This window comes from Halichoerus grypus, chromosome 12, assembly GCF_964656455.1.
Source record: "Halichoerus grypus chromosome 12, mHalGry1.hap1.1, whole genome shotgun sequence".
NCBI lineage: Eukaryota > Metazoa > Chordata > Mammalia > Carnivora > Phocidae > Halichoerus > Halichoerus grypus.
In genome coordinates, this window is record NC_135723.1 from 79461158 (window position 1) to 79605336 (window position 144179).

Genomic DNA, 144179 nt, shown 5'->3' on the forward strand with positions numbered 1-144179 from the left:
ATCGCTGTATTAAAACATAGCATTTTTTTATCCTACCTGTAAAGATTTTTAAGAAAAAGAATTTTATGTTTCCTCTCATCCATATACTGACTATTCTACAACTACATTTAACCTAAAATAAATTATTTGAGTTGAAAGTTAAACCTAGCTTTTGTTTGTGGTTTTATAGCGCACTTGAAATTTTTTAAAAATTTTAATGTGAAAATATGAAAAATAAAATGTTCTCTTTGCCTTAAAATATTAATTTCAGGAACAAAACTGTATTTCAGTTTTCACTAAATGTCTAACAATAAAACATTTATATAGGGATGTTTTGTCTTCATACAACTTATGATACTATGAGAAACAAAAAACAATTAAAATCAATAAAAAGATAAAATTCTATTTCCATACTGTGTAGCCGCTGTATTCCTCTATTAGCAGTGGACAAAAATGCTGATCATCAAGTAGTCCTGGATCTTCTAGGGACTAGGCCTCTGGGACACTATAATCTTAGGAGCTGTTTCTGAGTGATATTTCTTTCTGATCTCATCTATTTCACCATCATCAAGTACAAATGAAGCCAGCACTGGAATTTGAGAAAAATAGTTCTTAGCCAGGATATGTTTGTGTTTGATCTTGTGAATAAACAAGGGTTCATATCCCTGAAAAGAAAAGAAAATCAAATTCTATTAAATGTCACAGATATATTTTGCCAAGCAAAAAAATAAAAACACGTTCATATCTCGGTGCCTTTACTTATCTGTTCTCTCAGCCCAGAGAACGCTGCTTCCTACTTTGTCTGTCATCTTTCAGGGCTCGGCTGCTATGATGCTCTAACCTTGAGGCCTTTCCTGACTCTCCCTCTGACCTCTGAGTCCAAACTAATCCCTCCTTCCTCTTACTTGCAAGTACTATTATGTATTTTAATTGTAATATTTAGTTCATTCTGCCTTCAATTTTACTACCTGCTTGAGAGTCTCTCCATTATAAGAAATACTCCTTGAAGGTTCAAACTGGGTTTTTTTAATGTAAGTGTCTCTCAACACCACCCAAGTTCAATTATTTTTGAATGAATGATTTTGTCACCTTGTTTCACTCTTTAAATCTACTTCAACACTGATACAATTACCAGCTTTTGATTGAGTTATTTTTTCTAAAATTGGTACTTATATCCCAATCTCCAGGGTCCAAAACAAAGATCGCAATGGTATTCTGACAGTATAAACTTCTCTTTGCTCCCCTTTTACCACCTTAGATTCCCACCTCATGAGTCCATTTTCTGTCTTCTAAATAGAAAATAACCTTTCTGTCTTTATCAAGCCTCTGTACCTTTCCACTTTAGTTCTTAATTAATGTTTAGACTTCTTGTCTCTCCACAACTAGCACAGAACTTTGAATCTTTTCTGTTATGTAGCAATCCATCGTATAAGACCATCTGTCTTCTAATGAGAGTGGCAGACTGCTTGCTGCCAACCCAATATCCACTCTCTATTCCACTGGTATTTAGAGGCCTGATTTTGTATTTTGTGATGTGCTCAGCTTTCCTAGCCTTTATTCTAGTGAGGGGTGGGCATGTGACAAGTTTCAGGCCATTATACATATGTGTATATATAGAACAGAAGCCATTGGACAAAGCTTACAAGAAAGTTTTTTAAGAGAACGCAGGAGATGATGTAGCTATTTTATCCGTAAGAGTCCACAAGCATGAGAATGAAAGTCAAATGTTAAATACAGCTGAAGAAAAAGTTAGAGGGCCTGGGTTTCTGAGAGCATTGTGGAGCCACCATCCGGACCCCAGACTGCCAACCTCTGGACTTCTTGCTTGATGGACACTAACTTCACATTTGATTAAGTCATTATCAATTGCTTAGTCTGTTATTTGCAACCAAACTTGAATACAACTGAAACAATGAAGAATTGTGTCCATTACACATCCTGGTTTTTCTCCAAGCACATAGCACAGTATGAGGAAAGCACATTCAAAAGAAAATTCTGGTTGAATTAATAAATACCATCTATTTCCTTTATTAATCTTATGGACCCTTCTTTTCAACCAAATCACAAATACAATTTGTACCTCCTCTTAAAATTTGTCTTCTAAAAGTAAGACATCCCTCACTAAAGATCCTTCCATTGTGTCAAAACAAAGGTAAAGAAAGCCTGGAGAAAAGGAGCCAAAGCACACAATATTCTGGCAGAGAGTATTATGTAGGAGAATACTGGGCTTGTTTTTAAGTTTCCTCTCTACAGACACATATAACAGGGCAAAATACTCATCCTTTGCACTAATCTGTGTTCTACCACTTCTTAGTCCTTACTTCATTAAGAAAACTAACAAATTTCTATTACGCAACATTAAATTACATGTGTACAGAACTTTATAGGTTTTCAAAGCACCTTTATAGAACAAAAATGTAATCATTAAAGGTAAGATAAGCATAGTATGGTACATACAAGCAAAGGAACAATAAGAAACTTTTAAAGAATAATATAATATGGAAAGATATCCAATATATACTATCCCCTTTTCATATTATCTCCTTTTTACAGATGAGAAAACTAGGGCACTGAGACATCAGCAAATTTGCTCAACCTCTCTCAGCTCCTGAGTGACAGAGCCAGAATTCAACTAGGGCTGCTCTGATCCTCTGTATTGATTTCATGTTTTTAGCTGACCTTTATAAAAATTTATGATGCAAAGAAGGCAGGTCTTAATGTCCTATAGCTTGATTATTAGTGACAGAAATGGGGAAATACTGGGTCAGGTCTCCTGACTTTAAATCCACTGTTGTTCCTACTTTGACCAATGTGCACACCACAAGAAACTGCTCTGCCTCATTTACGTTCAGAGAACAGAAGCCTTTTTCCAGGCTTTTCCTATAACTTGTGTCATGACTGCAGGGAGCCAAGATTATTTTAAATTTTGAGCATTTTTTTACTTACTGAGAAAGCAAATATCTCTGTGCATTAAGGAAATTCTAGAAATGCTTTAACTTGTGGCAAGATATAAACTATTCTTTAACGAGGCTGAAAATTAATACTTAACAGATTAATGTAGGCCAAAACCATAAAAAGGCTTTTTTTTTTTTTTTTTTAGTTTGTCTGGTTGAGAACCTTAGCTCTATTTATAGAAATTCAGTAAGATCAGTATCCTGAAATTAGAAATGCATGTGAATAGAACGTTTAATTTGGTACTGCAGTAATTTGATTGAATACACAAAGGGAGTGTGTGGATTAATTGAAGCAGTAGAATATCAGCTTTGGGAATGAACTTCAATCCCACTATGGGTCCTAGATGAAATAATATTGTAGTGTTGGCTATGCCTCCAGTGATTAAATATTTATGAAGCAGTTGAGTTTACTAAATATAATATTTAACACAGTTTCAGTTTCATGCTGCTCTTTCTTTCGATCCCTAGAGTGAAATTTTTCTTAGCCTGGCTTCTACTATAAAATTATTCAAAAAAGCTAAAAATTTAACTAGTTTCTCCTCTTTATACCTTCTCCCTCCCCAATAAAAACACAAGCAGGGAATAGCACCATTCAAAATGACTATTAAATTTGAAGTCATTTCTTTCTCTTAACTGACATTTTGAATGAAATTAATAGTATAGAAATTTAATCAATAGAAGGCAGAGAATCAGTATCAGCTGTTGGAATCCTAAGCTTGCTCAGTGTCAGTGAAGCTCTCTGATGAACTCAATTCTGCTCATCAAAATGTTTTACAGATTGCATCTTGTAAGTTACTAAAATTAAATGGTATTGAATTTTTACAGCGCATTCCCCACTCCTAGTCAGTTGGGAGAAAATGAAAAATGGAGCCTCAGAACCATATCTCATCCGTATGATTTCCATTTAGAGCACAAGATTATGAGAAAAATTTGAGAATTTAGTGTGCTTTTTAGGCAGACTCATGATGGTTAATCAAAGAAGGGCAGATTCTAGGTTATATAATATCTATCTGGTATTTCATTTATTCATTCAACAAATACTCACTAAACCCCTAGTCTGTGACAGGCACTGGTGTAGTTTATTAAGAGATATAGACATGAATAAGCTAAATAAAATCCCCGCCCTCACGGAATTTACCATGGAATGACATGCTCGAACTTGCTATTATTAGCAGAGAGGGGAATCAAGTTTAGATACTTGTAAGATGTTTGGATCTCTTATCTTGTCTTTTTTCTGTGCCTTAGCTTCCTTTTAATTTTAATCTCAGCCATACATACCATCCACACATTTTGTTACTGTTATTCATTCTCTGTTTCTTAATCCAATGGAAGTATGTAAATTATTCATGGAATGTAGTAAAAGGCAGTCAAGTTATCCTCTAATATTTTCAATGATTAAATTAATTCCTCAAATTCTACTTTCTTACCTCTTCAATACTTGTTAGCTTGAGATGAGCAACACCTTCATCTTTGGTAAGAAGAATGCAGTTCCAGGGGGACCATTCCAAGGACTTATCCCACCTGACCATGACCAGATCGTTGAGATCCTTCCAGGCACTGAGCACTGACTGCGATGCCCAGATGTTCTCTACCAGGTACTGAATATCTTGTAGCTGCATGTCGAAACAAGTTTGAAAAATCATGTTTTCTTCTAAACATAACACTTCTTTAAGATTATTCTATTACTTGAGGAAATAATCATATTGAGTATATGTTTAAAAGAGAAACATTATTCATGAAGTTTTTAGTGCTCCTTTAGCTTATTTTTTGCCAAATCTCTGCTCACTCTGCCCAAGCTACATTATCAGTTTCACAGTCATGACTGCATCTTTAACCCAGAGAAAGCTGCATGTATTTCTTCCAGTATGCTAATTTTACCTTACATGTAAATGGTATTCAGTGCTTTTCAAAATGTATTTGCCACTATCCTCATCCTTATCCTAACCCTTATTCTCAGTGTTATTGTAGGTCATTTTTTTTCCACTTTACAAATGAAGAAACTGAGATTTGATAAAGATTAAGCAATTTGCTTAGTGTTATTAAAAAGACTGTTGTTTTAATGAAAAAAGAAGGAAAATGGGGGAAATGAAGTAACGGTTTAAAAACTTTTTTTAAATCGGAGGGGGAGACGAACCATGAGAGACTATGGACTCTGAGAAACAAACGGAGGGTTCTAGAGGGGAGGGGGATGGGGAGACGGGTTAGCCTGGCGATGGGTATTAAAGAGGGCATGTATTGAATGGAGCACTGGGTGTTATTTTTTTTTTTAATTTTATTATGTTATGTTAGTCACCATACATCATTAGTTTTTGATGTGGTGATCCATGATCCATTGTTTTCATATAACACCCAGTGCTCCATGCAGTACGTGCCCTCCTTAATACCCATCACCGGGCTAACCAATCTTCCCTCCCCCCTCCCCTCTAAAACCCTGTTTGTTTCTCAGAGTCCATAGTCTCTCATGGTTCATCTCTCCCTCCAATTCCCCCCCCCCTCATTTTTCCCTTCCTTCTCCTAGTGTCCTCCATGCTATTCCTTATGTTCCACAAATAAGTGAAACCATATGATAATTGACTTTCTCTGCTTGACTTATTTCACTTAGCATAATCTCCTCCAGTCCCAACCATGTTGATGTAAAAGTTGGGTATTCATCCTTTCTGATGGCTGAGTAATATTCCATTGTATATATGGACCACATCTTCTTTATCCATTCATCTGTTGAAGGGCATCTCGGCTCTTTCCACAGTTTGGCCATTGCAGACATTGCTGCTATGAACACTGGGGTGCATATGGCCCTTCTTTTCACTACATCTGTGTCTTTGGGGTAAATACCCAGGAGTGCAATTGCTGGGTCATAGGGTAGCTCTATTTTTAAATTTTTGAGGAACCTCCACACTCTTTTCCAAAGTGGCTGTACCAACTTGCATTCCCACCAACAGTGTAAGAGGGTTCCCCTTTCTCCACAACCTCTCCAACATTTGTTGTTTCTTTCCCTGCCCATTTTTACCATTCTAACTGGTGTAAGGTGGTATCTCAGTGTGGTTTTGATTTGAATTTCCCTGATGGCTAATGATGATGAACATTTTTTCATGTGTCTGTTAGCCATTTGTATGTCTTCTTCAGAGAAGTGTCTTTTCATATCTTCTGCCCACTTTTTGACCTGATTATTTGTTTTTTGGGTGTTGAGTTTGAGAAGTTCTTTATAGATCTTGGATACCAGCCCTTTATCTGTAGTGTCATTTGCAAATATCTTCTCCCATTCTGTGGGTTGCCTCTTTGTTTTGTTGACTGTTTCCTTTGCTGTGCAGAAGCTTTTTATCTTGATGAAGTCCCAAAAGTTCATTTTTGCTTTTGTTTCACTAGCTTTTGGAGATGTATCTTGAAAGAAGTTGCTGGGGCCAATGTCAAAGAGGTTATTGCCTATGTTCTCCTCTAGGATTTTGATGGATTCCTGTCTCACATTGAGGTCTTTCATCCACTTTGAGTTTATATTTGTGAATGGTGTTAGAGAATGGTCGAGTTTCATTCTTCTGCATGTGGCTGTCCAATTTTCCCAGCACCATTTATTGAAGAGACTGTCTTTTTTCCACTGCATGTTTTTTCCTGCTTTGTCAAAGATTATTTGACCATAGAGTTGAGGGTCCATATCTGGGTTCTCTATTCTGTTCCATTGGTCTGTATGTCTGTTTTTGTGCCAGTACCATGCTGTCTTGGTGATCACAGCTTTGTAATATAGCTTGAAATCGGGCAACGTGATGCCCCCAGCTTTGTTTTTCTTTTTCAACATTTCCTTGGCGATTCGGGGTCTTTTCTGATTCCATACAAATTTTAGGATTGTTTGTTCCAGCACTTTGAAAAATGTCATTGGAGTTTTGATCGGGATGGCATTGAAGGTATAGATTGCTCTGGGTAGCATAGACATTTTAACAATATTTATTCTTCCGATCCATGAGCATGGAATATTTTTCCATCTTTTTGTGTCTTCTTCAATTTCTTTCATGAGTGTTTTGTAGTTCCTAGAGTATAGATCCTTTACCTCTTTGGTTAGGTTTATTCTGAGGTATTTTATGATTTTTGGTGCTATTGTAAATGGAATCGTTTCTCTAATTTCTCTTTCTACAGTTGCGTTGTTAGTGTATAAGAAAGCAACTGATTTCTGTGCATTGATTTTTATCCTGCCACATTACCGAATTGCTGTATGAGTTCTAGTAATTTGGGGGTGGAGTCTTTTGGGTTTTCCACATAAAGTATCATGTCGTCTGCGAAAAGAGAGTTTGACTTCTTCTTTGCCAATATGAATACCTTTTATTTCTTTTTGTTGTCTGATTGCTGTTGCTAGGACTTCTAGTACTATGTTGAACGATAGTGGCGAGAGTGGGCATGCTTGACGTGTTCCTGATCTTAAGGGAAAGGCTCTCAGCTTTTCCCCATTGAGGATGATATTCGCTGTGGATTTTTCATAGATGGATTTTATGAACTTGAGGAATGTTCCCTCTATCCCTATACTCTGAAGAGTTTTAAACAGGAAAGGATGCTGTATTTTGTCAAATGCTTCTTCTGCATCAATTGAGAGGACCATATGGTTCTTCTCCCTCCTCTTATTAATGTGTTCTATCACATTGATTGATTTGCGAATGTTGAACCACCCTTGCATCCAGGGGATAAATCCCACTTGGTTGTGGTAGATGATCCTTTTAATGTATTGTTGGATCCTATTAGCTAGGATTTTGTTGAGGATTTTGGAATCCATATTCATCAGGGATATCGGTCTGAAATTCTGTTTTTTGATGGGGTCTTTGCCTGGTTTGGGGATTAAGGTAATGCTGGCCTCATAGAATGAGTTTGGAAATTTTCCTTCTGTTTCTATTTTTTGAAACAGCTTCAGTAGAATAGGTATTATTTCTTCTTTGAATGTTTGGCAGAATTCCCCAGGGAATCCATCAGGCCTTGGACTCTTGTTTTTTGGGAGGTTTTTGATCACTGCTTCAATCTCGTTACTGGTTATTGGCCTATTCAGGTTGTTGATTTCTTCCTGTTTCAGTCTTGGCAGCTTATAGGTTTCCAGGAAAGCCTCCATTTCATCCAGATTGCTCAGTTTATTGGCATATAGTTGTTGATAATAATTTCTAATAATTGTTTCTATTTCCTTGGTGTTAGTCGTGATCTCTCTCCTTTCATTCATAATTTTATTAATTTGGGTCCTTTCTCTTTTCTTTTGGATAAGTCTGGCCAGAGGTTTATTGATCTTATTAATTCTTTCAAAGAACCAACTTCTAGTTTTGTTGATCTGATCTACTGTGTTTCTGGTTTCTAATTCACTGATCTCTGCTTTAATTTTAATTATTTCTCTTCTAACGCGTGGCTTAGGCATCGTTTGTTGCTTTTTCTCTAGTTCTTTAAGGTGTAGAGTTAGTTGGTGAATTCGGGATTTTTCTATTTTTTTGAGTGAGGCTTGGATGGCTATGTATTTCCCCCTTAGGACCGCCTTTGCAGTATCCCATAGGTTTTGGACCGATGTGTTTTCATTCTCATTGATTTCCATGAATTGTTTAAGTTCTTCTTTGATTTTCTGGTTGACCCAAACATTCTTGAGCAGAGTGGTCTTTAGCTTCCAAGTGTTTGAATTTATGCCAAATTTTATCTTGTGATTGAGTTCCAGTTTTAAAGCATTGTGGTCTGAGAATAGGCAGGGAATAATCTCAATCTTTTGGTATTGGTTGAGACCTGATTTGTGACCCAGTATGTGGTCTATTCTGGAGAAAGTTCCATGTGCGCTCGAGAAGAATGAGTATTCTGTTGTTTTAGGGTGGAATGTTCTGTAAATATTTATGAGGTCCATCTGGTCCAATGTATCATTCAAAGCTCTTGTTTCCTTGTTGATTTTCTGCTTAGATGATCTGTCCATTGCTGAGAGTGGAGTATTGAGGTCTCCTACAATTAACGTATTGTTATCAATATGACTCTTTATTTTGATTAACAGTTGGCTTATGTAGATGGCTGCTCCTATGTTGGGGGCATAGATATTTACAATTGTTAGATCTTCTTTGTTGGACAGACCCTTTAAGAATGATATGATGTCCTTCTGTGTCTCTAATTACAGACTTTAGTTTAAAATCTAATTTGTCTGATATAAGAATTGCTACCCCAGCTTTCTTTTGAGGTCCGCTGGCATGGAAGATGGATCTCCATCCCTTCACTTTCAGTCTGGATGTATCTTTAGGTTCAAAATGAGTCTCTTGTAGGCAGCATATGGATGGGTCCTGTCTTTTTATCCAATCTGCAACCCTGTGCCGTTTTATGGGAGCATTTAGGCCATTCACGTTGAGAGTGATTATTGAAAGATATGAATTAATTGTCATCATGTTGCCTGTGAAGACATTATTTTTATAGATTGTCCCTGTAAATTTCTGTTGTATATCACTCTTGGGGTCTTTCTCCTTTTATAGAACCCCCCTTAATATTTCTTGCAGGGCCGGCTTAGTGGTCACATATTCTTTCAGTTTCTGCCGGTCATGGAAGCTCTGCATCTCTCCATCCATTCTAAATGAAAGCCTGGCTGGATAAAGTATTCTTGGCTGCATGTTCCTCTCATTTAGTAGCCTGAATATGTCTTGCCAGGCCTTTCTGGCTTGCCAGGTCTCTGTGGATAGGTCTGACGTTATTCTGATGTTCCTCCCTCTGTACGTAAGGAATCTCTTCCCCCTAACTGCCCTTAAGATGGTTTCCTTGGTTCTAAGATTTGCAAGTTTTACTATTACATGCCCGGGTGTTGGCCTGTTTTCTTTGATCTTGGGAGGGGTCCTCTCTGCCTCTAGGACGCGAATGTTTGTTTCATTCCCCAGATTAGGGAAGTTCTCAGCTACGATTTACTCAAATACATCTTCTAGCCCTCTCTCTCTCTCCACTCCCTCCGGGATTCCAATTATTCTGACATCGGAATGCTTCATGGTGTCACTTATTTCTCTGATTCTATTTTCATGGATTCTGAGTTGTTTTTCGCTGGCCTCCTCTTTTCCTTTTTTATCTATTATATTGTCTTCTAGGTCGCTTATTCGTTCTTCTGCCTCAGTTACCCTAGCTGTTAGATTATCTAGATTGGATTGGATCTCATTGATAGCATTTTTAAGTTCTGCCAATTCAGCTTGCATTTCTGCCCTTAGAGACTCTATGTCGCCATTAATTGATTTCTCCATTCTAGCCATTGTCTTCACAATTGCTAGCCTGAATTCCATCTCCGACATCTTGGTTATATCTGCATCCATTTGTAAATCTGCAGCATAAGTCATAATCTCTGAGTCTTTTCTATTTTGGGGGCTCCTCCTCCTAGTCATTCTGTTGATGGGTGTTTGAGGGAATGTATAGAGTCCAAATGTTTGACCAGAACCCAAGCAAGATGCACCTGTTTTCTTGGGACCTTAGGGTTGCTGGCCTCTTGTTTTCCCAGCCTGTCTTCTGGGGGAGGGGCCTGCCGCACTGTTACTCAGGCAACCCTGTTTGGGCGGAGTTGCCCTGCGCCCCTGTGGTGGGGGATGGGCTCAGTGGGAATCAGTCTTTGGGGCTTTTGTTCTCTGGCCCCTTTCCCTGGCGTCTTTCCGCGTCTCTTCCGCGAGTCAGAGCAGAAGAGACCTTTCCAACCCTCTGCCTCAGAGCAGAGAGACCGCAGTCTGTTCTTCAGTGAGCTCTCCAGGCCACACCATCTCCGTTTCTGTCCGTGCTGCGATAAACTGCAGCGTCCTGGGTTGTGCACCCCTCCGCTGCGCTCCCAGTCCTGCCTCCAGGTCAGGACACGTCTCTGCCCTTTGTGCTTCTAAAACCGCCAGCCGCCCCCAGTTCGCAGGCGCGACCCCGCCGCTCCGGGTTTCTGCCCCAGGGGCTGCCCTAAAGTCCTTTTCCCGCTGCTACTGGTCTGCGAGTCTGTGCCCTGTCCCCAGCGCGGGAGGCTGTCGCTCACCGGTGATGTAGGATCCCCACGGCCAGGCACCCTCCCGCTGCCATTTATCCTCTGATATCTGCCCGCGGAATCACGGCTCTCCGCTTCGTACCTCGAAACCAACCGCCTGCAATATTCTGTTTATAGAGATCCAGATCTTCTTACATCTCAGGCTGGTTTCATGGGTGCTCAGAGTGGTCTGGTAGATATCCAGCTCAATTCCGGGGACCAGTTGAAATAGGGTCCCCTACTCCACCATCTTTCCTTCCCCCCAGCACTGGGTGTTATACGCAAACAATGAATCATGGAACACTACATCAAAAACTAATGATGTAATGTATGGTGATTAACATAACATAATAAAATAAAAAAAAAACTTTTTTTTTTAATCTAAACCAGAGTAGCTAAAATTCTTGAAATGGTTTTTTTTTTTTTTAAAGATTTTACTTATTTGACAGAGACACAGTGAGAGAGGAACACAAGCAGAGGGAGTGGGAGAGGGAGAAGCAGGCTTCCAGCTGAGCAGGGAGCCCGAGGTGGGGCTTGATCCCAGGATCCTGGGACCATGACCTGAGCCGAAGGCAGATGCTCAACGACTGAGCCACCCAGGCGCCCCTTGAAATGGTTTTTTATCACAAGGTCTGTATAGACTTAAAATTGCCAGGGGGCAAACTTCACAAAGTATAAGCATAAACAAAGGAACCATTATTTTAAAAGGTTTCTGTGGGAAAGCAGGAATCTTTTCTGTAAAATCAGTGAAGAAATTTCATCCATGATTGGCAACCCTTACTGATCATACCTGCATCAGGAAAGCAATTTTGGAATCATCTTCATAATCAGCTTCTGAATAGTAGAGCCGCTGAAGTAAACATTTGTACTTCAAAAATGATTCTCGTTGCCGAGTCTCATTGTCAAGGTTAACACAGTGACGACACCGGTATATGCGGTGTAAGGTGGATGAGACGGCAAACTCGGTGGAAGGCAAATAGAGCTGGCAACCGTGGCAAAAGTAAATCTTCTTATAAAACTTCAATGGGTCTTGAGGGACCTAAATAGTAAAAACCAAAAAAAGCTACAAAAGTCAGGCTAAATACTAATCAGCAGAAGCACTGAGGGCTAACTTATCTTAGAATGAGATAAAAAGTTGGTTAATTTTTAAAGTCCTATTTCCCTTAACTTCCTATTCTACACAAAATTTAAATTTCAAGCAGTATTCATTTATCCTGCCAAAATGTTAAGGAATCTGTATTATTTTTAAAAAGAATTTAGATTTTTGGTGTCATGCTATATTAATCTTACAGGCTAGATTCAAATATAAGTAAAAGCCCACTAAACTAAGTGTTTTTCTCATTTCATTTATCTTAACACTAAATTTGGATTGACTCAAAGATCGATATTCAAAACTTGAAACTCTGCATCATATAGTGGTTCTATTTTTAATTTTTTAAGGAACTTCCATCCTGTTTTCTGTAATGGCTGTATCAATTTAAATTTCAGAGAACAGAACACAAGGGTTCCCTTTTCTCCCTATCTTTGCCAACACTTGTTATTTCCTGTCTTTTTGATACGAGCCATTCTGACAGGTAGAAGAGGATATCTCATTGTGGTTTTGATTTGCATTTCCCAATGATTAGTGACATGAAGCACTTTTTCATGTACATGTTGGCCATTTGTATGTCTTCTTTGAGAAAATGTCTATTGAGATCTTTTGCCCATTTTTAAATTGGGTTAAAATTATTTTGCTATCGAGTTGTAGAATTTCCTTTTTTTTTTTTTTTTGGATATTAACTCATCAGATATATGGTTTGCAAATATTTTTTCCCATTCTGTAGGTTGCTTTTCATTTTGTTGACTGTCTCCTCTCTGTGCAGAAGGTTTTCAGTTTGACACATCCCATTTGTCTATTTTTACTTCTGTCACCTTTGCTTTTGTTATCATGACCAAAAAAATCATTGCTAAGGTCAATGTCAACAAGATTTTCCCTATATTTCCTTTTAATAGTATTATAGTTTCAGGTCTTATATTTAAATCTTTAACCTATTTTGAGTTGATTTTTGTATGTGGTGTGAGATAAAGGTTGATTTTTTTGCATGTGGCTATCCAGTTTTTTCAACATCATTTAGTAAAGAAACTATCCTTTCCTCACTGTACATTCTTAGCTCCTTTGTGGGTTTGTTTCTGGGCTTTCTGTTTTGTGGCACTGATCTATGTGTCTGTTTTTGTGCCAGTACCATACTGTTTGAACTATATAGCTTTGGAATATAGTTTGAAATCAGGAAGCATGCTGCCTCCAGCTTTGTTCTTTCTCGAGATTGCTTTAGCTATATGGGATCTTTTGTGGTTCCATACAAATTTTAGGGTTTTTTTTTTCTATTTCTGTGAAAAATGCCATTGGAATTTTGATAGGGACTGTATGGAATCTATAGATCACTTTGTGCAGTATGAACATTTTAACAATAGTAATTCTTCGGAAAAGATTTCTTAACTACAAAATAAATGCCAAAAGCATGATCCATTTTAAAAATGGATAAATTCAACTTCATTGAAATAAAAACATCTGCTCTGTTAAAGATACTGTTAAGAGAATGAGAAGACAAGCTGCAGACTGAGGGAAAATATTTACAAATCATGTATCTTACAAAGGACTTATATATAAAATATATAAGGAATTCTCAAAATTCAGTAATGAGAAAATAAACACCTCAATTTTAAGAAGGGGGGTAGTGGCAAAAGATATGTGCAGATACTTCAACAAAAAGTTATATAGATGGCAAAAAAAGATGCATGAGAAGATGCTTAATATTATATTCATTAGGAAATCACAGATTAAAATATAACGGCATACTACTGTACATTTACTAGAACTCCAAAAGTGAGACAGAGACTGGCGATACCAGCTGCTGACAAGGATGCAGAACAATTGGGACTCTCACATTACCGCTGGGGATGAAACAGATGAAACTGGCTGAGGTATAACCAAATAGTCAATTTCACCAAAGGTAAACTTAAAAACTGAATAAAATGGTATGTTATGTGAATGTGTAGAATATTAAAATCTGTTACTGCAAACGTATAAAAGCTGAGTTAAGTATGTAGAGGACTAGAAGGTAGCTTGGGCAAATAAAACACTAATTTGAATAAGAAATCATATAATGGGCAATTTTTCTCTTGGAGTTTTGTTATATATTATATATATATATATTTTTTTTAAGATTTTATTTTTAAGTAATCTCTACACCCAATGTGGAGCTCGAACTTACAACCCTGAGATCAAGAGTTGCATGTTCTACAGACTGAGCCAGCCGGGCACCACTGACGTTTTGTTATATCCTCTTGCAATACAATTAAGTTTTAAAAATCCATTAAAGCGGCACCTGGGTGGCTCAGTCAGTTGAGCATCCGACTCTTGGTTTCTGCTCAGGTCCTGATCTCAGGGTCTTAAGATCGAGCCCCACATCAAGCTCTGGGCTCAGTGGGGAGTCTGCTTGGGATTCTCTCTCTCCCTCTCCCTCTACTTCTCCCCCTGCTTGCACATGCTCTCTCTCTAAAAATAAATAAATCTTTAAGAAATAATAAAAATAAAATAAATAAAGATCCATTAAAAAAGAAAATATAAAAATTAATTTTATTTTTCTAAAAGGTTTGACCAAATATTGAGATCTTATATCAAAAAAGCAAAATAGATATTTAGCTGGCTTCTTAATAAATTATAACTTTAAATATAATCACTAGAATAAAACACTATTTAGAATTCTTTAGTAAACCACTCCTTTCCAAACTTTACTAAAAGTGTTTTAAATAGTTTTGGACAGTAAAAAGGCAATAAGATACTTTTCTTGGCTCTAGACAGCAAAATCCTCATAGAAGCCTAAGCCTGTTGGAGCTGGAAAAGGTAGTTTAATTCAAATACATGTTACATTTGAAGTTCTCTCAGGATATCTACACTGATCTGTTCAGTAATAACTATGACTAAGCAATAAGTCTTACAAGGAAACACAAACAAAGCACATGTAAAATCTCAGAAATGAAAAGTTTAACTCTCTCTGAGGCCTCATGAAGGAGGGGACCCATGAATTAAATGTCAGAAAATGAACAAGAATCAGCTGAGTGGAGTAGGGGACAGCATTCCAGGTGGAAGTAACAGTATGTTCAAAAGCATGACAGGGTGAGAGGTCAGGATTGCACAGTGCAATATTCAGTTTGGTTCAGAGAGGAGGGAAGAATTCAAACTTAAAAATACAGACACAGAATAAGTTAAATGACTAAGTTTAATATATTGACATAAAAAACAATCATTCAAAAGAGATTTCACCAACAAGATGGTCTTCCACATGGACCCCAAGTAAAGCATTAAAGCAAAATTTGAATGTACTCCAATTTACTATAGCATCTCTCAGAATTCTGAGAAAGGAATACAGGAAAAAAAGTAGAGTACCTTAAGATGTCTTGCAACTTCTGGATTAAATAGAGGTGTTTTGATGTAATGAGAAAAGAGTGTTGCAATTCTTTTTCTGAGTCCTTCAAGATTATGATGTTTGACTCCTCTCATCATAAGGTCCACCTCTCTGTCAATCAGTTCTAGAATTTCCTGAGTCAGTTTACATTCATGTTCCTATACAAAACAAACATATTCAGTATAGAATTTTTAAAGTCACCACCAAACAAACTGAAAACTATATTCCAAAAGAAAGAAATTCCAAGAAACTGGTAGGAGTGTACCAACAACTAATCTGGAAAAAAACTTGACATTATCTAGGAGAGCTTCAGATATGCGTAATCTACAATCCACCAATTCCACTCTTTAGAGTGCTTTAGAGAAATGTGCATATAGAATCATTGTTCACAAAAGTTCAAAATTAGAAACAACCAAATATCCACAAATAAATTGATGACATAAATAAGTGATGGCTTATTCATATAATACATATACTGATAGAATATCAAATGTATGGAAATGAGTAAACTACAGCTATATACAATAACAAGCTTAAATCTTACAAATTAATGTTGTTGAGCAAAAGCAGCAAGGCACAAGATAATACTGTATCATTCCATTTAAATAAAATCCAAAAATAAGCAACACTAAACCATATTATTTAAAGACATATATATAGATAGATATAAGTATATATCTATCTATATATATAGATATATATATAGAGAGAGAGAGAGAGATACATACACATAAGTAGCAAAACTATAAAGAAAATCAAGGAAATGACTGCTGTGAAAGTCAATATTCTAGGGGATGAGAGGGTGAACTGGGATTATAAAGAGAAAGGGGGATACTCGCAATGTTGGCAATGTCCTGTTCTGGGGTCAGAGAAGGTTACGTGGTTGGTGACTTCATATTTGTTAAATTGTGTGTGTGTGTGTGTGTGTATGTGTATAAAATACATTTTTTCTGCAAATTTGTATAATTCACAATAATTTTTTAATAAAGTCACAGAAATGAGTGTGGTTGAATAAGAAAGCCCCAAGTAGAAGTTAAGTGATTAAGGTAGGATTTATGAGTAGTAAAATAGAAGTAAGTTGATCCAACTGCTCAAGAGAGGATTAAAAGAAACACAGTTTGAATGAAGGAGTCAGAACGTGAAGGCAGTGTGACTGTAAAATAATGATCTCCTGTACTTTTTAATACATACTTGGTAAAGCTAACTCAAGAGTCTATATCAGGGGTCCTTGACCCTGAAGGCATATTAGAATGACCTGGGGGAGATTTTTAAAGGTTTTAAGATTACCCTCATACTTGAGGATCTAATTTAACTTCTCTGAAATGGGGCCTAGATATCATCCCTTATTCATTTATTCTCATATTCTCTCTCTCTCAATCTCTCTCTCTGTCTCTGTGAATCTTGCTCTCTCTTTCAAGCTCTCCAGATGATTCTAATGTGTACTCAGGTTTAAGAGTCCCTGGTCTCTCTTAGTAATTGTCATCAAGGTAATACCTATTATTCATTGAGGGCTCCCTATTTGTAAGCACTCAGATATATAGATTATATTTATTTATATTTTATAAATAGATATATATGTACATATATACACACATATTTATAACCTCCAAGCAACTAATTTTACAAATGATGAAATTGATTTTCAGAAATGTTAAATAACTTATCTAAGATTATACAGCCTAATGAATAGATCCAGAATTTGAGTCATGCTTAAAGGCCTTAATTCTCCATCAAAATATTGTTAAATAAATGTACATGTAGATATATTAGGTTAAACATATTGTTTAAGATATGCACAATTTATTTTTAAGCCTATCCTTTGTTTTTGTTTTCTATTATTATTATTGTTATTAACCAGCTTATGTTCCTAAAAATGTCAGCTAGGAGGATTTCTACTGTATTCACTACCTGCACTCTTTTTTCCAATCTGGCTTTTTTAATGCCCACCATGGATATCATGTTCATTTCCAACCTCTGGACCTCCTGCTTCTCTCTTTCTTCCTATCTCTATCTTCCAATGTTAGTCACTACACAAACATCTTTAAAAAGGTAATCCAGAGCAAAGGCAGTCAATGCCTAATCGAGTCAATGCCTCTGTTCTCAAGATGAGGAGAAATGGGGGCGCCTGGGTGGCTCAATGGGTTCAGTGTCTGCCTTCAGCTCAGGTCATGATCCCCAGGTCCTGGGATGGAGCCCCGCACTGGGGAGTCAGCTTCTCCCTCTCCCTCTGCTGCTTCCCTCCACTCCTGCTCTCTCTCTCAAATAAATAAATAAAATCTTAAAAAAAAAAAAAAAGATGGGAAGAAATACAAGAGATCTATGGAGACTTACCTCCCAAGAAGAACCATTTACTCAACTAAAGTGTCTTAAATCAATAAATAAAGAGAAAAAAATTAAAATACTCCAATGCTGCTTTAAAACTGCTAAAAATAAAATTTTCACTGAAAAGTGTCAAAATACATAGACAATTGCTGCTTTACTGAACTGAGTTGAGTATTAATTCCATGCTATATATTTGTATCCATTGCATAGATATGGGTATATTTATGTTTAGAATATTCATTGTGCTACATTTATATTTATTATGTATCGTAATGTATAGTTTCAGAACTTTTAGATAAATATTAATGCATAACCCACATCCTCCCCAAATTATACCAAAACAGTAGAGCTGTTGACAAAATAAATTCATATATATAAACATTGATTAATCATCTTTATAATTAATACAAAACAGTTTATTTTAGTATTCATTTTTTTTTATTGATAGTGATACCTCAAAACTAAGAGAAAGTTAATATACCTTCACAGTATGTTTAAGCGTTAGGAGTACATCCAGCCTTTCATCTTGAGAGATATTTTTCAGCATAATGCATTTATAGATGTTCTGCAGCTCTCTGGCTCTGATGGTGAACTGTGTATCCATCTCAATTATTTTGCCACTAAATGTTCTCCATACCTTTGGAGCTGAACACTTAAAAATAATATAAGTTTATAATTATCAGTTAATTAAAGGTTAAAAAATAATTTTGTTACTTCTACTAAAAGCTACCTTAGTATCATGTGCTTTATGAATAAAAGTATCACTAAAACTTGAGGAAATTAATTGAAGAATTTGTAGACCATGGGAAAGTAAAACATTCTAGGAAAAAAGATATAAAAGAGCTATTTAGTCTGTGGAAGTGCAAACATTTCTACAGGATTCAGAATTTGCTACTAGTTTGTACTAATTCTTATGTTGAATGGCTTAATGGGTATATGGAATAACTCATTGCCCTTTGGGAAAGGCATGTTATTTGGAATGTTTAAAAAAAAGGATCTGCTTGGTTCAGTTATAATTTATAGAAATGTGTCTTGATCATGCTTTGCCAATTGAAGACAACTTTTGCGGAGCAATTGTTACAATCCTCAATGCATTAGACCTACAGATACTGCAAAATGGGACTCTGTGAGTTATGGTTTTGTTTCCAATAAACGTTAAGTCTATAACAAGTTCACAGTTCCTCACAAAGCAGGTGTCCATAGTCAAACTGCTATATTTAGCTATCTTAGCAGTGCTGTGGTCCCTGCCTCCTGATGATGGCTAATATTCTCACTCCCTATTTCCAGATCTGGCTTGGTGCCTCCCAACCTAGCCCACCCTATGAACTGAGGGTTAAAAATGGCGTTCACTCAGTTCATGATCCCAGGGTTCTGGGATCAAGCCCTGCGTCAGACTCACTGCTCAGCGGGAAGTATGCTTCTCCCTCTCCTTCTCTCCACTCGTGCTTTCTCTCTCATTCTCTCTCTCTCTCCAAATAAACAAATGTAATTAATTAATTAATTAAAGTAAACAATCAAATAAATAAATAAATAAATAATACATGGTGTTCACTTGCCCTGAAGCTCATCTGTGGACTGCTGGGCTGAGAAAGGAGATGGAGTGTGGAGTGAGACACCAGACACCACTGCAATCTTTAATGAAGATTAAGTCTGGCTTTGACACTGTTCCTGTTCCCTCTTACCAAGACTTTAAGAAAAGATGCATTCACCTAGAAATTTCACTGTAAAAACTCACTATTTTCTCTTCTTCTTTATGGTATAAAGCTGCTCAATTTCTTTCCCTGATTTTAATCTATCAGAAACAAGGCTATTTTGATCACGACTATTAACTGTCCAAATGCTGGATTTTTTATAGGCTGAATGGTAATTGCTTTGGAGACCTGCAGTCCAATTTATGCCATACTTGCAGCCATTTAAATCTTAGATTTTATATAATTTAAAGTTTAAATAGAAGCCCATGTATGGGAACAAATCATCAGGAATGCAGACTAGCCAAACAAAGAAATAATATAAGGCTGTATTTAAAATGACAGTTATCATGAGGAATTTTTAGTTGCAGCCTTAAATTACTTTTAAAATTTTTTACATTTCATATTAGCTAAATTACATTGAAAACTGAAAAGTACCAACTAAGAACAACTATATTTGATATGTTTTCAAAGTAATGGCAGCATTTTCTAATCAAAGCCAAAATAAGTGCGGTTCAGAGCTACAAATTTTCATCAGAAACTTTAGATTCTCAGTTCTAGTTTTAATTCAGCAAATGAGAGGCTGCAACCCTATAATTAACGTATATTCTTAAGGCATAAATCTAATATTAAATAATGTACTGCTACTTAGCACACTGATAGAATTAACTAAAATTTATTAAGGGTTATAAAAGGGAAATAGCTCAACAAGAAAATATCTTGTAGAGGGGCCTGGGTGGCTCAGTCAGTTAAGCGTCTGCCTTCAGCTCAGGTCATGATCCTGGGGTTCTTGGATCAAGCCCCTTGAGACCCTTGTCAGCATGGAGTCTGCTTCTCCCTCTCCCTCTGCCACTCCCCCTGCTCAGGTGCTCTCTCTTTCTCTGTCGCAATCTCTCTAACTAAATAAATAAAATTTTAAAAAAATATTTTGTCATTTATTATCACTTAGAATAAGTAATAAATAAATATATATGTATTATATATTTTTATATATATTATATATATATCTATATATATATTGTTTTAAATAGATACAGCCTTCCTTGGAGTAGGCCTCAGAGTGTTACTAAAGTTTAATGTTTGTTTCAAAGCTCCTTTTAAAAGTTTTAAGGAATAAGCAATCTTAGGCTAAGTTTCATATTGTGATATTTTAAAGTTTAACTAATATCTTAATCTTTCCACGCAATTTTCTTCAGGGTGGTTCTACTAAATGTAATTTCCTTTCTTCCAGTAATGTGGACAATACCTTTTGCTCTGCAGGCGGTAACTTACTTCATTTGTAATAATCCAAGTATAATTACCTTTTAAGGAAATGCCTAGTTCATCTACTAAATTGTATTTTAGCTGATAGACTGATTTAACTCCACCTCCCCTTCAAGTTTTTAGCCCCATATAATATAGTATGATGTGGTAATATCTTGGATTTTTTCCAAATATACTCAACATCCAAAACCTTCCCACCCTCCAATTTTTAACTCAAACCCTACCCTTCCATAAAGATTCTTAACTACTATGTTTTGAACCAATGAAATTGCTAGTATCCGAAGTGCTATTGTACTTGTAAACACACACACACACACACACAAACACACACAAGTATGCAGCGTCTCTATTTCAAATCACTCAGGGCAATGAAATTTAAATCCAAATTGTTCTAGAGTTATCTTGTTTGTTAATTTTATTTCTCCCAAAAGATTATAAGAAATAAATTTCTCATGTAGTTCTGTATATCTGATAGGGCCTACCATACTCATTCATTCATTCAACAAATATTTGTTGTGTTTACTATATATTAGTCAGTGTACTAGGCAGAGTAAATAAAATACTATACTGATTTCAAGAACTCTCAAATCTAATAATATGTAAAGATAAGAAAAGAAATAATTAAAATAAAGGGTAATTATGCTTGATGATTGCAGGTAAATAGGTAAGTAACCACAGGTTGCTATGAAGCAATTACTTGGTGAAAAGAAAATCGTGTCTAAGATGAAACCTGAAAAATAACCAGGAATTAGCCAGAATAAAGAGAACTGAGCGATATAATCAAAGAATTCTAGATGTGAAGTTTGACTTTCCCTAGTTAGCACTAAAAGATATAAAAAAATTCTGTTTCACAAAGCTGTTTTTATACTTGGATGTATTTCTGCCAACACTGATAACCTGATCTTCATTCAATTCTAAGCTTCTTTGATTTCAGGCCTTAAGGTATTTTTTTTTTTAATCTGACACAGGAACATGCGTCAACTTTACTTATTTCTCTTTCCTATTTCCTTTTTTCTTTGAAAGCTTTGGCTGTAATAAGAGATGTACAACAATCATGTTCTTAAATTGCTTCAGAAGACAGGAGTGTAATAAATTCCATTAAGCTGCCAACAATTGAGCCAGGGCAGACTCCGGAGGAGAGAAACAGAAGAGCAGCAGGAAGACACGTTTCAAGGAAGGGAAGGTGGAGAGGTAACAAAACCCTTGAGAGCAGCAGGCTTCCACAGAAGAGAAGAAATGACTGCCCTGTGAAAGGAGCGCTTTATTCCTCCTAAATTCATACTCAGGTCCCCAAGGGCACGAATTAAGAAGCCTAGCCCCCCAAAAGCTACTGCGTAGTGATCAACTTCTTTTACACAGCAAAGGGGTTTTGTTCATACACAGAGAACACCCCTGTGAACTGCGGTGCTCAGAGAGAAGCAAAAATCCATTGCATTTTTCTATCCCACTAGCTGTTGGCCACCAGAGTTCAGGAGAGAAAAAAACATTCAAATGACAGAGCTCACAAGGACTGCAGTTTTGTAGCTTGTGACTGTGAGAAGTGGTATGGGAATCAAAGAAATAAACGGCCTTGACTCTAGGGGAAATGTCTTGCAGAAATTCAAATTGTCTCTTTAACACAGTTTGGGTGAAGAGAACCCAAGATACATTAGAAACTGGCTGATGGTTTTTTATTCGAATTTCTTGGCCTGCCTTTTTTTCATCTCTGTCAGCTTGTGAGTTTTTAACATTTGATAACCTGCTGCCGAGGTCAATGTTTGATGGTTAAAATGACAAATTATTTAACTTTTATGGAGAATGAAGACTTAATATGAATCCATAATAGCTGATTAGTTTAATGCCTTGACTGGACTAATTGGAAATCATATCATTCATTACTCAGAGAAATTCTATGTTCAGGATAAGATTAAAAATAAAATATTAGTTCAGTAAACCACATAATATTTAGATACAATGAAGTTAAGCTAAAACCAAACATAAAATTTATTCTCCAAAGTTATTTCCAAATTATAGGAAAGTAAATATTTTCTTTATATATCTATATGTTATGGTGCTAAGTGCGGATCTTAAAGTCTGCATTATGGCTCTGGTTGTTAGTTTTGACATTTGAAAAAACTCTGACCTTGTCTAGCTTCAGGGATTAAGTATAAGCTACCTTTTCTTAGTAATAAAAAACAAAAACAAACTGTAGGATAATAAGTTACTTCAAGTTTTATGAAATCAGCACTGTCTCCTCCTGAATATTAGAGACAATGCTAGGTATGGGGTAGGGGAGAGATAGACAGGCCTAAAGAGGAATAGATATTGTAGAAGTATTTCCAAGGAAAGACTATAAAATCTATCTCTATTGTTTTCTATGATGTTTAGTATAGCATCCTATACAAAAAGTTGATTTAAATGAATTTAAATAGAATAACGAAGATTTTATAATTTACTGTAACAGGTTAAAAGTAGGCCAAAGTCACTGTTAGTCAATATTTTTAAGGACTAGACTAATTAAGCTATGTAATTAGGATCAACTTCAAGTGTAGCAGTTCCAACCTGTAGATGTGTTCTCCCTGCCTTATACAACATTTTGGTCAAAACGGAGGTAAAATTCCCTTGTATCAGCTAAAATGTCCATTTCCTCTAAATCTTAGCCTAAGGACTGGTGAGATTAACTGTATAAGCATTAACAAGAAGAATTTAAAATAGTTTATGGGAGGGGTGCCTGGGTGGCTCAGTCGTTAAGCATCTGCCTTCGGCTCAGGTCATGATCCCAGGGTCCTGGGATCGAGCCCCACATCGGGCTCCCTGCTCTGCAGGAAGCCTGCTTCTCCCTCTGCGGCTCCCCCTGCTTGTGTTCCCTCTCTTGCTGTGTCTCTCTCTGTCAAATAAATAAATAAAATCTTAATAAATAAATAAATTAAATAGTTTATAGGAAACAAAGCATCAGAGAAAGCCTAAGTAGGAATTCCTGTAGACATTCCAGCCTCAAATAAGGAAGGGTAGGTGTCACTTGTCTTCCCTGTCCACTGTACCTCAGAGGCCCCCAGCTCCTTCAAACATTCTGGATCTCTGCTGCCCTAAGTCCATGCTGCCCTCACTGGTAAGGTTAACAATCAGACACATAAGGAACACAGTTCCTGGTGGTGAAGCCGGATTCAAGATAAAGAAACTTGCTAAAGGAATAAGTTTAGTTTGAAATATGACTCTGGAAAAGTATGAATATTATGCTTCCATCTTTCCTAGAATGAAGATGTTCAAGAACCTGAAATGGCAGTATCTACATTGCATAATTTCTTGATAATACCTGAAATATGAAATTACACAACAATTATTTCTGTTCCTTAGTTTTCCTCCCTGCCTTCCTCCACAAGCATTTAGTAATATTCGATGATAAGCACTGTGCTGGATATGAGGATACAGAGATAAAAGATAGCTCCTGCTTAAGAAACTCAGTATCTAGGAATGACTCAGACATGTAAATAGATATAATAAAAACTGACCATTATGTACTAAAACAGAAGTGAAACAGGGTCTCATGAAAGTGTATAGTGCAGGCTAGAGTAGGACGATCAGCAGACCCCTTCAAGAAGAAGGGGCATCTGAGCTTGTTTTGAAGGGTGCGTAGCTAGCTACTAAGGAAGGAGGGAAAGGATGTTCCATGTAGAGGTGACACTGGATGCAAAAGCATGGACAGCACACGGTCTTTCTGAGGACGTGCAGGTAATTGAGCATAGCTGGAGCAGTGTGGCCACAGTGTGCAAGGAGAGATGACACTGAGACAACAGGACAGGTGAGGTGTGCTGGCAATCGATTATGGAAATCCTTCCTCCCCGAGGACAATAAGGAGGGGCAGGAGCAGAGCTGTGTTTAGTGAGGTCACTATGGCAGCGTAGGGATGACAGGAGGGTACTGTGAAGGGAGACTGGAGGCTGAGAGCCTAATTTGGAGACATAAAGTAATCCAAATGAGAAGGAAATCCACATTCAACTGAATCACTGTCAAGCTCACACACACAAGACAAGACCTGTCTCATGACAGCCTCTGAGGGAACATAGGGAAGCAAAAGAAAGGACCCGCTCCATAGCATCTCTTCAAAAGCCTCCCATCCTTTCATTTTCCAGCAGGATCACAAGGCATTCCTTATGAATGAACCTTATGAACCACAGATTAGCTGTGGTTCAAGTCTTTGCCTACTGGCCTGTTTGGGTACATGCAAGGTCATCAGGGGGCCATGGCAGAGCCATTTCCCCATACGCAGTAGTAGTAGCTTAGGAGGAAATAAAGGATTGAGAAGATTATTAAAGTAATAGAACAAACTGGTCAGTGGTTGGATGGGATGTCAAGAATAATGCCCAGGTGTCTGCCTGAAATAAATAGATGATGAAACATTCATGAAGATAAATTATGTGAGCGCTACAAAACAGGATCAGTTTGGAGATGAGGGGCCAGGGAATGGTGAGATGATTTAATTTCAGTGTTGACATGTCAACTTAAGGTGTACTCTTGGGACACCCAGAGAGCAATAACAATAGGCAACTGGATATGTGATTTGGAAGCTCCTACGAGAGGTCTGGTCTGACCTGCAGGGAGTTCCAGGCTGTAGGTAGTAAAAGCCACAAGGAAAATTGAGATCAAACAGGAGAGTATATTAGTAAAATGAGAAGAGGGCAGTTATAGTATCAAAAAAACATGGTTTTTAAGAATGAATGTTCTCAAATAACAAGAACCTTACAGCTAGAGTCACTATAGGCAAAGATCTTGAAGAACTCTATCCCTTTTCTTCTTGTGTCTGGATTGGCTTTTAATTGTCTGGAACGATCAGTTTACAAATGGAGATTGGTCACTATGGAAACAGGCTATGCAATCAATATCAAACAGGCAGTTTCAACACAAAAAGATAATTAGTTTTTCCCTTAATTGTATGTTTTCATGGTTTTCAATAATCATATATGCTTTTGATCAGAAAGTTCTAGTCAGTTAATGACCTGGTGAGCAAAAGCAAAAACACTAGTCTATAGCTCTTTTCCCTGGGTTGCTTTCTATGAGGCATCCTAAACCCAGACATTTTGTGACTTCAGTAACTCTCCATTTCATCAGGGTGTGCAATTCATCTAACTTCCACAGCCAGCCTAAAGCTAAATGAACAGTCACAAGGAAGGTATCTTTATTTTTTCCTTCATGGCCAAAACTTTTTAGTTAAGGGCACGTATTGAATGGAGCACTGGGTGTTATACGCAATGAATCATGGAACACTACATCAAAAACTAATGATGTAATGTATGGTGATTAACATAAGATAATAAAATAAAATTTAAAATATATATATACCTAAAAAAAAGAACATATTAATTTCATGTTGTCAACTGTTAGTCTAGGCCACAGTTAAAAGTCTAAAACTGTATCAGAAAAAAGAAAAACACACACACAAAATTTAAACATGCAAATTCATACAATGTAAGTCTCTTCTTTAGTTCATTATTCAACATTTTTAAACTCAGGATACATTCTTACTTAAATAATTGTTACTTTACTAACCTTATCCAAAAAAGCTTGTATCAATGCTTCCCGGTTTTCTATATATGCGATGTATCTATGCCTCCCAATGGAAGCAATTATCTGGGTCTCTTTTTCCAGAAGTTCACACAAAGCAGCTTTCCTTTCAGCTCCAGTGAAAGACTGGTTAATGCGTGCAAATTCTTCTTGCTGCCAGACTAGAGGAATAACATGAATGACTCTTGAGTTTTTAAAATCCCACATCTTTTCAGAAAATTTTTTACCATCGTATCCTGACAAACAGTATTTTATGTCAATTTAAATAAAATTATACACGAATATAAGCATTCATACTGTACACCTGACGTATGAAAAAATAGGATAAAATGGAAGCTGAGAAACTTAAAGCAATAAAATTAGAGTCAAACAAAGAGAAGCCAAAGGAAATCAGCTCAGGTAATGTCAAATTATGCATCCAAGTAAGCACGTGCTCTCCCCAGGATTGAAAAATATATGGTTTGGGTTTGTAGCAGCCACGAACACATACTATTTAGACCCCCCTTCAAGAGAATACCTGCTTTTGCTATGTAAGCAAAATAAGGCAGTCAGAGAAAGACAAATACCATATGATCTCACTCATATGTGGAATTTAAGAAACAAAACAAATGAATAAAGGGGAAAAAAAAAAGCGGGGGGGGGGGAAACCAAGAAACAGACTCTAGAGAACAAACTGATGGTTACCAGAGAGGAGGTGTGTGGGAGGAGAGGGTAACAGGTGATGGGGATTATACACTTATTGCTGGCTCATTTGGTGGAGGCTGCAACTCTTGATCTTGGGGTTGTGAGTTTGAGTCCCACCTTGGGTGTAGAGCTTACTCAAAAAAAAAAAAAAAAGAAAGAAAGAAAGAAAAAGGAGTACACTTATGATGAAAAAAATAAAACAACATGATAAAAAAAAAAAGAATAACTTCCCTCAGGAAGATACTCCCCCAAAAGAAGATACACAGAGGGTAACATGTTATTTCCTTCCCATGTGTGTGTGTGTGTGTGTGTGTGTGTGTGTGTGTGTGTGTATATACATAAATGTGGTTAATATTTTGATATATATATATTTCCCATATATATATAAATGTGTTAACTATTTTGATATATGTGAAAATACCTATCACTGAATTGGTTTTTACCTTTCCAGCTAAATTCCCCTGTCAGATGACTCAAATTTCTTAGTTTTAAAAATAATGATTATTGTTTTTTTTAAAGATGTATTTTAGGGGCACCTGGGTGGCTCAGTTGGTTGAGCAGCTGATTCTTGATTTCGGCTCAGGTCATGATCTCAGGGTCCTGGGATCAAGCCCCACGAGGGGCTCTGTGCTCAGCCAGGAGTCTGCTTGAGATTCTCTCTCTCCCTCTGCCCCCCTCCCCGCTCATGCTCTCTCTCTCTCTAATAGTTGTTTCTGGTCTTCTTCTGTTATAACCACTGCCTTTGATGATATCTAGTTTTAAAGTTTTATCAAACTCTTTCTTCTTCCTCTCAACTTTCAATTTGAAATCATCCTGATCAGGCCAAGGACATGCCAGTGATATTCTTTATAAGAATCCACTCTGTCCCTTACTGGGAATACACTATTCAGACACTGCACAGCTTCATCTGTTCAAAAAGAAGATTTTTACATTTAAAAGCTAAATTGTCTTCAGCAAAAGGGTTGTAAATTTAAGGGCTAAATTATGTTATGAAAGTCCAGGAAATCTATGATTGATGAGTTTATCCTTTAAGAGTAGTTCTCCCAACCAAAAGAACTTTAAAATTTGACAAAATCCATATATCCAAAGGCAGTATATGAATGAAGAGAAAAACTGCTTGCTTGTGGAAATAATAACTGAGAATATTTATCTCATGGGATTATATAGATGTTTCCAGAAAGCAAATAAAAATTGAATGATATAAGTAAGCCTATTTTACTTCCAGTTTTACATTAGAAACCTTTGGGACCAGTAATAAATTTAGGCCACTAGGACATTACTTAAGCTATCCTGCCAACCTCAAATAGCAATTTATTGCTCTCCTAGATTAATACTTAAGTCCTGGGTGAATCTGGAGATATTTACATATATGTACTCAAATTCACTTATATTCATATATATTCAGACTTTACATTTTGCTTAAATTATTAGTATGATTTTTTAAAAGGGAATGATTCAGTGAAGCTAATTAGAAACGAAAATAATGGGCTTTAATTCCAATAAAATTCTCCATTAGATGAACAACCTCCCTCTAAATCTATAGTAAGGAATGGAACATGACATCAGAGAAATACCATGTCCTAACTACCAATAAGGAATAGAAACACACAGGAATCAGGAGTAGATGGACAAAACTTATTTTCTATCTGAATTAACAGTTTCCAGACCTATACAGAAAAGACATTGAAGAAAACAAGAGAAATTCTGCCCACTTTCATAAAACATATGTTCCATAGGGATGATGATAATAAAAACAAAAACAAAACTGGAATACTGAATTAGTTTTCTAGGACTGCCATAACAAGGTACCATAGACTGGGTGGCTTAAACAACAGAAATTTATTGATGTCCTCACAGTTCTGGAAAATAGGAGTTCAAGGTCAAGGTAATGGCAGGGTTAAGCCCAGGGCCTCTCTCCTGGGCTTCTAAAGCGCTACCATCCTCCAAAGTCTTTACATGATCTTCTGTGTGTGTGTGTGTGTGTGTGTGTGTGTCCCCTAATCTCCTCTCCTTATAAGGACATCAGTCATACTGGTTAGAGCTTGTCCATATGACCTTATTTTTTTCTGAATTACTTTTTCAAAGGTCCTGTCCTCAAAGTCAGTCATATTTTGAGGTACTGGGGGTTAGGACTTCAACATATGAATTTTGGAGGAACACAATTCAGTCCATAACAGATGTCAATAGCCACCAATATTTTTAAAGAAAAAGATATTAAGGAACCAGTTCATTTGAAAGAATATATCTATTTTATCTCCTTAATTTATCTTCCTGGACAAATCATCCAGTTTCCAGGGTCTGAAGTTCAACTATAAAATGAAATGATAGACTAGTCCTAAAGTCTATACACATTCTAAAAAAAATTTTTTTAAGATTTTATTTATTTATTTGACAGAGAGAGACACAGGGAGAGAAGGAACACAAGCAGAGGGAGTGGGAGAGAGAGAAGCAGGCTTCCCGCTGAGCAGGGAGCCGGATGCGGGGCTCAATCCCAGAACCCTGGGACCATGACCCGAGCTGAAGACAGACGCTTAACGACAGAGCCACCCAGGTACCCCACATTCTAAAATTTCTGAGATTTAAACTTGCGATTTCCAAATAAGAAATAGCAGAACATACAAGATTTTGTCCATCAATAGCAGTTTATATGCATCTGCTTTTTAAAATTCTCATTCACAGACTGAAAGCCTGAATGGAGAGAACCAAGAAAGATTCAGACTGAATGCCCAGAGCCCGATTATGTCAATGGCCTCCAGAAGCTAGAAGTCAAAGTACCTTGAGATCAAGAAGTAATAATTAGAGAAGAGTCAGAAAATGCCATCAGCACAAGTTAAAACAAGGCAAGGGGTTAGCAGATTCAATTCAACAAATATTTACTAGATATAATGAGCAAGGATCTTATCAGGCGCCCTTGGTACAAATGTAGACAGTTAAGAAAGTGGTGTTTACAGAGAATCATGGACAAGGAAAAGAGGCTCTGAGCCTAATTCGTGCTGTCAAGAGAAATTTCCTAAAGATAATGACTCTTATGCTGAATCTGAAGTAAGAGTGACAATTCAGATCAATGAAGGAGTCACCTTCAACATACTGCTATAAGAAAAAGAAAAAAAAAAACAAAAATAAAATAGTGTTGCCTGGAAATGGCCTTGACTTTGATCCATTATGTTATCTTACATAGTTAAATTCATTTTCATACATAATTAAATTCGTTTTCTTAAAATGATATAATTTGGGCGCCTGGGTGGCTCAGTTGGTTAAGCGACTGCCTTCGGCTCAGGTCATGATCCTGGAGTCCCTGGATCGAGTCCCGTATCGGGCTCCCTGCTTGGCAGGGAGTCTGCTTCTCCCTCTGACCCTCCCCCCTCTCATGTGCTCTCTCTCATTCTCTCTCTCAAATAAATAAATAAAATCTTAAAAAAATAAAAAATAAAAAATAAAAATAAAAAATAAAATGATATAATTTGCTTTTATTACTGAGGGACATAATACCCAAAGGAAAAATAAAACTTCTATTAGGAGTTGTAATTCAAACTAGGCAATTGTCACTAGGAGCCACAAGAGGGCAGCAGTTTCAAAGACAACAACAAAACAACTTACAAATTATCTGAGAGTTTTAATTTATAATTTTAGGGCAGGAAGAAAACTAAGAAATGCTTTTTTTATGTAAGAAATTTCATTTTCTCCCACACAAATCATGTGTAGACATACAAAGTATGTGTGTTCCATTTTAATATAGAAAATCTGTATAAAATTATTTACCATGTAACAGTAACTTATATATGCATAAATCTTTGCACTTCTAAAGTATTTTTTTTTAAGATTTTATTTATTTATTTGATGGAGAGAGACAAAGTGAGAAAGGGAACACAAGCAGGGGGAGTGGGAGAGGGAGAAGCAGGCTTCCCACTGAGCAGGGAGTCCGATGCAGGGGCTCGATCCCAGGACCCCAGGATCATGACCTGAGCCGAAGGCAGACGCTTAACAACTGAGCCACCCAGGCGCCCCAAAAGTACTTTCATAAATGCAATATTTATTTTCACTTTATAAAGCCTGTGCAGTAAATATGCCAGAGATCATTAAATCCTTTTATAGATGAAGAACCTGAGGCTTAGGAGAAGTGAGTGACTTGTCCAAGTTAACAGCCATTAATAAGTAGAAAAAGAAGAACCTCATTCAGTATATTTTCTGTTGTTTTGCACAACTGCCTGTCAACCGAACAAAATAACAATAATATCCTTTTATCTGTTCATATGTGAATTTGGAAAATTATTTGGATAGAGTTCTACTATAACAGAACTTTAGTTTTATGCTTGTTAATAAGACCTTTCACAGACACTTTGCCAACAGTGCTGTCTTTTAACTCTTATCACTTAGAAACAAACTTTGTTTTCATCTGAGAGAAAATGAAAATAGAAGTGAAGTTTAAAGTAAAACAAAGTATTTGCAGAGGTCAACGATTAGGAGAAAGAGAAGGCAGATGTAAAGCCGAGGGAGAAGGCTATTACCTCAAACACTGCCACATTCCTAAAGCCACTCAATTTTGCATGTTACCAAAGAGAAAAATTTATTAATGTTGCTTGTTAGACCTAGTGTTTAATTGTTTCATCTTCTGGTAAATAACGTGTTACCATATAGCTATTTAAACAGACCCAATATCTGACACCTATAATTGTATTCAATTATATGTTCTGTTACTCAAGCTAGAGATGGCTCCATTACATCATCTTTGGGTTTCCCCTTCATCGACCCACTCATTCATTCTATCAATATTAGTTGGGCATTTGAACTAAGCACAGAAAAAGGGATCATCAAAAAAAAACAAAAAAAAACCAACAACAAACTAAGTTATTCTCTCATGGAGCTTATAATCCAGTGGTGAAAATTAATGTTAAACAAATTGTTTAACAAAATGTTAAACAAATAAATTACAAACTGTGGTGGTGACATAAATGAGAAGTTTGGGGTACTCTGGGAACCGTGATGACAACAGGATATCCAAGTTCTACTGTCAGTCACAGAAGCCTCTGAGTAGGCGACAAAATTTCAGCTGAGATTGGAAGGAGGCAATGGGAAAAGGCTTCAAGAACAGTATATCTTCTGCCCTGAGGAGGCACTGCTTGGCCAGGCAAGTCACTGAAGCTTTTAATTGTGTCAATGACTAGCACACCTCTTGTGGAAGAAATAAGGCATAAAAGCCACTTGTGTAGAGAATATACATTTATACTGATCATTAATGGGTGGGAATTAAAAGGTATTGCCCATCCCGCCTCTAAAGAGCATGTTGCTCCTAAAGAGGATGTTGAAATGAGGGATTCCAAATGGCTCAACTCTGAGTTTACAAACTCCCAAGACCATCAGAGAACCAGACTGGACAATACTTTCTCTTTTTACTTCACAGGGATGATCAAATGAGATAATATACTAAAACCACATAATTTACAGAGCAGTATGCACACTTTACTTACCCATTGTTAATATAAAAGCATTCCCAATTTCATTCCTGCCTTAATTCCTGTCCCAAATGTAAAACATTATTTATCTCTTTAAATTCTCCAGTCCAAGATTCCCAAGACATCATCCTGAAATAATAAGGTCTTATTTCTGTCTTTAGTAAACCTGTTTTTCCTACTAGTGAAAAATTATAAAATTAGTATTTTATGCAAAGGCTATTTCAAACTTACGTTCCAGTGCATTATAAAGAAGTTCAAAATCTTCTTTTGTTTGAGGATTATGCCTCCGGTAATAGTCCAATTTGATCCATTCTTCTTTTTCTCGTACCTTCCTTAGTTCTTCCTCTGCTTCCCACTTCAATCTTAACATTTTCTGTCTTTTTAAATTCTCTACCACAACCTTAGCATGCCATTGTCTATAGTAAGTCTGCAGCACTATTACCTATAGTTAAATTAAAAGGAAATAAAAAGTGTTTATTATCAACTATATCAGATAATAACAAAAGGCAACAGTGATTATTTCTATTCCAATGTAGTAATTACTAAAAAGTACCGAGAGTCTAGATTTAGCTCTATGCCAGATATCTCGCACACATTAGAACATACAAGCTGTGGATAATGCACATCAGCAATTTGGCTTTGAAATTTAGCAAATACACCTTCCTAGGAGGCAGTTAGTACAATGCTTAAGAGCATAGGCTCTGGAGTAAAATTTAGTCTAAATCTTCCCTCCACTACTCACTAGTTTTTTTGATTTTGGTTTATTTTGCATATAAAGTCCTTAGCTTAACCCTGATATATCACAAGTCCTCAATAAATACTACTATTGTTATAAATATTGTCTCTAGTTTATCTTAACTATCATTAGCTTAGGCTCATATTTAAAACAAAATTTCGTTAACTAAACACAAGGCAGGTAGGTTATGTGTAGAACCCACCAAAGGCAGGTTAGATAAAGGAGAGACTTAAGCAAACAAGTATTTATTAAATTTTGAGAAATATAAATATGTCTGAGGTTATAGTATAATACTAGATCCTCAAGAAACTTGCAATGCAGCTGAGAGAGTTTATATTTGTATTTACTAAAATCATAAATAAAAATAAAATGTGGAGAGGTTAGATCAAAATTGAGGACAGAGAATATGCTGACTCATCCCTTTACCATATCCTAATCCTTGGTAATTACAGAAAATCATATAAGCAGAAATCAATAAGGACATTGAATCATACTAAAGGAGTCCTCCAAAGGAACAGAACTATGAAGAATCCCTTCAAGAAAGGAGACAGAATAAATTGAAGAAAGAATCTATGCCTAATCATGCACGGGAAAGGTGGAAAGGCAAGCTAGAAAATACAGAAGATTCTATAAGACAGCTTCAAGCCCTAAATCAGTGGATCCTATGAGCAGAAGGGGTGTTAGGGCAACTGACAAGGTGACTGCTTGAGAAATGCAAAAGGAACAGGCTTCTCTAGAACAATTTAGGTAAACAGCAACAAAAATATTTGCCTCTAGGCAAGAACAGTTAGTGTCCCCGAGGCTGGTGACACCCAGGATGAATAGAAGCTCCCTCTTCAGAAAACTCTCTCTCTTCCAGAATCAAGGCTTGGCCATCCCCTAAATCCACTGTGATAAGGCTGTAGTAAACAAATATGCGTAGCACACTGGACATCAGGGACCTCAAATACCCTACCTACACACACTCAAGAATAACCAAACATTTGGGAAGAGCCCACAAAATATAACGCTCCTCACTCAACAAAGAAAAGTTTACTATTGTGTGAAACAGAATTACTAGAACAGTGGTTCTCAAAGAGTGATGGTCAGACCAGCAGTTTCATCTGGAAAACTATTAGAAATGCAAATTCTCAGGCCCCACCCCAGAGCTACTGAATCAGAAATCCTGGGTAGGGCACAGATTCTGTATTTTACAAGTTCTCCTGGTGTTTCTGATGCATGCTAAAGTTTTAGAATGACTGGTAGAAAGCTCTATGATATTCAACAAATGGCTTCCTACTTTTATGCCCTAGGTGGCTGGTTCATTTCTCATCATCTTCCAACCAGTAGAAAGGGAGAAAAAGACAAAAGAATTGCAACCCAGTCACTTTACGAGCAATATCCAAAAGTGGCACACATCGTTTACCCTCAAATTTCATTTTCCAAGCCTTAGTTACTTGGCCTCGCCAATATACAAAAGAGGTTATGAAATGTAGTCTGCAGTGAGGCAGCCATGTGCCCAGCTAAAGCTTTACCACAATGGGAAGAATGGCTATTGGCTGAGAACAAGTAGTTGACTGTAAGCTGATCTGCAGAATGTGCAGAGCCTAAGAGGGAATTAGTAAGCAAGAAACAGGTGAGAAAATCTTTTGGAATGTAGAGTAAAAGGTCGTAAAAATTAGAAAGAATGAAGGAAAGTTAAGAGACATGGAAGATAAATGAGACATTCCAAAATATGTCTGATATAAGTTCCAGACAGAATGAAGAAAGTTGATTAGAGAAATTACTCAAAACATAATAAAAGAACATGTCCCCAAACTAAAGAAAGACATGAGCACTCAGATAGAAAGGGTTCATGACCAAGTCTCAAGCATATCACAATAAGATTACTAAGCATAAAGTAAAAATCCTAAAAGCTTCCAGAAAGAGGAAACAAATGAGAAACTGATGTCAGACTTTTAATCAAATATTGCTTCAAAGTCATAAAAAAAATAATCTTGAAAATAAGTTTAAATCTAACTTTCTACACACACTCAAATTAAACTTTAAGAATGAGGTTGATTCAATAGGACTAAGATGATTTATCTCCCATGCATAATCTCTGAAAGAATTACTAGAGAATGTATTCCAGAAAGAAAAATAAGTTAAAAGGGAAAAATTAAAGAATTGAGCAAAAACTTCCAAGAGAGTTATCAAGCTAAACACATATTATTTGGGGCAGAAAAATCATATATATCAATGTAAATATATAAAACAACAATAAGCAGTAAAAATTATGTAGGAAATTATAACTATATAGTAAATTATATATATAATTGTAATTCCAGATCAAATCTCACTCGATAGGAGGAATGAGGGAGGAGGACAAGGAAATGAAAAACAGAAAAGCCTGTTAAAGATTTTCACTTCCTCAGTTTAAGTAAGTCAAGGTAACATTTCTCTATCTGCTTTACAACTTTAAAATAATTGACACATTTACTCTTCTCTCTTCTCATGTATTCTTTGTTCCTGTATGTTTATATTTTTTTATTCCTCTAAAATCATTTTACTGGAGTTTGGAAAGTGTGGTAGAGATTTCCATCTCCTCACTTAATATCCATTCTCCCTAACTTCCTTACTAAAAAAATTATTAAGGAGCAACAGGATGAAACTTTAAAAATGAATTTATCACACACTCGCAGGGATATCACCTGATACAGCTCAGGCCAATAAGATGTAACTGGAAGTCACTGGGTGGGGCTTTCAGGAAAAACTCTTGAAGGTGGCATACATGGTGCATGCTCCCTTGACTGCTCCCCTCTTCCTGCATAGAATGCAGACACTATGCTGAAGGTTGACTAACCATTTCATTATCATACAGTAACAAGCTCGTGATAAGTTTAATGGAATGGAAAAGTAAGAGGAGTTAGGTTCCTAATGACATCACAGAGCCACCAACCAAGCCCCCTGTACAGTAAGAAAGTAAAAATTAGTTTGGCCTGAAAACATAAAAACCTATCAGGCTGGAATAACAGGCACTAATAAAGTAAGCTATGAAGTTAACAGGAAACAGTATTTCTTCCAAGGACATTCTGCAGCTATAAAATGTCCTAACAATTCCCTCCTTGGAGTAACTACTATTTTCTTACTCACTGAGAAACTTAGTTCTCTAAAATCATCATCCATCAGAAACTCTGCTATTTGAAATTAGATAACTAAGAATGAAATATCCCACTCTTGCCAGGAGGACCTATGTCACTTTGACAGAGAAAAGCAGCCTTGATTTACAACCATTATACTGAACTTCAAAGAAGAAACATTCTTCATCTCTCTTAACTTTGTTACCAAAGGGACAAAGCTGAAGATACCATGCTCCCTGATTTCAAACTACATTACAAGTCTACAGTAATCAAAACAGTATGGTATTGGCATAAAAACAAACATACAGACCAATGGACGAATAGAGAACCCAGAAATAAACCCATGCATATATGGTCAATTAATTTACAGCAGAGGAGGCAAGAATATACAATGGAGGAAAGGACGGTCTCTTCAATAAATGGTGCTGGGAAAACTGGACGATCACATGCAAAAAAATGAAGCTAGACCATTATCTCACACCATACACAAAAATTAACTCAAAATGGATTAAAGACTTGAATGTAAGACATGAAACCATAAAACTCCTAAAGGAAACATGGGTGGTAAGCTACATGACATCAGTCTTGGCAATGATTTTTTTTTTTTAAGATTTTATTTATTTGACAGAGAGAGAGATAGCGAGAGCAGGAACACAAGCAGGGGGAGTGGGAGAGGGAGAAGCAGGCCTCCTGTGGAGCAGGGAGCCCGATGCAGGGCTCGATCCCAGGACCCTGGGATCATGACCTGAGCCAAAGGCAGACGCTTAACGACTGAGCCACCCAGGAGCCCCTTGGCAATGATTTTTTAATCTGACTCCGAAAGCAAAGGTAACAAAAACAAAAATAAACAAGTGGGACTACATCAGACTAAAAAGCTTCTGCACAGCAAAGGAAATTATCAACAAAATGAAAAGACAACCTACTGAAGGAGAGAAAATATTTGCAAACCATCTATCTGAGGAGCAGTTATTATCCAAAATATATAAAGAACTCCTAAAACTCAAAAGCAAAATAACAACCAATGCAATTAAAAAATGGGCAGAGGATCTGAATAGACATTTTCCCAAAGACATACAGATGGCCAGCAGACACATGAAAAGATGCTGAACATCACTCATCACCTGGAAAATGCAAGTCAAAACCACAATGAGATATCACCTCACACCTGTTAGAATGGCTATTACCAAAAAGATAAGAAGTAACAAGTGTTGGCAAAGAAGTGGAGAAAAGGGAACCTTTGTACCCTGTTGGTGAGAATATAAATTGGTACAGTCACTATGGAAAACAGTATAGAGGTTTCTCAGAAAATTAAAAATAAAACTACCATTTGACCCAGCAATTCCACTTCTGGGTATTTATCCAAAGAACAAGAAACACTAATTCAAAAAGATACATGAACCCTATGTTCATTGCAACATTATTTATAACAGCCAAGATATGGAAATAACCTATCTATTGCTGATGAATGGATAAAAAAGATGCGAGATATATATACACAATGGAATACTACTCAGCCATAATAAAGAATGAAATCTTGCCATTTATAACAACATGGGTGGACCTTAAAGGGAATTATACTAAGCGAAATAAGTCAAATACCGTATGATTTCACTTAACATGTGGGAAAAACAAATGAACAAAACAAAACAAAAATCACAGATGCCACGGACAGAATGGTGGTTGCCAGAGGGGAGGAAGATTAGGGCACAGGTGAAATGAGTGAAGGTGTCAAGAGGTAAAAACTTCCAGTTATAAAATAAGTAAGTCATAGGTATGTAATATACAGCATGGTGACTACAGTCAATAATATTTTGAAGCATACTTGAAAGTTGTCAAGGGAGTAAATCCTAAAAGTTAACCTCATATGGTGACAGATGGTAATTGGATTTACTGTGATGATCATTTCACATGTATTACAAATATCAAGTTGTGTTATATACCTGAAAAAAATATATTATGTGTCAATTATACCTCAATAAAAATTTTAATTTTGAAAAAACAAATAACAAAATATATGGTGTACTGGACAATTTTGAGTTGGTCAGTAAGACGGTAATTCAAAGAATTTGATTTAGACTAATTTAGAAAATTAGTCAATCTTTGGCCCTAATAATTAGGTGCATTCTTCTGAGTCTCAAAAAGAAGGACTAAGAGAGCAAAGAACATCTTCTGATTTAACAGCCTTCAGCACTAGATGGACATTGAGTGGGGAGGAACCTGTTTATAATTCTCAGAGTGGGACTCAAAATGTGGCCTGTGATTCTAGTGCTGGCCCACGGACTGCTTCCTACCTTGTCACCAGGCTACAACTGTCTTCAGGAACGTGCACCACGATGTAAATCAAACACACTATTGAATTTAGTTGACTTTTTTCTCATAGCAAGATTTTTTCAATGAAAGAAGCACCGAATTGACATATTCTGGCACAAATTCTTTAACTTTTCACATACTTGTACTTGTGTTGCGCTAGCCTGACAGGCTTAAGTCTTTGTCATCATCAAGGACTCCTTCTGTTCAAATGGTACCCTGAGCGGGAGACCCAGCAAAGCTGAGTGATAATCCAAGAGGACCCTTAACACTGAGTCTAATCGGCCAGAAATATCCAGCAAGGAAGAAGGAGGATTGCTAGTCAGTACTATTTTCTTCACTATTAAGTAGACTTCTTTTCCACTTTCAAATGCCTAGTGTTAAAAGTATGCAATTTAGTTGAGCAATTTGGGGTAGGAAGAAACTAATAGGTATTCTTTAAACTTAACCCAATCCAGAAGCTATTCAGTAAAGAATTCAAGACACATAATTTGACACACAGTATGCTCACAATTGTGTTTTATACATGTGGAAAATTACTGAAAGGAAATATTCTAGCCAATACAATAATATGAGAGAGTACTATTTTTTTTTTAATTTCTATTTCAACTTCACCCGTAATAAAAGCCAGGCAAATTGTCCTGGTTGATCTCCCTCCTTCAAGTTAATGAGTCCTATTGCATGGGTTGTAATTTCTTTGCTTCCTCATGGAGGTAGGTTCCTCAGGACACATTCAGGTCAAATATAGGGCTGTTGACAGAGTGATCTTGCAGGTGGTGAGAGTATGGTAGTTGTTATATGAGAGATCTGGTAACAAATGAGCTGGAGCATGGAAGGAAGCCTGTGTGTTCTTAGGCCTCCTTGCTCTCCAAACTACATTGCTGTGGAGCAACCAATCCAGCCTACCTTCCCCAGACCCTAAAAGCCTGTACCAGCTACAGTGTCTGGCCGACTTTCCAAAGATGATACAAGAAATGGACAGGGCATACCTTCTCAAATTAAGAGCAACCACCTTACCTACGGGTTGCCTGCAGCCTCAATTCTATACAAGTTCAGACATCTGCCAAGCTCCTTTAGGAAAATACACAAGAAGACAACAGTGACTGGACCATACATATAAATGATTACAGATTACAATTTTAGGAACACGTGTGTGTGCATGCATGCACATTTCTGATAAAGATCCAAGAGATTCATATTTTAAAATATATTTTATGTATATTAAAATATCTCTTATTTCAATTGTGAAAATTCTGTCATGTCAAAATAAGTCACTGAAAATTCGATTTGGACCTGGGAGCAGGACTACCAGATTGAAAAAGTAAAAGTCTCAGCAAATACTCCGTCCAAAAAGGAATGATAAAACTGGACAAAATTGTTTTTAAAAAATAATAACCATCTCAGGATCCTGGAAATTGACCAAAGGCATACATCAAATAAATGTTTATTGAAGAAAAATTACTAAACCTCAAGTAGGAACACTGATAGTCTGTGGCAGTTCAACTTAGGGCTGCTCTCATATCCCCTTTCTCCTCACCCTGGTTTCATCTGTGTCCACTTTCAGGGGGCTGAATTGATTTAAAATGAAGCAAGGAAAAACTCCATACCCCCTAAGCAATGTCGCAAACAACAGTAATCTCAGTGCAAAAAAAAAAAAACCCACAAAAAACTAAAACCAGCCAGCAACTCAGCTGAGATTGTATTCTGGAGCAAGCAATAGATAGGCAGACTAGCCAGAAATTAATCAGGGAGATCAGGAAAAGGAGATAGCCATAGTGAACCATGATAACCTCCCAAATATCCCTTGTAGCCTGAAGGCTGAACACATGTACAAGGATAAACACATACTCAGGAGAGAGTGGAAAAGGCCCTCCCTATTTCCATATCCCAGGCTGTGAGGTCTTGTGCAGAAGAAATGCAAGAAGAAAACCCAGCAGAAAGTAAAAGCCAGGATAAACAGAAACTGAACTCGTCTGAACTTTGAATGCATCCTTCAATCCACACATGGGTCCATTAGTGAAAGTGGAAGCTTTACTAGATCAAGGAATTTGAGTACAACCTCTGATCAATCATTACCTAACCATTAGGCTATGCTAAACCAGGCGCAACCCTCAGGAAGCCAGACTTAAAATAGAAACACAGCAACAACCAAAAAAAAGAAAAAAAAAATTGAGCAGAGACATCAATGGCTACCTACTGTGATAGAGACTGACTCTAAAGCAGGTTTCAGCAATGGCACTGTTGATAGTCTGGAACAGATAATTATCTGTTGCAGTGGGGTTGGGGTTCCTATGCTTATAGGATGTTTAGCAGCATCCTTGTTCTCTACCCATTAAAGTACGGTAGCATCTCCCCGATGTCATCATAATCAAAAATGTTTCCAATAATGTAAAACGTTGCTAATAAGCACATGAAAAGATATTCAATATCATTAGCCATCAGGGTATGCAAAATCAAAACCACAATGAGATATCCCTTCACACTTACTAGGATAGCTATAATGAAAAATACAGACAGTAACAAGTGTCGATGTGGATGTGAAGATACTGGAATCCTCATACACTGCTGGTGGAACATAAAATGGTGCAGCTGCTTTGGAAAACAATCTGGCAGTTCCTCAGAAAGGTTAAACATATACTTACCTTACCATCAAGCAATAACACTCCTGGACATATATCCAAGAGAAATGAAAACATATTCCACATAAAAATTTGTACACAAATGTTTATGGCAGCTTTATTCCTAACAGCCAATAAGTGGAAACAGCTCAAATGTCCATCAACCGATAAATAGACAAAATTCAGTATATACATTGGCATGGATACAATAGATAAATCCGATTGAGTATATACAATGGAATATTATTCTGCAATATAAAAGAACGAAGTATGGGTACATGTCACAACATGGATGAGCCTTGAAAACCGTATGTTATGTTTTAAAAAAGCCAATCACAAAAGACTACATATTGTATGATTCCATGTGTATGAAATATCCAGAATAGGTAAACCAATAGAGGCAGAAAGTAGATTAGTGGTTTCCTAAGGCAGAAAACATTGGAGGGCAATAGGGACTGATTGCTATTGGGTCCAGGACTTTTTTCTGGGATGATGAGACTATTCTAAAATGTTGTATAACTCTGTTTATATAGTAAAAATCATTGAATTGTATACTTTTTTTAAAAGCATATATTATATTGAAAATAAGGGTTTGAATGGGAAAAAAAAAAAAAAAGAATTAAGATGTTCATTAGAAAATACCTATTTAGGGCACCTGGGTGGCTCAGTCATTAAGCTTCTGCATTTGGCTCAGGTCATGATCCCGGGGTCCTGGGATCGAATCCCGCATTGGGTTCCCTGCTCAGGGGGAAGCCTATTTCTCCCTCTCCCACTCCCCCTGCTTGTGTTCCCTCTCTTGCTATATCTCTCTCTGTCAAATAAATAAATAAAATCTTAAAAAAAAAAAAAAAGAAAAGAAAATACCTATTTAACATAAAAGACAGTAAAGGAAGAAGAGAGGACAAGTGAGACATCTGACATACAGAAAACAAATAGCAAATGGCTGATCTAATCCAACCTTATCAATAATTACATTAAATATAAATGTATTAAACACTCCAATCACAAGGTAGAGATTATCTGACTGGATAAAAAGATCCAATTATATGCTGTCTATGAGAGAGATATTCTAGATTAAGACTCAAATAGGTTGAAAGTAAAAGGTCAGAAAAAGATAGGCCATGCAAACAATAACATTAAAGGGATGAAGTGGCTATATTAACATCAGAGAAAACAGACTTTAGTGTCCTTTTGGTTTCAATTACTCTGGAAAGCTCCCTAGGTGATTCTACTGTCCCAAGGATTAAGGCCAAGGTATAGAGAAGACAAAGCTAATAATGGCCAAAGGTAACACACAAACCCTTAGGAATCCCTAAGGGAAAGGGAAGGATTAGGAGCATTTAGGATTATGGTTCCTTTTACTGGGGGGAGACTGGAGATAAAAACTGCTTTTAATACCAATGAAACATAACTTACACTGATAAAGATTCTCTCCTTGACCAAACTCTAATCAGGCTCCTCTGAGCAGTTTTTCAATTAGGCCTCAACTGTTGGGCTTCTGTGATCATCTCTGCATTGTTCAATTTTAGCAAAAGCCTGTTAAGTCAGTTTAACCAGAATCCCATCCTCAATATTTAATGAGGCTCCTTAACTTACAATATATCCCCCCAGATGATGCCTAATCACTTTGGCCTGCCTTCAATAAAATATCCTGTTAGAATGGTTTAGCCAGAATCTTCCCTTACCCCTGATGTTTTCTTAGTAATTTTCCATACATTGACCCCTACCCTACTCCTTGGCTATAAATTTCCACTTTTCCTTGTACGTAGAGTTGAGCCCAGTCTGTCTTCCCTACCACAAAACTCCACTGTAGTAGCCCCTCTTAAATAAAGTCTGCCTTACCATCTTTAATATGTGTTATGAATAATTTTTTCTTTAACAACACCCATGCGGGTTGTTTCGTAAGCTAGTGTGGCTTAAGGAAACACACATAGACACACACAGAACAACTGGCTCATTTATTTCATTTTTAGTATTCACTCATAATAAAGGTTATCTTACCGCCTGTAATCTTTGAGCATGGTATTCTGCTGCCGAAAAATATTTTCCTGGTGTTACCAGTTTATCAGTCATATTTGATACATACACACCAATTTTAGTCATCTGTGTGGATGTTGTATTTGTAGTCTGTTGGAGCTTTTTTCTCTGAAAAACTGTCTAAAATAAAAACATAAAAATTTAAATATCCACTACCTACACATCTAAGTGAGTAAAGAGCACATTTTTCTGTGTTCAGTTAATTTTCTATTATTATTTGAACTACGATATAATTCCTTGGAAGATTTTAACTTAATTTTTTAAGTTTTTATTTAAATTCCAGTTAGTTAACATACAGTGTAATATTAGCTTCAGATGTACAATATAGCGATTGAACACTTCATACATCACAACAAGTGTACTCCTTAATCCCCATTACCTATTTATCTATCCCCTCACCCCGTCCCCTCTGGTAAACATCAGTTTGTCCTCCATAGTTAAGAGTCTGTTTTTTGGTTTGGTTCTCTCTCTCTTTTCCCCTTTGCTTGTTTGTTTTGTTTCTTAAATTCCACATATGAATGAAATCACATGGTATTTCTTTCTCTGATTTATTTCGCTTAGCATAATACTCTTTAGCTCCATCCACATCATGGCAAATGGGGAAATTTTTAATTTTAGAGAGGTACACAGAACATTTGTTGATTCTGCAGTTTCAAAACCTACAAATAAAAATAAAAATATTACCTGGGTATCCCTACAAAATACATTGTCTTTTTCGGGAATCTTTTTAGGTACAGTTTGTGTTCCAGCATTGTGATATTCTATTCCTGTTATTTTATGTCTGAATCCACCAAGAAATGGTTTGTGAAAGTCAGATTTTATAATCTCAACAGCTACCTCCTGGTACTTAGTAATACCTAAGGAGGTAAAACCAAGATTGAATGAAAGTTCACCTACAAAGGGACTCTAAAATACTTTATCTAAAAGACATCACATAACTAACCAGTTTGTACTCTGACAGTTATGATTTGAGAGGCATCATTTAATCCGTGTATTCTTTTGATTGGAAATAGATCTGGATCTGTAGAAAAAATTTCCACTTGTACAATATCTTGTGGCTTAACTCCATGTTGCAGTAGAGTCTCATTATTTTTAAGAATCATTCCTAAAAATGACATGAAATTAGAAGTGTTATGACAAAGAAATAACTATACATACTCATTTTAAGGGGATGGAAAACGTCAAAGATGATTATATGAACACATATAGTTCAATTACTGAATAGAATATTGATGATGTCCACCCCTTGCTGAAATGTTAGTACAGAAAACACCACAACGGGAAAAGTTAAGTGCAAGAATTCAGCATGATAAGTAAAGCTACAATGCTCACAGGATTTCTCATCAGAAATACAAATACATAATAACCATGCAACTCTATAACTATTTAAAAATAAAAAACATACTCTATGAGCATACTCTAAACATTGACTCTCTAAAAAATCACAATGTGTTATATGTAAATACAGGCAATATCTGTATCAGGGAAAATTTGATTATTTTCATACCCATTCCTCTCTCCAGTGCAGAAAAGCATATACTCAGAGTTCCATCCTTCTCTTTCTGTTTCTACAACCAGGAACTCATGTAAATAAATTCATGAAAAAGTGGAGTTAAGCCTCAGGTTTGTGCTGGAAAAAGTGTACATCACTTTATTTCTACGTTATTTTATATCTTTTTTAATTCTCTCTCCTTTCATTGGTTTATTCTGTAAATTTACTCAAAGTTTACTTATCTATTTTAAGGAATACAAAACTATGTATAATGTTATTGGCTGCTGTTTTGATAGAATCTCTATCACTCTTCCAATGCATGGTCTTCCTAAATTACAATTAGTAATTTGGACATAGCAAAGATTTTGTTACACTCGTTCTTAGAAATATATCAGATACCACCAGTCTATTTTAGCTATGTTTAAGAAAGCACAAAGATCCATGAGTTTCAATTTCACACCCCAAATTCTTAACTTAAAAAATTAACATGAATATTATATGGACTATGTGATAGGTTGCCCCAGAATATATCCATGTCCTAATCCTCTGAACCTATTAATGTTAACTTATATAGCAAAGATGACTGCAAATTTTATTAAGTTAAAAATTTTGAGATGGAGCGGCGCCTGGGTGGTTCAGTTGGTTAAGTGACTGCCTTCAGCTCAGGTCATGATCCTGGAGTCTCGGGATCAAGTCCTGCATTGGGCTCTCTGCTCAGCAGGGAGTCTGCTTCTCCCTCTGACCCTCCCCCACTCATGCTCTCTCTCTCTATCTCATTCTCTCTCTCAAATAAATAAATAAAATCTTTAAAAAAAAAATTTGAGATGGAGAGATTATCCTGGATTATCTAGGTGGGTCCTAAATGTAATCACAAATGCCCTTAGAGAGGAAGGAAGGGAGATTTGATTACAGAGGAGAAGATGATAAAACAGAAGCAGAGAGAGATTTGAAGATGCTCTGCTGCTTGCTTTAAAGAAGGAGGAAGGGGCCATGAGCCAATGAATGCACGGTGTACAACTCTAGAAGCTGGAAAAGACAAGGGAGTAGATTCCCCCCAGAACCTCCAGAGGGAGAACAGCCCTGCCCACATGTTGGTTTCATCTCAGTGAAATTGATCTACGATTTCTGGCATCCAGGACTATAAGAGAAATCATGTGTTAAGTTATCAAGCTTGTGGTTAATCATTACAACAGCCATAGGAAACTAACATAGATTCCCAGAGCCCTCTTCATTCCTCTAGTTTGTATAGTAGGCTTAGTTCCACCAAATTTGAACTCCAATTCTAGTACTAGAAAAAAACACCTGTGTTAGAGAGCAGTTGACATAGAATCAAGCTCTTATTATCATGGCTGACGTAAGCCTGTTCCCTAGTGGTGATGACTGGCACCTACACATAAAGGCTGGTTATGAAGTACAAAGAACAGAGAGAGCCTCAGGCACCACTGGCTAGCTGCTCCAGCCTCAAAGTGCTCTCTCTCCTCCAATTTTGAACTTCATCTTATAGTTAATGCCAAGCAAGCAGTTTCAAATTCCCTTTTGGGAGTCATACCTATATTTAAGTTCAGATTCTACCACTCATTAACTGTGTGAATTTGTACAAGCTTCCCAAGCTTTAGTTTCCTTCCCTCAAAAAAAGTTAATACCTACCTCACTGTTGGTTGTTGTATGGACTGAATGATAATGTGATAATGCAGGCAAAACATCTTGTAGATGGACTGGCACAGAGTACATCTCAATAAATTAACCATCATGAATGTTATTACTAATAACTATTTAAATTTTAGTGCTGTTTCCCGACCCAAGCTTTAATAATCAGTTGTTTGAATACATGAGCATCTTAGTATTACAGCACATTCATTATAATAGTTTTCTAAAAATAATTTTGAAATTGAACTGATTGTTTTCTCTGATTTGACGAGGAGGAATTTAATAGGTATGGCTTACTCCTTTTTAGTGTTTAGGATTTTCTCACACAAAAAAAATGTTTTTATTTCCCTGGAAAATTTTTTGTGGCATCTTTATAAGTTAATACCAAAACTTCAAAACTAAAATATTAGCATCTGTGCAGACATATTCTATAGAAACATTTATTTAGCTATGTTGCTCTCGCTAACTCTTTCACAGTTACAAGGACTACGTCCTCTCGTGACACAAGGCTACTATAAAGTGGGCTGCTCAATACTGCCCATAAAATATAAATAAACTTGGACACCATGGGAATGTGAATTGACCTCAGTGTATAAAGACTGATAGATAAACCATTTTTAGTCCTTTTCTTATTCTATACATACTCATTCCTCATCAACTTCTTTTAACCTCTTGTCTCCCACTCCCCACACAGAATTGACTTCTAGCCACTCTAAGCTTCTTACAACTTCACCCAGAGTCCCAGATTTTCTCACCTCTTTGGGACTTAGCACAAATATTATCACTTTTATTAAATGAAGCATTCTAGACTCTCCCAGTTTCTTTCCTCTCTGTTCTCCACAGTTTTTTGTGCATATCTCCATTAAAACATTTACACATTATGTGGTAACTATTGCATACATCATCTTTCTGACTAGTCTGTAAACAATTTGAGAGCAAAGATTTTGTTTCATGTTTCTTTACATCTTCAGTTCTTAGCTAAGTATTTAGAACAAATATGTCCTCAATAAAGATGTGTTGAATGAATGCATAATCACAATATAATGTTCAAACAGTAGATATCAATATATTTCATTTAACAAATCAAAGATCTTGATTATTTACAGGATAAAACTAAAGAAGTCTTGGTAAGTTTTATTAGCTTCCAAGCTTACCTGAATATCTTATCTGCAGTACATTAGATGGGATCTTCAGTAGGTATGAAAAATGATCCTTGAGGTATTTTACAATGACGTCTATTTTAAAAGGCATTATAATTTCCTGGCCCAGAGGAAAAAGTACAACTTTTACTGTATATAAAAAGAGAAAAGAAAGAACCATAGTCAAAAGCAAGGGTCAGCAACCTACAGTCCATAAGCAGATAGAGAATGATGGAGCAATTTTTAGTCACATAGAATGCAGACTGCCTTTGCCATGTTCCCCAACTGCACTTCCATGGTAAGAGTTACTTTTTAATTTCTATGAGAAGTGACACTCAGATTTTCTTTTGCAGATTAATCCAGAATCTCAAGAATTAGCATCAGTGGTGAGTACCTGTTCCCCCATCCCCAGCTTCCAGTTCCGATCTTTTTTCCATTCGCTGCTCTGAGGATCAGTACACGTTCAGGATCACCTCTTCGCTCAGAATACCACAAGAAATAGGAAATAAAACTAAACTGCTTTTCAAGAGTCCCAATATTTGATATTATACAGGTATTAATTGGTACTAATCTGGTATTGGTACCTGGCATTATATTACTCAGATATAAATATAGGAACATTTCAGAAAAATCAAGCATTTTTGTGTACTGAGTATTGGGACAAGAGACCCAGAGACCTAGAGAGTGTCCCTGAAGTTATGATGTGCATGTGCATTCTTTGATCACATATTGATAGCATGCATCAGTAAAGCAATGCATATTCATGAAATTAAGAAAATCCAATAGAGAAATTTTCAAAGAAAAAGGTATCTAAGGGGCGCCTGCGTGGCTCAGTCGTTAAGTGTCCGCCTTTGGCTCAAGTCATGATCCCAGGGTCCTGGGATCAAGCCCCGCATCGGGCTCCCTGCTCCACGGGGAGCCTGCTTCTCCCTCTCCTACTCCCCCTGCTTGTGTTCCCTCTCTCGCTGTCTCTCTCTGTCAAATAAATAAAATCTTAAAAAAAAGAAAAGAAAAGAAAAAGGTATCTAAGTCCATTCTTCTTCCCATAATTGATTTATGTCTATAGTTGTCAAAATGTAAAACAGAAAATCACTGTTCATTACAAATATCTAGAATAACTACATACAAATCTACTTTTCACAAAAATAGACATTATGTGGTTCACTACCCATTCTATAAAATAGAAAATCAAGGCATTTACATGTTGATAATAAAGAAACACTTTTTAAAAGCTTATTATAATGGGGTAAATTTTCTTCTTTTACATCTACAGACTTTAAATTTTAATGGGGAAGATGTAATAAGTAAGATGTAAGAAGTGAGTAATAAGTAAGATGGAGGGCAGAGTGTACACTGTAGGCAGAAAAAGTTTTGTATATTTCTAGATTCCTAATACATGAAAATTTTCATAAAGCTAAATGAGACATTTATCAATAATCCCAGAATAAAATTTAACTAGGCATTGTTGATGCTGAGGTTCTTTGAGATTGTTAAAACTTATTTTCACAGCTATCAACAAAGAAAATACTCTCATAGATGTTAAATTATCAGAAAGCTATTTCAGTTGTTTTACAGATTCAAATTTCTATGATTAATATATTTTAACATTTTCATAGCAGTGACTTCCTAAGCTTTGGGAAGGGGAGGTGTGTGAAGGAATTTGTGAGCCTCAGAAAGTACAGGACCAAGACAACTTTATTCTAATCACCATGTGCTTGTTATATACTACAATATCAGGCAATCACAGAAATATCAAAAAATGGAGCCCAGGGGGTGCCCGGTTGGCTCAGTCAGTAAAACACGTGACTCCTGATCTCAGAGCTGCAAGTTCAAGTCCCACGTTGGGCATAGAGATTACTTTAAAAAACAAACAAACAAACAAACATGTCTTCTTGACTGGATTATTTGTTTTGGGGTGTTGAGTTTAGTAAGTTCTTTATAGATCCTGGATACCAAGGGGAACCCTCTTACACTGTTGGTGGGAATGCAAGCTGGTACAGCCACTCTGGAAAACAGTATGGAGGTTCCTTAAGATGTTAGAAATTGAGCTACCCTACGACCCAGCAATTGCACTACTGGGTATTTACCCCAAAGATACAGATGTAGTGAAAAGAAGGGGCACCTGCACCCCAATGCTCATAGCAGCAATGTCCACAATAGCCAAACTGTGGAAGGAACTGAGATGTCCTTCAACAGAAGAATGGATAAAGAAGATGTGGTTCATATATACAATAGAGTATTACTCAGCCATCAGAAAGGATGAATACCTACCATTTGCATTGACATGGATGGAACTGGAGGGTATCATGCTAAATGAAATAAGTCAAGCGGAGAAGGAAAATTATTATATGGTTTCACTCATATGCAGAGGACCCATAGGGGAAGGGAAGGAAAACTGAATACGAAGAAATCAGAGAGGGAGACAAGCCATGAGAGACTCTGGAGGCTGGGAAACAAACTGAGGGTTGCAGAAGGGAAGGGGGTGGAGGGATTGTGTAACTGGGTGATGGGTATTAACCAATAATGCAAGACAACAACAATTTTTCCAAAGCTAAATATAAAGTTAACCCTAAGCAGAAGTATGGAAATATGTAAAAGTAACAAGATATGAAAAATGAGCACTGGATATGAAATTAGGAAATCTGGAGTCAAGTTCCATTCCAACTCTTTCTTGCTAACTATGAACAATTAATTCCAAAGAGGCATGCAAAAGAATTACAATTATACTCAAAAATTTGTCCATTTTCCAAGGTCCCTAAACATTTTAAAAACCTACTTTATTTAGAAAAAAAATGGATCAATATCAACTTAAAATTTAATGGTATTCGTCTATTTAGGGAAAATAGATAGTACAGAATAGAGTACCTTCACACTTAATTAAGAGATCAAGTGGCAGTAGCTACAGAAGTTTGGTGGATAAAGGAAAGGGAAAGTAATCAAATCTTCAAGCAAAACAAATCTGAAAAAGCTACCATTCTTCAAAATGAGGAAAAGAAATTCCTATCTTCCCTAGGTAATACCTGTTGCTAAAGGATCTTTCACTGATGCTTTCAGAGATTCCTTTATAGCCTTTATCTTATCCAGAAATGCCAGGGATCCAGCATTTGAATACCGTTTGGCTGACTGCATTGCATTATCATCTTTAGTTACATAGTGCTCTGTAGAATTTCTGGGAGAATATGAAACTTGTTTGGGCAACAAAGCTTCTTCCATGAGTTGTTCTTCATCTTCTGGTTCCACATTTGATAAGCTCTGGTAACTTTCCTCCTTAACATGTGTTGTAGGGCCCTCACTGGATGGTTCAACTTCAGATTCATTATCTTCTGTTTGATCTGACTCTGGAAACTCTTCTGAGGGAACTGGAATACTGATAATCTCAAAAGCATCTTCATTTTCTTCTGATGCATTAACAACATTCTGAGAATCAAATTCTTCTTCCTGATCAGACATTTTCCTGAACCAAGAAAAATAAATACATTTACTACACATAAAAATTTCTACACCAAATATCAAATTCATTGGTGGTATACAGCAATGTTCGTAACATACTGCAATGTTGCTCATTATTTTTTTAAAATACTGATTATTTTAGTAATGGCATCAGGAAAAACCATTGGTGAATTTTTAATAAAAACACCACAGAAAGTAAAAATTATACCAAAAGAGAACCTCAAAACACAATCAATTTGAGAAAAATCTACTGTCTACAATATACCGAAAAGTATTTTAAAATATATTGTCACCTCTTCCTTATTCAAAGAACAATGCCTTGTGAAAGGACTTATTTGAATAGCTTTTTTTCCTGAATACAAACTAACACAGGATTTATGCTTCTGGGATTACAACTGATTAGAAGCTCCAAGGAATCTGCCAGCTCCACAGCAACCATACCCTGATAGCATCACTCTCTGTAGTAGTTTTGTTCTCACAAACTGTAGCAAGTCTCCAATGACCTTTGTTCCCCAAAACAAACACATCAACAAAGAAATGTGAGTTGCTCTTGGAGCTGACTGGGGCCTGAGGCACAGCAACCAAGAGCTTTGGCTTGGGAGACAGTATGACAGCATCCAGGACTGGGGCCAGAGTGGGCTAGGGCAGCCAACAGCCAGGCTGCAGGGGCAGGAACTGGATCAGAGCACTGAGGAGTCCGGTACAGCAGGGAGCCTAAGTATAGAAGCTGGCAGCCAGGAAGGGAGGATAGAAGTGGCCTTGAGGCATATTTCTGTGGCAACAGCAGGGGCTGATAAAAATTTAGAACAGTACTGAGGTGGGAAAGCTGTGTTTGGGGCTAACAAATTAAGCACAAATCCTTATAGAGAGAAAAAAAATAACCTTAGTGAAGTTCTCTGGCTACAAGATGACAAATTTCCAAAAATGTGGAATATCTGGAATAAAAATATGTATTTGTTGAATTCAATGAATATAGCATTAGAGTTGAAGAGAGAATTAGTAAACTAGAAGATAAATAAAAGGATTTTATATAGGATGCTGCAAAGAGATAAGGATATGAAAAATATGAGAGATTAAGGGCCATGCAAAAGAGAAAAACTCTAGCATATTTTACTGCTAAGTATATCTCGCTGTGAGCTGAGAATGGTTTTGTACTTTTAAAATAAAAAAATAACAAAGAATATGCAACCAAGACTATATGTGGCCTGAGAAGCCCTTTCCAAAAAGTCTGCCAGCCCCTGATCTACTATATGCCAAATTGGAATCCCAGAGAAAACAAAAAGATAGAAGAGAGAAAATATTTTTAAAGGTGATGGCTGAGAATTTTACAAAACTGATGAAAAATATGGATCCAAAGATCCAAGAGGCATAACATAAATATACACCCAATGGGATAAGTAAAAATAATTCAAAGCCATATACACTGTAATTACATTACAGAATAACAAAGAGAAGGTCCAGAAAGCATATAGTGATAAAGGACATATCATCTACTGTTTTGAATGATATTAATTTGCTAACATTAATACAAAGGAAAGAAAAGTAAAATCACTACAGATTTCTCACCAGAAATATAGAAGCCAGGGTAACAATGGACTAATTAAAAGAAGATAACTATCAACCTAGAATTGTGCATCTAGCAAAATTCTCTTTCAAGAAAGAAAATAGAAATATTTGCAAATAAGTTACCACCAAATACCTGCTCTAAAGAAAGTTCTAAAGGATACACTTGAAGGAAGAGGAAAATGGGCTCAACAGAAGTCCAAAGTGCAAAAGGAAAGGTGAACAAATAAATTATAAACATACGGGTATACACAAACAAATACTGTCAACACAAAACAATAGTAGAAAACTGAAATATTAGACAACAAGAATATGTAATTGGGAAGGGAAAGATAGAGTGAACTGTTCTCAAATTCTTATAGTGTTTACAAAATTGAGGAATATGATATTCTTTTTTTTTAATTTTGATAATTTATTTTGTTTATTCTATAATAATATATTTAATAGTATCATCTCAACATGTAACCAGTATGAAAAGATTATTAGTGAGATGTTATGCATTCTTTTTTTTCTTTCTGAAGCTTCAGAATCAGTATTTATTTTATACTTACAGCGTATCTCTTTTTTTTTTTAATATTCTTTTTTTATTATGTTAATCACCATATATTACATCTTAGTTTTTGATGTAGTGCTCCAGGATTCATTGTTTGCGTATAACACCCAGTGCTCCATTCAGTACGTGCCCTCTTTAATACCCATCACCAGGCTAACCCATCCCCCCACCCCCCTCCCCTCTAGAACCCTCAGTTTGTTTCTCAGAGTCCATAGTCTCGCATGGTTCATCTCCCCCTCCAATTTCCCCCCTTTCATTTTTCCCTTCCTACTTTTTTTTTTTTTAAAACGTATAATGTATTATTTGTTTCAGAGGTACAGGTCTGTGATTCATCAGTCTTACACAATTCACAGCGCTCACCATAGCACATACCCTCCCCAATGTCTATCACCCAGCCACCCCAGGTCTCCCACCCCCCATCACTCCAGCAACCCTCAGTTTGTTTCCTGAGATTAAGAATTCCTCATATCAGTGAGATCATATGATACATGTCTTTCTCTGACTGACTTATTTCGCTTAGCATAATACCCTCTAGTTCCATCCATGTTGTTGCAAATGGCAAGATTTCGGGGTTTTTTTTGATGGCTGCATAATATCCCATTGTATATATATACCACATCTTCTTTATTCATTCATCTGTTGATGGGCATCTTGGCTCTTTCCATACTTTGGCTATTGTGGACATTGCTGCTAAAAACATTGGGGTGCACGTACCCCTTCGGATCACTATATTTGTATCAGGGATATGATATTCTTAACCCTAGACTTTGTTAAATTAAATAGGCATAGCTGAATTTCAAGTACAACCAATAAAAAAACTGAAATAAAGTTTTACACTTCCAAAATAATAAAGAAAAAAGTGAAATTAGAATAAAAACTCAATTTTTAAAAAGCTCAAGAAACCTCTTCAGGTTCTCACCCACAAAAAATTTTCCTTTTGGCTATTTTCTCCTGTAACAGGGCTTAACAGTCTGATTAGAGAGAGAGCAACATAAAGAAGCCCTGACTCCTAGCAACATACTCATCCCACCCCTTTGGAGAGGCTGAGGTAATGTTTTTGTTTCTATCTGGTGGGTCATCCTCCCCGCAAATGGCCAAGATGTCATCTTCTAAAACAGCAACAAAATCAAGAATGTCTGCTCTTCAAAAAACATAACTAGAATAATAAAAAGACAAATCATAGCCTGGGAGACAATTTTTTGGATCAAGGACTTGTAACCAGAATATATAGAGAACTCTCAAAACTCAATAAGAAAAGAGTAACAGTTTAAAAATGAGTAAAATAGGTAACAGGTAAGTCAACAAGGAGTATATACAGAAGGCAAAGAAGTGGGGCCAGGACTAGAGTGGCACAAGTGTGACTTGTGTGCACTGAGCCACACTTGCAGGTGCACCTGAAGTTAAATGCCTCCTCAAATTTGGAGCCTAGTTGCCTCAATTGCCTCAGTCTAGCCCTGGCCCCGAAAACAAGCACCTGAAAAGATGCTCAATATCATTAGTTATTAAAGAAATGCAACTTCAAATACATATTTTTAGCCCAACAATATCAAGTGTTGCTGAGTACGTAAACAAGTGGAACTCATAGCTTGATGGTGGAAATGAAAATTGGTACAGCATTTGAAATAACTGTCAGTTTTCTTATAAAATTAAACATACACGTATCATATGACCCAGCAATCTATGTTCTTTACCCAGACAGAATGAAAAACTACATTCATACCAAATTTGCACACAGAAGTTTATAAAGCCTTTATTCTTAATCACCGAACTCTGGAAACAACACAAACGTTCCTCAGTTGAGGCATGGATCCACAAACTAAGAGACATTCACAAAATGGACTACTACTCATCAATAAAAAGGAATAAACTATTGATACGACCTCGGTGAATCTCAAATGAATTATGCTAAGCCAACTCTAAAAGCTACATACTTTATGATTCAATTAATGGGAAAAGCAAAGCTGATGATTCACAACCTCTAGAGTTCTCTAGGGTAAAATCCGATACTGAGCTCCAAACACGGACTGCAAGGAGAAACCAAAGAAAGAGGCAGCACTCCAGACTGGTAGGTGGCAGGTTTAATAAGTGAGGGAACTTACACACAAAGCTTATCTTTGGCAGCTGCAAGACAGTAGATCTCTGGACCCACCAGCCAGAATCTTAAAGAGTTTATATATAGAGGCCTTTACTGGGTTCAGTCAGGAATCCAGTCTAGATGGTCTCAATAGCACATTACTCTCTCAAGGCTAGATCCTTGAAGCAGCCCCTAGCAGTGGGGCTTTGGGTGGGAGGTCCATTCTAAGGACAGGGGAGGAGCCTGTGATTGCCCCCGTTCAGTTCACCGGTCAACCAGCAATCACATCTCCTCCATGACTGCCTCCAACAAAAACACATGCCAATAGCACGGAGGACCATAGGGGAAAGGAGGGAAATCTGAAGGGGGAGAAATCAGAGAGGGAGAAGAACCATGAGAGACCATGGACACCAGAAGACAAATTCTGGGTTTCAGAGGGGAGGGCGGTGGGGGGATGAGATAACAGGGTGATGGGTATTAAGGAGGGCACATGTTGTGATGAGCACTGGGTGTTATAACTAATGAATCACTGAACACTACATCAAAAATTGATGATGTACTATACAGTGGCTAACTGAACATAATAAAAATAAAATAAAATAAAATAACACATGCCAGGAGCTACCATGTCACAGGTGCAACCAGATATTTGTATAGGGATAGAATAACTGTGGAAGATAAAGGGCAGATGGGAGGACACGGGTGTAAAACAGATTTTCACTGCACATTCATTCTTTTTACTGTTTGAACTTTCATGTTTACGTTTACCTATTCAACTGCAAATGTTTTCATCTTAAAAAATTGTTCAAAAAGCAAAAAGCAGTCCCTATTATGACTGCATACCAAAAATGTCCCTCTTTCACCAACAATGCATGATTTCACTGATGTATCTAGAATGTTAGTGTGACTAGTAAGGCAGGGATCCAGTTTTGCCTTCTACCAAATAAACCTGTTGAATTTTGAAGTTTTTTTGGAGGCACGGCAAAGACCATGGGAAGAGAGGAGAGTGCCAAGGAGGAAAGTGTGAAAGCCCTCTATTTACTAGACTGGAAATGTCACCACGGATGTCTACACGTCTTCTAATGCCAGATCTGGGTTACACACACGTCTTACTTCTTTACTATCACTGTGATAAGCACTCCGGGTGGGAGATGAGGTACACCTCCCACCTTGATGCTGCTGCTTCCGAACCCCAAATCTGAGATACAGAACCAGAAAAGGAACCAAGAAAAATGGGATGCTTTGCACAATTTCTGAAGTAGAGGTGGAACATTCTCCATCAGCCACGCAGTCCCCAGAGCTCAGGCGGGACAAGCGCCCCGCACAAAGTTCTGGGAGTTCAGCGCCATAGTCCCCGGTTCAAGGCCGGTCTGGGGGTGGGGCCAGGAGGGGGCAGCCCAAACCTGTCCTCCTACCTGACTGAGAAAAGCAGCTACTCGGGTCGCAGAGGTTTCTCAGGAAGCGCTCGGAGGAAGCAGCGTCCGCGCCCGCCTTCTTCTGTGTTGCGGCTGTATCCTAGCAACGGCCCTCCCGCCAGGCTCAGGTCCCGCGAGAAGAGGCGGTGCTCTCGCTGGGAAGAAACGCAGGGGAGGGAAGGGGCGGGGCCAGGGGGCGAGCGGCGGGGGGAGCAGTGAGGCAGAGGGAGGGGCGGGAGGAGGAAGGCGGCCGGGACGGCTGTCCGGTTCAGGTTACCTATCCCAAAGTGAATGGGACGCTATTCTCCAAACTGCCTTACATTTGTGAACGGCACAGTTCTCTGAACCAAACGCTGACAGCAATTTGGCTTAGATATAAAAGATCGGGATTGGCGAAAATGTAAATATAAAGTGAGAGTGAAGACCTTGACAGAGGAGAACACAGTTGTACACAGTAGGTGCCTACTTGCATTTATTAAGATTAGAACTTGGCTCTTAGCTTCCTGGCAGCCAAAGAAAAAAGGGAGACAGGAGCTATTCCCTTTTTTAAGTCAGGAGAAGCAAAACTTTTGTTAATCACGGAATTATAAAGGTGTTTTTCTATCACTATAAATTCTTTAAGGTTTTTTTTTTTGTTTTTTTTTTAAAGATTTTATTTATTTATTTGAGACAGAGAGAGAGACAGCTAGAGAGGGAATACAAGCAGGGGGAGCAGGAGAGGGAGAAGCAGGCTCCTGGCTGAGCAGGGGGCCCGATGCGGGGCTCAATCCCAGGACCCTGGGATCGTGACCTGAGCCGAAGGCAGACGCTTAACCGCTGAGCCACCCAGGTGCCCCTCTTTAAGGTTTTTAAAGAAGCACATGTTATTGGGGGAAAGGATCAATTATGTTCCTATTGCAAATGTAGTGCTATCATGTGGCTTCATAATAATAGCTAATATTAAGTATTACTTGTTACTAAGCACTTCACATATATTTCTAATTTAATCCTTACAAGGATTTTATTGATTAGCCTCATTTTACCAATGAGGAAACTAAGGCTCAGAGAGGTTTAGTCAGGGAGCCAGGATTAAACCCAAGCAGCCTGATTCCAGAACCTCGATTTTAAACCACTATTTTATGCTGTTTGATTTAACACCCTTTGATATTTAAAAAGCATGTAAGATTAAGTGATGAAAATTTTTGTTGTCTATAGTACAAGTCCATTCTTCCCTCATAATGTTCATTGCCTTCATTCATTTATAGCATTCTGCTCAAATTGCATTCTCATCTCCCCAATAACTTCCTAATGTCCAATTTCATTTTTGCCCAATGTCTTCATCCCATTTTATGACAGATTTCTTACCAGAAGAATATAAAATATGCATTACATTCTCAAATATGTCTTTAATAATGGTTTTAAATAAAAGCAAATGTGTTTAAATCACTTCATGAATCCACATTCATAAAGAGCAGAGAAAAGAGGGGGAGGCATTCATGTAACTGCTAGAGTTAGTCCTTCATGGGCAAACCAGGTAAATCATAATGTATCTTAAATTTTATTAGTAATGAGAATTCCATTGGTTTTAAAAACACTCACCTTTCTGGGTCTTCTCTTTAAAATGTATCATTTGCTGTCCTCAATGTTAGGGATGGTATGAAAAAACTGGGTTTAAGCATAGAGGCAAGAGATGGAGGGAAGAAAACCTGGTGGGAGAGAACTTTAAGTACTTCCCAGTGTTAAATGTGACTTGATAACCACTGTATGTTCATATTTTATTTATAGTTGGCTGTAGAGATTATCTTATACAACTCAAGCTTAAAATAATGAGCCTAACTTAATTCGTAGGTTTCTGAGGTAGTGTCTGCAGGTGGAAATGGTTATTACATATCAAAATCACACACACACACACACACACCCCCAAACACACACACACATATATATACACCCACACAAATATATAGTTGTTTGGTTATACAAAATAAATGTGAATGCAAACTGAAAACCAACAGGAAAAAGACTCTCAATTCTGAAAGTGGTAATTTTTTAAATTTCATATTTTACTTTTCACAATAAACTTATGCATTTTCTCAGGATTTAGTGCCCAAAATGACTTATCTTTATTTTTCATGAAACATCTACCTTTATTTATCTCAGTATTTATTTATACAATAAGTATTTCTTTTAATGTGCTTTTATTTCTATAAAGATGCCACCTAGTGGCTTTATGAAATCAAGCATCTCAAAGTATTTCCCATTGTTACTCCAAGCTAAAATGTATTTTGATATAAATGAATGAATCAGAGAAAATATTAGAAGAATTTAGAAAACCTGAAAATAATGCTTTTGGACTAAATTTGGATCATACCTCTATGACCTTGTTAGGAGACTGTATAAATACAGATCTATAGTCCCTTTTCTGAAACCTTAACAGACAGATGTGAATTAATTCAGATTTCTGAAAGGTAATATGGGCATATACTGTATATTCTGTAACACTGTCAGTAGGTCTGGGGAAGTAGTCCAGAATCAAATACATTAAGAATTCTGTGGCAAAAATATATTCATATTCACACTAAAGTGAGATAAAGACCACAAATAGCTTCATGTTAAGTCAGGTCAGATTTTGCTTCCAAATGAGTTATCAAAAAAGTTTGGTTTTACCCAGTTATAGAAAAAAAGAGTAAAATGAAATATTCTGTCATAAAATGGTAATGTTTATCTTTAGAAATGCCTAAAATGTTCACCTGAAAAAAAAACACATATTTGAAGATCATGAGAAATCCCAAAAAACAATCTCTGCAATGCTTCTCATTTAGTCATATACAGAAAGAAGCTAATCCATCATAAATTCCATTTAAGAACACTACAAAAAATTAGCTACTAATATAAACTTAAAGATCACTTTGAAAACTCATTATTAGCAATGCATGGCAAGCTAAATGTATGAGTTTTAAAGCACATTCAAAAATTTGTTTCCTTTTTTGCTTCTGCGTGTGATTGGTATGTTCCCTTTCCCCTGCCCTATGGTTATGGAAGCATGTGTTGAAATGGCATCATCCTCAGCCCAGATCCCTTATGTGACTCTTTTGAGAACGGCCAACCCTCATTAGGCATGTAATATGAATAAGAAACAAACTTCTGTTAAGACATTAGGATTTGGGGGTAGCCTATTCTAATTCACTATTTTTCTCACTACTTTCCTTCACACTAGAGTTTTGGCTTATTCCCTCTAAATACTTTAAATTTCTCCAGTCCCCATCAATAATTTAAATCATGTATCACATTTCCACTTCGATTTCTTGTGAACTCTATTAAAAATAAACCTCTTCATCCCCCTGTAAGCCAAACTTCTATCTTCTCATTTACTTTTTTCTCAAAACGTTAGTATTACTATTACTGTAGCATAGGCTGCAATCTCATTAAGTACTGAGTTTTAAAGGAAATGCTATCCCCAGATGGAAAACACTCATAGTATGTTCCTCGATTTGCTACTTTACCCTAGACACCAGAACACACTTGCCTCGGTTTCTTTAACTTTTGTTTATATAACCATGGAGCCTGGGAGGAAAAAGAAAAAGCGGATATGAGCCAAGATACGGAAATTTTCTTATACAGAACATTGTTGATTTCCTCCCTTTGACAGAAAACATGAGGGTATAGCATCCGCCTTCCAGTGATTGACGCCTGTAGATAATAGGGAAGTGGCATACAAACTCTGCTCTGCAGTTGGAGCACATGTGAAGCAAGGTCCTGCAAGACCTGAAGATCTTGTCTTCTGAGAACAGTGAAACTGATCTCTTAGACTTCATGGGAGAGTTCCTGAATAAACAGAACATTGACTCTCTGGAATACCATCTTGGCAGTCAGAAGGAATTATAAAAGCTGGCCCAAAGGGAATCTGTTTGAAAAGCCTGCTAAAGTATCAGGTGAAGACTTAACGTCTGAAGGCAACACAGCAAGCCTCCCCATTGTAGTAGGTTCCAGTCAGCTATGAAAGACTGCTATCACTTTTATCTAGTATCCTAATCCTCATTGTTGTGCTTAAAAATAAATCCGCTTTGCAGGGGCGCCTGGGTGGCTCAGTCGGTTGTCTGCCTTTGGCTCAGATCATGATCCCTGAGGCCTGGGATTGAGCCCTGCATAGAGCTCTCTGCTCAGTGGGGAGCCCGTTTCTCCCTCTGCCTCTCCCTCTGCCTATTGTGATCTGTCAAATAAAATCTTTAAAAAATTTTTTTAAAATAAATCTGCTTTGCATTATAACAATAGCAGCAAAAAGGTCAATTAGCTTCACTTCTCTAATTGCACTGGAAGATTAGAAAAGGAAAGGACAAAGATAAGCTCCTTTTCTTCCATCCCTCCATTCTAAGGGGAAGCTTGTGGGGGGAGGGAGGAAGGAGGGGCAGACGGTAGAATAATGGAGAATGAAGGGACACAATAAAACCTGAGGCCTGGTGGTTCACAATGGCTGCCACTGCCGACATATCCCTTCTACCCAGGTAAGACTACTTCTCTAACTTCTGGTGCAGAAACGACAGCAGCCCTCAACACTGAGTGTTACTCCAGTGGGTGCCACATACCCTGTTTGCCCATGATAGTCAGTTTATACCTGTTACCCTTATGAAATTATTAATACTTCCTTTTCCTCTCAAAATTACAGGTTGAATGAAAAATTGTATGATCATCCTAGATACAAATCATTTCCATTCCAAAGGAAGGAATGGGATAAATTTGAATATTCTGCACTCAGTTCACAGATAGAAGAAAGGGAGCATCGACTTTGCTGCCATTTTCTTGTTTGCAAAGCTCAAACTGATTAGCTTCTTTTTCTTTTGAAGTGTCTGGTGTATGATTAATCTGAATGAAACATGAGAGCCTAGGAGGAGTTGAAATGAGCCATTCTGAAAATTACTCAAATTAGTCTAGAAGCCACTCAGCAACACTGAGGATCTGAAGAACTATTTGTAAAGTGGTAAGGAAAGCCTGATCTGGAAGTTATAGGAAGCAACCAGAAAATATTTGAAGGAGTAAAAACTATCAGTTGTAAGGTATATGAGCAGTTGGAATGGCAGTTAATAAATGTAAAAACATGGACCACACAGCAATGCCTTTTAAATATGTACCCCATTTACATTATTTTCCTAAAATCCATATGAAGATTTTTACACAAAATGAAATCCAGTTTACTACCCCTGTTCCTATTTATTCTTTATAGTCATTTTGACAAAACAAATCAAGAAAGCAGGAAATAAGTTCTTTTGGTACAGGCAAGAGTGACAGCAACCCAAGAATATTCATAAAAAATAATATAATGGTTAGGAACATGAGTTCTGGAGCAAGACTGTCTAGGTTCAAAATTTAGCTCCACATCTTACTAGGTATGCGACCTTGGTTATTATTACACCACCTCTTCACCTGTTTTTCCAAGGTGCCCGTGTTGCCTACAATGGCCTACAATTGCAGAAGAGCACTACTCACACTGAATCCTGGTTTCCTTACCTGGAGAAACGGAGATATTTGCAGGATCACACTTTTAAGAGTTGTAGTGCAGATATAAGAGTGAAATTAGTCAAGTACTTAGAATAGTACCTGGCAAACATTAACAAGTATTAGCTATTATTATATTATTACTATACTACTACTATCCTACCACTAGCATTTCTAGAGCAAACATTAATACTGTCCCCTTTTTATTAACAGCTACAGGAGCCCTGTAGGTGAAATATATGACACCCAAGAATCGTGGAAGGTGAAGCTAAAAAGTCTGATAGACACATCAAGCCATCTTTCTGTTTTCATGTGCTCAAAGGACCTGAAAAAAAAATGGTTGGTTAGGAAATTTGCTTGAAAGTATCTATACAGATATGCTTTAGGATCATGTATTTTTTTACATCTATAATGTATTATATTTAAAGCAAATATTTAGAACTGAAAAGGAAGTTATAAATCATAAGTTCTACTTTTTTTTATAAAGGAAATAGGTCAATCTGAGAGGTTGACAACTTGCCTCCACTTGAGTTGATAGCACTAGACCCCTGGGATGAGAACCCCTGGACTTCTGACTCTCTCTAAAGCTTTTCCCAGTTCCCCCACAGAAGCTTTGTCTTGCATTCTGACTGCTGAAAAGTAACTCAATCCACTTCATTTAGTATTTATTTACCATTCAATTTACAGCTCTGTAAGGGGAGAAATATATCAGGAAAAAAAAATACAATTTTCTCTTTCTGAAAATTCTGAATGATTCTACTTTGCCCCAAGGGATAGCAAAAGACACAAAAACATATGTGTACAAACACACACAAAAGTACTATCTTTGAAGTTAAAAAATACCAAATATAAGTATTTAGAAATGATAGGGTCTAGGGTGAAAGGGTGAGCACACGTGAAAAGTAATTTATGCCAATTGTTTCTTTCCTTGAATTAGCACTTACCTTGGGTTTGATACCCAACTGCACTCATATTGGAAACTTAGTGAAAACTACCTAGTGATTCCACTTTGAAGTTACAACCCATGTATGAGTACGATGTTCTGAATATAAGCCTATGAAAAACTTTAGGAACTCTTGATGTCTTTGCTTTTACATAAATTCTATCTCTATCCTGATGTACTCTGGGTTATTAGGAAAACTAAAGGCTAAGAACAGAAAGCTAACTTCTTTAAATGAGACAAATGGAAAAGTTTTTCCAACTACCACTATAAGAAATTTTTTCTTTCAAGAAAGAAATTTTTCTTTCAAATACCAAATCAATTTCCTCAACTGTACAACTATAACTCGATGGTTTTTACTCTTACTACTTCCCTTTTAAATTTGTCTAAACAATAATAATAATTAAGTATCTTTCCTGGGTTTTTTCAGGATAAAAATCATTAAATGATGTGTTGAAGATACCACTATAAATACTTCACATTCTGGTTATGGCTTCTGCATTGAAAATCTATGGAATTTTTCCAATTAACTTTCAAATCTTTCCACAATCTCCCTGTAAAAAAAAAAACAAAAAACAAACAACAAAAAAACCCAACAACAAAAAAATCTTTAAGATAGCTTAAATGAATGCTTTACATATCAAAAATGGATTCACAAGTCCCTATTCCCATAGTCATCAATTTTAAGAAGTGTCCTAAATATGCTCTGTATTAGTTTTCTTGATTATGTCAATAATATAGAAACATTTTTAATAGAACATTTAATTACATCCGTTTCCCATGAACACACTAGTCATTCAATGATGATTATATCGGCCACTTCCACTGGTTGGCAGGAGGCTCTTCCACTAAAGGCTCCCATGGTTTCCACTGTAACATTTTTCTGGCCAGACTTAGTTCATTTTCAGCCTGTTAATAAAAATATTTAAAAGATCATTTGATTACACTGTTCAACAGGTATTTATCATAGCTAATGATTGAAATATAATTATTAGAACTATTATCAACATATTAATACCTAATAAACCGTTCTACCATCAAATGTTGAACATTATTAATAAAATTATCTTAATTCTCATAGCTATACATAATCATGAGTAAGAAAGGATGGCTTTGGATTTTTTCTATTTGATTAAAATTTGCTATTAGAGTGTTCAAAAGTTTACTTGGTGAATTTTCAATCTTAATTGTCTGTTTCACCATTAGACTACAAATTCTTTGAGAATGAGAAGTATGTCTCTTCATCTATGTTTTATCATGGGCCACAGTAAAACACAACAAATTCTACTAAAGGATCCATAATACATATATAAAAGTAAAAAAAAAACTAAAAATATCATTACCTTTACTAGCTATGATACGTTATTTTCTATTATTTTTTTACTTGCTAGTCACAACCCATCTGATTTCTTGACCCATAATCACTTAAGACCCACAGTTTGTAAAACAGTGATCTATGGAGTGTAGAGTATCATAGGTGCACAAAAATTATTTATTGATTGAATTAATTTCCTTAGATTATTTTACATTTACTTGTTTCCCTTCAAATTTATAACATATTTAACAAATATTTTAGGTATCTTTTTATTTCACATTTTTATATAACAAAAAGACCTATGACAACTCTAGCCAACTTAGAAGAACACTGTTAAACACTTGTCAGGATGTCAGAGAAGGAATTCAAATACAGAGTAAGTGCCAGGTAAGTGCAATGCCTCATTATGCCAGTGGGGCAAAAGAGCCAATCTACATTTAGCAGCAAGTCTAAAATGTATACAAACAATGAGTTAAAAAGTAGATTAATAGAAATCTGAGGGTAGAGGGATTTACTAATGCTGAAATGAGAAAATAGATAAATACTAACTAAAAATATCCCTAAGGATGGCTGTTTCCCTGATGGCCCTTTGGCCTGGGTCTCTTGACCATTCATGCTTTCTTTAAGCCCCCAAGGCATTGTGTAGTGTGAGGGCCTGAACATCACTGAGGTCACCCCAATTCAGGTAGCTGACCCAGCTGCATGAGACCCCTGTTGCCTACTCCTACCCTCTTCCTTGGCTTCTTTTTTTTTTTTTTTTTTAAGGTTTTATTTATTTATTTTTGACAGAGAGAGACACAGCGAGAGAGGGATCACAAGCAGGGGGAGTGGGCGAGGGAGAAGCAGGCCTCCCGCTGAGCAGGAAGCCCGACACGGGGCTCGATCCCAGAACCCTGGGATCATGACCTGAGCCAAAGGCAGATGCTCAACTGACTGAGCCACCCAGGTGCCCCCTCTTCCTTGGCTTCTAAACACCACCTTTTCCTTATTCCTCTCATACTATCCCTCTAGAAATGGGCTATCCAAAATGGTAGCTACTACCTACATGTGACTGAGTAGGCATTTGAAATGCAGCTGGTTCAAATTCAGATGTGCTGCAAGTATAAAATACACAAAAGATTTTAAAGACCTAGTATAAAAAAATATAAAATATGTCAATATTTTTATACTGATTATATGTTTTAATATTTTAAATATATTAGGTAAAGTAAAACATTATTAAAATTTAACTTTAATACTGCCCATGAAAATGTGGAGAATGGCACAGCTGACATAAAAATACCTATTGTACCCTGAGACTGTAACTGCATGATAAATTAATGTATAAGTTAAACTAAAGTCATGATCAAAGTGAGATCTGACAGAAAAGAAAGAACAGAAAAAGGACAATAATAAGTTAGTAGCAAGTTCCCATATGGTACAACAAACAGCTGGCAAATGAATAGAAGGCCAGGAAAATAGGCCTTTGAATGATTGAAACAGTCTACATTCATAAGAAGCTGTCTGAATGCCCTATTCCTCTTTTAACAGTGCCATCTAACTATTCTTTTGAATTTGTATATCATGTCTATTGGTGATATACCTCCCTAATCACCAATACTACCCAATATTTCCTTTTATTTGTCCTTTAATAAAACTCAAGAAGAAATGGTTGTATTTTTTTAAAATACAAAAAATGTACAAATTAAATGAAACAGAACTGAGTATCAGATGGCTTCTAAGGGTAGACATCTAAACCTATAATATTGGGGCAGGGAGGGGGGGTCTGAAGTGGTGGGGCAAAGGGGGGGGTGATTTGACCAAATAAAAATTTTAAAAATCTCTACATGAGAGAAAATATTGAGTTGAAGTCAAAAGGCAAAGAAGAGACAGAAAAAATGTGCAGATAATATAGCAAAATTTAAGGTTAGTATCTCTTTTATTTTAAAAAACACTCAAAGAAATATAGAAGAAAAACACTAAAAACAAATGATAGAGTAAAACCACTAATGATATAATTTATAAAACATAAAATACAAGAACGTATTTTAAGTTTAACCTTACTAGTAACTGGGGAAAAAATGCACAACTTAAAAAGAAAAAGGCATAGACGTGTTAAAGTCAAAAATAAAAATACATTCTAACTTTATGATTTTATGATTCAAAAAATCTGTATTTCTCCATATTCAAAATATACTAAGCCTTTAAAACATAAAAGTATGTATCTAAAAAGATAAAATTATTCAAGCAACAGTAATATTGTGTTACTAGTTTGAGTTAAAGGCTAACAAGAACATGCTGATTAAATTCAAGGTGTATCCAACTCCAAATTTCCAAAAGAAGCCTCATAAATTCAAGTTATAATTATTGATAAATATTTAATTGACATATACATGATAGAAATATTTCCTATATGTGATTATTCTTATATTTGAGAGTTGATATAAAGAAATTTAGTTTTCCCTTTTTTCTGGAATGTCAGTTTTGTGTCTCTTAAGTATTGTGCCTCTGACCATTTAAAAAGCCAAACATCTAAATATTCAACTTTTTCTTTACCTGAAGAATCACCTCTTCTAGCTGGCCACCCTGAAGTTGGTCTTCTAATTTCTTAACATCTGGTTCCTGTAATTTAAGGGAAAAAAAGAAAAAAAGATTTAAAGAAAGGAGCACAGTATCTGAATGTTTTAATATCCTAATTAAAAAGACCCAAATATAAAATAGCGTTTACTATAGCAAACATAATTAATTTTTCTTTCATTAAACCCTTACTAATGTTTGTCAAATATCTGGTGGAAACCCATTTTATCTCTCTACTATTTTATTGCTTTTCTGCCTTAATATTAACTTGCTTATCAAGAGTAAGAAATATGATGTCCAACTCGGTCTTTCTAAAATACAGATTTTAAAATACCACTTTATTTTCTTAGTATTTCCTATATTTCGTCTGAGAGCATTAGTATTCGAAATAAATGCTATCCTATGACCCAGAATTCCACTCCTAGGTATATACCAAACAGAAATGTATAATACATTAACCAAATGGCATGTCCAAGAATGTTCACAGCAGCACAAATTATAACCCCAAACTAGAAATAATTCAAATAATCATATATAGAATTAATGAATAAATTATAGTATTTGGATATAACAGAATACTACACAGCAATGAGAATATACGAATTAAACTATACATAAAAACATAGATGATTCTCTCAAACATAATATTAAATGAAAGAAACCACACACAAGAGCACAGACTGAGGATTCCATTTATAAAAAGTTAAAAACCAGGTGAAATGTATCTGTGGTGACAGAGGTCAGAAGAGTAGTTATCTTTAGGAGGGTAGTAACTTGGAGGGGAGAAAGAGAGGGTTTGGACATTCTGGAAATGTCCTCTTTTTGATTTGGTGTTAACATGGGTGTGATTACTTTGTGAAAATTCATCAAGCTCTACACTTATGATTTTTGCACATTTTAGTACATTCTTCTTCAATAAAAGGTTTTTTAAAGAAGAAATGCTAGGGTGCCTGGGTGGCTCAGTCGTTAAGCATCTGCCTTCGGCTCATGTCATGCTCTCAGGGTCCTGGGATCGAGCCCCGCATCAGGCTCCCTGCTCCGCGGGAAGCCTGCTTCACCCTCTCCCACTCCCCCTGCTTGTGTTCCCTCTCTTGCTGTGTCTCTCTCTGTCAAATTAATAAATAAAAATCTTTAATAAAAAAAAAGAAATGCTAATGTGGTACCTAGAAAATACAATGACATGTATTTATTGCTAGTAAACTGAGCTTTGTGAGATCCAGAAACCATGTTCTATACATACTTACACTTATGTAAGTAAGGTGTAAATAGGATGGTTTTTTGGCCCACAAATGAAATGAAAAGAGGGAGAAAAAAACAAAGCTATTTTCTACAGGAATTGCATGTTTCTGCTTCTGGGCATCTGCTGGCTGACCACGGATATCTGCATGGCTTGTTCCTTCACTTCCATCCAAGTTTTTGCTCATATATCACCTTCTCAGTGAGGCCCAGTCTGATAATAATTTATATTGTGGTAGGCTAAATAATGCCCCACAAAATGTACATGACCTAATCCATAAAACCCATGAATGTTACCTTGTGTGGCAAATACTTTGCAGATGTAATTAAGAATTTTGAGACAGAGAGATTATCCTAAATTCTCCAAGTGGGCCCTAGCAATTACAGGTGTTCTTATAAGACAGAGGCAGAGGGAAATTATGCATAGAAGAGAAAGTAATGTGACCACAGAGGCAGAGATAAGAATGATGTGGCCATAAGCCAAAAAAATGCTGAAAGCCACCAGAGCTGGAAGAGTCAAGGAACAGGGTCTACCCTAGAACCTCTAAAAGGAATGCAGTCTTGTCAACACCTTGATTTGGGCTCTTGGTACTAATTTTAGAATTTTGGCTTCCAGAAATGTAAAAGAATAAATTTCTATTGTTTTCAGCCACCAAGTTATTTAGAACAGGCAGAGGAAGCAAATACATATTATAACATCCCTCATCACCCGGATACACATCATTCTCTTTTCATTTTCCTTCACTGCATTTAACTACTTTCTAACATGCTATGTAATGTACTTCTTTATTTACTTACTTACTTCTTTGCCTCCCACCATTAATGTATAATCTCTAAGAAGGCAGGGATTTTTATCCATTTTGTTCATTGTCATATAAGCACTGGCTTCCATGCCTACAACCATACATGGCATATAACAGGCATTCAGTTGTTTCTTGAATAAATGAAAATAGTTGGAAAAGAAGGGGGAGGAAAGCAGAGGAACATGTTTGAGAAAGATTGTTTAACTCAGAATTAACTGAGCTTTAAAGCCAAACTGCAAAAGCAAAACAGGGAAGGTGGTCACTGTTAAGAGACCCAGGAGAGTGAAGAAAAGAAGGCAAGGAAGGTTCATTATTTTCAACTCAAGAGAATCTTGTGCTAGGAAAACAACTCAAAATTTGTCTTATTGAAGGTAAGTTAATAATATGACCTCTGTTTATCAGTGGCAGAATGTAATTAAGCTTAATAAGCTACCATGTTCTGATCATATGTGCTTGCAATTATGTTAAGCACTGTACATATATTACCTCATTCAGTCCTAACAGTAAGTATTCAGGTAGGTATTATTATACCCAACTTTTAGATGAGGAAACTGAGACAGAGAAATGGGTTAATATGCCAATAGTCACTCAGCAAATAAGGATTAGAGCTGAGATGAAATTTTGGACAGGCCACAAACCAATACTTTTCACCAATATTCTATCTCCCTAGTATAATCTGAAAAAATATTTACTTTTATTTCCATTTTTGGCTTAGTAAGTAGTTACTTTAAAATAATAACAATATTTACTGAAGACTTTGTGTAAGACTCTATTGAGGGTTAAAAATCTGTAATAATTTTACCAAAAATAGGAATCAGTGATACAACTATTATGCAGTGCTTGGGATTGTTAAAAACTACTTGTATGTAGCCTTCTGGATAAACAAAAATTTCTACGGGACCTTATATAAGCACCAGGTACCATGCTAGGTTCTTGGGATACAAAGATAAATGCAAACATCAATCATAAGTAGCTTATGGACTAGGAAAGAGGACATAAATAAAATACAGTGTGACAGGTACAATGGAAGAAAAGCAAGGAAGTTGTTAATCTCTACTTGGGGAGATAAGAAAAGGTGTCACGGAGGAAGAAGTAATGGATCTTGAGGCCCAAGTAAGAACTGCCAGGAAGACAAGGTAAGGGCATTCCAGGAAGAGGGAAGAGAAAATACAAGAAACACAAAAATAAAATTGCATGTAATTCACATAACTATCAGCTGTTTGGTATTCTGAAGTATAGGGTACGAAATGGAAATGACAAGGCAAGACTGAGAAGATAACCCAGAGTCAGATCTTGGGGCACCTTCCATACCATGCTAAGGACTTTATCCTGTAAGCCAGTGGTTCCCAAACTGGGCTGTACATCAAAGACTTGCAGATAAAAGTAGTTAGGTGAGTTTCATACAATTAACGCAGCAAACATTCTTAAACTCAGCCTCTGAGAAACACTAACCAATAAACCACAGGAAGGTTTTTAAGCAGGAAGAACCTGGATCAGATTTATATATTGAAAAAAAAAAAATCACTCTATTGGCAGTGTGGGGCATATAATGAAGTATGATGGAACTACACACAGACCAGTAAGTTACAAGGCAATTAAAAGGGCCCAAGTCAGAGAAAACTATTTTAGAACTAATAAGTGAAAGTAATGACAGTAAACTATTCTTTGGTTGACACTGGCTAAGACAGAAAAGAAAAAGAGGGCAAAAGTAAAGGAAGATATAAAGATAACAGTTTTCTTTTTAAGATAGGAATAAGTTAAATACATTTTGAGGCTATCTGAAAGATAAGAAGATCAGAGGCTAAAAAGAGAAATAGAGAAAAACGATTAAAGTGGAATAAGGTTATGGAGAAGGAAAGCAGAGACTCAGAGTTGAAGAGCTTCACCTCATGAAAGAGAAAGGGAAATTTCTTACTCTGTGATGGGAAAAAATTCATAAGCCCACTTACCTTAAGGAAAACATGAAATCAAAAGAAATGTTGAACTTCCCCTTAGAGACTTTAATTGTAAGTCACTTTCAGAATTGCCAAACTAAGAATAAAAGTTCTAAATCAAATTGCATTGTTTTGCTGCATACCTAGGGAAAAATAATTATTCTCTTTGGGCTAGGGTTTGGTAACATAATAATAAGAAAAACATATTAGAGCCACTTATTACATACATGTAAGTTACTTTTAGAGTTTATGAACATTTTTGGATAATCACAAAAGTCTGTGAAATAATTGCTGGTGTGAAAATTTAATAATTTAAAAATTTAATTGCACAAGAGTGCAATATAGTTTGGTATAAAAAAACTAGCAGCAGTCCATGGTGTGTCTGGCTAGGGCCTTTGATTTAAAACCTGTAAAATGCTTGTATTAGTCTGCTAAGGTTGCCAACAAAATACCATAGATTGTGTGGCTTCAACAACAGAAATTTATTTTCTCACAGCTCTGGAGACTGTTAGTCCAAGATCAAGATCCAATAGGGTCAGTTTCTGATGAGAGTTTTCTTTCTGGCTTGCATATAGTTACCTTCTCATTGTGTCCTCCTCATATGACTGTCTCTTCTCATAAGAACACTAATCCTACTGAATCAGGGGCCAATCTTATGACCTCATTAACCTTAATTACTTCTATAGATGTTCCACCCATACTGGGGCGGGGGGGGGTTAGAGCTTCAACATATGAATCTGGGGAGGGAGGGGGGAAATACAGTCAGTCCATAACAATGTTTGATACAATTTTTGGTAATTAAGAGACTGACTTGGTTTTCTTTGCAACAAAGCACTTTCTAAAATAATAATTTCTGGGAATTTTTTTTTAAACACAACAGACATTTTTTGTTTTGCGTTCATTCTTCTCTACTCTGAAACTAAAGAAAAGAGGTAAGGGTTGATGTATCTATAGAAAGTCAACAATCAACAAAGGACCTGATAGGGAAGAGAGGTAAAAGAACAATGTGAACTTAGAGACTTGATGTTATTCTTTCACTCTGGTATTTAACAGTGGCTTGCACATGGAAAGCACTTAGTAAACAGGAGTTTGCTGAATAAAGGGAAAAAGGACGGAAGGAAAGCACAGAAGAAAGAATAGAAGAGAGGAAAGCATGTAGAATATGCAAAAAATAAGCAACTGAACTTTTTTGTTAATATTGCATTGAAACCATAAATCCAAATCAAGACAGCTACTTACCGCTTTAACCATACTCAGCTTCTCGTTTGTAATCTGTTCTGTATACTTTCTGTATGCTGCGTTTTTAGGAATTTGCTCAAGAACATCAAGAATCTTTGTATACAATATTCTTAGCCTCTGAAAAGACAAATCATATACATTTCCAATTCAAAATATCATCAAAGATTCAATAGAACACTTTAAAAAGTCTCACAAATTACCAAAAAAAAAAAAAAGACTCACATCTGTTTTTTAAAATGCATTTAACTCTTTCTTGTTGCAATTTCTTCATGTCTATGCCCTATCCATCACCTTTATAACTGAGGAAAAATGTGAGTACAGTTGACCCTTGGACAACGCTGGGGTTAGGGGGCCGATCCCTGGCATGGTTGAAAATCCACATATAACTTATGACTCCCCCAAAACTTAACTACTAATAGCCTACTGTTGACTGGAAGCCTGACCAATAACATAAACAGTTGGTTAACACATATTTTATATGTTGTATGTATCACATATATTCTTACAATAAAGTAAGCTAGGGAAAAGAAAATGTTATTAAGAAAATCATAAAGAAAAAATATACTTACAGCACTGTACTGTATTCACTGAAAAAAATCAGCATATAAGTGGACCCATGCAGTTCAAACCCATGCTATTCAAGGGTCAAGTGTATAATAAATATGGATACTTTTTATGTTGCATGAACAAAAGTTGTGTATAAGCCAAAGGTATGATAAGAAGTAAAAATAAAACTGCATTCTAATGGTGAATGCTGTGAATTGTGCAAGACTGTTGAATCACAGATCTGTACCTCTGAAACAAATACATTATATGTTAAAAAAAAAAAAAAAAGAAGAAGATAGCAAGAGGGGAAGAATGAAGGGGGGGGGGAATCGGAGGGGGAGATGAACCATGAGAGACAATGGACTCTGAAAAACAAACTGAGGGTTCTAGAGGGGAGGGGGGTGGGGGGATGGGATAGCCTGGTGATGGGTATTAAAGAGGGCACATACTGCATGGAGCACTGGGTGTTATACGCAAACAACAAATCCCGGAACACTACATCAAAAACTAAGATGTAATGTATGGTGATTAACATAATAATAAAAATAAATAAATAAAATAAAAATCAACTCATTTTGGGGCGCCTGGGTGGCTCAGTTGTTAAGCGTCTGCCTTCGGCTCAGGTCATGATCCCAGGGTCCTGGGATCGAGCCCCGCATTGGGCTCCCTGCTCGGCGGGAAGCCTGCTTCTCCCTCTCCCACTCCCCGTGCTTGTGTTCTCTCTCTTGCTGTGTCTCTCTATGTCAAATAAAATCTTAAAAAAATAAAATAAATAAAAAATAAAAATCAAATCATTTATTAAATCATTATTTCTCAAACTGATATCCTAAGCACTACAAATTCGGATTTTTTTTTTCAATTTTTCTTATTTGAATTTCTGTAGAAGTAAAACATACAAACAATGATTATAAAGGATGATCAAACTTAACTAAATATAGTCATAATACTTCAGCTTATGATGACTGAGTTGGTATCATGTAATGAAGGTTTCACCACAGGCTTAAGAGAAAAGGAACACGAGAACTGAGTCACCGTATAGCCTGTATTAAAGCACACTGAACTTCAAGTTCACATACAGCAGTCAGTAGTAAAGTCACATGGTAAGAAGCTGTTATAGCAGATCCTAACTCACAAGTGTTCGTAAGTAGTAAGTATACTCATAAATATACATACATGATGAAGAATTTTTTATTATTTATTTGTATTTAATTCGAAATTTGTTTTAGTTTAATTGTACAAAATCCATAGGTGTTAATACCTAGTTTCATTCATATATATTCACAATATACATACGAATAAGCAAATAAATCTTCAGGGCCTCTAAGAATTGCTTTTCCTAAAAAGTAATCTGCATATTTAGACATTATTTATATATTTGAATATGATGTTCCATAAGAGCGTACTGTAACTATACTAATGTAGAAATTATTGGATAACATATAATCTGAATTATATGTGGGTTTTTAGCCTCATTTCTTTTTTTTTTTTTAAAGATTTTATTTATTTGACAGAGAGAGCGAGAGCAGGAACACAAGCAGGGGGAGTGGGAGAAGGAGAAGTAGGCTTCCTGCTGAGCAGGGAGCCCAATGCGGGACTCGATCCCAGGACCCTGGGATCATGACCTGAGCCGAAGGCAGACACTTAATGACTGAGCCACCCAGGCGCCCCTAGCCTCACTTCTTAATTACAGCAAAGGATATGGCAATAGAAAGGTCAGGTTAAGAGACTTGGGTTCTAAAATGGAGATGTTAATAATATTTGCTTCACAGGTTGTTGTAGAACTTAGAACAGTATCTGGCACACATTAACTTTCAATAAATGTTAGGATTATTCTATTGGAGGGAGTCACTTCAGCAGGTATCAGAGAAAGTTTCAAGAAAAAGAACTATCTGAGATAGACCTGGAGGAATGGTAGGACTTGGATGCTCTTTTAAAGACGTAGGAAAAGACAATTTTATACATAGAATACACACATAGGATTGAATGGCAAAAATAAAAGGAACATAAAGCCATCAGTATATAGTTCTACTTTCCTTAAACTGTGCTGTTCAATAGCCACTGACCAAATATGGCTATTGAGCACTTGAAACGTGGCTAGTCTGAACTAAGAGTGCTATAAATGTAAATATACAGTGGATTTTGAAAACCTAGTATAAAAAAGAGTATAATATACGAATTTTTATATTGATTATATTGTGAAATGGTAATATTTTATTAAAATAAATAAAACATATTAATATGCTTTAAATATATTAAATAAAATATATTATTAGTTTTTACCTTTTCTGTATTAAAAAAAGTGAGTCCTAGAAAATTTAAAATTACAAACATGGTTTACATTTATAACCCACATTATACTTTTATTGGACAGCATGTGGCTAGAATATAGAATACACAGGAAATGTTTAGGAGATAAGCTTAGAGAAAGAGTCAGACTGTAAGTGGTTTTGTGTGCCAAGTTAGAGCATTTGAGATTATTCTGTGGGCAATTAAAAGATTTAGGGAAATTGCATGATTAGATTTGTGTTTCAGGAAAATTAACCAGGTAGTAGTGACTTAAAAGACTGGATGGAAGTGAAAAAGGCAGAAAGGACCGTAACAAAGTTGCTGCAATTCTCTAAACAATAGCAGAGGACGAAAATGGGGTAACAGGCAGAAAAGGAAAGACGTCAGACTGGAGAGCTGTTACAGAAAAGGATCAACAGAACTTGTCACTGGAATTAACATGAAGATACAGTGGAAAGAAAAATATCAACTGCGATGTTCAGTTGCCAGCCTAGGGAGTAGAAAGACTCTGATACCATCAGGAAAAATAGAGTCCACAGTAAAAGAAATAGATTTAGAAAGGGAAAACCGTGAGTTCCGTTTTAGACAATAATGAGTCATTATGAACTCATAAGAAGTACACAACATTCATTCAACAAACCTTATATTTGCTGAGCACATACCATGTGCTGGTTATTGTTCTAGCAGTGAACAAAATAATAAAAAATCCCTGCCTTCATGAAAACTTATCTTCTAATAGAGAGAGTAAATGATTAAAATAAATTAGTAGTATACAGTGTGCTGAATAGTCATCTGGAGGGCCTTTGTTAGGACTCTTCTATTGAAAGTGAAATCAAAAGCCAGTGGAGGGTTTTGCAGAGTGACATGACCAGACTCACATTTGTCAGGCTGACTCTAGCTTGGTTGAAGAAAGACCAAACTGAAGAAGTGACAAGGAAGGAGAGGCAGTTAGGAAGCAAATGCAATTATCTACAGCTTAATGATGGTTGCTGAGAACATGGTAGTAGCAGAGGAGATGGTGAGAAGTACTCAAAATCTGGATATATGTTAAAAGTAGAAACCTAGAGGATTTAATGAAGTACTAAATGTGGGGTGTGAGCAAAAGAGAGAAATTAAACATGAACTCAAAGTTTTTGACCTGAGTGAACACAAGAATGGAACTGCCATTCATTGAGGTGAGCAAGCCCAAAAAAAGAGCAGGTTTTAGGCAGAAGAATAGGAACCCAATTTTGGACATTAAGTCTGGGTTGCCTGTCTGACATTCAAGTGGAGATATCACTAAGCAATTAAATACAGAAGACTCTCATAAAGAGACGTCAGGGCTTGGCACAGAAATCTAACAGTTATCAATGTATAGATGATATTTAAAACCATTAGATTGGGGCACCTGGGTGGCTCAGTCATTAAGCGTCTGCCTTCGGCTCAGGTCATGATCCCAGGGTCTTGGGATCGAGCCCCACATCGGGCTCCCTGCTCAGCGGGAAGCCTGCTTCTCCCTCTCCCACTCCCCCTGCTTGTGTTACCTCTCTCACTGTGTCTCTCTTTGTCAAATAAATAAAATCTTTAACAAAAAAATATTAACAATAATAAAACCACTAGATTGGGTCCAGACAAGGAGACAAATATAGAGAAAAGTTCCAAGAACTAAGTCTTAGCACTCCAAAATTTGTAAATTGGGATATGAGAAATAACCAAAAAAGGAGAAGGCAAAAAGTATAAGGGGGATAAAAGACAAACAAACAACAACAAAAAAACCCAGGAGACTGAGATGTTCCCAAGCACAAAGTGCTTGATGGAGACAGTGCCAAATGTGGCCAGTGCTGTTACTGGGTCAATTAAGATGAGAAACATGAGATGACCAATGGATTTACAGGACGGAGATCATGGTGACCTTGAAAAGAGCAGTTCTGGGCTCCTGGTGGCTCCGTCGGTTGGGCGTCTGCCTTCGTCTCAGGTCATGATCCCAGGGTCCTGGGATCGAGTCCCGCATCGGGCTCCCTGCTTGGCGGGAAGCCTGCTTCTCCCTCTCCCACTCCCCCTGCTTGTGTTCCCTCTCTCGCTGTGTCTCTCTCTGTCAAATAAATAAATAAAATCTTAAAAAAAAAAAAGAGCATTTCTAGCCAAGTCTGAGTGGAGTGAGTTCAAAGGGGAGTAAGAGAAATTGGAGACAGTTAAGTACAGATAACTCTTCCGAGTTATCTATAAAGGGTAGGAGAGAAATGGTGTGATTATTGAAGGGAAGAAAGGGATCGAGGGAGGAGGAGGTTTTTGAAGTTTTTTTTAGATGGAAGCATTCCCACTAGAAGGGAAAACTGATGACATAGGGGGTTAATTGCTAGAGCGATATATTCGGTAAGCCAAAGTGTATTGGAATCCAAGGCAGCTAGGCAGAAAATGTGAGGCGGGGTTAAAGGTGGAAAACGGAGATATAGGTATGGGAGGGCATTCATTAAAGGACAAGTGAAGCCACGAGAAGGCTACGGAAAAACTGAACAAGAAAAGTGGCTTAAGAACGCGGTCATGGCACACGCACGCACGCATACAAACACACGGCACCGATCAAAGCAGATACTGTTCTTGTCTCAAGACAGCTCTCAGGCTGAGCTGTAATTTCACGCTTGAAATCCCCGCATCCCCTTAGCCTTTCCAACAAGGTCACAGGGTTCTAGCCGTCCTTGGGAAGTCAGGAATGAAGCAGCACGTACCTCGTGTGGACTCTCACATACAGCCAGTCCCACAAGGCCGGTGGTCTGTTCAAAAACAAGACACGATTCACGCTGTGTATTCCGCGCGCCCACCACACTAAAGAAAGGCAAAACCACCAGTCCCCTGGCTAAAACTGGCCTAAAAGCAGCTATCGGTCTCTCAGAGCCACCAGTCTGGAGCGTTTTTTCTGCCTCTCCGAGCGGAGCTACCAAATCTGTCATCCCTGAGGGCACAGCAGAATGGGTCCCCCCAAAACACCGGCAAGCCCGCGCCAGTTGCGGCCACCACCCGCGGGATGAGGGGCTTTCGGGCTGACTCTACCCCCACGGTCTAAATACCAACAGTGACCTCCATTCACCTTACCTTCTTCAGCAAACCCGCCATGACGGCGCGAGAGGACGGGGACGCGCAGCCCTCTGGGAACCTCGCTCAGACCCGCTCAATCCACCACCGAGGCCGCCACACCGTCACCTTGGAAACAGCTTCGTTCCGCCGGGCTCAGGATTTCCACCCAGGCAAAGGCTGCGCCCCGCCCATTTCTAAGGGGAAAATTGACGCATGCGCAACGAGTACGCAAGAGTCTAAAGCAGACGGTGGAGGAAGCTGTTTTACGTCTCGGTTCTTGCTCTTACTACCGTTGACGGCTTTCCCAAAGGTTGAGGGAAACACTCCAAATTTCCAAAAAGCTCCGACAGAACCTGCGCTCGGCTTAACCTTTGGCGAATTCCTCAATCTCCCTTCCATAGTGTAGTGTGTAGTAAAATGAGAGTAGTTCTCTGGCGCTATCATCTAAGTGGTCTCATGGCAGCAAAGGTTAATTCATAGCGCAAGCATATCGGTGTTCTCAGTCTAATGCACCAAAGCAGTTTGCAGTGTGAGGCCATTTCCTGTCTCAACACTTTCCCACTTCACTTTCGGAAGTACATCATCCACTTTCTCATTTCCCCAGGTGAAGTGATAACGGACCATACCACGTCTCCCCAGTTACCTCTGCAAACATTTATCGAGTACGCATTATGTGTTAGTTACCGGGACATAATTTGTAAGACAGGATCCCACGTCCTGGAATTTACTAAACAATGATGAAAACATGCATTAATATTTGGTAAGTGTTCTAAAAGAGGTTTGTACCAAGTGCAGTGGTAGCAGGGAAGAGGAAATAACTAACCAAAAATGGTAGGTAACGTAACTGGAATTAAAGTAGGCATTTGCTAAAAAGTCAATGGGAGAAAAGCACAAAAAAATTGAGTGAACACGTGTACAAAGAAATATATATATATATTCTGGGTAGCAAGTGGTGTAACAAATAGTAAAACAATCCGTAGAATGGAAGAAGATATTTACAACCACATAAAATCATCAAAAGATAAGTGGCACCTGGAATACATAGGAAACTTCTATAAATCAGTGAGAAGATAACTGATAACCAGAACAGGTCTCACCTCTTCCATTCTTGCCTCCCACTCTGGAATACATTAAATGAGTTAACATATGTAAGGCGCCTGGCTCAGTGCATGGAACACAGTACCACACACGTGATTGTTATTTAATTTTTTATTTCATGGTTATTATTCTCAAACAAGTAACTACAATAATCCTTTTAGAATGTACTGTGCTCAAAATTCTCGCATGGTTTTTCACTCAAGGTGTAAAAATCAAAGTCCTTTCATCTGCCTATAAGGTCCTGCACCAGATAGCCCCACAGCCTCTCATTTCTCAGACCTGACCTCCTATTCCCCTCTCCCTGCTTAGGTAGCTGTTCTTCCAACCCTTTTCTTGGAAAACCCTTCCACCAGAAAGATGGGCTCCATCTTTCAACTCCTTCAAGTCCTTGCTCAAATATTACCTTCTAATTATGGCCTGCCCAGGCCATGAGATTAAAATCACAAATTACCATGCACTCCTTGTGTTCTTCTCTGTTTTGTTTTCTTCATAGTCTTTATCCCCTTCTAATATGCTATCTAATTATCTTACTTATTTTGTTACTGTGCATCACACTTTCTAGAATATATAAACCATATGCAGTGGAAATTTTTTCCTACCATATCTGAAATGCCTAAAATAGTACCTCATACATAATAAGCACTCAATAAATATATTTCTAATGAATACAATAGAAAAACAGGCAAAGGAAATGAATAGGCAATTGACAGAAATAGAGACAGGAACAGTCAATAAACATGAAAAAGATCCAACCTCCCTAATAATCAATAAAATCCAAATTAACTATAATTTTACTGCCATCTTATGAACAAAAATTAAAGACCAACAATACCAAGTGATAGCAAGGATGTGGAGCAACGGGAAAACTCATACACTGCTGGTGGGAGTGAACTGGTATAATCACTTTAGGGAATAATTTCACAATAGTTAGTTGAAGATATGCAAAACCTACAACTGAGTTATAGCTTGAACTATGTCCCCCCAAATTCATATTTTGAAATCATAACCCCCACTATCTCAAAAATGTGACCTTATATAAAAATAAGATCATTGCAAATGTAATTAGTTAAGATGAGGTAATTAGAGTGGGCCCTTGTCTAATACGACTGATGTCCTTATTAAAAGGAAAAATTTGGACACAGAAATGTACACAGGAAGAATGGCAAACGTAATGCAAAGATGAAGGCAGAGATAGGGATGATACTTCTATGAGCCAAGGAACAACAAAGAGTGCTAGAAAATCACTAGAAGTTAGGGGACAGGCAGGGAACAAATTCTCTTAGCCCTTATAAGAAACCAACTCTGACTTGATCTCAGACTTCTAGCCTCCAGACAGATGAGCTAATACTTTTAATGATGTTTAAATCCCTGAGTGTATGGTATTTTGTTACAGCAGTCCTATAAACTAACATTGAGTAATAGATTGATTTGATGATATGTTCCTCTCTTCTATTAGGATAACTGTCCCTAGAAATATGAGCCATGGGGGTCATGTTTTTTCAGCTTCATATTCCCATTATGGGGGTCATAATCTTTCCAGCTCAGATTACTCAAGAATTAGGCTTCACCATAACTTCCATCACAATTTCTAACTTCTAATATTTAAATCATTCACCATGACAATTCAGGACAGAGGAAATATATATTAACACACATGCACGTATTAATGGCATTCTAAAGATACAAGCAGACATGTGTATGGATGTATACACATACAAAAATACAAACTACTGAACTGGAACAAATCATCTGATGCATCAATTTGCTCCTGCAACAGTGACATTTATATGTGGACACACTAGATTAGATTCAGGAAACGATATTAGGATTGAGAGGAAATGTCATTATTTTTCAAACCAGATTAACACTGAAATAATCACCGGAACTTAGATGAATGGAAGTTTATGAGGTCACAAACTTTATTCCTTGTCCCTCCAGATTCTAAGAATTTTTGTCATTGTGGATGTGTTCTAGAATGTAGAATCATGTGATTATAAAAGATGCATGTGTTTTCATTTGTTGTAGCTTTGGGAGTTCAGGCTTCTGCCGTACCGTATTTGCTGAAGACACCACAGTTAGACAGACCTAGCTGATCCTGGCTAAGGTACTGCATAGCTAACCATTTCTATGTGGTGGGAAGATGTGTAGGTTTTCTGAGGCAAACCCTTTGCAGAGGTGCGAGGCTGCGTATGGAGGGGGCTTGATAGTGGTGTCCTATGGCTGGTGACAGTAGAATTGGCTACAAAGAAATCAACCTTGGCACCTGTGATATCAGAAAGGGATTTGGGAATATCTTATTGTGAGTAGCAAGGACATCAAATGCATGATAGTCTCAGCTGGGAGAGAGTTCCCAGAGGGTAAGTGTTAGAATCCTCCTAAGGAAGGAGACAGATGTTAGGAAGTTCTGTAAACAAAATTAGAGCAGGCCAGATGACTTAGAACTAAAATCTGGATCTCAAGTTTTACACAATATGCTGTGGAGGACCCCAGCCTATCCAATAACGAGGTCTTGTTTCCCCAAAATTAAGTAACTGGAAGAGTTATGACCTTCTACCTGCTTCTTAATGACAGAGGCTCTTCTGTGAAGGGCTGGGTCTTACCAAAGTTAGGTAGTTAAAGTGTTTCTCTAGAATCTAGGGCTCTGGAGCTATGCTCCCCAACCAGTTACTTGAAGGAGGCATGAAAACAAAGGCTGAAAAAGAAGAAACCATCTCAATTTTCAGGGCACGAGGGGCTCATTCCTAATAATCTAGAGGAGATAAGTACTACCTTGGCCAGTTTACTCTTAGTTTTCATGGTCAGGGAGCAGGGGTAAAAATAATGTCCCCTCAGGGAGTATTCTTTCCTCTCCCAGACTTAGCAAGAAAGAAAATCATTTTTTTTTCAAGTTAGTTCTTAGACCGAAATATTAAAATTTGAATTGTTTGGATATTACCCATCTCTTGTGCCTCCATTCATATCAGGCATATTCAAAACATTTTGGACTTTTTCCAGGCTTTTCTATCTATGCTACAGATATTTGTAAAAAGCATCCATAACCAGATAATTTTAGATATGTTTTCTATATGGTGGTTTTTAGAACCTCACTCTAAATTGGGGAGAACTTAGATGAAAGCCATTACCAAGTTTTATCCTAGTGCCTGTCAGCTTCCATGTATTTGAGTTACCTGATGTGTGAAAATGGGGATATTCGACACTGCCACCCAGATTTAGGATAAGTTTAACATTGAGGTTAAACACAGGGACACACTGCAAGGGAGATACTAAGCAATTTCTCCCTCCTTATCCTTTATTTGGAAGAGGCAAGTGGGTTTATATATCATTACTTTTTCAGCCCTGCCCATTTTCCATTCCCACTAGTATTTATATATTCTTCTTTCTCTTATGTATACCTCTCCCCTATGGTCTTTTCTTCCAAATCATTGTGAAATGAAAAGGATTCTAAGCAGGAATGTAGCTCTGCAATTTACCAGCTTTATGGCTTAGGCAGTTCCTTCAGCTTCACTGGTCCATCTGTGAAGCTCACAATGGTTGGATTAGGTCATCATTTCCTGACAGGTGGTTCAAGAACCCCTAGCTGTTCAAGACTGCATTCTGGGGCATTCAGGTCAATATAAGTTGTAATGGTATTTGTTTTGACTTCTATTTTTAGGTCATAAATAAACACTTTAAAATTTTCCTATTAGGGGCCCTTGGTTGCTCAGTCGTCAAGCATCTGCCTTCGGCTCAGGTCGTGATCCCAGGGTCCTGGGATCGAGCCCTGCATCGGCGGGAAGCCTGCTTTTCCCTCTCCCACCCGCCCTGCTGTGTTCCCTCTCACTGTGTCTCTCTCTGTCAAATAAATAAATAAAAAATCTTTAAAAAAATAAAAATAAAAAAATAAAATTTTCCTATTAAAACAAGAATATCTGAAAGCCTCCAAGGGCACAGCAGATGAATATGTGCTGTGCTTAGTGGAGGTCAGATGAGTTTGGGAGCAATTTATCACACTTGCACATAGAGAGCCTCAACAGTTTTGACTGTTATTTAGAATTAAGTTGCTTTTAATTTTGGTCAGGATAGTCAAGGCACAGAACACTTCCTTTACCGTAAGGATCTCTCATGTTGCCTTTTTTTTTTTTTACATGGGGCTTGAACTCATGACCCTGAGATTAAGACCTAAGCTGAGATCGAGTCAGATGCTTGACCAACTGAGCCACCCAGGCGCCCCTCTCATGTTGCCTTTTTATAGCTACTCCACTTCCCTCTCATTCACCCCCTTTTACCCCGGACAACCACCAGTCTGTTCTCCATCTCGAGAATGTTCTATAAATGAAATCACACAGTATATAACCATTTGGGATTCTCTGTTTTCACTCAGAATAATTCTCTGGAGATGCATCCAGATAGTAGATGTACCAATAGTCTGTTCCTTTTTATTGCTGAGTAGTGTTCCAATGTATGGATGTATCACAGTTTGTTTAACTACTCACCTGTCAAAGGACAACTGCTATGAACATTCATGGTCAGATTTTTGAGTGAACATATGTCTTCATTTCTCTGGTAAAATTAACTACACAGGAGTGCAATTGCTGGGTCTACTATAATTTCATGTGTAAGTTTTTAAGAAACTATTAAGCTGTTTTCCAGAGTGGCTGTATCATTTTACATTCCTACCAGAAATGCACAAATAATCCGGTTTTCCACGTCCTTGCCAGCATTTAGTGTTGTCACTATTTTTGTTTTTAATTTTCGTCATTCTGACTGGTGTAGAGTGATGTCTCATGGTGGTTGTAATTTCCATTTCCCTAATGGCTTGTTGATGTGGAACATCTTTTCATGTGTTTATTTGCCCTTTATATAGGGTCTTCTCACCAAAAATAAATAAATAAAGGTAGCGACGTGAGGTATGGGTGATAGATGTATGAATTACCTTGATGTGATAATCATTTCACAATATGTACATAGATCATCGCATCGCACCCTTCAATATATACAATGTTGTCAATTATACCTCAGAAAAGTGAGCAAACTAAAACATCACCAGCACACCACTAAATTTAGAAATAGTTTAGTTGCTGCTTCCTCTTTGCTAATTTTGAGAGCAAAAACCGGATTTTTACTTCTTGTACTTTCCCACAGCGCTCTCTATGGAGCTAGTGGTATTGTAGGCAAACCTGACAAATAGACTTGAGTCAACTGCCAGATTGTCAGTGCACTGAGAGAGTCATCAGAAATTAGAAGTGATGGAAGAGGTGGGATTTGAGAACCATAAAACATTCTCTTTTTTACCACCAATATTCTGGTTTTATCGTCAGTATTTCAGACTTAAAGATCACAGAAGGAAAACACTGAAGAAGGCTCTGAAGACATGTCCAGAAGATCCTGCATACGCTATTCTCTGTTATTCACATGCATATCTTCCTCTTTAAGCCTAAATGGCCTGAGGCTGTACTATTTAGTGTTTATTTGTTTTTTTAGTAATCTCTATTTACTCTAGCAGTTCATTAATACAACGAGGCAGTTAATTCCTTAACCCACTATACTTTGTTCAAAAGAACTTGTATCAAATAATATCTTTTTCTTGAAGAACAGAGTCATGTCTTATCCAGTAATGGGTGGTTCGTATCATGTTTAAGTACTTCCAGTCTCATTTTCCTTCACAGTACTCTTTATTTTTTCTATTTCAGTCTCAGATACTTTACTGGATTCACATCCTACTCTGTTAACTTCCAGCTCCCTTGGGCTCTATTTACGACACAAATGGGAGAAAAATATGGAGAGAAAGGTAAGAATTCTCCATGAATGTGTGAAATTGATCCTCTTCCTTAATCAGTAAGTTAGGCTCATTTACATTTAATGATATAACAGGTGTATCTGCTCTGATTTTTGTAGTTTTTAAAAACACCTTTTCCTACACGGTCAGCTTTTATTTCTTAGGTAGGGTCATCACACATTTAGAAAAACATGCATTTTTTATTTAGTGGTTGACTTTATATTTGTAATATTACATAATTCTCTTGGTTTCCAATTTTTTAACAGTTGCTGTTAGTTTCCTACTAGGAAAAAATTGATGAAATAGTCATGTTCCTTCTTCCACCCCACCCACCCCCTGCCTCCCTGGGTTTTCTCTACCACTCAATTTTAGTAAAAAAAAAATATTACTTTTCTCTGTGTTCACCTTCATATGTTAAATGTTTTTATACTTCCATGATATGGTATGTCAAATTTACTTTTTATCATTTTATTCCCAGCCACACCGAGGCAGTTAATACTGCACTAACCTTCTATTCCTTTCTGTCTCAAATTTATGTTAGCTGTATCATTTCTATGTTGTCAGGTACGTAACATCAACATTCTGTTCTGTAACTCTAATTCCTACCTTGCTTTTATTACTAGTGCTACAGTAAATATTTTTTTCAATATTCTCTGCTAATCCATATGTCAAAATTACCCCAGTCATTTATTGTTTTGGCTGAATTAATCCTTTAGCAGTTTCTTTAAGAAGGTCTCATAGGAACAATATACAGTATTTTTTGAATTTTACAAGTGGATCCTTGAGGGACAGTGTGACCAGATACAAGATTATTGGCTCATGGTTTCTTCCCTTGAGGATCTTTATGTGCTGCTTTGGAGAAATTTTATGTCAGATTGCTATTCCCTTTATATATATATATATATTTTTTTTACCCTAGCAACATAGTTTTCTTTATCTTTAAAATCCAGTAGCATTAGTAGATTATACCTTTGTATTAACTTTTTAGGTCATTTTCCCCTGACACACAGTGCATCCTGTAGCTACTTATATTTAAATATTTTCTTTCAGGAAGTTTTTATTTATGTCTTTCAATTCTTGTTTTGCTTTTTTTTTTTTTTTTTTAACTTCTTTCTTTAGAGTCTCTGACTATGCATTTGTTGGACCTTGACTGTTTTAAACATGAAGATATATAGATATATACTCTATTATCCTTTTTAATGCTTTTAAATTTGTCATTCTATTTTGTTTTCTTTTCTCATTTTTATCCCCTGTATTTCACACTGTGTCCTCTTCAGGGTCTACCCTCCCTAGAGAAGTCTTCCAAATTTGATCAAAAAAGCTTGCTGGTTTTGTTGTTGTTGTTGTTGTTGTTGTTGTTGTTTACTTTCTGCTTTTCTATTTCCATCTGTTCACTTAGTTCTCACATTTCTACTTTATAGTCTTTTCACTGATGAAATTGTGTCATTGTTATTTCACTTAATGATAAAATAGATGACCATAATTTTCATCTATTCAATGGCAACACCTTCTGTATGAGTGTAATTTATCTGTTGGAAAGTTCTGCTACTCTCATCCTTATCTTTCATTGTATTTACCTCTATCCTATAAGATTTCAGTATTTATTAATCATTTTAAAATAAGTTGGATTTTCCTGGGCTGACTATGTTTGGGAAAGGACAGAAAGATTGCTTCCTGCAACTATCACTCATCTGTGTGGTTCTTGGTGTAGCTCCCTCCCTCTGGTTCTCTGAACCAAACCAGATACAAGAAGAGTTTGTGCCACCACCGTCCTGTCTTTAGACACCACACTTATTGCTACAGTCAAAGGTAGTAGCTTTTACTACAGAACTCAATCTGAACGTGAGGGCTTCACCTTTAGAAAATGTGTATGTGCTGGTGTTTTTAAGATCTGCTGCCACCGGCCTTCTCGCTGTTCTGTACTTCTTTTTACATCCTCCTGCAAAGATTTATTTCTAATCTTTATGCTTCTAGCAGCCCTTACTTTTTTGTGAAGTCTACTAATTATTTTAGTCTGGTTTTGCTGAGAATGACGTTTACATTTGTCTTGTGGTCATTCTCCTTGTTGCTTTTGCATAATTTTCCAGGAAAAAAAGAAAAAAATAACAAACGTATTACCCATGTTCAAACCAGAAAGCTTATTGTCATCTATTTTGATTGGAAAACTATTCTTTTATTAATGTCCTATAAGATTACGATTATAGTTGTAAAAAATAGCTATAGCATAACTAACTCATACTTAATTCACCAACTGAAATCTCTGGGTTGTTTTTTTTTTTTTCCATATTATTGGCGGGTTTTTACCTCACAGACCTATGACTAATATTTTGAGCTTCAATGTATGGCTTTACTATGTTCTTGATAAATTCCATTGTTTGATTTTCCCCATCTTTCTAGCATATTGAGATAATTTTGTATTTTGATAAGAACATGGGCACTTGTGTTCTATTATTTCCAGAGATATGTTTCACTATTATGTTCACTATGTATTTCACTATTTTACTATTATTCACTATAATATTATTAGCACTGTCACCCTTCTAGAACCAAGCGCTATGTTTTACATTAAATAGTTCTATAAATGACCTGGTTTCCCTTAACAGCTTTCAGAAAACTTAAGGCCCGATTTTGGGTTCATTTAAGACAGGTGACCCCATCATAATTATATGCACTTTTACTTTAGTTCCACTTTTTTTATTCAGATCCATTTTAATTCATGCAGTTTTGTCCTATTCTATTTATCATCCTAAGTCAACTCTAATTCTTTCTGCAGTAATTCTCTCCTTCCCAGGTTTTGAAAACCCCCAAATTTTCTGCTCATGGCAATATAACTTAAAATGTTAATAAAGACATGGAACTTCTTGAACAACAAGGTCAAATAGACATCAGCCTTTTAGTAAGATTTTCTTTGGGTATGGCTATTCAGTCTTGAACCCACTAACCTTTTCTTCATCCATGTTTCTTTACCCATCTCTAGGGTTCCTAGGTGAGTTTCTGTTGAAGGCCTTGTGGAAATTATGACCTCCATTTACGAGCTAGTGTTCCTTGTGGAAAAAAATGCCAAGCATAGTACCTTACACTTAGAAATTGTTTTTATAATATTGGATAAATAAAAGGGTACATGAATGGTAAAATAAGGTTCATATGATAAAAGTTATTCACAATCCATACTGGATAATCTATTTCTGTCCTAACTGCTCATAGATTCGCTGCTTATATTTTACATCAGTTAAAAAAAAAAATCACCACAGCATTTAACCATCCAAAGTCACCTTATGCCTTTTTCATTCTCTGTCTTGCTCCCAACTTTACCAGCAGTATTTCTGTGATCAGAACTGGGTGTTTTTCAGTCTCCAGGAAATAACTTGCCTTGACCTACATACCTGTTATTTTAATATTTTCTGTTCTCCTAAACTGTGAACATACCTCTCTTTCCTGCTTCTACTTCTCTTTCTCTTTAAAGAACTGTTCTTTAAACAGTCATCTCTATATTTTTAGTATTCATTCATTCATGCATGCATGCATGCATGCATGGGAGCTCAGTTAATTTGAGGCTTTAGTTTTCCTAACATTATCTATATATGTATCTGCATTATAGGGACCTTGGCCATCTTTTGGATATGTCCTTTTAATATTAAAGCTCATGAGAGAGATTGCTATGAACTACAGAAATTTCATTCAATGCCTCACCCTTTCCTTTCTCACTGAAACCTGTGTGTGCATGGTTAGAATTTTCTGTCTTATAGTCCACCCTCCCTCTTGTAGATATTCAGGCAACTGAACCATTGCCATCAGTAAACTTTATGAAGTCGTATTTCTCCTATTTCTTATCTGACATATCCGGTTTTGTCCTTCTTAATACAAATCTATGATAACACAATTTATATTCAAGATATTTTATATGCAAAGGTAAGAAACAAGAAACAGTATTAATAGTGTTGTCTAATATATGAAAATGGGGGTCATGTTTATTTTACCAATTATATTTGAATACATTGATTCCATTGTAATATGTCTTCCTTAATAATTGCAAAGCTTAATTGGGAAAGAATCTTAGATAAAAATATCTTGTTAGTTAGAATTAAAGAAGAAGAATCTTAAATTCATTTTTTAAATGAATATTGTTAAATTTCTACATTGCTATAGACTCACTGCAGAGGTTATAATAGTTACGTTTGTTCTCTGAAGTCTTTTTTTAATACCAATTCACTTCTATGTAAAATGAATTCTCTATAAATATTCTCAGAAATATTCAGAATGGCTTTTCTATTTCTTTCTTCTACTTAATTTTTGCTTAACTTTAGCCTGAGTGTCTAATAGACAGTCAGCCAAAGTGAAAGTTAAAAATTAACTCTGAACTAGTTTGCAACCTGCCTGCTACCAAGAGATTTGCAGTTATAACTTGTTTGGCTCCTGGGAGCTGAGTTAATTATGGCAAATCACACTAATTAAATTATTCACTGGGTCTTTATTAAAAACAAATCTATTATATTATAGAATGCATTGTGGATTTGCCTTCAGACTCCCAGCTTCTCATTCCCTGTGTTATGAAATGCCTATTTAGACATTTAGTTTAAATGAGAACATGAAACATGGTGAAGCTGCAGGTTTCTTTTGCTTTTGTTTAGGTCCCCAGGCCTTTAATTTAATTCCCATTTATTGCACTCCTGCTTTGCACAAATCCTACAGGTTACATCCTGTGTCTTCAGAGGTTACAGATAAAAACCCAATGTAAGAAATGCACATAGATAATTTCAGTATAAGGCAAACAAAAAATATATAATCGGAAAATAAAGAAGAAAAGAAGATGGACTCTGAAAGGACTGGGAAAACGTCATAGAAGTGGAGAAGGAAGGGTGAAGGTGGGTCTGAAAGGAGCAGGACTTCTATACACAGAGTTGGGGAGTGACGACAAAGGACACTGGAGATGGGTGACAGTGTGAGTAAGACACGGGGGAAGAATGTGCATAGCCTGTGCAGAGAGCATACAAGTTAAGCTAAAGAAGCAGGGGAAGTCTTGAGGTGCATGGCAACCCTGGGTTCTCCAATGCAATGCTCGATGTGTTTTTGATTTAGCTACTTGTTGAGGTGCTTGAATCATTGAGCCAAGCAGCCATTCAATCAAACTTGCCAGGCACAGGGACAGCTCTGAGCTGGCCGCTGCTTTGGGCCACTTGCGCAGGAGTTCCTCAGTAGTGAGAAGACACTGCACTACATGTCTCGCTCCAGCATGGGGATGGAGACAGTGATCTGACATGTAAGCACCTGCGCGCGCACACACACACTCACACTCACACTTCCAGGAGGTCTCTTAGCATATGGTCAAGTCCATCTGGGTTACAATCCTAGCTCTGCCCCTCACTAGTTATGCGAACTGGGACAATTTACTTAACCCTTCCTGAGGCTTACTTCCTCCTTGAGAAAGGACCGTGATAATATAACACCTACTTTGCAGGAGTGTTGTGAGGATTAAATGCACATACGGGTCTGCATTATACGGAACCTTTGTGCAATTTAGAAAATTTCGACCCTCTCTCCAGGCAGGCACAACCGTTCGCCAGAGCACTCATATCAATGAGTGGAGATGAAGATGATTTCATTCCCTTGGTGCCTTCACCCAAGGCATCCCTGTGCGGGGCGCAGCCTGCACAACTGTACACGGAAACCCTGGGGAAAGGACTTAGCCTAATACTTCGTTACAACAAGACCACAATAAACATTGGCCATCATTCTAACTATTAGGTAGCAAACCATTGCAAAATGCAGAGTTGAGGCTCAGTCGGAGACTATCTGGGTAAGCCGGTGATGAAAAGAGACCGCTGTATTCACAATGCACCCCTAAGTCTTAGAAAAGTGTTCAAAATACAGAATTGGAAAGCGTACCAATGGGTGTCCACTCCTGTGTGACTCTCCTCCCACTAGATGGTGCTGTCCTTCAATGTAGGCCCAGCTTCAGCTTGTTTTGGGGGAACTGATCTCCGTTTAGAAATGGCCTTTATTTACCAATAACTCGGTCGATAGCCAGGTGGTATCTGTCTCCCACAGGCTTCCTTCAGCTCTTTGTGGAGGAGGAGGTGTTCCTTCTCTCTCCGCGCATCTGTGTTCCACAATATACTTAAGCACCGCTCCAAGGAAATGACTCTCACTAGATGGTAGAAAGCTACAGGAGGGCTGTGAGCCGCCATGAAGAAAGTCCATTAACTTCCTGACTCTTTGAAGTCAAAACCAGAATATCATCAATAATTAATTGACCACATAACAGCCTCACTTTAGCGTTTGACCACCTTCGGCATTGTTTTAGTAAGAGGGGAGGCAGGACAAAATCATTCAACTGTGTGGTTATAAAAAGCTCTTCAGACACCTAGGCTCCAAGCCGGGGGAGGAGGATCCTGCCCAACTTAAGTCCTAAGGTTGTATTTTCATTACTTCTGTCTTCCTCTTTTTTAATGCATTTCATTCTAAGGAATGTGTGAGCTTCACTGCCCAAAAGATAGGTTTCCGACAAGTCCTTTACTTGAGCTTTAGTTGTGTGCATATCACATTATGAGAATAACTTGCTACTTAATAAATTATTCAACAAATTATTTTGTAAAACGAAAGTTTTCTTTTGTTACTGTTGAAGTGCAGTTGGGAATTTACCACATATGTTTACATAGTTTTTCCCTTTTTGTCACTCCGAAGTCTGAGAGATTTTGAGGAAAAAAAATGTGAGACTTCGAGGGTATTTTTCAAAAGATTTCTGCAAACCATTTAAAAACAATATAAATGAACTTTTTAGGTAAAGCAAATGGATTGGTTAACAAACTGAAAAGAGCCTTTTGACTGCTCCAGTCATGCATTCTGGGCAACGCTGGGCCAGACATGCTGCTCTCGTTCCACATCCATTTGTGAACAGAACACGTCCTATTAAATTCGGAACAGAATCCACATCTCAATTCTAATGGTAAAATACCTGCAAAACTAGAAGAGGGAGGAGAAATCATCAAACCAGATCATGACATTTTCCTACCTAAGATGCTCCTGTGGCTCCTTCTTGCCTCCTGTAGTGGTTCTCAGACTCTGACACATTTGGACAAACTTATTCCACAGCGTTTGAAGATTATGGCTTTTTGGAAGGGAAGGATGTGTGAGGATGGGAGGTGGGGTTATATTGGAATGCCCCAAGGGAGTGCATGTTCAATGTTCAGAATATACACACAGCCTTTGAGACTCTGGTGAACAATACCCCACACCCCAGTTAATGCCCAGGAGTAAGTCCTTTGTCAATTCCACTGCCCTGGAGGAAGAAATAAAATAAAACCATAACTTACCTAGTTTAGTATATAATGTTCTCCATATGCCGACTCCTGCCAAAAACTCCAGCTCATTTACACAGGCTCCTCAGTGCATTCTGTGACCTTCCTCCCACATATGCCATTTTCTTTCAGTTATGTGCGTTTTCTCTGCCTGGGATGGCTGTCCTTTTTTTAGATTATTAAAGAAAAAAAAGTCCTTTTCATCCTTCTCAGCTCTGTGACACATTCTTTGTCCCCTCCTGGAAACTAAATATCACCCTCTTTTGGCCATCTCTCTAGGAAGAACTGCCTGGAGATTACCGTTGTACCTGGCACATAGCTAATAAATCCATGCCTAGTAAATAAATGAATGCAGTGCTATTCAAGGGGAAACACATCGCATTTAGGTTGCTCAGCTCAATGGTAATGTAGGATGTAAATGCTATTTAAGGGCTAACCTGTTAGCCTGTTTTTCTTAAAAAGATTTATTTATTTATTTATTTATTTGAGAGAGAGAAAGGGGGGAGGGCCAGAGGGAGAGGGAGTGTCTTAAGCAGACTCGAGCTGATCGCAGAGCCTGACCTCAGAACCCTGAGATCATGACCCTGAGATCATGACCTGAGCCGAAACCAGGAGTTGGACACTTAACTGACTGAGCCACCCAGGCACCCCCCAAATAGCCTGTTTTAAAATCTAAGTCAGTAGAAGGCGAAGGAATGGCCAACATCACACACAGAATATTTTAGCAGAATCTGAAACTTTAAAAGTAAAGCCTGTTCAAGCTATAGAACACAAAATGTAGAAAGCATTATAGATTCTTAAAATTGAAAGGGAAACAGCTCATCTAATTCCAGGCCTCATTTTAATATTCTCACTGAGAAAGGGAAGATCAAGAGAGGTAAGAGATGGACCCATTTCCAAATGTCCCAGCCTTTTCTGATCTCAGGTTATGGGAGGAGCTATCATGGGGAATGAGCTCGGAGGAGAAGCTAGAAGTGAGGGCCATGAAGTGCAGCAAAACTCCAAACAGTTCCAAAAGCCCTCACGTGTGGTGCTTAGCACTCTGGTCCCGCCCTGCACCTCACCCACTTGCTCATCCTGCATTGGGTGATTTTCTAAGGAATTAGTAGAATTGTAAATTCTACTTAAATGTCTATTATATGACATTGTCTCATTCTAAAGCAGTTGCTAGTATAAACTTTAAAAGAACTGATTTTTGGGGCGCCTGGGTGGCTCAGTCATTAAGCGTCTGCCTTCGGCTCAGGTCATGATTCCAGGTCCTGGGATCGAGCCCCGCATCGGGCTCCCTGCTCAGCGGGAGGCCCGCTTCTCCCTCTCCCACTCCCCCTGCTTGTGTTCCCTCTCTCGCTGTGTCTCTCTCTGTCAAATAAATAAATAAAATCTTAAAAAAAAAAAAAAAAAAGAACTGATTTTTATAAATCCATGTCCCTTATTCATCACATAAGGCTAACAAAATGAGCAGAGAGACATTTTTCAGAGAGAAAAGGTGTAAGAAAAGGAAGCCACATTCCCCGATTGAAGGAGCTACACATGGGTCCTATAATCCCCCAAACATAAGAACACTGTCTCCCTTCCCCATACCGAGAAGAGGGGCAGAGTGGGAGAGAGATGGGAAATCACAAAAGGAAGCCTGGACGGTTCCTGAGGTGATTTTGGAATAGAAAACAAACCTAAAGTTTGCTGAGTCCAATGGTCAGTTCTTAGTCCTCATCTTACTCGACCTAGCGGCAGAATTTGATACAGCTGGTCACTCCCTCATGCTGCAAATATTTTTCTTCCCTTGGCTTGCATTCTATCCTGAAGCTTCGGTTAACCCCAGGCCTCATCCTGTGAATGTATTTATTTTTACATCTACGGGTATTCATTTGGTGAGCTCATCTAGCCTCGTGGCTCTAAATATCACTAATTTATTTCTACAGCTCAGCCTTCCCCCCACCTCCCTAAATATGGACTCACATTCACCAGCCTATTGAACTTTTCCTCTTGGACTTCAATAGGTATTTCAAGCTTTACATGATCCAAACTGAGCTCCTATTCCTCCTCTTTAAACCTGCTCCTTCTGGAACATTTTCCATCTTAGTTAATGGTAACTCTATCCTTCCAGCTGCTTGGGCTCCATCCTGGTCTTCTCTCTCATAAACCCAGTGTTCAATTCAAGCCAATACTCCAACAGATAAAAATCCCCGTATGTCAGAGGGTAATATGTTTTATTCATTCCTGTATCCTGAACAGTATGTCTGGCACATAGCACTGCTCTGAAAAGACTTATTGAATAAGGGAATGTATGATTTTGAGACTAAGTAAGAATGAGTACATATTTTATTTATTTATTTAAGATTTTATTTATTTATTTGACAGAGAGAGAGACAGCGAGAGAGGGAACACAAGCAGGGGAAGCGTGAGAGGGAGAAGCAGGCTCCCTGCAGAGCAGGGAACCCCGATGTGGGGCTCAATCCCAGGACCCTGGGATCATGACCTGAGCCGAAGGCAGCCGCTTAACCGACTGAGCCACCCAGGTGCCCCATAACAAAAATATTTTTAAAAGAAAAATGATGAGGGATGACTTGCCCTCCCAAATAACACACCATTCTATTGAGCTGTAATAATCTAAATAGTGTTATCCTAGTGAAGGAACAGATGGATATAGGAATGTGTTAGCATTTCCTTGTGTTTTTCAGTTGCGGGATATAATTATCTCAATACAGAAATCAAATAATCTTGTACTTGAATTGGGTACCAAATCCCCCTCTCAGAGATTCATTTTTTCTGGTTAAATTTTCTGAAAAATAAACTGCTTAACCTTGTTAAGTGATTACAGAAACACACAACTTGTTTGAAACAGGAAACGCCTCCTTATTCCCTAAATCCCAATTTAGTAAGCACTAGAATTAAGTCCCCAAACTGATCCATTACTTGTGGGGATTCCTATGTGACATATTTGTTACCAGCGATTGTCATGCTTATTTTCTTCATAAAGTTTACTATCATTTATTTTCTTGTTTAATATTTACTTCACCAACGTAAAAGTAAATACTTCAAGAATAGGGACCTGGTAGGTCACTGGGGGCCTAGGGCAGGACCTGGCATAGTACATGCTCAACAAATATTTGCCAAATATAGCACGGGTGAGAATCCTGCATTCATCGACTTCTCTGTGTCCTACCATTCTTGACTTTGTAAGATGCTCCATAGCCCGTGAATCGGTTCACTGTTCTATCCCACCCAAAGTCCCCTTGAAAGTATTTGCTTACACTGTGACTGAATGGTTCAGATCTTAAGGATTGGGAAATTACCTAAACATTCCAAGCTGCATAAAAACACCTTAACAAACCTCAAAACTTGGGGCACCTGGATGGCTCAGTCAGTTAAGAGTCATGATCCCAGGGTCCTGGGATGGAGCCCTGCCTTGGGCTCCCTGCTCAGCAGGGAGTCTGCTTCTCCCTCTCCTTCTACCCCTCCTCCCCCACTCATGTTCTCTCTCACTCACTCTGCTCTCTCTCTCATATAAATAAATAAATAAATCTTTAAAAAAAAGAAACCCTCAAAACTCAACTTGATTTTAATATTTTTGATATTATAGGACCTGTGAAGGAAATGCGAATTGCCCTATTTGTATGATAATTGCATATTAGAGCCTCAAATCAAGTCACAACTAAGCCAAATATTTAGTAGAAATACCATTTTGGAAAATCCAGAGTATTCTGTCCCATTACTTACACTGTTTTACTAGAGATATATCTAAGTCTAGCAGAAATAATCACGTTTTTCTAGTTTCCTCAAAGAATCACCAAACTTACCTTTTATATTGAAATCATTTAAACATACACAAAACAGTGGGTCAAAGTTGAAGTATAAAAAATAAAGATCTGAAAGCAAGAGCAGCAAGAAGAGGGTCTTTTAATAGTAGAAAGGATGGATTTACATTGAGATTGTTGGGTTTTAACATGGTAAGTTTTCTTTACCAACTTCAGATAATTTTTATATAACAATATTAAAATGTTCTTGTTCATAAACAAATATTAGATGATGGAATTTCATGCATTAATAGCTTCAAAAACATTGAAACATAACAGGTGCACATGAAAAACATCCTTCTTTTCAGAAAGTACAGTATACAATACTGAATTTTCAGTAATTCAAATTTTACTTTGGTTAACAATATAAAGTTCGATTATATAGTCTTGATTATAATTATGTTTATGTTAAATAAGATACTAAGAGTATCAATCCCAATCAATTTGGGATAGATAAGAGATCAATATACAAAAGACAAGAAGAAAAATAAATACTCTCAAAGTACTTTGATGGTCTATTGATGTAAAGCCATTTTCTCTTTTTAAAACTCAAACATGTGTCTTTGTTCTCTGGCCTTCTCCTCTAAGGCTACTTATGCATTATCACTCTTACCCAATTCTGGCTTCTTTTCTACTTATTTATTCTCTACACAATGGTAAACTTCTTTTTTTTATTATTTATTTATTTATTTATTTTTGAGAGAGAGGAGAACATGAGTGACAGTGGGTGGGGGAGGGGCGGAGAGAGAGGGAGAGAGAGAATCTCAAGCAGACTCTATGCTCCGTGCAGAGCCTGACATGGGGCTTGATCTCATGACCCTGAGACCATGACCTGAGTTGAAATCAAGAGTCGGATGCTTAACTGACTGAGCCACCCCACAATGGTAAACTTCTTAAGGACCAGAACTGCATGTCCCACCTCTCTCCACATGTATATCCTGATGTGGCCTCGCACCACTGCACCATTCTGTGTATATTACAATGTGTGTGTCCACGTATAGACTAGGCAGCCAAATGGGATAGTTTCTTTAATGTCCATTTTAGGTCTCCAAAATATAATACAGCTGACCTTTGAACAACATGGGGATTAGGGACGCCAGCCCCCATGCAGTCAAAAATCTGCGTATGACTATTGACTCCCTCAAAACTTAACCACTAATAGCCTAGTGTTGACCAGAAGCCTTACCAACAGCATAAACAGTTAACACACATTTTTCATGTTATATGTGTTTTCTATAGTATTCTTATAATAAAGTAAGCTAGAGAAAAGACAATATTATGGAGAAAATACATTTATGGTACTGTATTAAAAACATCTATGTATAAGTGATCCATGCAGTTCAAACCTTCAAGGGTCAACTGAACAATATGATAGTAAGTACTCGATCTGTAGAGTGATTACTATTTTTTCAAAGAACTTCCTAATTATGCTCTCATTTTACTCTCATATGAATGATGTGAAATAACAAGAGCAGAATTATTATATAGGTGGAAACCAGGGCATAGACATTTAAGTGATTTGCCTTAACTCACAAAAACATGGGCACATCTGAAACTAAAATCCAAATTCCCTGTCTTCTTTCAATCCAGGGTTCTTTCTCTTTGATGTTCCTGAAATGTCTTCCATGGTAGTGAAAATTAATTACATCAACCTGCTTTCTTGAAATTTACTATGACTCAGTTTTAATTGAATTAAACTTCAGTTAAAATAAATAAAGAAATAAATGCGGGGGCACCTGGGTGGCACAGTCGGTTGAGCTTCTGACTCTTGGTTTTGGCTCAGGTTGCAATCTCAGGATCATGAGATCAAGCCCCGTGTTGGGCTCCACACTCAGCAAAGAGTCTGCTTGAGACTCTCTCCCTCTGCCTCTGTCTCTCCTCCCCGCTCTCTCTCTCTCAAATAAATGAATGAATCTTAAAAAAAAGGAAAAGAAAAAACTGCTAACCCAGATGAACAAGTCACAGTGTTTAGAAAGCATTTAGCCTATATTTCATGTGTGCTTCCAACATGGTGAGCACTTTAACAGACACCGGGGATAAAGTGCGCATAACTAAGTGCCAGGACAGAACACTTGCCCCTTTTTTGCTCACCCTTGGCTTAGCGTGCTATCTAAAGTGGTGCCTTACTAAAAACGGCTTTCTTGTCACTTGCCTTTTTGCTGCTATATGGAAACAAGATGGCAGGAGCGATGCCAAGGATGCAGCTTCCTCAGAGGCCTGTGACGTCAGCACCCTGGTGGAGTGTGGTGCTGATCCATTTGACTCACAGGTTCGGTTTTTAAGTCTGAGAAACAAAACAAAACAGTAGAAAGCACAGTGAAAGCAAACAACCAATTATCAAAGTCCTTGGATGAACACCAGAAATAAAGTATTTCTTGTCTTTCTCACATTTTTCTGCTGTTTTATATACAATTGAAATAAAATGTGCATTTTTTAATCACAACCCCGCCCAACCAAAATAATGAACAAGTGCAAGAAAGGGAGGAAGGAGGAGGAGAAAATTGGAAATACTGTATTTCAAAGTAAAAATGAAACCAAGTGACACGTACATAGATGTTGCTTACTAAACTGCAAAATAATGGGACAAAACAAAGCAGGGTTCTCCAAGGAGTTTGGACCATGCCATTTTGCCCAGAAGGCAAAGATAAAATTGCAGTCTGATAAGGCTTTTATAAAGAAAGGGCTGGATCAGAAAGGAATCTGATAAATGGCTTTGTCGGGGTGGGGGTGGATGTGATTGTTTGGCTAATCTAAGCAAGATCTGTATTTTTAACTCACCGGCAAAGGCCTGCAAGCCCCATGTTTTCAGGAACACGTAGTACCTGTGAGCAAATAAGGAGTGAGTAGCAGCAGGTGCCTTAAACATGAAGGCCAGGAAGCCACGTGCTCTCTGGAAGTTAATGTACAATGCTACCCAAATCCTTCGTTCCCCAAATAAGATGGGTGCTTCCAGGGACAGTCCTCTGACACTGTGCTTCAACCCTTTCAACCTAAGACTCCTCATTTTAGTTGCTATAATTATCATTGTGGAACAGGACATGGATTTCTTGCCATATAAAGATACAAGGACATGTATTTGGATGTCACTATCATTATATGTGCCTTCCTCAGAACAGCAGTTGTATACAAAATTCACAGCTTGATCATACTCTTTGCTTGAAACACTCTTTCCAGGCAAACCCGAAGTCCACTGTTCAAAAATCTGATTCACTTTGTTTCCATTTTGAGAAGATCAACAGGAAAAGCCAACTTCCAAAACAGACAAATATGGAAATGATTATAAGCATATGAACAGATCATTCTTTTAAATATTTGAATTACTCAAAACATGCTTTATTGTGTGTGTAGAGAAGATTAACTGTTTGAGGAATAGGCCTCTTAAAAATGGTGGGTGTCATGGTCATTATATTATTATTTTCATTATTATGGTTATTATTATTATTCATTTCAGATGAAAAAATTGAGTCTCAAAAAATTTAAACAGCAAATCTAAGGTGACAGAGACAATAAGTGGTAAGGTAAGACTTGTTCATGGGCCTACGACATCAGGAACATATTTTCATTTATTTGGCACCCAGTCTCTTTTTTGTCCTTTGTTATTTTAAGCATTATTTTAAATATTGTGTGATCTAAGGAGATCTATAATAACTATTATATAAATGGATAAAACAGCCATAAATTTATCGGTATAAGAGCAGAAATGTCCCTGAAATGTGCCAAACCACATTTTTAAATGTTGGGTATAGATTTTATCCATAAATTGCATTGTACTCTAAGCCTTCATATGAATTTTTAATATTGTTAGTTTAAAAACGTACTGTATAAAAATTAAAGGGTTTCACAATGCCATTTGTTTTTTATAAGAATTTTTATTGAAAAATTCCAAATTATATTAATAGTTATAAAACATGCACAATGTTCTAACCCTCAACCTTGACCATTTCAAGATACAGTTAATAGTGGTATAAATACATAATATTTCTCAAGGTCTGCTCTGAGAATGACTAAAGTACAGCCTCTTCTATCATAAAGAAGAGCCAGGACCTCTGATTTCATGTTTACTTTCAAAGTTTGAAAGTAAAACTGGTAAATTCACTACAGTTGATGTGTTTATTCATTGACACCAAGTCCAAAAAATCGGTCAGACAGAAGAAAAACAAAAGGATATAGTGCTCCCCGAAGGCTGGGAGTAGTCAGTTCAGGAGAAAGGGAGGGACCGTCGGCAGAAATCTAACAGACGGTCTGAAAAGTAATACACACAGTGTCTTTAGACACTAGGAGGGCATTGACGCCCTTTAGAAGAGTTGTTTTAGTTAAGTGCTGGGGACAGAAGCCAGATGGCTTTGTGAATGCTGACAGTGGCCCAAGCTAATCCAAGAAGAGCCATGTCAAAACAAATTTAAGGCAGATTATTTTCATTAGAAAATCAGTAAGACATTCAATTGCATTGGGTTTTTTTAAAACAGGAAATAAACAACCCTCCCCAATTAAAATCCTGATTTTTCTGCTGCTTTACATCAGCTGCTCACTTTTTTTCAGACTATATGTTTTATAACTTGACCTAAAAATCCTTGATTAGATTAGATGTCACCGAATGTCATATCCCCATCGGTGTATCAGACTGGCAGGTACGCAACGCAAATCAAATGAAACGCAGTAAATTCATACACCAAGAAGATTGTATTTAATGAGATTTGACGTGAGTCTAAAAGATGAAGAATGAGAAATAGTGTGTGTTAAAAATTGATTACAAGTGGATTTGGATCTGTAGACACACAGACTCACAGACTCACAGTTTTGTCTCTTAAACAATTAATTTTAAGATACGTAAAAATTCTACTGAAGTGGTTTTGCTTGGTTCCCTCTGCAGGACCCCTCACTGCAGCTGGGTTGGCAGATCATTTGTTTTCATGAGCGTTCTTTGAACCAATCAGGACACAGATAATCTTATTATACCTCTGTGGGCTTATGTTTCTTTTGATGAGAGTCTAGAGAAGTCATGGGTAATACTTTATTGTGTGCCAGGAACTGCTTATGTTTCAGTTGTTCAAGGTCAGATCTTAATTTAACCACCAACTGGGTACTTAATTTTAGATACACAGAGGAACACATTGGCTCCAAGCACTTCCTCTGGTTTAGGAAGGCAAGGCCCTGGATAAGAATGACAAGATGATCATTCCAAAAGGTGAGATTATGAAATATTTGATCTGTACCTCACCAGCTCGCTTATTAAGTAGTTTAGTATTGGGAATATTTTAAAAGGATGGAAATACATGTAGTGGTAGCTTCTCATTACTTTCTTTCTAATTGGTCACCCGTGGGTTTGCCTTTCTAGGGCCTTTTTAATCACAGAATAAAGGCAGGGTTATTTTTGTTTGTTCAGAGAATATTAACTCCATGGCATAGTTATGAAGCATAATAATATCATGAGAAAAACAGATCAAGAATGAGTATGCTTAGAGAAAGTGTCAATATATACACTATGGAATCTCAGAAGGGTCTTAGCTGGCCCTCGTTTCTGAGAAAAATATTAAATGATTTTTGTGACTAATTAAAATAAATTTCTATCAAGGCTTTTTCATCACTTACAGCAAAAGATAGATGCTTTATGTTCAGGTCAAAAAATTCCTTTCAGTTCTTTTAAATCAGATGAAAAAAAGGAACTCAGTAGAATTGGAAATTTACTTCTGCAAAATAAATCATAGAATCTTGAGATTGGAAAGCCCTTAGAATTTACCTGAGCCCATCACCCATCTGGTTTGTAAATGAACACATAACATCTAAAGAACCTTCTACATCTAAAAGGAAATGATTTCTGTGAAATAGCAGTGATGTGGATGAGGAAGTCCTAACTCAGCGTTGTGCTGAGAACATTATATTATCGTCATAAAGTATTGTAATTTTACACTTCGGTTGTTTCTGTGGGAATAGCTTGTTTTCAGATGAAAATTTACCTAAAATATGTATATTTCCACTAGAATTGTTTGATAGATTGCTGATTGTTTGCTTAAACTTTTAGAAAACTTACGAATATTTGGGTTACAAAATGAGACCTTCTTTTCATTAATTTTATTATAGTAGATGAATCATCAGTTATAGTAGAGTGGTTAAGCCTGTGTGACCTCTCATGCCACACAACTGGGTTTCTATCCACATCTCCACCACTCACTAGATGTGCAAGTGTGGGCAAATTACCTCACAACTCTGTGCCTCAGTTTCCTTATCTACAAAATAGGGGAAAGTGTGTTATCAAAATTAAATGTCATAACTGACTAAGGTACTTAGCATAATGCATGTCACAGGTAAGTACTCAATAGTTGTTACTTATAATAGTTATTAAATTCAATAAAACAAAATTTTATTGAGGATGTGCTGTGCTTGACTTTCTGCCAAACTTTGGAAAGGAGGGGAGCAACTGGTGTTGTTTCTAGGGAAAAGTCTAGAATGCATTTTTAAAGACAGCAAACTCCCTGAGGGCATGGATCCTATTGTCTTGTGTCTAGCACTATGCCTGGAACAGAGCAGACACTGAACACATATTTTTTAATGAATGAATAGGATGGTTTGAAAATCCTTAGGGAAAAAAATAATAATCACCGAGAACTGGTGGGTCAATATTCCTCCTTTATCTTTTTGATTTAGTAGAGAAAGGAAATGTAATAGACATTATGCACCTGTATTTCAACAAAGTATTTGACAGTATTTCTTGATGATGGTTATCAAAAAGGAGACATTAATACTAGATGGTGGGGTATTTGGGAGGATTTGTAACTAGATAAACAGTTTTTCCTGAAAGGTGCTAAATAATAGATCAATGTCAACCTGAAGACCTCTCTGTCCTGTGCCAATTTCTGTTCAACATTTATCATTATTAATGGAGCAGATGGACATATAGAAGACATGCAAATAGATGTGCAAATAGAACAATACTTGGAGGGATAGAAAATGCATTAGATCTTAGCAGACTGGAATCTTAAAAAAAGAAAGAAAGAAAGAAAGAAATGTAACAGGGTTAAATAAAGAGTCCTGCACAGAAATGCATGGCAATGTGAGAAAAAATATGAGATGTAGAATTTGGGCCAGTAGGGGTCCAAATCAAGTATGTAACATGATAGCCCCCAAATTCATCTAAGCTTAGGCTAAATTAACAGATCTATAGTGTCTAAGAAAAGGGAGGTGGTCACACCTGCTTAATGTTGTGTTGGTCTGACTACAGGTGTTGTGCTCCCATCAGAGCCCATGGTCCAGAGCCACTTTTAGAAAGAAATGGATAAACGAGTGTGTTTACAGGAAAGTGATCAAGACGGCGGAGGGAGGTGAACCCACGGCACAGGAAGAAAAGTTGTCTTGCCTCGGGAGGAGAAGGCTCACTGGAGACTTAACAGCCTTCCTGGGGAATGATTAAAGGGCTCTCATGTAGCAAAGGAACAACATTTTATCAGTGTGACTGTGAGGAATAGAACTAGGATCATAGAATAATGATTTGAGGAGATGGATTCAACTTCACTGGTTTTCCTAATTGCTAAAGCTGGCCGAAGATGAAGGGCTCTGTGGGGATATAAGCTTCCTGTCACTTTGGTGGTGAGGGCTGAGGCCGAACAATTACTCGTTGGGCATGTTGTAAATGGAATTTACAGGTGGGGCTACCTAATGGTCAACTCTGAAATCTGGTGATTCTAGAGAAAAGGAAGGAGACGGAAATAATGAGTATGTCAGAGTGCCTGTTCAAGGGTGAGGAATAGAGCTAAAACTGCCTAACAACCCTTAGAATTCTAGTTCCTCATTCCAGAGGAGTTCAACTACAGGAAAATAACAGGTAATGTTTGCTGACGACTCACATCAAACACAGTTAATGAGGCAGCTAATCCAGAGGGCAGGATTTGAACAAAGTTTCAACTGCTACACCCAACTATCTCCCCCAGAAAGAAATCAATGGCCTGTATGTGATTTCAAAATAAAAGATGAAGAAATGCAATGGCTCATTACTGCTTCAGTTTCGAATGGGTAAAGATTTGACTTGAGCCTCAAGCAGGAACTTCTGCCATCTGAAATGAACACGTCCATATAGTAGTATATACATACACCGTATATAGAGTATAGACATATACTATAGTAGTGTGTTCATATACATACATAGTACATAAACAATGCTTTTATTAAAGTCTAGAGGCATTTCATTTTTATTATTGTAGCTAATTAATGTAGTCAAAACATTTTACCCTAGCACTCAGTTGTCTAAACCAAATGTAGCTATTTTGTCTGTAACTGGCCTCATCTTCCTCAGAAGCTGCCACTCACTAATTAGTGGAAAATGAACTTTTGGTCCCGTGCAGACAGAATAACTCGGTAACAAAGCCTTTACTTGGATGATTCAGATAAATGGATCAGTCTTTCAGATTTCTGTTCTTCCCCAAGCCAAGAAACTCTCTCCACCAGATTTCACCTGCTTTACTACAAATTTGTGCAAATTTCTCTCTTATCAAAGTCACCACGGTCCCTGACCTGTTTCACTACCTGTAAGGTTCAGCCTGTGGGCCAGATGCCAGGCCAGTTTTCTGGAAGGCTTTGTAAACTTTGGTTCCATAAAGTCAATTTTAGTTTCTTCCAAGCAGCCGGTCAGATCTGATGAAATGAACATCATTCTCATACATGGCATTTTATCTATGGCAATAAATATTCTTCAAGGATATGAATTTTAGTAACTGTAGAGTTTTCCATTGCTTAGATATACTATAATGTCTTATACAAATTTCCTCTTGTTGGACATCTGATTGTTTCTAATGTCTTTTTTTTTTTTTTTTAAAGATTTTATTTATTTATTTGAGTGAGAGAGAATGAGAGAGAGCGAGTACATGAGAGGGGGGAGGGTCAGAGGGAGAAGCAGACTCCCTGCCGAGCAGGGAGCCCGATGCGGGACTCGATCCAGGGACTCCAGGATCATGACCTGAGCCGAAGGCAGTCGCTTAACCAACTGAGCCACCCAGGCGCCCTGTTTCTAATGTCTTGGCAGTTAAATATGGCTGAGGTGAACATTTTCACATATAATTTTTTTGTCCATATCTTTGATTATTTCTATAAGATAGATTCCTAGATTTAGAATTATAAACAAAGGGTAGGGCTTTTAAAAAAATCATATTATCATTTGAGCTTGTGGTAAGGGCATTATCTATTAATAAGTTGCCTTTTCATAGGCCATCTTGCTCTGTTTTTTTCTATTCTATATTCCTCTAGAAATCCACCTATTTGTGAATCTAGAGCTCCTTCCTGTTCTGTGTATCATTTTCACAAACTAGCACGCATCTTCTTATATCTCTGTTGTAATTGGATTTGACATAGAAATCAGTAGTAGAGAGTAAAAATATCTAATGTTATAATATGAAACTAGAGATAAGCGAAACTAATACGATAGGTCTTATCACTAGTGCATTTACGTAAAAACTAAGCCTCAGTTAATGCAGCTCCAAAACTGGAAGTGAACTTGCAAAAACATATGACATAAGAAACACAAGGTGAATCTATTAATTTGCTAGTTTTAAGAGTAGTGTTTGATTATTCAATCATTTATTTAGCCAATAGTTAGTATACTTTGCCTCTTTCTATCTTTTCTAGAATGTCAAACTGTATCTCTTTGAGGCAATGTAAAAGTAGCACTGATTTTTTTGAACTGCGTGTGTGTGTTTGTGCATGCATGCCTCTGTGTTCAATTTACCAGCAGAGCAAGTTGTGCTACCGAGGAAGGAGAACTGGTCTGGCTCTCCCTGTCATTTATCAGATTACACCATGTGGACGGAGTTGCTGTAACATCACTTATAAATAAAAGTTACCTGTGTCGGGACGCCTGGGTGGCTCAGTCGGTTAAGCATCTGCCTTCGGCTCAGGTCATGATCCCGGGGTCCTGGGATCGAGTCCCGCATCAGGCTCCCTGCTCAACAGGAGGTCTGCTTCTCCTTCTGCCTGCCGTTCCCCTTGCTTGTGTGCTTGCTCTCTCTCTCTCCGTCAAATAAATAAATAAAATCTTTAAAAAAAAAAAGTGAGCTGTGTCTGTGGGCTGGACCCCAATTCTGACAAAATTTTAGCACTCTCTGAAATCTCTTGGTTGACTGGTTGACTCACTGAAATCAGTCCAACGAAGCCATTGATCTGATTGGCCACTTTGTGTCACAGGATTCTGAAAGAGCAGAAGTGTGTCACCACCAAGTAAATACCAAAGTTATAACACATTTTATTCATATTGATTCCAATACATCCAAAAATAAATCAATAAATAAAATAAATAAAATTACACATATAAATGGTCAAAATGCAGGCAAGTGAGAATGAGCCTTGCTTTGAATATAATAACTGTATTTTCTTAACAAGACCAAAACATAAAAATCCTCTTTCACTGTTGCTATTCCTCTGGTAGGAGAAATCCTGATGATTCTCTCTGGGACCTCCAGTAGATGAACACATCACTCTGAAACCGTAGCAGTTTCAAGGTAAGAGAAAATTGCCTCAGGGTATGAGGGTCCCCCCTTCCACACGGCAGAACCTCCAGGTTTGGACTGGGGCTGGGTATGAAACCGTGAAGAAATCTAAATTTTACTGTATGTCCCTTTTCTTATTCCCCCTTATCACCTCCCACTCGACTAGGTCTTGGACCCCCTGCCCTTTTCACCCCATGCCATCCTCTAACCATTCCCAGAGACCCTAGTTCTGCACTGGGAACCCGAAGAGTGCGGCTGGCATTTTAAAAGGTTACACTGGAAGATGGAACAATAAGCCATAAAGAACAGAATCTCTCCCTGATGCAACTGAATGACACTGGGGTGACAGGTGCCGGGGGCAGCGTGATCTTTCTGGACACAAAGGCCTTCCTTGCATGGAAGTGATTGGACACGCTGGAAACTGTTATGGCCAGCCCCGTTTAGGACCCACAAACTCATCAATGGGTGCAGCATTAGCATGGAACATGGATTGGAGGTAGTTTAGAGAATCCGATGCAGAGAGGTGTCATGTACCCACATTCGCTCCTGCATCATCCCTTGCAACATCACCCCAACCTCTTGACCACTTCAGTCGGGCACCAACTGCTACGTTGATCCTTTTTTTAAAGACAGTAATGTTTGGACTCCAAGATAAAAAGTACAGAATGGAGGCAAGTTTAGGACACCGCAGACCACCCTACGCAACTCAAAGCCTTATTGCAGGGTGCCAAAGAGAAAGATTTATGTGTCCCTGGGAGCTATTTTTTATTTTTGGAAGTTATTGTCATTTCGAGCTGGCTGTTAAGAGCAAGATCAAAGTGTTTTCTTTAAAGGGCAACAGACTGTGGGTTGTTTTCCTGCCACTTGGGAAAGACCTTAAAAATGAAGGTACCTGTGCTCTCTCCAGACTCTACGCAGTAGCTCTGTGACATTGGGCGGGTCTCCTGACCTCTTGACGCCTCAGTTTCCCCTTATGCACAACGAATCTATAATACCGACAAAATAGAATTGGGGGGTTTAAAGCAAGGCAGTATATGCAAAGTGGGTTCATAATCACCGAGTTTTTTTTTTTTTAATTACCAAAGATATTCTAAAACTTACATGACCACCAAACTTACCCTGTTCCCACTATCTAAACCTAGGATTTTACTCAGCCCACCAGTAAAGTAAACTACTAATTACTGATATCTGAATAATATATTTAGCATTTGGAAATCCTTAATTTGGTGAGTTTTTACGGGCGTAGGTGACAGGGCTTCTGAGGATCCATGAATTTCCAAAAATTTTTTGCAGAATTTTGAGTGGGCATGTATCCCTCTGGAGAGAGAATCCATCGCTTTCATCAAATGTGTTTTTGACCTTAAGGAAGGTTAACCAGCACTTTATTTTTTTATGTATAAATTTCTTTTGAGTATAGTTGGCAGACAGTGTTACATCAGGTCCAGGTGCACAGCATAGTGACTCAACAGCCCCGTATGTTGTGCCATGCTCCCCGCGAGTGTGGCTCCCATCTGTCCCCACACAATACCACACAGCACCATTACAGTACCATGGACTATATCCCCTCTGCTGTGCCTTTTATTCCCATGACTTGTTCATCCATAACTGGAAGTCGGTATCTCCCTCTCCACTTCCCGCATTTTTCTCATCCCCTTCTGGCGACCACCAGTTTGTTCTCTGTATTTATAGGCCTGATCCTACTTTTTTGTGTGTTTATTCTTTTTTTATTTTTTTAGATTCCACATATGAATGAAATCATGGTATTTGTCTTTCTCGGTCTGACTGATTTCACTTAGCATAATACCCTCTACGTCCATCCATGTTGTGGCAAATGGCAATATCTCATCCTTTTGATAGCTATGTAATATTCCATGATACATATCCATTCATCTATCCATTCTTCTTTATCCATTCATCTATCAGTAGTTAATCCATGCTTTAAGTGAAAAGGTTAATTGTCCGATATGATTGTTCTAGTTATTTTGTTAGCCGCTACTTATTGGTAATAAATAAATCTCATTAGTAGGCTTCTCCAGAATAAGATTGGCAAACCATTATTTAGAAAGGATCAGTTAATTTCTCTAGACTGAGAAGTGGAGCCCTTAAAGGAGGTCAAAATATTATTTGGCCTTTCCTCAGATTCCTGGTTGGTGCTTTATTCTAAACAATTTTACATAAAGGCTGACAATAGAGTACTGCCAGCCTTCAGTTGGGATTGAGTCCTGGTTATTTTAAATTTGAGATGCAGATAAATAATTCTCCTCTTGCTCTTCTCATTGCATCTCGATGTCTCTGGGGTCATTCCAATGATGCTCTTTGATTGCCTGTTTGACACGTTCATGCACCTGCACACAGATCTTCATTTCATCCCAAGCTTTCAGTAAAAGGTGGGAGAAAGCTTGTGTTAGGTAGGGGTTGTTCCAAATGCTAAGCGTTTCCTCACTATTTCTATCCAGCTGTTGTTAGGGAGACAAAATAGTTAAGAGTCTTAGATAACTTTCTTCTGGATGGTAGTGAAAATGGCATCTAAAAAAAACAAAAGCAAAACTTTCCACAGATCACCTCAGTTCTCTAAGGAGTCTATGGTACTGGAAGTCCAAATTGCAAGCAGGGTTAGAGCCGAGCTGATGATTTAAATAGGTAAAAAGGCTCTGGATCCCATTACTAATCCCAGAGCCATGCAATCCCCCATCACCATAGGGATACCAGCAAGACAGGCAGCCGGCAATGCCACCGGCTGGACTTCATGACCTAACTGTGCCGTCGGAAGGACTCGGGGCTTGTCTGCTAGTAAGGAGTCAACAACTTCTTTCTACTGAAAACAGCCATTTGCTCCCAGCTGACTCAGAGTGCAAGTAGAGAAAAAAGATAGAAAAGAGAAAGAAAGTAAGATACTTCCCTCAGGAAACTAATGATCCAGTGATGCAAAACACAAATATGTGAAGAATTTCCCAGGCAAATACAAAAGGAGGGTAAATCCAGATATTGGAAAAATATCATAGAAGAGGAGATGTTTACAGATAAGGAAGGCCCGAGGGGAATTGGAACATTTCAGCAAGGCTTCCACGGGAGGAACATCTTGAGCCAGGCCTGAGGCAGGGTGGGCCATGAGTGTGGAAGAGCTGGTGGGGCTTGTGAAGGAAGAGGAATAAGATGTGAGAGCACAGAAGTGAGAAAAAGGAAGCCAAGCACAGAGTGGGCCATCACACTTGTTTTGTTGGAAGAAAGACTCCATACCTGAGTACATGGTCAGTTGTACGAATAAAGCAGGGCCCAGATTATGTTAGTGGGTTTTTAATTAACTCATTCATTCATTCAGTCATTCACTCATTCATTCGACACATATTTAGAGACCACAAACCTTGAGATGGTGTTTCTCTAGGCACTGGAGATACAGACTAATTCTCTGCTCTTACCGGCTTACATTCTAGGTTGGGGGGGAAGATACACAATGAGCCAATGAATAATTAATAAAAAGTAAACTACTACTTGAATCCATTTTGTGAATCAGACCCTTCGGGCGCACGTTGGTTTTTTGAGTAGACTGAGATATCACTGTGTGAGGAAATGCACGTAGTGGATGCTGTTATTCTCTCATGGGCAGCCTCCCAACATTACTACTATTCTCTCTTTTATATTCCAAGATGATAGTAGGGCACTGGTGCAGAACAATGAAAATACAATCAAAACGAGGCCATCAAATTCACGTGCAGGGTGTCCACAGGTCAGGCACCCTGGCTATCGGCATGTGTAGAACCATCCTTAAAGTCTGAGCTTAGCTTAACTTGAACAATGAGAGGTGGTAAAGCAAATATCAACTGTGTTTTGAAAACTGTCCACAGAAAACTGTTTTTTTTTTCTCCTTGGGAAGACACACCACTATGTAAAATTTCAAATAGATCATACATTTTGGCTCATAAAGTACCACTAATCAAAAATAGTTTCATATGGATCATTAAACCTAGTCATAGAACTACTTTGATTTCTACACTTACTAAATTTCCTTTCTAAATAAGAGAGAGCAATTGATCCAATAATAATGAGAGACAGTCCTTTAATTTGAACTTTGGAAGACATAAGCCAATGAGAGTCTACATTTTTGTGTTTATCTTCAGAGAAGTGGCTGGTGATGGACAGAGCTATGCAGGAGAAGGGATGGAGACTCTCTAGGAGGGTTGGTCTCTGGTCTGGGGATGGAGTAAGATGGTCCCTATTTCAATTGTTCAAACGATGCTCTGAGACTGTCAGACCTTACAACTTGCCCTGTCAGGCCAGCCAAAAAACAAAAATTGGGGCCCAAACAATAATCATGTGAAGGTTCAAGTCAAGAAGCATCATGAACATCACTGCCACGGTATTCTTCTCTTTTCTGAAGGAGAGTAACCCAAGCCTAAGACCCTGCCACTTTGGGAAAAGATTGGAAAACTAGCTGCTAAAAGATACCTCTCCTCATTTATTATTCAAAACACTAAATAATTTGGCATCTTTTTGTTTAACTTCCTTTTGTTGAAAAATGCTCAATTCAGTTCAGGAATTGCACAGAGCATAGCACTTTGGTGCAAATGAGAAGATGCTGCCTCCTTGGGGCATGCGTAGCACGCTACCAGATTGTACAACTTGATTAGGGGAGATTCAGCTGGATTTCCTCGGCCAGGAAGACTTGTGTAGTGCACATCCTGCACAACCATTTCTGGTGGCTCTGATTTGGTTGAAACGAGTGAGTGTGTTAGAGAGCTGAAATAGCCATCAATAAATGATGCAAATCAGCCCAGAAGCCTCTCTGGTTTTTTGCTCTTCTTCGAAAGCACAAACTCATTTTTATTCTGCTTACTGTTTGCCAGGTTAATTTACCTGCTGGCAGTTCCCACAACAAAGCCTCTCAATAGAGTTGGTCTTCACCACACCTACCCCTGTAGTAGCAGGTCCAGTATCCCTAACTGTATTAAGGATGCACTTTTGCCAAGGTGTCAGAAAGGATCTCTCCATGGCCAGGAATGCAGGTAGCACAAGTTCATAGAGGTGGATTTCCCTGAGCACTGGAAGAACCATGCAGTCTATCACACCCAGCAGAGCCAGTCAATAAGGAGATTCTCCAAGTGCCTATAGCTGTTTTTTTTGGTTTTGTTTTGTTTTGTTTTTTCGTTTATTTGTTTTTATCACCTTAACCCTCTCCTGTTTTATTTTAAAGTTCTGGAATTTTGAAACTTGTTCACTTCATATGTGAAACTAGACAGTAGTTTCTCAGGAAGAACAGTGCTTGAAGTTCAAAGTTCCTTTCTTTCTTTCTTTCTTTCTTTTTTTTTAAGTAGGCTCCACGCTGGGCATAGAGCCCAGCATGGGGACTGAACTCATGACCCAGAGAACTCATGACCCCAAGATTGAGACCTGAGCTGAGATCAAGAGTCGGACACTTAACTGACTGAGCCACCCAGGCGCCCCAGTTCTCAGTTCCTTCTGTTTAAATTTTCCTTCATGTCTTCTGTTTGCTCTGGTAATTTCTTGAGGGCAAGGCTAGGCCACTACATTTGTGACTTTCTGTTCTTTCTATTTTAATTCAAAAAATGTTCATTGAGAAGCTTCTCTGGGCCAAGCACCTTTTAGAGTCGCAAGGGGTGCAAAGATGAGTGAGGTAGAGCCCCTCCCTCAAAGAGCGTAGAGTCTTAGAAGTTGAACACAAATACAGAATAACTGCAGTTCAAGGCAGCCAACGCAAACCATTACCAACGCGAGGAAAGGAATAAATTAGCAAACAAGCAAACACAGCAGACACAGAATTAAAAGTTAGGAATGTGAAAGGCTTACTGTTCTCTATTCCTGTCTCCACCTTACTTCTTCTTGGCTTGAGTTTTAAACTTCTAATGTGCTCTGTAGAGCCGTGTCTTCAGAAAACCAGTGGGCTGAAATTAGTGCAAGTCAGAAGCATGGGGAAATGAGTTCTTAAAAGCTTAACTAAAGAAAGAAAAAAGAAAAAGCCCCAAATTAGAAAATGCAGATACCTAAAGACCAGGTAATTACAGGTTTCAAAATTTAGGATGGGCTTCATATATAATACGGATTAAAATGTTCACTGCATTGATGTTTGTTCAATGGGGAAAGATGAATGTATTTTACTTTTTCATTTTGCATCGTTCACATTAACTGTATGTACTGTTCGGTGTCATTTGCTGATAATAAGAAACTGCCTCTTTCAAAAATTCTATCCAGTCATGGATACTAATGATGACCCCGATGAAGACCATCTTGCAAGTTATGATATTCAGCTCAGTATTCAAGAATCCATTGAAGCCAGCAAGTCTGCATTTTATTCTGAAAGGTAACATTCAAGTTGACTGTCCTCAACAGAATTTCTTTATGGCATTCATTTTGTTGTCAGATAAAATGAAAGACATTTCCTGGCTCTTCCTCTAGGAAAATGCTTACTCTTCTTTCCTGGCAGAGAATCCAATGGCTTTCCAAGGGCCACTGTGCATAGGCTCCGGCAATAGGATCTTCCACAAACCCCCACCTCTGGTGGAAGATGGAAATAACCTCAATGGGAAATTCTTAGTTGAATTTGGTTGTAGAGGATTGCCTATTTTTTTAAAAATTAATATAGAATCAAAAAGGACAATAAATTTGAACAAATTTGCAAGTACAGTTTATACAACTAAAATATAGATAGGTATACAGAAGTCTGCTCTGAATATTTTAAAGCCCCTTCTGCTACTGACTCAGACAACCTTTATAAGTAATGTATTTCATTTTTGCATCTTCAAACTATAAAAAATAATGTGGACTAGCCCCTAAGTCTAGCCCCAAAGAATGGGAAAGAGTTGAGGGCTTTTATTAAAAACAAGCACTATGTAAATCACAGCCTATTTAATTATCTGCTATCCAAATGACAGAAGTTAACAAATTAGACACAAAATACCAATTTTGTGTTGAATCAATCCTGATTTAGCAGGAGTTATAGAGTCTGAAACTGAAAAAGTAGATTTCTGTCTTGAACAACACACATTATAACATTATACTTCTAACAAAAATAAACGTTAGTTTGCTTTCTATTGTAGTATTTAGAATCCTGTATTATTCTGAAATTAGTAATACTTTTGAATAGGCTCCATGCTATAAAATTATTGCTTTTGAGCTTCTTAAAAATGGACATAGTACCTTTAAATTAGGTCTCTTTAATTTTTCCCTTATCTCCAACAGAGTTCCCAAAAAGGCTTTCACAATCCTAGAATGCCAGCAGATGTTTCTGCTTAATAGATTTGAATCAATTTGTTATGAAATACCTTTCCTTTGAATAAACACACACACCAGAGAATTGCCATGAGGGTTGAAATCACGACCTGTTGGGCCAACGACTAGGAGTTTGTTCAGTAAATGCTCAGCCTGCTTTCACTTGTAGATAAGTTGATCAAAGGCTCTAACATGCAGTGTGGATCATAAGCTCCCAAATAAGCAGTTATTAAGTTCAAAGCAATAAACTTTATTGAGCATAGAGTTTTTAAAATTGGAAGAAGCCTTAGAGATCTTTCTATTTAATCCCAACATTTTATTTATTTATTTTTTAAAGGTTTTATTTATTTGACAGAGAGAGACACAGCGAGAGAGGGAACACAAGCAGGGGGAGTGGGAGAGGGAGAAGCAGGCTTCCCGCAGAGCAGGGAGCCCGACATGGGGCTCGATCCCAGGACCCTGGGATCATGACCTGAGCCGAAGGCAGACGCTTAACGACTGAGCCACCAGGCGCCCCTAATCCCATCATTTTAAAGATGAAGAAACCACTACCCAGAGAGGCTAATTGGCCTCCCAGGATCACAAAATCATGAAACCTGAACCCAGCTCCTCTGACTCTGACTACAACTGTTTACTCCATTTTCATTGCTTAGAACTAATTTCAGAGATAGCGTTATAATCTTGAATTCTGTCATCTGTACTAATGAGCCTATGTCTAGTGTATCATAAATATACTGTGTCTGATTCTTAGACATTTACATTTTTAAAGTAGATAAAATTAGTTGTGTGCATTTCCTATAGATCTTGATTATTAAAATCATGTACAGAAACTCAATATAAGTTAAGTGTTTGGGTTTTTTTGAAGTCTGGGATAAATACGGCTTATTTTTCTTTCTCTGGTAGATTTGCACCACTAAGTGATCAAAACAGAAAACTTGTGGAAGCCATAAAACAAGGTAAATGGGTGTATTGCCTACAGTGGGGCAGGTTGGAGATTTCACTTTGCTGAGACAGAAATGTGTTACCAGCCCCTGTATCTGATTTAGGTCACATTCTTAAGCTCCAGGAATATGTGAAATATAGATATGCATTGGATGAAGCTGATGAAAAAGGATGGTTTCCATTGCACGAAGCTGTCGTTCAACCCATTCAACAAATACTTGAAGTTGTTCTGGATGGTAAGAGAACATAAAATCCCTTTAGCCAAACCGAAGAAAAATGTAGAAATTTTGAGTGCTCCCAACAAACATAAGCAAAAAGAAAAAGCAGAATAAAAGATTATTAGGAATATGGAAAAGAAAATACCCATGTTTTATACTCACAGTTATAAAAATTAGTATATTTTATGGGGCGCCTGGTTGGCTAGGTCGGTAAATGTTGGACTTTTGATTTTTGGCTCAAATCATGATCTCAGGATTGTGAGCTTGAGCCCCATGTTGGGTTCCACACTGGGCATGGAGCCTGCTTAAGATTCCCTTTCTCTCTCCCTCTGCCTCTCCCTGACTCCCACACCCACGCTCTCTCTCTTAAAAAAAAAAAAGAATTAGCACATTTTGTGAGGTTCAGGGTTCACCCTTTGCATCTTTCTACGAATATGACAGAAGTTGGCTCAAAGATGTGGTTATAGGGGCGCCTGGGTGGCTCAGTCGTTAAGCGTCTGCCTTCGGCTCAGGTCATGATCCCAGGGTCCTGGGATCGAGCCCCGCATCAGGCTCCCTGCTCAGCGGGAAGCCTGCTTCTCTCTCTCCCACTCCCCCTGCTTGCGTTCCCTCTCTCGCTGTGTCTCTCTCTGTCAAGTAAATAAATAAAATCTTTAAAAAAAAAAAAGATGTGGTTATAACCTAAAAGTAATAAAAGTTAATATATATCATGAATTAATTGATTTGAATATAAAGCTTTTTGCTTTGGAGAGTCAGTTTTTAATTTATCATCTTGAACTATCTCTTAACAATTTCCAAAAGATCGTTATTGTATAACAAGTATATTTACAATATTTTGTGCTTATATTAATTTTTTCATAATGTAAACATTAGTAAATATCATGTTAAATCAACCCAGAGTTAAGTATTGATAATAATTTTGATAATTCTGATGTTGTAGCACAATATTTGTCACATCTTGGCAACTTTTAACACGTCTTGTGAGTGCCCTATCTCTCAATCAATGTTGCTCCCTCATTCTATGCTCTAGGAGACAATCATAGCTACTTGATAATTAACTATGCAGCCAGCCAGCCAGAAAAAAATAGCTAAGCAGATAGTCAGACAAATAGATATAGAAGATGACATTAAGCATGGTATTTTCTAACATATTCTGACAGTATTAAAATACATACTTATTACCACATTCACAGATTTCACTTGACAGAAAACAATTTCAGGTGCAATTTAAATAATACAAAGGATTGAGGAGTTATGTTACAATTTATCAAAAAATAAGAACTTGCAATCCATTAAAAACAACAACAACAACCCCTTAAAACATAGATTTTGGTTTTCTAGTTGTCAGGTCCATGCTCATCTACTTATACTCACCATCATTTGATAAAGTTTAATCATGTCTTTTAATCTTTCTTTTTCATCAATTGACTGTTCAATCTAAAGTACATAATGTTAGATTATTCTGATCTCTGTGATATCCTTTAAGTAAAGATTTTTAACTTTATGCAATATTTTCACATCTCAGCATCCTACCAGACACTCTGGGAGTTCAAGACCTCTGATGGAGAAACACCCTTGACTTTGGCAGTCAAAGCTGGTCTGGTGGAAAATGTAAGAACTTTACTAGAAAAGGGAGTGTGGCCAAACACCAAAAATGACAAAGGAGAGACACCGCTTCTGATTGGTAAATGACTTCTTTTTCTAGAGCTTTGAGTTTGAGACAAAGAAATATTTAATAAGTATGTATTGGAAACCACTACGTATTGAAGTTATGTGACCCCATCCCCTACTATTCCCTGAGCTCCTCCCCCCTAACACCCATCTCATCTGCCCTATGCGTTTGGTGTTTTAATCCTACAAAGGGGTCAAATGTGAAAGATTCTTCAGCACCAACTAACGAGGAGGGATCCAACCTCGGAGTGTTGTGAGGCCAGAAGTGCCAGTTCTAAAGGAATATTCTCTAGGTAGGGTCTGGTTATAAGTAGGGCTGCATGTGCAGTATGTAGCCAGAAGAAAGAGGCAGAAAGGGGGTTCGAAAGAGAGACATCAGGTTCACATCAGAACAATGAGGTGCCAGCAGATTCTGATCACACAGATGCAGCACTGGGCACCTACAAACGGGTTCACAACAATGACACAAGGAATGATGGTAAACCTAAAGGTGTCATTTATCAGTTTCTTCTCAGTCTGTGTATCCTGCTATTTTTGTTGACCAATAAAAATTGGCAAGTCTGCTTGCAAAAGTGAGATGAGATTAACTACAAATGACCAGAGATAACATTTCCTGTTACTTTGGAATTTGTCATAATAACACTTGTGCTCCTTATAAGTAAACCAGAACTCTTATCCTGAGCGGGTTCTATACACACGAATATTCACCTACGGTTGCATCACCACTATTAATATGATCTGTATTATTTTTAAAGGCATATACCAGTGGGTATTTGCAATGACATCCACATATGTGTTGTTGTTTCTCTAGATAGTTCTCTAGATATCTATAGACATTTGATTTCTGCAAAACACACATCCACACACACACACACTTTTCCAGAGTTTATATACTATCTCACTTTGCAAATGTAGAATTATTTTCTACTTGCTATTCTCAATTCACTTATTTAAGGGACAACTAAGTCATGATTACCACTCATTTGATTTCTTTTTGCCTTATTTGACTGTGTTTTTCTTTAATGCTTACAACAGAGTGTTAAGCATTTACATGCATTTCAAAGTTGCATATGTTTGTTTCTCTACTCTAGCGATATCTGAAGTGTGGGAAAGGAAGTTGGTCACTGAGTTATCAGAGCCAAAATAGAATTAACATCTGGAAATAATATTTTTTAAAAGCTAAATGGTAATATCAGGAGAAGACAGAAGTCTCACGAAGGAAATTTTCTGAAGGTGTTCGCTTGTGTCTCCATCACCGATGTATCAGGAGAATGGAGTTTTTCTTGGGTTACCTTCTCCAGGACCTTCTTTGTAGAGCCCGTGTCAAGTATTTTCAGGTTCTATAGGTAAATGGATCATCCATGGCACTTTCCCAGTTTTCTTTTTGACTCTATAGGCTACTTTGAAATTTGCTATTTATAGCCCATTAACTTATAAAGGGAAAAATAAGAGAAAAAATGCCATTCTTTGGATTTTCCGTGTGATGTCATTTTTATTTTTCTTAGCCCAATGTCATCATCTTTGTCTTTATTATAGAATATCCTTAGATGGCCAAACAAATACCACTTTGTGTCCCTCCAGGGCTCTTCTTCCCCATCAGCCATCTGGCCCTTCCTCGTAGTACTCTGATGTATTACAGTTATCACAGTTACTTGCTGAGTGCTAACTATCTAATTTGTGATCACCTGACACTTATTAAGGGTATTTTGCACTCAGACTCCCTCTCTGCCCACCCTCCAAAGTTGGTGTCACCTTTCTCCAGTTCAGGATTATCCTTGCATGTCTTATGAGTCACAAGATAAATCCGTGCTGATAATAAGACAATTACATGAGCAAAACACATATATCCAGAAAACGAAAAAAAATTACAGAAATTGAAAGGAAATGTGCCAGCAAACTATAAAGTGTTCAAAAGTGCCTATAACCTATGAAAAGTCTCTAATTCCCTAACTCTTCAACTGACGTTTGGTTTTCTTTTTAAGCGTTATTGTTGAAGATATGTAGATATATATTTATTTTTACTATGTAAGTTATTTAAGTTTTATTTTACTTAGTTATGTTACACAAATACTGTATCTGTGCCTTATTAGTTTTCATTATTTCAGACATTTATTGATTAAGAATGTCTTCACAGGTTACGTTGGGAGGGATGCCCCATGATTTGCATTATTATTTCTATAGGAAGTAAATATATTCTTAGTTCCAAAGCAGTTAAATTGCATGTAAGGTTTTATTTTTAAACTTATTTTAAGTTGTGGCTTATATGTGATATTATTTTCATGAAGAAAGACTAATATCTCTAATCAACATGTTTTCTGAGTCAGACAAGAGGAAAATAGATCATGATGGAAGAGATTCATTATTTTAATACATTTTTTTCTAGAAAAAAATGCAATAGGAGCAAGAAGATAAATGAGGACACGCATCTCTTAGTTCATTTCACTTATTGATGTTTTTCTCTGCAATGACACCAGCTAGGATGAGGTCATTCACTATAATTAGAGCTGCCAGTGGCCGGTGGGCGATTCAGAGGAAGGCATTTGTCAACAGACTACTTAGTGAGCAAGAGAAAAACTGAAATCTCACCACAGTGATGGCTTGCCTGCCTCCAAATGAAGTAGGCAGAGTTTGTCTTCGTCCTCCTGTGGGAGCCCTTTCCCTCGCCTTGGACTTTGATGCTTTCTGTATTCTGCCTTCTGCTCCCCAGGATGTTCTATGTGGCCCTGCATCTTCTCCTGCCTTCCCAGCAAAGACCTGGCCTCTGAGTCTCTCTTCAAATAGAAGACATTATAGGCTTCTTCCCTAGACTATAGATTCCACGAGTGAGAACTAAGTCTGCCTTTTTCCTGTTGTGCACAGTGTAAGACAGCGCCTTTCATACAGCCAGAGTGCATGAACCGAATGAGTGAATGAATGAATGAAACTGTATTTACCTCCATTAGCAGGAAGTAGCCCTCGTCCTTCTGTTTCTTACTCAGATTTTACTCACTGGGACGCCTGGGTGGCTCAGTCGGTTGAGCGTCTGACTCTTGGTTTCGGTTCAGGTCATTCCTCATCTCAGGTTCTTGAGACTGAGCCCTGCATCAGCGGGGAGTCTGCTTGAAGAGTCTCTCCCTCTGACCCTCCGCTCACCACTGACTCGTGCACGTGCGTGCGTGCACTCTCTCTCTCTCTCTAAAATAAATAAATCTTAAAAAAAAAAAAGATTTTACTTACTGGTAAGAGAAAAAGACATTACATCTTCCAGAATTATTTATATCTAAACTGGGACAATCTCTTAATAACTCAAAGTCGGGGGGAGGGGGTGATTTTAACTGTAATTTTATCTATTAGAAACAGCAGAGGGGGAGAGAGACCTCTGATCTAGTGGATCTCTTACATTGTAGTACATTATCTGTCATATACTTCACCTGTTTACAACAGCAGACCTACCCAGATTCTAAACATTTTCATTGCTGGGGTGCCTAGGGAGCTCAGTTGGTTAAGCTACCGATTCTTGATTTCGGCTCAGGTCATCATCTCAGGGTCATGAGATTGAGCCCTGAGTGGGGTTCTGCACTGGGCATGGAGCCTGCTTAGGAGTCTCCCCCTGCTCGTGCACTCTTTTTCTCTCCAAAAAACCTAAGAACAGGGGCGCCTGGGTGGCTCAGTCATTAAGCATCTATCCTTTGGCTCAGGTCATGATCCCAGGGTCCTGGGATCCAGCCCCGCATCGGGCTCCCTGCTCCGCGGGAAGCCTGCTTCTCCCTCTCCCACTCCCCCTGCTTGTGTTCCCTCTCTGTGTCTCTCTCTGCCAAATAAATAAATTTTTAAAATCTTAAAAAAAAACCTAAAAACATTCTCATTGCTAACCTCCCATTAAGATCACAGAAAAGAGAAGTTCATTTAATACTCGATGCTTTGTTTGGTAGAAGAAAACAAAAAAATCTTTCCTGGGGGTGGGGAGGGGGCTTGATGAACATTATTTACACATGTAGCCCCAGGATCCTAGAAGTGATGAAATTAGATTAATAACGGTTATAATTTATTGAGCTCCTAGTATACACTAAGCATTTCCGTACATTTTATACAACCCAATAGTGGAGGCTATTTTCATTTCATTTACTTTCATTTTCTAAAGTTTAGAAAGAGTATACACAACATCCTATTATAGGGAAGAGCCCTGTATTCCATGAAACTCTTACCCCGCCTCAGGCCAGGGTCTTAAAGAGAAGGCAACATCATCTTGGGTATGAGAAATAGAGGGGAATGAAAACTACAGTATCCTCCTGTAGAAGAAAAGGGAATAGTAAATATCTATTTTCATAATAAATGTCATAATTCGTTTCATACCATCTGAAGGATCCAGGTTCATATGCCTACGTTGATATTCTTTTTTCAAATCACCTTCCAGCTGTGAAAAACGGCTCCTATGACATGGTGCTCACTCTGCTGAAACACAACACCAACCTTGACCAGCCCTGCGTCAAGCGATGGTCGGCAATGCACGAAGCGGCCAAGCAGGGCCGCAACGACATCATAGCCCTGCTGCTGACCCACGGAGGCGACGTGCACCTGAGAGACGGATTTGGCGTCACACCGCTCGGGGTCGCTGCCGAGCACGGGCACTGCGATGTGCTGGAACACCTCATCCACAGAGGTACGTGCAAAGGCATCGCACGTTCTGGATGATTCTCCCGTCTCTCCCTTTCCTCTTCTCCAGCCCTCCTTGGCTCCCCTTGCTCTCCCGGGTGTAACTGGGCATCAGGCTTTGTACCCGGCTCCCCCGGAGCCCCCTTGAAAGCCCCCTCTTCCCGACCCGGACACCGCCTACGTCACGGCCGGCACGTCTGCACGGTGGGCCCGGCTGCTCTCTCCAGCGGCGGCCCGGCCTCGCAGACACGGCTCGCCAGGGCCTCACACTTAGCTTCTCGAAGCGGAATTCTCTTCTTTCACACTTTCGACAACATAATCGCTCTCAACCAAGACGGAAGGCCTAGACTTATTCTACGCCCTCCATCGCCTTCCTTTCCAAATCCAGTCAGCTGCCGAGTCCCGCGGGGTCTCTCCCACCTGTTGGCACCGGGACAGCCCCGTTGGTTTGCATCCCGGGCAGGCTCCTCACGTCTTCCCTGGACCAGGGCAGTTGTTTCCTAACCGTTCGGCCCGTTTCCGGGCTGCCGGGCTCCCCGTCAGAGAATCCAGAGGACGTGCTGCAACTCGGCTGTCCTCCCCGAAGGACAGCTGCAGGGGCTCCAACGGTGTACTCGGAAAACGCTCAGCAGCTCCCCACTGCCTCTGAGTCACGCGCAGGGCCCCACTGCATCATCCCGAATTGTTTTGCCGGGTCTGTCCCTCACTACTCTCAACATGTGTCCTGTACCCCGGCTGCACGACCCCGGCAGGATTCTGGGGTATACCCGCATTCCCTCTGTCTGCGCTTGCGCCAGGCCCTTCCCCTCATCTGGAATATTCGCCGACATAACTCACTTTCTTGAGACACCTCCCCCCTAAAGCCTTTCTTGATTCTCCCAACAGGTTGTGACCTTGCCCTCCCTTGAGCCCTCCAAGGGCTGAATCAAGAATTAAGAGACCAAATTCTTCAATTGGCTTCTACCACCTCCTTGAGGTCCAACCCTAGCCTTGCTACAACTTCCGGTCCTCAGTTTCCCCATGTGTAAATAAAGGCTAGCACCACATGCTCCCTCAAGGATCCTCTATGGAGAAAAGACTAACGTTTTGGCAGTCCCCCACCGTGCAACCCCATTTAACTCTCATCTGAGCCCTATGAAATAAGCAGCATCACTCTAGTTTACAGACGAGGAGATGGATATTCGTAAAAGTAGCTTGCCCGGGCTCTCCCAGTCGCGGCAGAGCCAGAATTCAAACACAGACCTCCTTCTACATCATGACTCCTACTTAGTCTTGATGTCACATGAATGTCACACGGTTTGTGTTCTTTGATATTTTGTTTCATTTCCCCTCTGAGCTGCTTCAGGTAGTCGTATCTATTCATTTTAGGACCTTCTGCGGGGTCACACACAGCACCTAGAGGGCAGTTGTTGAAACGAAAGAGAGGGTTAACATGGTCTTTTAATTTGAAAAGCTGGGGCACCTGCGTGGCTCAGTCGGTTAAGCGTTTGCCTTCTGCTCAGGTCCTGGGATCGAGCCCCATGTCCGGCTCCCTGCTCAGTGGGGAGTCTGCTTCTCCCTCTCCTACTCCCCCTGCTTGCATTCCCTCTCTCGACCTCTCTCTCTGTCAAATAAATAAATAAAATCTTTAAAAAAAATTTTGAAAAGCTAACTACCCCTTTCCCTGGGAGCATTTGTCTACAGCGTAAACTGACTTGTTGATTTCTCAGACATTGTTGTGATGCAAAGATTCGCTAATAAAACAAAACATGCACGCATAATTGTTTATTGAAAATACCGAGAACACAGATGTCCTTAATCCTATATTTTTAAGTCCTAGCCAGAAACGAAAACAACAGGTTATATTTAAGGGGAGTATCTTGACAATTTCACGATAACTCCAGTTATCGCTGTGACATATGTTTTATATTGCCAGGTGGTGATGTGTTTGCTCTGGCGGATGATGGGGCGTCAGTGTTGTTCGAGGCAGCAGGAGGGGGCAATCCCGACTGCATTTCCCTCCTGCTGGAATACGGAGGAAGTGGAAATGTACCCAACAGAGCAGGCCATCTTCCAATACACCGAGCTGCCTACGAGGGACACTACCTGTGAGTAATAAACCGTAAGATGATCGTTTTCAGTTGAAAAATACAAAATTGTATATAGTCTCAAGTCTATCTATATAATACTTCCCAAAATCTGAAAAGAAAAAGACAAGTATAAATATTGGTTTGATTTTTTCCCTTTTTATTTTCACCTACCTCATGAAATTTCATGTGTTATTCCTAACTGCCCTGGTCCAGGGAGCATTCCTTATACTACTTTTATAATAAAAAATTTTTCTTTCAGAAAGAAGTAAGTTACAACTGAGCATTCTTCACAAGCCACCCAAATACGCCTTTCTGTTTTGTTTTGTTTTGTTTTTCAATGTGTTTAACAAAAGGCTACAGGGTTTCTAAAACTTTTGCCTTTGGCAAAGGATCTTGTGACAAGATTACCAGTGTTACTCCAATTTTTACTAATACCTACAGATATTATGATATGATGTCAAATTTATCCTTGTCTAGAAAAGTTTCATTATAAGTTCAGGTTTCTTTATTCAAAAAAAAAAACGTTGGATAGATTTTTAAATCACAATATGTGCCACAATCAACGCATCAGTTGAAGTCTATAATCACTATATTAAGCTACCCACCGTAAGAGGATGGCTTTAGGCAATTAAATATATTTTATAAGTTCAAAAACTTTGAAATCATTAGGCTTTATCATTTGCAGTGGCCACATTGGCTAAGTGGCCAATGACACATAATTGACGCTAAGTGACATGTTGTTAAAGTTTACCTGGATTTACTCCCAGCGTTCATAAATTCACACATGGTAGCTCTGAATTAGGCACAAGAGATCAAGTTATCCTTGCCTGTGGCTCTCATGCATGTCTAGTTATTCGGTCAAGTGTGAAATTCACAACTGTTTATCACAGGTTCTTAGAAACATAAGCTGTGGTTAGTTATCCCCATTGGACTGATAAAGATTGATGGAATAATACTCTTTTTTGTGGCTGGTAATTCAATTGCAAGTTTATGGAAGCAGGCAGGACGTGCGTGGCCACTCCTGAAACAGACTACTCAGGAAGCAGTGAAAGAGAAGTAAGGAATGAGAATTCAAAAGGCCTAAACCCTCGTCCTTGCTCCACATCCAACTGTGTGACCTTGGACAAGTCATTTCACCCCTGCAGACTTCCTGTTGCCCCTCTGTTAAATGAGGGGTTGGATTGAGCAATGTCCAAGGTCACTTCCTGTGACTCCATGATTCTCATGGTCAAGATTATGAAGCATTCTTCTATGGCATCAGATGCTCCTATCTTTCTTTTATATTTTTTCCACTAAATAGCTTTTGTTGTTTATAAGTATCATGTTGTTCCGAAAAGAATTGGAAGACGGGGAGGGTTCCTGAGGAACCACAATTCTAGGACCAAATATAGGACCTCCAGCATGTTCCCCGGGAATATTTAGAATGGGAAACTAAAAACAAAACTAGATTATACTAAACTAAGTAGTCAGCCAATGGACAAAGGTTAAATATTACATGTTTTTGTACGAGGTTATCTAGAGAAAATAAAAGAAAGTAAACAACTTGCATTCACTTGTCTAGTGAGGAAGCTGGTTTATTTAAATTCTTCATTTTCTTCAGGCCATGAGGGTATTTGACTTTTTTTTTTTTTTTTTAGTGCGCTGAAGTATCTTATCCCAGTAACATCCAAAAATGCAATCCAGAAAAGCGGGCTAACACCAGTGCACTCCGCAGCAGATGGACAAAACGTGCAGTGCCTCCAACTGCTCATTGAAAGTGGCTTTGATGTCAACGCCCCGCTCGCGGACCACATTTCCGGGAGCTATGATGACGAGCGGAGGACGGCGCTGTATTTTGCCGTTTCTAACAATGACATCCAGTGCACAGAAGTCCTCCTGGCTGCAGGTGCAGACCCAAACCTAGACCCCCTCAACTGTCTGCTTGTGGCAGTGAGGGCCAATAACCATGAAATTGTCCGGCTGCTTCTCTCCCACGGAGCTAACGTCAATTGTTATTTTATGCACGTGAATGACACGCGTTTCCCCAGTGCCATTCAGTATGCCCTAAATGACGAGGTGATGCTGCGCCTGTTGCTGAATAATGGCTACCAAGTGGAGATGTGCTTTGAGTGCATGCATGGGAACATCTTTGGAAATTCATTTGTGTGGTCAGAGATAGAAGAAGAGGTACTACCGGGGTGGACATCTTGTGTAATAAAAGATAACCCGGTGAGTTACATCCTTTTCTTCTTGCTGTTGGGTCAGCATCCTAACATTTGCTCATTTAGGGATGTTACAAGAAAAGAAAAATCAACTCTCATATTTTTCTTATTCTTGAATTTGGGTTGGCAATAATATGGGGATATAAGCATAAAACTAGGCAAACAAGATTTCTTCTTTTTCTTGAGCTGGAAACTGAATGTGGAAGCATGTGAAAATGTATGCAATTAATAATTTATGCTTCTTTGGTGGAATATTGGGTATGGAAACATGGAAAGAAGAATCATGGAAAGAAACACGATTCTTCCAGGTTATGTTGACTGCAATAACAGCAGAGTCCTGCATATAGCTTCAGGGCTCATAGTTTCACAGATACAAGCAATTTATTTTTCTTTTTCGTTCATTACAAAGAGGGTACTTTATTTTCTGTAAAAAGACAAAGACAGTAATTTTTCATAACAAAAGTGAGTGCTTATGTACATAGTATAATAAATGTATTACTAAATTAAATTTTATCAATTCTCTCAGTTCTGTGAGTTTATTACAGTTCCTTGGATGAAACACTTGGTAGGCAGCGTTATTCGTGTGTTAATTGATTACATGGATTATATTCCTCTGTGTGCTAAGCTGAAGTCTGCATTAGAAGTACAGAGAGAATGGCCAGAAATCCGTCAAATACTAGGTAAAAAAAAAAAAAAAGGTTTTGCCTTTGAATTTTTTTTCCTGAAGAATGTATATAGGTGAAGTCTTTCAATGTCATCATTGTTACTTTTTCAGTGCTACTTCATTTTCATAATTATCTGGGTTTTTAAATCATCCTTAATACTTCCTCTGATATAAGATGCTAATTTTTTGCTTTTCTTGATACTTTCCAACTCTTTAATTGTGTAATGAGTACTACTAAAACTATATTAACATTTTGGCTAGAACTCATTTTTTAAAAGGTTACTCTTATAATACCCTAAGATACCTGGACTGTAGTCTCCATGTGAACAGGCATCTATTTTGTTTATTTTTGTATTCTCAAGGCTTTGCATGATACCTAGTGAGTAGTAAATAATAAACACTGAGTAAATGAGTGAATGGAATGAATTAGAGTTATCCTTTTTGATATGCTCTCTCTCAGGTGTTTATTGACAAATTCCTAACGAAAGTTTGTCTTATAGGCAGGCCATTTTCTATTCTCTAGTTTAAAGTTCAGTTATAGTCATAAAAGTGATTCATATTATAAATACAAAACTAAGGCTGAAGGCAATTACAAAACAATCTGGGCCCTATAAATTCTTCTTCTTCTTCTTTTTTTTTAAGATGTTAAGTGATTCTGAAGCTCACTAACGTTTGGGAACCAATCTTTATTTTATTTTTTTATTAAGTAAGCTTTATGCCCAACGTGGTGCTTGAACTTACGATCCCAAGATCAAGAGTCGTGTGCTCTACTGACTGAGCCAGCCAGGAGCCCCTGGACCCTATAAAATCTTGAAATTGACCTGTCAAGGCTCCCTTTCTGAGCCACGGCCCGCAATGGGAATAAAATCGAAACCAAAGGACAGAGTCATGAGAAAGTCCACATAAAAGGAGAGGCAGCAAAGAGAACAAGGCAACTTCAGGCAGCAAGCCACTATTTTGGATCATTACTAGAAGATAACAGAATAGGGAGTTCTGTAAAGTCAGAAGAGCTGTCTTGGACCAAGTATCCTTCTAAAACTTCAGGACAACTAACGTCACATCAAAATGAGCAACAGAAAATTATCACAGTCAAGTCTCATATAAATTTATTATAAGAAAATAAAGAAAGAGGAACAGAATAATATCCCCACAGACCAGAAAGCACACCAGAAAAGCATACCCTTAGAACAGATGAAAACTAAAAATTTCATTTCAAAACAAGCTAAACAGCATAAGGAAGATGATCCAAGATATGAAAAAATACAAGTTCAGAATTACAAAGATTCAGAAATGAGGTAACAGAACGGAGGGAAGAATTAGAAATAAAAAGAAAAAAATAATTTCAAATTTAAAGACTGAACTAGAATGAAAGCAAGAACTAATAATGCAATAGATAATATCTTCAGAGAAACAGAAGCTGAAATGGAAGAAAAACGTTTAAATAAAATAGAAATGAAGGAATAGATCAAAGGATTTGAAAGACAGTGCCAGACATTGAAGACAGGCAATAAAGAGTGAAGAAATGAACAATAGGATTCCTTAAAAAGGAAAACCAAATTGAGGGAACAAAACAAATACAAAAACCTATATTACAAAAAAAATCTGTGATAAAAAGAAAAGGCAAAGCTACAAATTACAAATTAATATGTCCTTTGATCATGTAGGCAAAAAGAACAACTGACTTATGAGGGAAAAAATCAGATTCCCTCAGACAATATTGTTTCTCTGATTGCCTTCTGAAGAATCCACTAGAAAATGAGCTTCAGACAAACCAAAATAACTGGAGAAGTAATGACGTAAGGACTAGTACTGAGCATTAGACAGAAGACCAAGACCAAGTGTGAGCTAAAAGGGAGGAGATACCATATGTAGGGTTGCATGGTTAGATAATGTGGATATGACACAAATATTTTAAAATGGCGAGAGCACACACAAAAACATTTTTTAAAGATACCAAATTATATGGTGGTGGCAGCATATTAATATTGTTATCTGAGAATGAGAGGCATTCAGTAAGTGAGTGATTGTGGGATATTCTAACTCTATTATTCTTTGTATCCTTGAGAATACAAAGGATTGTCAGTGTGGAAGAAAGGAAATACAGATGTAATAGGTTAAAGAAAAATCTTGTAGTCCTGAACTTGAATGGGAAATATCAATATGAACTCAAGCTATTTTACCTGGGTATGTCTATCTGTCTACAGTAAAGTCTTAGAAATAATGGCAAACTGAGCAGCGATGAACATCCCCAGACTGTGGTCTTCAATGACCATTTCCTAGAAAAAAAAAAAGAAAGCATGATTTCAGGTCTCAGGAAGGAATGTGCAAGATGAGCCTGGAATATCTGTCATTCTACATTGCAAAGAAACTGTCTACCAGAGCATGCCAATAGAATTTAGGAGCCAACATGAAGAAGCTCCTACTGGCCAAAGATGGGACAATTCAGCTTCCAAAGGGTAATTATTTTAGTGAATTGAAACCAACTAAATATGCTTAAATATGATATTTAAAAAATCAGTCTGCTCTAGAGAATAAGAAAATCAATTCATTATCTTGAAAATTGATGAAGGAAAAGATTTGAGCATTTATTCTGCCTTACCTGTATGATTTGTGCCACTAGTAACCAAAGAGTAGATGAGCAAAGACGTCTCTTTATAAAAGTATTCCAAATAATAAATGAAAAAGAAATAGATGTCACCACTTTGCAGCCCCCAGTCAGCTAATGGACATAATCATTGAGCATCAGCTGCTCCTAATATCTCATTATGTGGCCCCTGATGAAAGAACACAGCACCAGCTATAGTTTTGCCAAAGAGATCAAACCTGAGTCTGCTCAAGTCTCTGGATCCAGCCATCAATTTGTGAGAAATAGAAATGACAGTGAAACATGGAGCTACACCATGAAAAGGCAATCAATCAGCAAAATTTAGGCTGTGGAAAACTGCAGGGCTTTTTGGTTCTTCAAAGATGAATTGAAGGAAAGAGAAAGGGATGGAGAAAAGAACCTGTGGATTAAGAGACTTAAAGATCCTAACAAATTTTTTAAAAAAATATTGTCAATACAACCGCATAGGGATAGCACACTTAGATGTTGGAGTTCTAAAGGAAGTGATTACCTGGGGTGCTGGCCTGGCTCAGTCAGTAGAGCATGCAACTCTCGATCTGGGGTTGTAAGTTTGAGCCCCGTGTTGGGTGTAGAGATCACTTTTAAAAAAACAAAATCTTAAAAAAATAAATAAAAAATAGAGATGACCATAAAAGTCCGAATAGTGGTAACTTACAGGGGAGGAAGGAATGAAGATTGCAATGGATTATGGAGGGAATTCTTGGATGACTGGGGAAATTCTTCTATTCATGGCCTGGGAGGTGATTAAAGGTCTTCATCTCATAATCACTAATAATAATTCATGAAGCTATGCATGTATGTAGTTACTTTATATTTTATTTTGCAATAAAAAGGTTAAAACATTTTGGAGATTATAAGAGGAAAAAAAAAAACAACAACAACCCAGAAGTCTTAAATACGCAAATTACCCAAAGTTACAGACCTAGAAAACAACAAAGCAAAGATTTGAACCCTTGTCTATCTTACTTCAAACCACTCTCTCCAACAGCACTGTGCTTCCTGTCATAGGCAGAACAGAGTTTGCTTCTAACTGGTAATCAATTGTCCATGTGTTTTTATTACAAAAGAATAACCAATTCTGATAACTGTAGAAAGGCGATCTAAGGAAGAAGACTAGGAAGTTGTGATATTGTTTCAGTCATCCATTAATGCAACTGGAGTGGAAGTCAGTTGAATGCTGTGAGTGTGATTAACCACTGGATGTCAGGATTCCTCCAGACATATGTAAGGCCATATATTTGTTAAAGAAGAAAATAAAATGTAATTTTTTTAAAAAGATGGGCTTATTTTGCCTATTTCAGTAACAATAATTTTGCCTCCATAGTTTTTTTTTTTTTTTTAAAGATTTTATTTATTTATTTGAGAGAGAGAGTGAGAGAGAGAGAGCACAAGAGGGGGGAGCGGGAGAGGGAGAAGCAGACTCCCTGCTGAGCAGGTAGCCCGATGCGGGACTCGATCCCGGGACTCCAGGATCATGACCTAAGCCGAAGGCAGTCGCTTAACTGACTGAGCCACCCAGGCGCCCGCCTCCATAGTTTTTGAAAAACATTAATTTTTTTTTTAAGATTTTATTTATTTATTTGACAGAGAGAGAGTTAGCGAGAGAGGGAACACAAGCAGGGGGAGTGGGAAAGGGAGAAGCAGGCTTCCCGCCGAGCAGGGAGCAAGATGCGGGGCTCCATCCCAGGACCCTGAGATCATGACCTGAGCCGAAGGCAGACGCTTAACGACTGAGCCACCCAGGCGCCCCATTGTTCTCATTTTTTAAGAAGATAATTTGTTTATAATCACAAAGGCAATGGAAATGTGATGTCTTTTATTACTGAATTGAGTGATAGTTCATATTATTGAGTGGTTACAAAGTGCCAAGCAGTTTTTCACTAGCTCTACTGCTGGGATAATATGTCAGTGTTGTAATATAGATAAAGTAAGAGTTGAGAATAAAGACTAATATCAAATATTTAAGTAACGTTAGATTTTTTTTTTTAATATAAAATGTTTGGTGTCAGACACTGAAACAAACCTAAGATTGAATCATTTCTCTCACGTTTCCTGGATAATTATGCATTAGAAAGATTGGTAGACGAGAGAGGAAGTAAATAAATAAAACTCTATAGTACTCAATTCTAAAACATAAATAGGAGATGTGAGCATTTGCTTTCTTAAGTCAATTCCATTCATTCATTTAACATATCCTGGCTGAACACCCACTATGAGCCAGGCTCTTCCTGACACTGGAAGAAGCTAAATGCTTGTCTTCATGGAGACTGCATTCTGGAGGAGGGGTCTGGGATGCTTAATTACACTTTGAATTTCTTTTAAAATCGCCAGTTGCTAATGGGTACATACCTGTTTTTCAGAATGACACTATTAATGTTATTCTAAAACAGTCTGTATCTTACAGGTTAATCTACTAATATTGTTTTTATTTTTTGCTTATTTTTTCCCAACATTTTAGAGAATCCTTGCTCATTAAAGCATTTGTGTCGGTTAAAAATTCGAAGGCTTATGGGACTCCAGCGACTCTGCCAGCCAGCCTCAATGAAGAAGCTCTCTCTACCACCAACCATCCAAAGATATATATTATTTAAAGAGTATGATCTCTATGGACAAGAGCTAAAATTGCCGTGATTTGAAAGATAATATTTTAAATGTGATTTAAAAAATATTTTAAAATGGGGTTCATTCAGAATTTCTTGGAATCATTTTACATCCTTAAGTGTATTTAAATCCATTAACAATTTTATAACGATCGTCTGTTCTTATGGGGGACACCATATTTTACATCTTTAAAGACTTTACATTGTGATGTTTTTAAAGCTGGCCAATATTTTGTATGTGAATTTCTAATAATTATCTTCACTTCCAACAAGTCTTCAAATTATCCATCTCTCCTGCATTTATAAAACAAAGAACCACTTTCTCAAACCCCCATCTCCAGCCAGTTGCTGGCTCTTTCCTTTCTTTTATACCCACACTGAGCTCCTTCCAGCCTGCAGATGCACACACGGTCCTCGGGCTTGGGCTCCCTCCACTGCCTTTCTCAAGGTCTTTAATAATTGCCTTCTTGCTAATTTCAATGAGCATTCTTAGTCCTTTCAGCTGAGTCCTGCGCATCTGGCACTGCTGTCTGCTCCCTCCTTGAAATGGTTTTCCCTTTGTTTTCAGGACACCTTGCTCTCTTGGCTCTCCTCTCACCTCCCCTACTGAGCGCTCTTGTCTCTGGCTTCTTTCTGTGTTGCTTATCTCCTGCCAACCCGTTAGGATGTCTTAAGCCTAAGTTTTAAAACCTTAAGTTTTCTTCTTATGCTATGTTCTCTGGGAGAAATATCCACGTCTATGGTTTCAATAACTGTATGCTATTGGCTAGACAATTTATATCAGAAGTTCAACTCTTTCTCTCATCCTATGTAAACAAGTGTTCTAATGGACTTTTGGTTTTTTTCTAAAGATTTTATTTATTTATTTGAGACAGAGAAAGAGAGCACAAGCAGGGAGGAGAGTCACAGGGAGAGGGAGAAGCAGACTCTCCACTGAGCAGAGAGCCCGATGTGGGGCTCGATCCCAGGACCCCGAGATCACGACCTGAGCCAAAGGCAGATGCTTAACCGACTGAGCCACCCAGGCACCCCTCTAATGGACTTTTAAACAGAAAGGTACCTCAAACTCAACATGTCCCCAAATGAACCCACTACCTTCCTCCACAAAAAGGCTCCTTTCCTACATTCTCTAGCTCACTAGTTAAGCCCAATTATGGTCAATTCAGTTTCTTAAGAAAAAACCTGAACGTCAGATCTAACCATCCCATTTTTCTTACCCAATACAGCAAATCACCAAATCCTGGTTAAGTTTGTCCCTTGAAGACATCTTCTTCTACTCAGTCTTACTGATTTGGCCCTAATTCTAGCTATCTATTATCTTCTTTTTCCTGGGATACTCTAGTGCTGCCTAACTGGCCTTCCTTCCTGTTGTCTTGTTCCATCCAACACACAGTCTACCCACAACATCCCAGAGTGATCTTTTACAAATCTAAGTAGAGTTTGACTCCCCTGCTTAAAATCATTCCCATTGCTCTTAGGATAAAGTCCAAAGTTCTTCCTGGCCCTTCCCTATCCAAATCTCTGCCTTCCTCCTTAGCTTTATCTCTTGACTTCTCCGTTATCCCTCTCCTTTAACCATATTAAACACCGGTTAGAAGTCTGTTCTTTGAACAGTGATTCCCAGATTTTCAGATTTTCTACACCTGTAGTTTTTGCTTTGCTAATTTCAAAAATAGGGTCATCTATTTTTTAAAAATCTATCATCTACTATCACTGTCATTTTATAAAAGAGGGATCATCTTAATGCCAGAAAGCCAGTTGGTCTTAAACCCAGTAATTAAAATTGAATGACTTTAGGTTTGAAAAGACTTACCACACTGTCTTCATTTCCCCATTGATGGGTGAAAATTTCATTCTGCCCCAACAAATATCTGAGGTCCTTTGGGAACCACTGTTGTAGCAATAGACCAAGCTCTCTTATACTTCGGGGTCTTTGCATTTCTTTCTCTCTGTGCCTGGAATCCTCTTTCCATCCCCTGTCACCCCTTCTCCTCCAGGTCTCAGCTTAGACGATCCCTCCCATGGGAGGGGAGGCCCCAGCACAGCACTTCTCAGGCTGAACCGGAACCCCGGTTCTCATCCGCCTGCCCCACTAGACTAGAAGCTCTACGAGGGCAGGATCTATGTCTGTTGTTTTCCAGTGTTTTCTGAGAGCTGAACACATTCCCTAGATCACAAAGTTCAATAATTATTTGTTGAATATAAAGAATGAGTACATTTTGTATAATACCCAGACAAAAATAATCAGTGACCTCATCACTATCATGGTAAATTGATAGTTCTGAATCTGTGAATTGGCTATGTAACCTTAATCATGTAATTATTTAGATTTGGTTTTCTTAGATTTTAATAATGTGTTTTTCTTATATTTATTTTTATCTTTAGAGTTACTGTATTTTTCTGATGGCTGATTGGTTTGTGAATTTTTCAAATTATATTTAGCTTCAGTTATCTCTAAAAGATAAATAAGCATAAAAAAAAACAAAACCCTGTGCAATTAGAGCTATAGTGTAAACTTCCTGTGTTCCCTTGAGGATATATTTTTATATAAATTGTAATGTATTTAATTCATAACCATAATGTTTTGTGTATAGTATTGCATGATTCCTCTATTGTTCTCCTCGTTGTGGCTAAAGACATTGTTACCTATAAGTAGCACTCTAAGTAAATAAAAACTAATACTGGGGATGTAAGTCTGCTTTCTGATATTTCAGATATTAAATAAACCAAAGCATTGACACTTTCTTTAATGTAGTTTTGTGTAAGTACATTCAAGCTGCTTCATATAGTAAATAAAGTCTACTACACTAGAGCTGTGACATTTTTCTTTAATGTGTTTTATGTAAATATATTCATGAAACATTTGAATGTAAAGATACAAGTTCCTGGCGTATGTTAGCGGTTTTGCAAGTGGGTCTTCTGTTACTTGTGAAGCAGGAGAGAAATGTTTTCTATGAACCTGACACAATCGCTGTATCTGAAATGCATTTGATCTTTTGTTCTTATATTTTGAAGTTTCCTAATTGTGCTTTTGTTTGTGTGTGGGCTGGGTGGTAAGGGAACTAATTATCTCATTAGGGCTGTCTCTCCCAGAATATGTCACTTTATCTGGGAGAGGACAACAGCTGCTTCTCCCCACTGAGCTGTAGGAGAAGCCCAACATGGTACTGTGGTGCCCGCTGAAGCACTGTGGGATCCATGTGCTAGAGTCTTGATGACATCGCCCCATGCTGCCAAGATGTGCATGGTTGTTTGGGTCACTGGGAATTTTGTTTTATGTCGGACAGACAGCCTGCATGCAAAGAAGCAGCTCTGACCTCTCATTTGAGTGTGTTTTGTTTAGTTTTTCAGGAGGCAATCTTGAAAGAATATTTACATTTCTGACTTAAAATGATTTTATAAGCACATTGGAACCAAGTGCCTCCTGAAGAATGTGGTTCAGTCATTTCAGTTGGTCACAGGACATGTTTCTAGGCACTAGGATGACAATGCAAAAGATGGGAGAAGGAGTGTGTTAAGCAACGCCGTACGGCAAACTTTCATAGGTAACGCTCCCTCTGATGCAGGCTTTTGAAAAATCTGAACATATGGGTCAGACAGCGTGGAAACCACAAAGAAGATGGAGTTTTTTATGACCCAGAGAACACTAAGCCTTGTCATTGACTTTTGCCACACATTCCTATCCAAATTTTGGTTTCAAGTCACATTATTCTCATGTATATAGTCACCTTCCAAGTCAGAAATTATGTAAGACATATAAAAACTCTCAGCTGCTTCAAGTTTTTAATGGGTCAAAAATGAAACACTATACACCTATGTCCATACTTTCAACACACACATGTACATCTATGTGACATATACACATATATTCTACATACATACATGAGTGCATTGTAGTGTGGTATTTTCGTGCCATATAGTGCAGGAGGTGAAAATATGCACCTTGTCGTCAAACAGACCTGAGTTTGAACCAGGCTCCACCAATTATCGGCTGCTTGATTTTGAACAAGACATGACATAAGTATACAAACACCAGATCTAACCTAGAGTGAGTGTGTGTGAAACTCGAGTTCTCACCATTATTACTACAGAGCGGCGGCGTCAGTGCAGACTTGCAAAAGCCAAGAACCTTGGCCTTAGGATATGTCTGCCAATTGTCGTGCTTGCATGTGAAAATATGAAAAATAATGTTAGAGATGTATATGACATCTCACTATCATCTATAAATACTTTGAGAAAATTCACAGAATGAAAACTGCAGAGGATTGTCCCAAGCACATAACACCCCACCTCTGCTTTTACTAGGAAACCCCTGGTCATCAGTCGTTGAAACAGAAAGAAAGGTTTCTCAGGGGAGAAGATGTGTGGAAGGAATACTTATCTGACCTCAGTGGCCCAGGTTTTGCAACCTCAGGGAGTGCTAGAGATGTCTGGGGATTTGCTGTTTTTGGAAGGGGACAGTCTCGTAATTTGAATCTGGGCACTGGGAGCGCCTGAGTTCTAATATCAGATTGGCTCGGGATGCCACCCGAGGCACTTGATGGGTACTCACATTCTGTGCTTGAGATTCCAGTAAACGGGACAGCCATTTCTCTGGCCTTGGAAGTCTTCCATCCCAGATCTCCCAATGAGATTTAAGATCCAACTCCTTGGAAGCAGCCCATAGTGTTGAGTAAGGTAGAAGGTGTGGAGGGCGCTAAAAGTGATACTTACCTTGGGATTGCGTGGGTGTGAGATACCGGTATCTGGTTCTTTCTGTCTGAAGTGAAGTCGGCACTGGCTTCTCAGGCGAAGTTGTTTTTTTTTTTTTAATGCTTTGTAGAAGTCAAGTAACTAGACAGGACATTCAGTGGTCAACAACCTACATTCCCGAATGTCTGAATACCCCTGATCTAGTTACCCTAACTGGTTTAATATTGTTTCAGTGAAGTGACAATTTTAATCCCCTTTGACTGGAGGATGATAACATTTGCTTAAGTTTGACTCATGGGAAGGCCCTCAACCTGGCTCAGCTCTGCTCCCAGACCTTTCATCAGGGCTCTGCTCTGCACTGTCACCAGAAGTACCCAAGAGGCTATATTGAATTGTGGATTGGAGCATTCCCTGATCAAATCTGACCTTCTACTTTACTGAGTCCGATTTCCTACAGGGATTCTAGGATATCTGCAAACCCTCTCTTCAACAGGAAACACAACCTTTTGTTTGACAATAAAAAGTAAGGTTTAGAATGCAAGTAAATTTAAGAGAATTGGAATGATATTAAAAGCCTTTCTAAGTAACAGGCTTTAGTGAGGAAAAGATGGTGAGACCCCCAAGTCTATAGAAGGAAACAGGTAAATATTTCCTACAGATCAAAAGTTTAATCATTTGTTCTATGAATGTGGAAAGAATCTTGAGAAACAGCTAATTTATTTTAATACATTCTCGAAAGACGACTTCAATAACAGTGCCTTTCATTTTTTCGGTGTTTTACAGCTCACAAAGCATTCCACAGACCTCATCTTACTTGATTCTTACAACTCTTGGAAGAGCAGGGCAGGGAAGGCGTTAATTATCTGCACTAAGGAAAACAATCTTAGAGTTAACTAAGGTAGTAAATACCAGAGCTAGAGCTCAACCTGAAACTCTTGACTCCAAATCCCAAGCTCTTACCACCCTATCATTTTTAGTTCAGATTAGGAGGGTATTGTTCATAATAGCCAAAAAATGCAAACAATCTAAATGTCCATAAACTGATGAATGAATACATATAACATGGGGCATCTATACAATGGAATACTATTTAGCAACATGCTACAAACATGGATGAATCTGAAAAACATTAGGTTAGGTGAAAGAAGTCAGACACAAAAGAACACTATTGTATGATTCCGTGTATATAAAATGTCCAGACAAAACAAATATATTGAGACAGAAAACAGATTCGTGGTTGCCTGGGGTTGGGGGTGAGAACAAAGGTTGACTGCAGAGGGGATCTTTGTGGGGTACTGGAAATGTTCTAAATTTACAACTTGGTAAATTTACTGGAAATAATCATTGAACTTTAGACTTACAGTGAGTGCATTTTATAGAATATAAATTAATCTGAATAAATTGCTTTTAAAAAACAGGAGGCACATATCTCTCACCGACAGGTGATGCCACGTTTACAATCTCACTGAGGTAGCTCAGCTAAACAATGGAATCATCTGGCTCAGAAGCACTTGGTTCTTGTGCTAGCAGCACATGATTTATTAGTTTTGCTCTGCTGATAAGACCATTAAAAGCAGATGACACAGCATTCAAGGGCAGCACCAGGCTTGCCGCCTCCGCCAGTCTTACTGGCCCTCAACCCAGGCAAATGTAGCCTTTCTGCCAACCTCTGAGATTTCATGCTGATTGTAATACGACTTTCCCATCTTTTTTTAATTGTTGTCATTGTTCTTATTGCTATTACAAAACATAGAGAAACATACAAATTGGGGAGCTAAAAATGAAGGTTTCCTGTTCTATTGAGGGCATGAATTGGCAAGGAATTGTGTTACCAGTGGGTTGGGGCTTTTGTAACACCCCTGAAAAACAGCTCCAATTCCCGGGGGACACCGTGGAAAGGGCAACAAGCAGAAGGGGGGGTGGCATTCAGAAATGAGGGCCAGGGGAAAATGAGACAAGGCAATCATTCAAGATCTCAAAACACAGGGGAGCTATGAAGGTAAAAGTCAGTGAGGATCTGTGAGTCTGGGAAAAGACAGTGCCTTTGATTTGATACAATTGCAAATGAAAAAGCTCAGTAGCCAGATAGCAGCTCTCAAGCAGGAACTGTCCCGTGTTTGGGTACACCGAGTCGCCATATTCCTGTACTCTCACTCTGAATTTACCTTTTGAGCCAATCATCATAGCAGGATGTCAGCTTTTCTGCCCTTTAAGATACCACTTCCCTGCAGGACTTGTCATGAACCTGACAGGGGAGCCATCCCAAGGGAAAGATCCATGTCTTGGGAGCCGGCCCTCCATCTACATCATTCTTTCTGATACCACAGTGAGCAAATCTGTCCAGAAGGGCAATATCAACACTCGAGGTAACAAATAACTGGGTCCTGAAATGAGTGGAAGCTTCAGACCTTCCAGGACACCCCAAGGAAAATTTCCTTTATTAGAACTTCATATAACATATATCAAATATATCAAATCTGCTCTTGCTTTGCAAGTGCAATTCCATACCCATGATCTGCAGCTTAAAATGAAAGACCTGACTGATGAAGTTCAGCTGTTCATTCCTCATGTTGGAATTTTTTCTGGAAATCAGTTTTTTGCCTTCACGGTTTTCACATTATCAGTGTATCTGTCCATCTGCTTGCATGGGACTCATTTCTACATGTTCGAATTAGTTCAACAAACGAAAATTGGACCTAGTCTACATAAGGCAAAGCACCAGATGCTCTATTAAAAATTTCTGTCTTTCATCCCATCTGTCCTTCATTTCGGTACATTTTGAAATGACACACGAGTAAATCTCAGTATGAGAAGCAGCTTGGACTTCTGATACATAACCACAGTTATCTCTTACTAGCTGGGTATGCTTAAAGAAGTTTTTGGAACCTCTCAGAGCCTCAGAACCCATTTCCGTCCTTCACGAAGTAGAAGTAGTGATACCTCTTTCACCAAGGGCTGCCTTACCTGCGGTAAGTGGGAGCAACACACAATGACTCCGCGGAGACTGTATTAGTACATAAGGCTGCCTTGCACATTGTGTGCAAAAGCATGTTGCGAACTGCAGATGTTATACAATTGCAAGATATTATTTTTATAAATAGCTCTAATAATTTTAAATTTGACTCATGCTCACTACCGTAAGCTGGCATCGCTTGGAGATTTGCTTGGCCGCCAGGCCTCAGAGCGAAGACTTGATAAGGGTATTGCCAGTTCTCAGCTGAACCCTGTGGCCTGTTGGGTTGTTGTTGTACAAAGCCTGACCTTTGCCTGACATTCCCCCCGGGGAGCTAATCTGAGACGCTCCGGCAGACAGACAGGGAAGTCGGAAGCTTCACTTCCTTAGGGGTCATTACACTAGTCCAGCACCCTTGTGACACACCGTCCGTAGGAAATGCTGAAAACCCAAATCCTTCTGTGTAAGTATAAAATATGTTAGATCGAGTTCAGAAAGCAATCTTGCACCTGTACATTGAAAGGGGTTAGATAAGCCTTAAAAGGAGGGGGGCAAGCGTGGAGGGAGGGTAGAAGTGAGGAACAACTTGTTAAAGAGTAGAGAGACCCTTGGCATTTGTGAGAATAAGAGAATTGCCAGTTTCCCAATTTTGCAAATGACACGATCATGTATGATTTCCATGTTTCCTCACCAGCAAATTGAGGACAATTTAAATAAGAAAGGTCTCCATGAAATGAGCAGGAATGCCATTCTGAGATACGAACACTTCTGTGGCTAGCTGGGCTTGTTCATTCGTTGGAGACCACACTCAGAGGCAAACTGGCCATAAAGCAGGAGCTTCTGTGCCCCTGTGAGTATTGGGGTTCACAGGAGGAGTAGGGTGTTGTGGGGGGCTGGGGAGCCGAGGAGCTGGGTTACAATTAGGCAGCCTTCTTCTATAAGCCTTTTTGATAAACTGCTTAAAGAGACCTCAGAAGAAAGTAGCTCAAATCACCTAAGACCTAGTAGTTCGTCATGATTCTATTATTGTTTCAAATATAGCCTCACCTTCATAACTAATTTTGTATTTATAATTTTATATTATTCTTCTTAAAGAAGGCCTTAACACTGGATAATCTTCAGGCTCTGTAAGACTTGGATCCACTCCTGCCTATACAGTAATTCATCTGGTTTGTTTTTTTAAACATACTTCTTGAACACCTAATAACTATGCAAAGCCTTGGGGACAGTGAGTGGGGCAGGTGTGGCCCCTCCCTTTGGAGAAAATGCCTTTAGGGCAAAGACCAAATTGAAACAAGCCATCCTAAGTGGGATGCTGCGGAATGCAGTCTGTGGGAGCTGGGAAAACTAAACTGGACTCCGGCATCAGGGGAAGCCTCTCCTTGGGAGATGCACTTAAGACCTGAGCCTGGTAGAAGAGGCAAAGGCATTCCGGGCACGGGGTGGAGCATGGACAATGGCCTGGGGATGACGCAGCAGATGTGGGGAGTTCAGAAGCCCAGTGTGAGAGCTGCAGGAAGGGACCCCAGCTGAGAGTTGTGATGTCAGCAAGGCCTGGTGCTGCAGGGGCCAGAGGGCACAGCAAAGATTCTGTCCCAAGGACAATGGGAGCCATTCAAGGATTTTAAGCAGACAATGACCCAAGGAGATTTGTGCTTTTAAAAAGTTACTCTGTTAAGAGTACACTTATCTTGATGAGCACTGAGTAATGTACAGAATTATTGAATCACTATATTGTACTAAAATAATGATTGAAACTAATATAGTGATTGAAACTAATATAACACTGTATGTGAACTATCCCGGAATTAAAAAAAAAAGTTACTCTGTCTATACTGTGGAAAAGGGAAAATGTCAGTCTTCCAAGAAAATGAGGACAGCAGCTTACACTCAAGTTCAGACAAAGAGGAATAGTCAGAAATGAAGTAGGAATTCAAGGGTGGTTTAAAATCCAGGAGTCCAGACCTTGTGATTGAATATGCCCAGGTTGGGGAGAGAGGGAGCCAAAGGTCACACACGGGCTCCAGCAACTGGGGAGGGGGGGAGGGGTGGAGGGAGGATGGGGCCATGAGGATGCCGCTTTCAGAAATGAGGAAGTCTGCGTGTGGGGTAGGGGAAGCAGAAAGAGGGAATTCAAGATACTGGTTTGGGACAAGTTGAGTTTTAGGTGCCAGAGAGACACCCAGATGCAGATAAATTTTAGCTCAGTAAAATAAAATAACACCTCAGTGTAAATCTGGATTTTTGAAGTCCTTTCACATCACTGAAACTACTCATATGAAATCTGTGACTGATAAGGTCCGATTGCAGAATAAAACAGAGGACCCGTGGAAATGAGATTTTTATTAAAAAGATTCCTATCATGCATTCATTTCACTCTGTTATGTGGTTATAAATAGAAATGCATATATATTTTGACATACAAACAATTCCTAAAATGACCAAATTCTTCCAGCAATTTGAAGGTTATTAGAGAAAACGCAGAAACAATCAGTAGGGCCTCACAACACTTCCAAACATTGAGAGCCAAAAGTACACAACCCACAAGCGAAGTAGTTCGCCTTCAGGCAGAGGGTCTCCTGCCTCCTAGAGTGTTAGGCTGACGTACTTATTACTTACGAGAGGAGGTAGGAGGTCTCCGATGACTGCCTACAAATACTATTTACTGAAATACCAGATCTGCTGGCAGGATGGGTATTGCTGAGTTTTGAAGATGCTGATGAATTTTGCTCCTGTTGAGTTTCCATTAATATTAAGACACTTGCTGGGATTAACAGTTGCCTGTATTTAAGAGGGCAAACTATGGCTGGGGCGTAACGTCAAAGACTGCCGTTTAACAGTAGATGATAATGAAGTCCAAAACTCCTTGACATGGCCTTTCAAGTAAAAAGTATCCAACATCTTTATGCATCTACCGTGATGCTGTGGCTGTTAAAAAAAAAAAAAAAAAAAAAAAGAAGGGACGTCTGGGTAGCCTAGTCGCTTAAGCGTCTGCTTTCTGCTCAGGTCATGATCCCAGGGTCCTGGGATGGAGCCCCGCGTCGGGCTCCCTGCTCAGCAGAAGCCTGCTTCTCCCTCTCCCACTCCCCCTGCTTGTGTTCTCTCTCTCACTGTGTCTCTCTCTGTCAAATAAATAAGTAAAATCTTAAAAAAAAAAAAAAAAAAAAGAAGGTCGGGGGGCAAGATACCAAGGCATTCTATTGGAAATAGTCCATGAGCCAGGGTCAGTTTCTGCCCATCCCCACCCCGATGCGGAAGAATGCCCCAGGTTTTGTTTTTATTTTTGCTTTCATACTCCTATGTGTTTGCTCAGAGGCTGCTATCTCTGCCTGGAAAGCTCTTTATCAGCTTCTGTGCCTTCTCCAACTCCCCCCACGTGGGCTGCTTTGCTTCTTCCTCTACTCCACGTCTCTCCTTTTGCTGGCACCTTGGCTGAGCTGTCCCTGCACTGTGTTACTGTCAGCTGTCTGCCTCTCTCCCAGAAGTGTGAGCTCCTGAGGGCAGGGACCAGATCAATTTCTATTTTTCTGTTTGTAATCCTAGCTTCCAGCACAGTACCTGTCCACACAGCCAGCGCTTGGTAAATATGTGTTGAATAAACAGATGATAGCATTTTCAAGAGGATACCAAAAGAGAAAAAAGATTCAAAGGGCCAACTCTGTTTTTACTAAAAAGGAAATCGCTGATATAATGTGAAATCGTGTGTGTCTGATTGTGAATCAAGAACCATGAAAATAATTCTCCCCAAGATAGATATTTTTTAAACAAAAGATGCTAATCATCAAAAGGCTTGTATATTATTGACTCTAAAAACAATTCAACCCCCAAAACAATGTAATCAAGTAAAAAAAACTCCTGAAATAGAAAATGCCGATGCCTGGAAGACATTTGATTGGATTTTTTTCCTCAAGGAAAAAGGGTTTTTTTTCTCAAGGTAGACAAAGTTGCAAAGAAATCTAAATTATTCATTATATTTAAGTCTGGCCAGGCTCAGGTAGTCATGTTTAATTGCTCAGCAGAATTTCATCCAATGGATTTAATGTTTGTGGAGAATACTTAGAGGGGATCCAGTGAACTAAGATCATCCATGAATTATAATTGTTATGGTAATCAGAGTAATTTGTAACATATATACTAGGATATCTAAGGACCATTGTTCTGAAGGTACTGTCCTTGAAAGGTCATAATTTTTTTTTTCAGTGATGCTGTCACAGAGCAAAACTCTTCCAGATTCATTTCCAAAGTCGTTCATCAGCCATCCAAGATTTGAGAGAAGAAAGTCACGTAAGACTACATTTATTCTGGGTTGTTCCAATGAGAAAATTAAACTATATGGGGTGATTTTCAGGAGATCAGTTTCAACACAATAGAAAAAATTTTTTTAATGATTTGAGCTATCCAAATAATGAAATGGATTTTTGCTAATGTATAATTTTCACTGGAAGTATTCAAGCAAACCCTAGATGACCACTTACAGAAGTGATAGAAGATTAATGTACTTCAAAGTCCCTTTGAATGCTGAGAATCTGTGACTCCAGGAGTATCTAATTGTTTGATAGTCACACTAAATGTATATTATAATCTGCATGCATCAAGCCAGGTGTGTGCTCAAACGTCACCTTATTACAGAGATCTTACCTACATGAAATATTACCCCACAGTCTTCTTTCTTCTCTCTTACCCTGCTCTATTTCTCTCCATAGAGTTTTTTCTGATATGTTTTGCTTTTGTTTATTTATATATTGTTCCCCCCCCCCCCCCCCCCCCCCGCCGACTAAAGAATGTAGGGATGCGTGGGTGGCTCAGTCGGTTAAGCGTCTGCCTTCAGCTCAGGTCATGATCCCAGGGTCCTGGGATCTGTCCTGCATTGGGTTCCCTGTTCAGTGGGAAGCCTGCTTCTCCCTCTGCCTGCCGCTCCCCCTCCTCCCTACAAATAAATAAATAAAATCTTAAAAAAAAAAAAAAAGAAGAAGAAAGAAAGAAAGAATGTAAGCTCCATGAAGGAAGGGATTTTGTTGGTTTTCTTCACTGCTCTAACCCCAGCACCTAAATTGGAATCTGGCATAAAGTGTGTGTTTAATTGATTATCCAATAAAAATAATATTAAAATGTTACAGAAAAATTACAAACATGAGAGAGAGAACAAGAGGAAGGGAGAGAGAGAAAAACACAATTCCACTACTTTTTGGTATTTAATTATACACTCCTTGTATTTTCTTCTCATCTCTTTGCTTTCAAAGAGGTTTATATATAGTTGTAATCATCATTCATCTCTTTACCTAAAATGTTTTATACAGCTGAATAATTCTCATCTCATTCGCCAAATTTGGCCATAGTGATTTGATGTCATTTCTAAAAATCAAACCCATTTTCATATTAAAAAAAAGATGTGTGACCAGTAAGGCTACACAAGAGGTGTATGCCACAGCCCAAAGAAAACCAACAAACTCACCATTTCTAATTTCATAATCATCTCTCTCATCAGTATCATTGAAAAGAGTCATAGTTATTTTTGGAGG

The 144179-nt window shown here is 37.9% G+C and overlaps 3 protein-coding genes across 6 annotated transcripts; 1 reads left to right on the forward strand and 2 right to left on the reverse strand.

Annotated features, from left to right (window-relative positions):
- Positions 1 to 275: 275 nt before the first annotated feature.
- On the reverse strand, positions 276 to 56487 carry IQUB (IQ motif and ubiquitin domain containing). The gene is made up of 13 exons (XM_036081881.2): positions 56392 to 56487; positions 50357 to 50790; positions 47352 to 47486; positions 44002 to 44163; positions 43743 to 43915; positions 43023 to 43178; positions 32494 to 32704; positions 26114 to 26289; positions 18121 to 18291; positions 15299 to 15475; positions 11663 to 11911; positions 4361 to 4546; positions 276 to 644 (listed from the first exon to the last, which is right to left on the reverse strand). Exons 2-13 carry the CDS (start codon positions 50784 to 50786, stop codon positions 462 to 464), a joined length of 2409 nt encoding a protein of 802 aa, XP_035937774.2. The 5' UTR covers positions 50787 to 50790; positions 56392 to 56487; the 3' UTR covers positions 276 to 461.
- A 3407-nt stretch (positions 56488 to 59894) lies between these two features.
- Positions 59895 to 77938, reverse strand: NDUFA5 (NADH:ubiquinone oxidoreductase subunit A5). Of its 4 annotated transcripts, none has more exons than XM_036081886.2 (6): positions 77782 to 77938; positions 77418 to 77462; positions 71881 to 71997; positions 66648 to 66713; positions 63567 to 63706; positions 59895 to 60192 (listed from the first exon to the last, which is right to left on the reverse strand). In XM_036081886.2, exons 1-5 carry the CDS (start codon positions 77800 to 77802, stop codon positions 63605 to 63607), a joined length of 351 nt encoding a protein of 116 aa, XP_035937779.1. In that variant the 5' UTR covers positions 77803 to 77938; the 3' UTR covers positions 59895 to 60192; positions 63567 to 63604. The 4 variants fall into 4 exon arrangements, with proteins under 4 accessions (XP_035937779.1, XP_035937778.1, XP_035937777.1 ...); XM_036081885.2 differs by lacking the exon at positions 59895 to 60192 and adding an exon at positions 61553 to 62182; XM_036081884.2 differs by lacking the exon at positions 59895 to 60192 and having other exon boundaries at positions 61553 to 63706.
- A 34439-nt stretch (positions 77939 to 112377) lies between these two features.
- ASB15 (ankyrin repeat and SOCS box containing 15) lies at positions 112378 to 131046 on the forward strand. Its single transcript, XM_036081888.2, has 9 exons — positions 112378 to 112484; positions 114296 to 114348; positions 114439 to 114570; positions 116078 to 116236; positions 120617 to 120862; positions 122771 to 122942; positions 124562 to 125132; positions 125652 to 125805; positions 130874 to 131046. Exons 1-9 carry the CDS (start codon positions 112378 to 112380, stop codon positions 131044 to 131046), a joined length of 1767 nt encoding a protein of 588 aa, XP_035937781.1.
- The last annotated feature ends 13133 nt before the right edge of the window (positions 131047 to 144179 follow it).

Bases quoted from the DNA above. Each gene is read 5' to 3' on its own strand.
- IQUB (XM_036081881.2), bottom strand. From the start codon at position 50,786: ATGTCTGATCAGGAAGAAGAATTTGATTCTCAGAATGTTGTTAATGCA. The intron at 43,916-44,001 runs GTTAGTTATGTG...TTACCTCCTTAG, and splicing joins AACTGTCAGAGTACAAACTG to GTATTACTAAGTACCAGGAG. The intron at 43,179-43,742 runs GTAATATTTTTA...TTTTTATTTTAG, and splicing joins TATTTTGTAGGGATACCCAG to ACAGTTTTTCAGAGAAAAAA.
- NDUFA5 (XM_036081886.2), bottom strand. From the start codon at position 77,802: ATGGCGGGTTTGCTGAAGAAG. The intron at 77,463-77,781 runs GTAAGGTGAATG...GTTTTTGAACAG, and splicing joins TGGCGGGTTTGCTGAAGAAG to ACCACCGGCCTTGTGGGACT. The intron at 66,714-71,880 runs GTAAGTAGCTGT...CTTAAATTACAG, and splicing joins AGCTGAGTATGGTTAAAGCG to GAACCAGATGTTAAGAAATT.
- ASB15 (XM_036081888.2), top strand. From the start codon at position 112,378: ATGGATACTAATGATGACCCCGATGAAGACCATCTTGCAAGTTATGAT. The intron at 112,485-114,295 runs GTAACATTCAAG...TTTCTCTGGTAG, and splicing joins TCTGCATTTTATTCTGAAAG to ATTTGCACCACTAAGTGATC. The intron at 114,349-114,438 runs GTAAATGGGTGT...TATCTGATTTAG, and splicing joins TGTGGAAGCCATAAAACAAG to GTCACATTCTTAAGCTCCAG.